Raw genomic sequence first — 140391 nt, 5'->3', positions numbered from 1 at the left:
CGTTGATATGAGGGCGACAAGGCTTTAGGCCGTGAAGAGTTAGAGTGGGATTGTGCAGGATTTCACACCTTTTGTGTGTGTGTATTTGTGTGTGTGTGTGTGTGTGTGTGTGTGTGTGTGTGTGTGTGCGTGTGCATACACACGATTTGCCACATACTAACGTAAAATGCAAACAAGGAAGAAGAAACATGTTTTGGTGGTGCCTTCCTCAGATTCACCATCTCAACTGGACTAGAGTGTTTTCATGCGTGTGTGTGTGTGTAGAAGGCGGTGAGTGAAGACTTTTAATGTTAAGCAGCATGAAGTCTGCTTTAAAGTGTAAACTTCTGTCGTAGCATAATTCCCCCATGTATCTGCCGAACGGGATTCTCACTCCGGAACAGGATAAAAAATGTTTTTAAAAAACCAGCCAAAAGAAGTCATGACACTGAGTGACGAGGCTGATGAGAATTGCACTTCATTTCAATGAAACTCCACCACAATCTGAAATATAAATGGAGAATCGTGGCTGTGTTTTTTCATATATTGCACTTGTTTCCCTATTTTGTTTTATTTTGAAGTTAATGCAAGATACAAGCGTGTGAAGTAGTCTATATTTAAATGAGTCAGCAAAATGTATTTTTGGGTATTTTAATGTCCAAATGTTAAACTGTAGTCTTTGGCAGTGTTCAATATTTTAGCCTGTTGTTTTCATATGTTGTGACATTTTCAATACTTTGCTTTGTCCGGAGGAAAGTGTTCAGCACTGTTTATGTGGAATTCAATAGTAATTCTAAAACATATCCCAGATGCTCATACATTTGAATGAGACCGTCTCCAGAGACTGACCCGAGGGCTGAACTGTTTGTCCTCTCGCAGTCTTGACTCTGCTAAATAATTGGTCAGATTTAACGGAATTGAATTGTTGTTTTCGCGATGTTTCAAGCAGATTAAACAAAGACGGAAAGAGACGCAGATATGGGACATACAGTACAACGTATCATACTGTAAGTGGTATTTTACATGGTGTATAACTGATGAGAAAGTTATTATTATAATATATTATTATTATTATACGTTATACATTATTCCATTTTCTGACACACTAGCATCAGACGAACGGTACGATAAGATCACCTGTAGATTTACCCATAGAAATAGACTAAATTGACCACATCAGATAACCGTGTTAGAGCGGGTCTGTGTGTTAAGCAGAAAATGGTCACAGATTGAAATCTGAGAGCGTCTTAAGGGTCTTGCGTGATGTTTTTATCACGCACAGATTTCATTCTTTACCCATTTTAAGTTTCTTGTGTCAAGTCCTGTCAAAGTTGGTGGAAGAACAACAGATGAAAACATGTCTGATGAGTGAATGAAAGGCAGACGACGAGGTAAAGAACAGAGTAAAGGCAAAAACATAGATATTAGGTAAAAAAATAGTTGACTTATCCTGCCTGTGAGGCCATATGGAGTAAAAAGACCTCGTTGTCCTCTTCCTCCTCCTCCTCCTATTTTCCCTCCATGTCTCTTCTCTCCTCTCTCTCTCATTTATTTCAATTTGTCATGCTTTACTTTTCCCTTAAGAGAGCACGCTTGCTGGTGAGCGACCCCATATAGGCCGCGAAATTGTGTCTGCGCCGAGGCTGTAATGAAACATTTAGATGCAGGGGAGAGTGATGGTTGCGCATTAATACAAGTGGTGTTGTTGCCAATGCGAGAGTTGGGTCGCAGCAGCCGGCTCGGCTCAACACTCCACACAGCATCGAGGTAAGAGGTGTCTCCTCAAGTGTGTTTTTTTTTTCCACCCAAGTAGAGGTCAAAGGTTTTCTAGTGGTGCATGGTGATTGAGAGTGTTTGTTGATATGTTATAGGGTGATAATGGAACTGTGAAATGAGAGGCCCTGGACTAACATCAATACAAGTCCAAACATGAAAAGGGCAGGATTGTAAAGATGCTGATAAAAGGTAATATAAATGTAGGATTTTTGATTGGTATCATTTGGAAACGGATAACTGCAGTGTTTACACTACAACTTTTTTGGTGGGGTGCCATGAGAGTGCACCTATTTTGATCAAGCGAAATTAGATGTCAATTTTTTTTTTTTATTATTAAGACCTATATGGGAATATATGGGACCTTTAGTTTGAAATCTCTCTAAAACAGTAAAAAATGTTTGATTTGCAGTATACTAGAAGACATAGATGTCCAGAACACAACCTAGTCAGTCCTGGTCATAACTTATGGAAATTGTTGTTTTTATTATATTTTTTGATTTTTGTTTTGTTTTGTTTTTATTACATGTCAAATTCCAATTTATTTTATTAAAAAATGTGAATATGGGACTTTAACAAAAAAACCTAATCACATTAAATTGCCAAATAATCATTGTAGATTGTTATTTCTTGTCTGTTTTATCTTAATTTGCAGCGTCTGGTGCTCACATGTGCAAGGTGTTGGTGATAATCATTATGGCCACATTGATATTAATGATCATGTTAAATTTTAGCAGGGGGTGCTCAATAATCAGCACTGCTGCTGAATGAATGTACGGGGAACAGTGGACAAAGTGAACCGCTTCAGTAATATGTACTCGACGGAGAGAAGGGGAACAAATCAAAGCCCTCACTACTCATTCATCCTGTATCATAATAATTACATTTCCATACAAACAAAAAGCATTTTTCTTAAGATTTGTGTTTTTTTTGACATCGCACTAGCAGTCACATTCTTCACAAGTATTTGAGGCAGAGTTCTCACATGGAGGTGGAGGAGTAGGAGGTGTAATGTAACAACGTGAGGCGTCCACCAATCAGCAGACCACAGTTTGAGACCAGTTTTAGCAACAAATGTCGGAAGATCTGTTGCTGGTGTAGACTATTCTGATTTGTTTATGGAGAGTGAGATGTCCGCCACACGTGTTGAGATTGTTTCATCGCCCGAATCAGGTGCTTTTTGTACCTGACTGTTACAGATTCCATCACATCCAACCAACCAAATACTAACAGATGGATAAGACTGAGGATGAAACAAAATATACCGTATATATACTGTACTATACTATAACAAGTGTCATTACGGCACAACATATGTGCTTATATTCTATATTGAACTGATGAAAATGGAAATAAATGTGTGACAAAGCAAATGTTATTCACTGGAGATTAATTAAGTTTTGCCTGAAGCAGCTGTGTAACATCTATTCTTGAACCAAAGCCCTCTCCAGTCAACACTCTACTACACGTTACATTTTACACATACACTGTTATATTTGTCGGTGTCATTTTTGCTCTTATCCTGCTGTGTAGATGAGCACTGCTAATACGTGAAATTACAAATGGTTCACAGGCATATCTCATCATATTTAACGCATATTATACAGTGATGTGTATTAAACATTTGTTGACATAGTGTGGTCGATATTCATGCATCTTTAAGAAGCATATCCAAGCTTTCAGCAAATTAAATAATAATAATAATGCACATGTTCTTTGATGACCCATCTTGTTTTTTGGGCCTCGAGCAACAACCACAAAACCATTAAAACACACAGATCCGTTTGCCCACAGCACTTTGATAAAAAGCCAGTCTTTCCACTTTGCCATTCAACATTCAAGAATAAAAAGCGTTTTGTATATATACACATATATACATATATATATGTATATGTATATATACATATACATGTGTATATATGTATATATATATATACATATATATGTATATATATACATTATGTTTAGTGATGCTGTGGCCTCTGGCACTCACTCTCTTCATTACATGAGACCAGAGTGTGTGTGTGTCTTTGTGTTTGAACCTGGTCAAGGGTCTTGCATTGTAAAACAGGCAGAATACACACGTGCCACGTGGTTGGTGTAGCGGTTAGCACTCTTGCCTTTGCAGCAAGAATATCCGTGTTCGTGACCCAGTCAGAACAAGGATCTTTCTGCATGGAGTTTGCATGTGTGAGTGTGTGAGTGTGGGTTTTCTCCCACAGTCCAAAAACATGCAATCTGGAAATAAGGTAATTTGGACACTCTATATTGACTGTAGCTGTGAGAGTGGATGGTTGTTTGCCTCCATATGTGGCCCATATTAGTAGTATACATCTTTAGACATAGGGACACACAATTTGTCACTCCCAGAGGTGAAGCCTGTGACAGCTGAGGACGGGGCCGAGTGCAGTAAAGGTGCCATTTTGTCCTCGTGTTACTCCTAAAAGAGTGTCACAATTAAAGGATTGCAAAATCAGTGAGGATAAAAAAGGAAGGAGACAGAGGTTGAATTAACATTTGATGAAAGACACCAGATATTAGCTTGTAAGACATTCATCCTCTCACATGACTGATAGTTCGGTAGTGGTGCCAGCCTGTATGATCATCACTTGTGTCAGAGCCATAACCTCGAGCCATAACATAACTTATGCATCGCAGGCTTATACGTTTTTCCTTAAGGTTTCCAGAGCCATTTTAAAGATGGCTCAAATCTTCCTCGGCAAGCCCATTCATTTGCACTATGCAAGCAGCGCGACACACTTTTGACACAACCATCACGGCTAATGTAATTAGTCTGAAGTTATAAAAGGAAAGGTGGTAATGAATTGTTTAATTCCGGAGCGAGAGTAATTCATTTTCCTCCTTAAAAGTTGTATGATCTCGCTGAAACACATCCTCTCGGCGAGGACAATGTTAAACTTGTACATTGTGAAGTGTGTGTAGCACATAGTGTGTCAGACAAATCCAGCATTACCACATATTGTGGTATTAACAGTCAAATAATCATACACACACACACACACACACACACTCACACACAAGCTAAAAGCATCATAACTCCCTGTCCTGTTGGCCCTGTCAGTGTGATCTGCCCCTCAGGCGTGCACAGGAGCAGACGTGGAAGGAATCTGGGTGGGAGTGCCTCGGGTCCTTTTCTGACGTGCCCATATATACTCTTCTGTCTGCTGGAGGGTGAAATGAGCCCTGGTGGAGCATACTGAGCAGTGGCTGTTGTAGCGAGACCAGATAGAAGGCTCTTCCACCTTTGGCCCTCCTGCATGTTTTCCAGCTGATAAATTGCATATCTGGTCCAGAAGTGTGGAGCGGAGACGGTCTGTCGGTTTTTTGAGCTGAGAGCTGCTCGGCTTATGAGTGTGGAGGATGGCGCTGATGCTATTGGTGGAATGCTCAAAATTTGCTTGCAGCTGATGCTCACTTGGTTGGTCATAAGTAGATATTGTACATGTGCTTCACTCAGTGGTCACTTTATTTGATATACATGACTATCTAATAAAGTGGCAGGAGTGGGTCTTCTGCCGCTGTAGCCCATCTGGCTGAGTTCAGAGATGGTCTCCTGCACACCTTGGTTGTTAAGAGTGTTTGTTTGAGTTACTGTTGCCAATTAATCATATTAAACCAGGGTATTTCAGCAGATGGGTTCCAAAATCAGGGATCCCAAACCTTGGTTGACATCAAATTCATAGACTTTTCAAGCACTTTCCAGGACCTGTAAAAATTCTTGGACAGAATGTGCTGACACACCTTAAGATAGGAGGGCAACTTGCAAGAGCCACTTCGCCAATGATGTCCACGTTTGTATCTGGACAAGTGATTGTCCTTGGGATCTTGGTCCAAGTCAGCCTTTGTCATTTTCTTTGGTGAGCCAGAGATCTCAGAATTTGCATTTCCCGGACATCACGTCATTTGCTTGCCTATTGTTCGGCATGGAATGTCATGTCAATGACGGAGAGAGAGACAGTGGACTGTGTCCAATCACATACCCTGGTACATACAGTAGAACAGTATTTCCACCAGAGGAACCTCACGTACCACTGGTGATACACATACCAGAGTTTGAGAACCAGTTGGAGGAAACCAGTGTACCCTGAAAACACACACAAACACACAGGAAGAACATGCAAACCTAATGCAGGAAACAGGTCATGAACCCAGGGTCTTTTTTGCTGCAAGGCAACAGGGCTAACCACGACTCTGACATGTGTCCAAGCTCAGTTTGAACTTCAGCAGGTTGTCCTCACCATGTTGACGTGCTTAGATGTGTTGAGTTTCTGCCCTTTGCTGATGAAATATTTGTGTTTAAATACAAGTGCTTAAAAGGTGTGCCTAATAAAGTGGCCAGTGAATGTAAATTGCCCAAGTACAGACATGTAGTTTTGTTGGTAGATGTAACCAAAAGGTAAATATCTCTTTAAGAAATGTGAAGTCGTCCTTTTGAGGCTACTTTGTACAACACAACAAACCGCTAAACCTTGCTCTGTGTAACAGCCCGATGTATCACCTCTCCCCAAGAGCGAAAACCAACAATTTTCATCAGATTGATTTTGGATGCAAATAGCATTCTTGCACATGGTGGAAAATGAAACTTGTTTCCTATTTTCTCATTTTTACCTCCCTCTGTGCACTCCTTTGTAAATTAAATGGAGTGTTTGTGACAGCTTGATGCTGGTGGAAGCAACAGCGAGCGGAGCTTTGGATTGCAAATGTTCCCTGAGGGGGCCGGTCCTGGTTAGATATACTTAATAAACTTCAAGTCCGACAAGCTGGCAAAGGCAGCACACACTGCTGCTTATTTCTCACCATTCCAATAGCGAGATATTGGACCCAGTGGAAATGAGAATGGAGAAAGTTTAGACACTTTTCTATAAAGGATCAGCAAGAAATACGTGTGTATGAGTGTTTGTTTGTTATGGAAGTCTGACAATACATAGGAGGTACGGACTAAGTGGTTGGGGCAAGAGATGAAATGGGATTGGGCCTAAGGCCTAAGGACTGCAGCCCAAATTGGATCTGTAAGCATATGCGATCGGAATCTTCCTGACCAACTGTTTACATTATATAGAGCAAATGATCAGATTCAATCTGCTTGTGTCCACATTGACACTGTCTAATCTAGTCTTCCACATGGATTTCTAGTTACAGGTCACAGCCCAGAAAAAAAAGTAGTCAAAATATTATTGGTCCCATCCTTTGCAGCAAGAAGACCTGGGTTTGAGCCCTGGTTGGAACAAGGGCCTTTTTGCATGGAGTTTGCATGTTCTCCCTGAGTGTATGTGAATTTGCTCCGGCTTCCTCCCACAGTCCAAAAACCTGGGGGGATTAGGTAAATTGGTCATCTACGGTCAACTCTATATTAACCGTAGGTATGAATGTGAGAGTGAATGGCTGTTTGTCTCTATGTGTGGCCCTGCGATGGACTGGCAAACTCTAGGGTGTGACCCGCCTATCGCCCTATGTCAACTGAGATTTGCACAGCACCCCCCGCGACGATCCTGTGGAGGATAAAGCACTAAAAGATGGATGGATGGTTTTGAGGTTTTTTACTGACATTGAAGCCACATTCTCCGAAACCCCTGCTCCTCCATCCTCCATCCTACACCCTACACAAATTCCCCCAGATAGCTACCAGGCATTAATATCCTCGTCTGCCCACGGTCTGTTGTTGTCTGTCATGCTTTTATCCCGTTCTTTAAACAATTGCCTTCCACTGTGTTCCACTATGCATCAACTCCATCGCATGTTTGAACCTGCATTTCTCTGATCTGTCCTTCCTCCCCAACATTGCATATAGACTTACTCAAGAAATTCCTTCCACCGAAATCTCTCTCTCTCAGCTCCTTCTTTTAGTTAACACAGCAGATATAGGCAACAGTAATATATATACCATTTGCCTTCCACTGTGTTGATCATTTAACAAACCTCCAATTAACTTCCGTCTCTCCAGATCTACCTCTCTCGGTATGAATATAAAAACAATTCATACACTTTTAAAGAAAATGAAGTATCATTATATTATCTTTATCTATTTTATGCCCAACAAAAACAATTTCACCTGAATTATACACTCTGGACCTTTAACCAAATATTGCAAACCTCATTTCACAGCAAATCTTGCCGAACCTAGAGCCATGCCTCTAGCTTGGTTAAAAAGAGAACATTTATGGATAAATTAGCAGTGTATGGTTGCTATGGCCGTGATAACAATCTGTCATTGTTGAAATCACTTTTCAATCACAACAAACAGAACATCAGCCTCAGTTTGTCTCCAACTCAAGCTTCTGGCTCATATAAGAGGGTGAACACTTCATGATTCTCTTGTGTGTTATGTACTTAATCTTATTTTATTGCACCTGAAGTCACCTAGTAATATATTTATGGTGGTTATTGTAGTGTTATCAATCATCAATAATCAGTAATCAAAATCAATAATCACCCTAGTGTTTAATTACATACAACCTTCTGAGGTTTCTCAATTCCTTCCAGTAGCTTTAAGAGCCAACTAAAAACTTACCAGCAGGAAAGTGCTGTGTTATAATCCTGCAACATCTCTCAGGAGTTCTTTTTAATCCTCCCTGAGTAAATTAAAGTGAGTAATTGAATTAGAAGCTTTTCTTGTCCAATCATACAGATTTAGAACAAAGTATGTGATAGAGAGCAAACATGTTCGTCTCCTCAACTCTGACATATATCCTCAAAAGTATAATCTGTCACGTACACGCAGGGTTTGATGTCCAATTAAGCAGAATGCACACAACTGAATATCCCATTTAAACCCTATTATCTAGACAAGGTAAATGCTCACCGCTAGAGTTTTCTGTCTATTCTGCCCATGATCTGCATTTCCAGTGATGCAGATTTAAAGGAGAGATAAAAAAAATGTGTTACAGAGAGAAGAATGAGGCTTGTAGTCAAAGACATACTGTATATAACACATATCTGTCAAAACAGACTGATTTCAGGATTCACTTAAAGCAAGACACAACCTCATTGTTATCCTTACTGTGTTTGTCTTTTCATACTTTCACATCTAACAGCTTCCAGTCAATTACAATAACATGTTTGGATTTCATATTGAACTATCAAGTCGAGTTTTCCATCTACTCTAATCCTCCTGTTAGTTTACTGTAGAATGTCTAGATTAGGCTGTAGTATCAAGTGGACCAAACACTGAACATAATATGGCTCTATATAAAAATGTACATAATTTCAGAGTGGTTTGACCCTCTTGGGGAAAAACGCACCACCTGGAAAATGGTCCAGCAGTGTAGAATCAAAATGAGAAAAAACAGTCCTAGCACAACACAACACTTTACCCTTATTTTAATGGTGCTGTGACATTTTTAGCACATCTTGTCAAACAAGTGCATTTAACACTAAAATACACACATTGTGAAACTTGAAAAGGCATTTTTTATCTTCACAAATATACAGTTACAGTCCACTTAGATGTAAATGGAATGTAATTTAACAGCTGAGTATGATAAATTGTGGCAGCAACTATGATCAAAATATCATCTCTCGGGCCTATGGTGTAGCAGATAAGCTGTATGATTACATATCAGAAATCTCTTTCTCTTTGTCTCTTTGCTGCCTTGGAATGAGATTTCAATCGCTTGCACCAGACGTAGAAGGTTCATATCTGAGGACGGTCAAAAAAGATGAGTAAATGTCGTTTCAACATGGGGCTGAAAGGCATCAACACCGTATAGTCAGTCAATCATGACTGTGGGCATCTCCAAGGCCTCTGGATCTTTGTTGTCATGTCAGACCACTCGCACTGTTTATCGTTTCCTGTCGATTACTACGGTCATAAGTCAAGTAACGCCAACACTTGCCTGACTCTCTTGTCCTCAGCCACAGAGACCAACTACAACCCCTATCGTCCACATGGCATCAAAATCAGCATGTTCATCTATTATGAATATTTTACTCAACATATTACTTGTACACAAGTATGCAGCACAATAATATCAATATTGCTATTTGAGGTTGCTATGCTCTTAACATTTTTGATGACTCGTCTTGTAGGGGTATACTAATTTGCATCCAGTCAAGTGCTGTATGATTATTTTGATTATTCAGATGCATCAACTCCATCAACGGGTTGAACCTGCATTTCTCCGATCTGTCCTTCCTCAGTTGCTCCCCAACATTGCATATAGACTTACTCAAGAAATTTCCTCATCTTCCTTCCTCTGAAATCTCTCTCTCAGCGCCTTCTTTTGGTTAACACAGCAGATATAGGCAACAGTAATGGTGCGGTCTTCCATGTTTAGCTATTGCATCCACTGTAACGCCCAGTCAGCGCTATTGGCTGCTACACTAACCACTTCTGACCAGAAATACATAAATATGTAGAAGCTACCACTGCTCAGAGAGCCATGCCATTAGGACTTTAAAGATCCTGTAAAGCAGATTCAGCATTTCTTGTCTTCACATATTATGTTTAAAAGTAGTGGCTGAGAACATGTGGAAATTACGTGTGAAGAGTAAAGATTATGGATTGTAGTCTATTCAAAAATGTTTCAGGCATGTATAGAAATATGGCTCCATGATGCACATGGGCCAACTCATCCTCAAACATGGTGTCGATATAAACGCTCCTTTAACTGCTCTCTCCCATGAGTCACTGCACCTGCTCATCAGGGTGGCCATACGTCCAGATTTCGGCAGGACAGTCCGGATTTTAAATGCCCTGTCCAGCATCGGGCACAGCCTCCAGCCGGACGCTCAGTTGTCCTTCTTTTTGGTATGGAAATGGCCATCCTACGCCGCCTATGCTAGGGCTGTACAATAATCGAAACTTATTTTTCAATTACGAGTATGGCTCCAAATGATTACATTAACAAAATAATTAGAACAAAGCGATTTATAACAAAGCGGAGACTTTATTCTGAAAGTAAAGCTTTTAATGTTGTAATGGTGTTTGACTTCCTGTCTCGCTCCTCATTTGGCAAAAATAGAACACAGGCATGTAGTGGAATCCCTGTGTAAATTCAAAAGGTTCATTCAAAATTTCAGGTTTAAAGCCCCTTTCACATGCAAATAATTTCCATTCCATTTGTTTCAAGTAACATTTCAAATAATCGTGATTTAAATTTAGGCTCAAATAATCACAATAGAAAAGCTGGCATTTTATTTAAATTCCTAAAAATGAGGAAAGGAAATAGAGAAGAAGAACAGAAAGAGAAGTAGAGTCCAGCTGTGAGGCTGCAGGTGCTGCTGATAAATAGGAAGAGGGAGATAGAGGGTGGAGGACTGCTGAAATGTGAAATATGTTGTTAAACTGGGTCACACGGTCGGTGTAGTGGTTAGCACTCTTGCCTTTGCAGCAAGAAGACCCACGTTCGAGCCCCATTTGGAACAAGGACATTTCTGCATGGAGTTTGCATGTTCTCCGCGTGTGTGTGGGTTTTCTCCGGGTTCTCCAGCTTCCTCCCAGAGTCCAAAAACATGCAATACATGGAGATTAGGTACATTGGTCACTCTAAATTGACTTGACAATCATTGTAAATGATTGTTTGTCTCTATGTGTGGCCCTGCAATGGACTGGCGAACTGTCCAGGGTGTACCCCGCCTATCGCCCTATGTCAGCTGAGATTTCAGTTTGGCACAGCCAAGTTAAGCATGTTAAACTACTTGTACCTGGAGCTTTTACGTTAATATTGTCTACAAACACTGATGCACCACCCATAGCAGCCATGCCATCAAAGCAGAGGCTGTGTGTGTGCCGTCATTCCTTTTTTTTATTTTAATTTTTTTTATGATTTAATGATTTTGCTCTTTCAGTGATTTCAGTTATTGTTGCAGTCAACATGATACAATTTTGCAAGTATTGCAAGAAGCCGAAGAACCCGGGGAGAACCCACGCACACACGGGGAGAACATGCAAACTCCATGCAGAAAGGCCCTTGTTCCAACCGGGGCTCGAACCCGGGTCTTCTCGCTGCAAGGCGAGAGTGCTAACCACTATACTACCGTGTGGCCCTATTGCAATATTAAACAGAGCAAAAAAAAAAAAAACATCAATGCAATATCAGTTTTTTCCAATAACGTGCAGCCATAATGGGGATTACACCATCCGCATTAATCGCGTTACCATTAAACTCTTTGAAAACAGAATTTCAAACAAGCCACAGTGACCTTTCTGCTCGGTGCTGCAGAGCCACTGCAGTGAGAAAGTGTCTGAAGTTCGGGTGACGTGAGCCAAGTAATTGTGAACCCCGCTCCTTTTTTTCCTCTGCTGGCTGTTGTGAGGGGAAACCTGCAAGCGTGTGCTGAGGTTGTGAGAAGCCCGATACCATTCCCTCTAATAAGCCCCAGTGGGACCTGTGTGAGCGCTGCTGCAAGTACATGCAAGCCTCCTGCAAAGTCAGAGCAGCAGCTACGTTTAAGCGGGGCTTAACAAGGCAAGTGTGAACGTTCACGGTTATAAAATAATGACCTAATGTCAACCTCAAGATCTCTGTCTCTGTGATGGATTCCTGTCAATTAGATCCTTAAGAGACTTGTGTATAAAATAAACGCAGATTAAAAAAAAAAAAAAGAAAAAAATGTAATTTCTACTTGAGAGCACAAAATCCTGAACATGGCTGCCAGGCAGGTAATCCATCTCTTTGCTATGATTTGTTGCTCAGGTAAGGATTGTTAGTTTCATATCATTTTATGCCCTTGTTATGTCAATAGGTGGTGGTAATTAGCTGTTTATTCACAAGGGACCAACGTATGCTGCTGTTCTGCCTCATAAAGTAGCTTACTGCTGAAAAGGAAATGACCCACTATGTTTGCTCACTGCACTTTTCAAACTTTCTTGAGGTTAGTCATACTTCAAAATCTGTCTGAAACAACACGAAACATGTTCATTTTGGGGGTTTTACTGCCTCTGAGGTTTTAGCAAAGCAGTACATACTCTTTATGTATTTCAATTTGAGAGTAAAATATAATTAAGCTGAGGGGGAAATAGTTAAATTAATATTTCCAAAAGGAAATGCGTGTGAGAGATACAGGTCAGCATCAAGGTTATGCAAAGGAGAGGTAATGCACATTCTCTGTATTTATATGCTTTTCTGGACTTGATGACCACTCATATTGCTTTAACTACAGTCTTGCCATCCACACAAACATTCATACACCAAATCTACAAGCTGTCAGCATATCACCATATCACCATATCGACTAATGAGCTGAGAATCAAACCGCAACCTTCTGGCTGGAAGACGACGTGTGATACCACAGAGCCACAGTCAGGAATGTAATGATATCAAAACAAAGGAGAACAGTTAGAAACTGTGGGAATTTCACATTGTGCAAGTTCCTGACGACATGAGATTTCGACTTAACCCTGTTTGTTGACTCTCAGTTGCTGTGTTCTTCAGACTGGTGAGAAGAATGTCATCAGGTGCTGAAGATATCACTGTGTGGAGCATTGCTATAATTAATTTTCTGGGAGCTTTGGCCCCAGAGCTCCAGAGCCACTTCTTTTTATTTTGTATCAGGCTGAAGGATCTCCTCCTCCTCAGAGCTGGTGGTTCTGCTGCAGGTGTCTCCAGCCTTATCTGCAGCCCTGTCTTATCTCCAGCTTGTCCCTGCAACCTGACTGTGGGAAGATTAGTTCTGCCCCTCTTGTCAGCTCCTGGTTTTTAGTGAAGAGAGAAAGAAGCCCATCATAAGCCAAGATTAAGCCGATACTGTGGTTGTGCTGCTAACTATGTTTTTCTGGAAGCTTTCTGGAGCTGCGGACGCTCGGATAAAGGTCAAAAGTGTTTATTCACTTTTACAGAGTAATCACACAGTGCTGTTTCTCAGATCATATTCTTCTCTTACTGGTGTAGTGATTGGTTAATAAGTGAGTGAGTGTTGTCTAGAAGCAGATTGTCGTTGGTTTCGGTACTTTTCCATTATACAGTGCTAGCGAATTTGGCTCAACTCTATTTATCTGGCTCACTCCATTTGTTTTTTTTTGCTTTTCCATTAGCGATAGTACCTGGTGCTTTTTTAGTACCTGCTCTGGTGAGGTTCCAAGTGAGCTGAGTCGATACTAAAATGTCACGTCAACAGACTGCTGGCCACTGTGTCGTCACTGGAAGAGTCATGAGCGCAACGTCGGACACAAGAATCAAACCGAACAATGCTGAACGGTAGATCAATTTCTGAAATCTCAACATTTTACAGAGGAGGCTGTTGTATTTAGCAACAGCACTGCTGAAAGCCAGCGATCCCTAGCCAAATCGCAACCCGTTCAGCCGTATGTATGTATTTAATTAACTGATTCTAATGATTCAGTACACCTGAAAAGAACTGCTTTGCTTGTCACTAGTTTGTGGCGCTTATAAAACGACATCACAGCGGTTTCATGCAGCCGTGCTATGACGACCTCGCCCACGTTGAGGAGGAACTATAATGGAAAACGACGTGTCTGATACCAAACCATTTTGAGCTCTGATGATCTCCCTCTTCCGCCATTTTTACAAATTTGAAAATATTTTGGTGGTTCTTCCTCCCTTAGTACAGAATGACAAATGTATGTTTTTAGCCTAAGGTGCATCTCAGATCCTAAATAGTGCAAACTGAGCCCGACCTCAACCCAGTTTAATTGCATTGTGATAATTACTGACATTGATCTAGATATGCTAATAAGAGAGGTTTAGCTAACTTAAGCTGAAGCTCAACCACACAGTTGTCCACGTTGACATCTGCATTCAAATTCCTCTCTGCTTTTAATATTTCACATTTTACATTATTTTCTGTTTGCATTTCATTGTCTTTCTTCATTTTTGAAAGGGGAAGTAAGTGTTGTGTCTGGTTAGGTTGAGGTTATTTTGGACTCATTGCTCCACTTTGCTTTATTTGTGCTAAAGCCTGCATTATGGGAGGGGTGACAACTGGAAGTTACACAAACGGAGATCATAAATGAGATCATGCAACACTTGTGTCATCATGTACCTTTAAGTGCAGCAGTGAAGGATATTTGTCAGTGTGACCACACTCATGTCATCACAATGGTGAGTGTGAGTGTAGTAGAACACACATTAAGACAGTATTTTTAACGACATCCACAGACTGTGGGTATCAGGTGTTTAATAGTTATATGAGACCCTGAGATGTGTTCTGTTAAAAGCTCAGTAATGACCAGTCTTATGGTAGATTTGGGTCAGTTGTTGGCTCTAAGCTGTCACAGGAAGAGAGCTAAAAGCAGGAAGCTGAAGGCTCTGATGATGGCACCTTCAGAGGGGGGGGATCACAAGCTCAGCCAATTATCAGCTGAAAGGCTGGCATTGAACTCTGACCCTGCCTGCTGTACTTTTATTCTACAGAGAGATCTCATTTTGTTCATTAAGCCATATGGTATTCTCCGCTGTCCGTAGCTTACAATTACACAAGCTTCAGAAGCCGGGCAAATGGTCCAACTACAGTTTCACGTCAGCATTCTGACATTTAGAGGAAATAGTAGAGAAAGAGGCACAGAAGAAAAAAAAGTGATTTTCCACTCTCTGAGAGAGATAAGATTCCATAATTAAATCCCGGCAGAATCCAGTTCCTCTTTATTTCTCCTTTATCCCTTTTTAGAGAAACGTTACTGTAAATGTGTCAAATCTGTCAATTAAGACCGTCCCGAAAAAACATAAAGCTGACTGCTTCCTCATCCATTGCCAAAAACAAAATTAAAGCTCACCCTCCCATCACAAATAACCACTGATGTTTCATAAGTACACATACTGAGGCAAATTATAGGACACTAAGCTAGTATTTGAATTTTTAATTATCTCTTTTCCACAAAATGCAGTTTGACAATCTGTCAGCTGATTTTTTAATCGTGTCCATAAAGAATCTTGTAGTCAGACAAGAAAATGTCAGTGCATGTCAGACGTTTTCTACAGTTCAGCTGTAGACACATGTCTACCACTAGTTTAGTGCTAGTTGTTTTTTGTATCCTAATCTCAAGTAAAAGTCCCATAATAAGTGCAAAATATAATATAATGCAAAAACATTCCAGGGCTAAAGCTACATAATGTCATGAAAGACAACATCCTTACCAGCTGATGTTTGTGCAGTTTTTTTTAAAGATTGAAATAGAAGTGATCTCATATTTTTTTTTTCCATTTCCTGAGCTGGTCTGTAATTATGCCTTGTGTCGCGTCTTTATGCCTTATCTTCACCCCACACACTGCGTGTTTGATATGGCATTTTATATATCAGCATGTGCAGCCAGCAGACTCTCTCTTGTTTGTACAGCACATATGTGGCTCTGTGCTCACATGTGCATGTACCGAGCACACAAGAATGTACACAGTTCTGTCGTCACTATTTAAATTTGGACCGTCACCCATCGTTTCTGAATACTTGACCATCTGCCTGCGTTCTCCTAGCCCTCAGAGGGGCTTGGACGACACGGCGGCAGCTAACAATCAGCCTGCTGTGTTTGCACAGGAGCACAGACTGAAATCTGTCGCAGCCTCTGTTTAGACTTAGAGTCTCAAATGTTGGTCTCTGTGTGGAGTGGGCCTTCTCCTTTTGTATGAAGGTTTTAGCTGTGGCAGCGTAATCATTTAATCATTTAAGCCCCAAATAACCCATTCAGACCTGGTAACAGGTTACAGCCGTCCTCATCGGATCGTGTGCAGATTGTGGTTTTTGTGATCAGACTTGAGGACACAGTCAGAGTTGTGATGCATGTGACATCATTCCTGTGCAGGCATGACCGTTTCTCGGGGTGGATGAGAGAGAGACCGTCTCCTCATCAGCTTATATGCCACTTTTACATTATACATTTCTAGCGCTACTCAGCTCCACTCTACTTGCATTTTCATGGCATTTCATTGTCCATTACTATCGTACCTCCTCAATGTGGTCGCTACACGAAACTGCCATGTTGTTGATTACACTCAACACAAACATACAAACTAGCGATTGGTAAAGCAGTTTCGGTATACTGAATCATCAGCACATCATCAGCACACGGCTGAACAGGTTGTGATTCGGCTCACAAACAACAGCTTTCAGCAGTGCTGTCACTAAATACACCTCCTCTGTTAAATATTGAGATTTAAGAAATTTCCCTGCTAAATGTTGGCGATTAACGCATGTTTTCAGGATTTTTAAGTCTTTTTAACTGATCTTTTTTTAGGTTTCTTTGCAGCATAGGAATTTGTTTCCAGTGCTGGAGAAGTGATCTCTCCACGAGAGTGACCTGTGTGCACAGTAGTTGAAACAGAAGAGCTAAGAACAGGTCCAGAGTTCAGAGAACTCAGATTATGCTAATGGTAAATGTACAATGGAATGACTGACTGTTGCATTATTACATCTGTACCTTTAAATAAACAGCTAAAATATTGTGGTCATAAGTCCATGTCCTTAGTCATCACCACAGCTTCTGCATCTCAGATTTAGGAAGCAGAGTTTGTTACCCTCATCTTGTCTACATGAAACTGTAAGGGTGGCGTTTTGAGATTTTCTCACCCTCTCTCACTCACTAAAAAATGTGGTGGAACAGGAATCTAAAGTTAACAATACAAACTTTATTGTTTTCATTTTACCTCACAAAACAGGAGAGGACAAACTTTTATTTCATTTTCTGACATTGCTGTGATCATGCAAAATCACGAAGCTGAAAAACAGGAGATAATCCAATATTTATCTCTTGCCGCCACCGAACAGTGAGTGGTTCTGTTCTGGAAAAAAAAAGAAAAGAAACAACAGACAAGTTTGGGATGATTGGCAAACAACAGCTGGGAAGGAGGATAACAAGCACGGAATACAGTGTCACAGGAACACGAGTGTCAGTCAGAACGCCTAATTAAAACAAAGCCAGCAGTGTTAATGAGAAATGAGTGAATGTCCTGCCGTTCTCAATTTACCTTTGAGAAACTTAGCAGGAAAGAAACACTCTGTGATCCGAACAAAGTTCAGTGACAAAGTTAAACTATAATTGGCTGAGGAAAGAAAAAATCACCGTCCTGTGCCTGTGCGTCAATGTGAAAACTTGCAGACCGATTATAATTTTTTGTCGGAAATAAAAACCATGTTTAATTGCTATAAACCTCAGATTTACCAGAAGAATCATGATTTATTTTTCCTCCGACTAATTTATATTCTCATGCAAAGCTTGGCCAGCAACAAAAAAACATGCTGAATAACTCTGACATGAAAGCTCCTCTGCTCTCCACTCACTTAGTGCAATTCTCCATGCAACGCAGGTTCCTGTTCATACAGACAGAAAATAGAAAAGTCTCTTTTTATAATTCAAATTAGGAAATTGAGGCAAGTGCAAGAACTAAACTTTTGTCCCCTTAATCTACCTCATCACTGACAGGGCCCACAGGAGGAAGTTAATGAGATTGCACTGCCCTGGAATATGATGACTTTCACTGACCACTTTATTAGGCACACCTGTTAAACTGCTTTTTAACCCAAATATTGTATCAGCCAATGATTTTGCAGCAACTCAGTGCATTTAGGCCTATATGGCCAAGACGACCTGCTGATGTTCAAACTAAACATCACAATGAGGATGAAGGGTGATAAAAGTGATGTGTATGTGTCGTGGTTACAGACCAGCAAGCCAAAGTAGAACATACATTACAAATAATGTATAATAAATAATCCTGACTTTAGACACAAAAGCAGCAAATTTATCAATTCATCAATTCATCAGAACATTTCTTGATTTTAGTTACTAATGCCATGGTTCCCAAACTGGGGTCCAATCTCCCCTCAGGGGGGCGCCAGAGATCACATGGGGGCACAGAGCTTTAGGTGGTGAGGTTATTAAAATGATAATTGTGCACATTGAATAAAGAAAATCCCAATCTCACACATTGGTATCAAAAAAGAAAAACAAGGCATTATCTCAAGAGTTCCCTTGGTTTAGATTTTATGGAAGAACAAGACAGTTTTTATCCACATACACTGTGAGAATAGGGAAAACAAACGACAGCTGCTGTATGTATATTTTTACATATGAACGTTTGTGTTTATTCACTTTATTCTTTTGGTGTGTGTGTGTGCATAGACAGCTTTAAGGAATAAAGGTTGGGAACCACTGTACTAATGATTTTCTAATCAGTGAGGCCTCTCCATATCTCACATTCACGCCCACAGTTCCATTTATACTTATAGGATTCACTTTGCCAGTAGTCACTAACACTTATGGCGACACAAACATTGCAAACAGGGGCAGATTATGACATTTACGTCACATGGACGACGGCTGATGGTAAGTATAGGGATGAAAGTCAGTGTTGATGATGAACTTGCAACATTTTTACTCGATAGAAAGCCGTGTAGACAGCATCAGTGCTAGGTGGACATGCTTTTGCATGCCATGACAGTCTTTGTCAGAGTCAAAAGAAGTCACCACTGAATTCATCCAGTGAACCAGACCCAGCGATTGTGTCATTGTCCTGAAAACTCATGTTTTCAAGCAGTTTGAGTTCTTTCTCGCCTCCATATTTCGTCAGCAGTTTTCTCAGCAGGTTGTTGCAGCAGGAGCATACCTGGGTTGCACTCTGCTGAGATTGTAGAATCTGGTACAAGTCAGCTGCAACAGCGGACTCACAGTTTGAACGCACTGAAGAGGAAGAAAAGAAACATACATTTCAAGCTGTGTTTATGTATTGTGTTTTTGTATTTGTATATTTGTGTAAAAAACAAACAAAGTGTTGTACATAACTTACAGGCAAGACGCAGCGAGATATTAAGAGTGACCTGTAAAACAAACAGCACTGCTAATGTTATGACCCCAATTCTGATGAGTCTTCTTTCTGTGGGTGCAACACATACAGTACATGTTGTGTCATTGGTGACAATCTACCTTCTTCAAATCAGATCACACATCACACATACATTTATGTTCATGATACTAAAGGAGAAATTAAAACCACGGTATATGGTATAGCTTTTGAATATAAACAAATGTCTGTTACGGTCAAACCAAATTTGTCACACAATGGTGATTAAGCCTATCAGCTCCACATGACTCTCTGTGTTTCTCATTCATAACAAACGTTCTTCTCAAGGCACTTTACAAGACCTTAGTAAGGTCACGACATGTTAATTATTACAGAGAATCCCAACAGAAGCTCAGGAACCAAGCTCTGACAGAACCAGACTCGGAGTGTATGAACATCTGCCTCTACCGGTTGGGGTAGAAGAGGGGAGAGGGAAGGGAGTTAGTGAAGGAGAAGTGGGTGAAAAGAAGACAGGAAAGGAGAGAAGAAGATCAATAAGTTTAACCCTTAGTGCTCATGCAGCACATACATTGCTGTGGGAATTGCGGTGTGAATTGCATCATCAACATGCAGCGTGCAGGCTGTGCGTGCAGACCAGATTTTGTATCCGGGCGAAAACTGAATTTCCGCCCCACCAGTTGTTCATATTAAGCCCCGCTCACCAAGCAGAAAAAACATTTGCGCAACAGGAGAAGTAGTCGTCAAGGATAGTCATCCGAGCCGCGACCTGGCGACCCACAAACTGCATATTTAAAATAAAAAAAACAACAACAAAGCAATCATAAAAACGAACCTCGAAAACAAATTTCCAAATTTCACAAATTCAATTGAATTAATTTTTTTTTTATCAAATTCCCTATAGGTTGTGCTGCAAAAAAAGGATGTAAGACACTCTATATTGCACATTCTTATCACCTCTGTATATTTTAACACAGTAATGATGCTCTGTGTTCTAAGGGTTAATAATAATTCATTAATTTTCATCACCTCTATCATATGCATCATCTCGTCCAGGGTGTGACATCACGCCTCCTGCCCCAACGTCATCTGGGATTGGTTTCAGTTCTACATGTGACCCTCAAAAAAGGACACAAGGAAGGACAAGGAGAATAATGAAGCAGTTGTAAGTAGCTATATCATATATAGTAATAGTTATAGTTGGTTCAGCAGTTTGACAGGATAAATGTATAAACACTAATGCTCCCTCAGTCAGGTCTGATAGTATTGCCTGACGGAGTCTGATTTCAGATGGATGCAACATTACATATCATGTAACATTGCTCTTTCATCATTCTCTCAGTTTTTTCAGCTTCTAAAATGTGAATATTTTTATTAAAACTTTTTTGTGGACAAAACATCTGAGAACAACATCATTTCAAAGTTTGGGACAGATCGACATTTTCTGGACCAAACGATGACTTAATTACTCGTGAAAATAAGGGTCAGATTAGTCGATGATGAAAATAATCTTTAGTTGCAGCCCTAAATACAACTAAAATCACAGAAAGTTTCATAATCATAGAATATTGAAGTAAACAAACCAAAAGAAAAGGTTGTATGGTCTTACCTGGATGTTCAGTGTTACATATTTCAGTCTTGGCCTGCTGAAGCTCAAACTCTTGTGCCATGTTGATCTACTTCTGTGAGAAAAATCCTTTTTAGAGTCTTTATACGTCTTGTAAGCTTCTGCCCTGTGGCTTTTTTCATCACGTCATTTAAGGAAGTTTGATATGAAGAACTGATGACAGTGGAGTTGTGTTACTGTCCACTTCCTGAAAGACTTCTGTTTCTATTAGTGTTTAATCACTCATCTTTCATTGCAATTATGTGTTCACGTACAAAAATATAAAAACTGCAAATGCATTTGAACCTTTGTTTCCAAAGCTTAACACTGGTGTACACAGCTTCCACAAAGAGAAGAAATATTGTAAGTGCTTCACAAAGGTGTCAAATCTTGTTGGATTCAATTGATAAAATCCGCATTTCACTCTAAAAATGGCCATTTAATCCAAAATGGCGGCTTTCCAGTAGGATTTACGGCAAAGTCCTCATTGACTTTTTTGAGTGTCCTGACATGATAAACACGTGTACTGACGTTTTTTCATGTACGTGAAACAAAAATTGTCCATATTCATTAGCCCCTCTCCCTTCCACTTTGGCACGCCCATTCACCAAGCCTGTTTCAGACGTGATGCAGTCATACAATTTTGTGAGTTAGGGGGTAAAACTTAAGCCCTCAACAACACGATTCATTTGAGAAAACAATAATATTAACAAGAAGAAAAATAATTCCTTCAATTTCAATAGGGTCTTTCCGCAATCTGTGAATTTAGGGCGTGTCAATAACTACTTGAAGCATTACATAACTCTAATGTTTCAAATAAACTCAACTCAGCTATAAAACTATACGTGCACTCATTGCTTTCCCCTGCATTTCCTGCGAGAACGAGCAGACACCACATTGCATTTATGTATGAACTCTGATCCATCCAGTTTAATGTTTCCCCCAGACGGCGGAGTCCAGGGAAAGTGAGCAGGTTGCCACAGTCAAAACAAAACTTTAACTGTTCACATTAAAGCTTTCGCCGCTGCAAATGATACAAAAGCCGACAGTACAGTTCCCTGCCACTCCCGTATCCTTACAACCACGGGGAGCCACGTGCGATAGAGTCGAGGAGAAATAAATGGGTGTGTTGCTGCAGAACGGCTGCCTCATGACACTGAGGACGATTGAAAAGTGCAACAGTGCATTCTAGTGGTCATGACGGAAAACCTCAGCAAACGTTAAAAGGTGTCTGAGTGTCTGATTTTGTGGGGCTTTCACATAGTTGCTAAAAACTGATAGGAAGCTTTATTTTGATGTGTCGCAGCACAGTGACTGAGATAAAGCTGTGTGTTTTAAAGGCTTGGTGCCTTTTTGATGTGTGGAAACACCAGTCCAAGTTATTAATATTGGTTTAATTAATAATGCTTTGACAGATAACGCCAGCCCATAATGACAGTGTTCTTCTTTGCACTGATAATGTTGCATTACTGCCTGCATCTGCCCTTTCCTTTCTTTACTCCTTCACAGTCTGGAAAAACACCAGCTGGGTAAAAACATCCAATACTTTTGAGATATCGCCTGAGAATCGAACTTCCTCCATATCCATGGTTCTCAAACTGTGGCACGTGTACCGCCCGTGGTATGCGAGTGTCCTCTGGTGATTCTGGTGCCAGAAATACTGTTCTACTGTATAAACCAGGGTATGTGATCAGAGTGGAGCTGAAGAATTTTGACCCAGAGTGTGTGGAAAATGCAACAAGTAGCAAAAACATTATAATAGTCAGAGTCACCTTAGCTCTTCTCCATGTTAATCTAATTTCACTACACCAGTGTGTGTGAAGTATATGTGAGGAAGAGGAGGATGATGAGAGGGCAAATTATCTTATTGTGAAAAGTCTGTAGCTGACTTTGCTTGACTTATTTGCACCACTGTATTTCAACGTTGGTGATAATGGTGTTACTTTGAGAGCTTGATATTTTCTCAGGTGGTTCTTGGTATAAAAACATTGAGAACCACTGATCAATATCACCGAATATTGAAAATGCGTTGCCATATAATATCAAATGTCAATGCCTCAAGAATGAATTTCACCAGAGAGCCAGTAAACATGCAGCCTGGTGTTTGAGCTGTTTGCTCTTCGACTGTTCAACTGCAAGAAAACAACCTGGTCAGCTAAATATTTCATAATTTGATATTAGAAAAAGAATTGGTATCGAAGTCTGCATATCAAAAATCGTGACCGTACTGTGAACTTTTAATCAATATCCAGCCCTGCTTCAATGTAAACCCACGAGATGGCTGTGAGTGAAAATCCCAGAACATCAGCAGCCACGTTCAAAGTGACTTAAAGGATCAATGTGTAACAGTGTGTTTTTAGATTCCACTTCAAATCACAAAAACACACACTCTGCCTGTTTGTTTGAGCTGCTGCAGGATCATGGCAGTGCAAGATGGTGGCCTCCATAAAGCAAGGCCCTTGCCTAAAAGACTTATTATACTAATAGGTCGAATATTCTGACAATAAACCCTCCTACGTGTTAAACACTGTACTTTTAAATCACCTCTCCCCCTCATTCTGATGCTCAGTCTGATCTTCATCAGCTCATCTTTACCATGTCTACATGCCTAACTGCATGGAGTTACTTCCATGTGATTGGCTGATTAGATATTGGCGTTAAGAAAGCCCTTGAAAGGGTGTACCTAATAAAGTGGCCAGTAAGTGTATAGTATATTAATACATATATAGTGTACATGCAGCCCCATCCGTCCATGCAGAAAAACAATCCCACACTCGGAGGCAGCAGTGCACACATACCTGCACACATTCACTCAGAAACCCTCAGCCATTCATGCACCGAGCCTCTCTCACTATTCCATATCTTGCACCTGTGCACACACAGTCACATTAAATTACATGAATTCAGATTCACTCATGCAGGAGGACTCGCACAAACACCCAGCTGCATTCATACAGGTACTTAAGTGTGGACCTCTGTGTGTGTGTGTGTGCGCGCACACATGGGTGAGCACACAGTGTCCTGCCAACAGACTATGATGTCACTCTGCCGGCAGAAGAAGATGCTTATTCTGTGAGGACTTATATTTAGCCACAGTGGCAGTGTGGTGGTGCGGTGGCGTGGTGGCCTGTCACTGTAAGTCCACCCACCACTGTGGTCCATCTCTTATTCTTCCTCTTTGGCATTGACAGCCATTATGTTGAATTACTGCATCCTCTTGCCATTCTCCTCTCTTTTTCTGTCTTTCTCAATAACTTTAAAGTGGATATGTATGAAATTGTGTGCAGATGTCCATGCTCCCCAGAGGATGAATTTTAGGTTCCTAGGGTCTCATTCACAAATGAGACCTGTGTTTTGAACTGATCTATAATAGCCTTTACTCACAGATTGATTGATACCCACATGATTGATTAATCCGTCGAGGGCCACGTGGTGGGGGTAGTGGATAGTGCCGTTGCCTTTGCAGCAAAAAGACCCAGGTTTGTGACCCAGTCAGAACAAGGGCCTTTCTGTGCGGAGTTTAAATGTTTCCCCCGTGTGTGCGTGGGGTCTCTCCTGGTTCTCCGGCTTCCTCCTACAGTCCAAAAACATCCATCCATCTTCTACCGCTTTATCCTCCTCGCAGGGGGAGCTGTGCCAATCTCAGCTGACATATGGCAAAAGGCGGGGAACATCCTGGACAGATCGCCAGTCCATCACAGGGTCACATAGAGACAAACAACCATTCACTGTCACACCTGCAGTCAGAGTGTCCAATTTGCCTGAGTCCAAAAACATGCAGAGGTCAATTAGACACTGTAAACTGACCATAGATGAGTGTGAGAGTGAATAGTTGTTTGTCTCTATGTGACCCTGTGATGGACTGGTGATCACCTTCCACACTGTCAGCTGGGATTGGCACCAGCGTCCACCGCGACCCTCATGTGCAGGATAAAGATGAGCGATTTTTGCCCCCTCTCCACCCAAATGAAACCTATAAAATGAAGACGATGTCATGTTTTTTTTATACAGATATACTATGCATTTATGAAATTTAGGAACTACAAAAAGAAAACTTGACATTTCATTGCTGTTCATACCTAACCTCTTATAAAGTGGAGAGAATGAAACACAGAATCATGTAGCCCTAGTCCTTCCATTGTTTGTGACAATGAATGAAATTAGTAAATTAAATAAAGAAATATTTAGGTTTTAAGTGGTTCATGCTTGAGAAAACCTTGCATAAATATGTATGTGGATCCAAAGATGTACAGGACTCATTTAAATGTCGGGAATGGCTTCCCACAGATTTCACACACAAGTTTGTGGAGGATTTTTAATATTGCATTTTGTCGTAGACATTAGATGTGACGCACAACGTATTAAAACCTTATTCATCGCATTGATCTCCAAATAATAGGTGTTCATTCAGACAGAATTATTATTATTTTGTTTTCAAAGCTACAAGGGGCTGAAGAGCTGCAGGCTGCAGACCCCTGTGCTCGATGATGAATGAATGATTGATCAATCTGTCGATTAATCAAGTCGATTTTTGGTCCGTAATATGTCAGAAAATGTTGATCAGTGTTTCCCAAACCTGGAAATGATGATGTTCTCGAACGTCTTGTTTTGTCCACAAACCAAACTGATTCAGTTTGAATGATTTCTTTGTTATATGGAGCAAAGAAACCAGAAAACATTCACACTTAAGAAGCTGAAAATAAAAACTTAATGACACAGCACATTCATTTAAAGGTTTCCACAGAGTGTACTGTATCTCTTGTGCTGTTTGTATAAGTTTAGGTTAAAGGATCATGAAGGTCTGGGAGTGCAGGACATGGCTGTGCTGTGTGCCACACGTAGGATGATACTGTATGCTATGTTTGGGATCAAACCCTCGGAAGGTGACCCTGATCCCATGAATTAAAATCTAGTGGACAAATTGGCACAAACTTTAGTGCAGACATTGAATGTCCCTGTTGTATCATCATGACTATTGGAGATTTAGATTGATGCATAATTGATGTGTAATTTAGTAAATACGTAACATAACTTGTGGTGCAGCGGTGCATCATCAGGTGAAAATGTTCATTAGGAGGTTACGTTCTTCTTCTTTTTCTGGAGCTGCGTTTGTTTATGAGTCGCATAACTCAAAGAGTAAAGGCGCAGATTTGAATGACACTGTCTGGCGATGTAAGGTTATGACCCAAGAAAAGAAATGATAACATTTTAATGTCGATCCAGGTTCAGGATTTATTTTTAAATTGTTAACCTTGCGAGCTGGGGGAGTGTATTGACACTGTGGCAGAGCTTTACACTCTCTTGAGTGTTTTTTACACAATTAAACTCCCATAAAACTAACTCTTAGTATTGAGCTCTAAGCACTGAGGCTTTAGCACAGACTTCAAAGACTTCAGCGACTGAAACTTCCACTGCTGCTCAGATCATGAGTTGACACTGACCAAACTGTGACACCTTTTGCTTGTTGGAAATGTGCTTGTTTTAGTTTATTCAGTGCTTTTTAAAAGTGTTATATTTGGGATTAGCCCTGTTCTTGCACCCTATGTCAGCTGAGATTGGCACAGTGATATGGATGATAAAGTGGTAGAGGATGGATGGATGGATATTTGGGATTAATGACAGCCAGTGACATCCTTTTTATTTTGGCACCAATGCTGATTCCGCCTTAAACAGATGATCCCCTCCCTTTTCTCGTGCTGCTGATCTCTGTGGTCATTGTTGGGTCATGATGAGGCGCCATGGAGACAAATGTTGAGAGTGAGCGCCAGAGGTCAAGCGTCACAGAAAACTTACTCGTTTGGCGTACTTTGAGTATCATAAATCAATGGGAAAACGGTTTTAAGAAGGACAAACAGATATTCATCTTTTAAAGGTGGATATGATCCAGATGTGGCACGTCATTTATTATTCTCTTCTCTTGATGCTGTCAGTGTTTTGTTTTTTTCCCCACTATTTCTCTAATTCTTCTCTGTTGTGTCCATTTGTGTTGGGGGGTGTGGGAGTGGTGGGAAAGGAAGACCAGCGCATGCTTGAGAGACACAAAGTGTCTTTGGACCAGCTGCACAACAAATCTGTTTATCCTGCACAATTTGGCATCAAACACAACAGACTGCTGAGTGCCTGCTTCTGCGTGTGGTGCCCCATTAAAATGGAATTTATCGCTGCCTTAAGAGCAAACCCCCAAATTACACAGTTTTTTCCCTCTTTGCTCGATCCTTCTTCTTTCCTCTCTCTCTCTCTCTCTCTCTCCCCCTCTCTCTCTATCTCCTGTTCACACTTCCACTTTTTTTCCCTCTGACTGTGGTGATGGTGATGATGGTAGCGGTTTGGGTTTTGTCCCCCCCCCCACCCACTTCCTGCAGCTGCTGTCAGACATGTCATCAGAAACGGCTCATTACAGAGCAGGTGTGACAGGTTTGCACACCCACCTGTCGCCCGTCACGGTCATCTCCTCTGTCACCTCTGACGCAAATCATCTCAAAACAGATGAGAGCCCTGCGCCGGCCATTTATGTGGTGGCTCTTACTTGATTTTTATTTAATTTTCCCCCCTCAGAGGGCGAGTCACGTGAGACTCATGAAGACATCATTGTCATATATGTGTCATGTGCCTTCCACTTGCATCCAGTTGACGGAGGCCGAGATAATGGAGTCCCTGTTTAAGCTCCAGGCTGTATCATACCATTAGCCAGAAAACCTGTTACCCATTTAGTTTATGCTCATAACGAGACATTGAACTTATGCTGTAAAGTAGGCGTGAACTCGGGGGCCCACACCTCGCTTCATAAATCTCCTCAGCTAATAATAAATTCATATTTAATGACCGTGGCCATCGTCTGGAAAGGAGGAGCATTCTTTCATTATTGCCTCTTCCCCCCGCTGCTTGGTCGAGATAATTGATTTTTCTGTGGTAACAAGGTATCGACCACGCGCGGCAGCCAGCGAAGACGGTGGTTCGATTCAAAGGAGAGAGAGAGAGGGAGGAAGGGAGGGAGGGGAGGGAGGCGGGGGTGCCATGTAAGAAAAGGCAGAGAGAATAAAAGTGTTAGAAGCCAAGAAGCCAGTTAAATAACTCACAGGTGGATGTAAGATTGGACAATGACTTTTTTTTTTTAGGGTTACACAGCGAGACCGTAGTTTGGTATTTCAGCATGGTGTGTTTAATTTGCCAAATAAAAAGCATATTGATCACAGAGTCTGTCACACAATTCACTGGTAAACAGTGAGAAAAACAAATCTGGAGGATCACTTTTCAAGCACATGCTTTGCCTGCTAAGGAGGCGACACGTTTGGTCCTGGTTGTCATGTTTATTCATTTGCAGCATTACACTTGTGTTCCCTAAACCTCGCTAACTGCTGCGTTTCCCCCCAAGCCCATTTATATGTGATTTGAAATGCAATGCACATTTTGATGATTTCTTCCCAGTCTTGTATAAAGTACCTTAAAGGGATACTTGATTATCTTACCAGAAAATGACTTTGGTAGAAGTTGAAGTCACTTTTTTATAACGTTACTTATGTAAAAGTGCTTACGTTTTAGAAGTAAAAGTATTAAAAAAAAGTGAGGAGTAAAGATTGAGCCATGGTGGCTCAGTGGTAGGGCGAGATGTCTTTTTTACTGGAAGGTTGTGGGTTCAATTCCTGGCTCTACTAGTCTTTATGTGTCCTTGAGCAAGACACTTAACCCAATGTTGCAGCGTGTGAATTGTTATGAAAGATGTGTAAATAGTGAAAACTATAAGACTAGAAAAGCTCTATATAAATACAGGCCATTACCAACTCTTCTTCTTCTGACTTTATTTGGTAGTAATGAGTTACAAAGATAGGAAATGTAGTGGAGTAACAGTAAAAGTAAAGTAAAAGTGGCTACAAATATATAATAACAAAGTAAAGTACAGATACGTATATTTTGTACTTAAGCACAGTAACGTATTAAGTATTTGTACTTTGTTACATTATAGCACTGTTTCTTCCTTGGTACATAACATCCCTGGAAAAATGAATAAAAATCCGTCTATAACATTTTACAGCATACGTAACCTGCCACCTAATATCACGTTGTTTTGCTCTTTCAGCTTCTCCCTCTTTAGGGGGCGCCACAGCAGACGATCTGCTTATGTGTGCGTACCTTGCTCAGCTATGAGCTGCCCCTGTTTTTGATATTTATGGATATTGCATCGTGATCATGTTTTTCATTGTGTGCTATATATTGTTCTATATCCAGAAACACTTTTATTTTGAAATGGTGTGAAATATTTTCAGAAATCACCATGGAATATTGCGATACTATTTTAATCTGATAATGCACACCCTTAACGACAGTCAAACTTTTTTTATTCCTCTTGACCAGCCCCCTTCCTGACCACAGTAGATGCTCAGTGGCCCCCCTGGTCATTTGAGTTTGAGGCCCCTGGTTTAACTCCTGTATGTTTTTGGACAGTGGGAGGAAATTGGAGAACCCGAAAGAAAAGAAACACACACACACACATGCAAGAACATGCAAACTCCGCACAGAAAGGCCCTTCTTGCTGTGAGGCAACAGTGCTAGCCACTACGTCATCATGTGGCCCCAACTATTTCTTTTTTTTTTTAGATTTACAGAGAATGGTCTGAAAAAGAGAGACTATCCAGTGAGTGTCAGCTCTCTGGGTGAAAATACCTTGTTTGATGCCAGAGGTTGGAGGAAAGTGGCCAGACTGGTTTGAGTCTGATTGAAAAGGAACAGTAATTTAAATAACCACCAGTTACATCAAAGGTATGCATCTATCTCTGAACCTTGAAGCAGATGGACCACAGCAGCAGGAATCCACACAGCGCCACACCTACCACTTTTTTAGGCATCCTCTGCACCTATTTTCTTAATGCATTTACTAGGGCTAGAAACAATCAACTATTTGATAATTGAGTATTTAGTTGGTGTTGTGGTTAGACCCAGGTTTTGGAGTTTGCATGTTCTCCCTGTGTGTGCATGGGGTTTCTCTAGGTTCTCTGGTTTCCTCTCACAGTCCAAAGACATTCAGATTTGGGGATTAGGCAAAGTGGACTGAATTGACCATAGGAGTGAGTGTGAGAGAGGATGGTTGTTTGTCTCTGTGTGTCCCTGTGATGGACTGGCAAGCTGTTCAGGGTGTGACCCTGCTATCACCCTATGTCAGATTGGCACAGCGACCCTCATGTGGAGGATAAAGTGGTAGAAGATGGATGGATGGACTATTTGGTGTTAGAGGTTATTTCAATAATTAAAACAAGCTTTCTGATTGTTCAGCTTCTTAAATGTGATTATTTTCTAGTGTCTTTGCTCCATTTGAAAAAGACAATCATTAAAACTGAAAGAATTTGGTCTGTGGACAAAACACAACATCATTTTGAGGTTTGGGAACCACCAATCAACATTTTTGAACATTTTATGACATATTATGGACCAACCAAATAATTGATACATTAATCGTTATTATTTGCAGCTCTAATATTTACCTCTTTTAAAAAAAACAAAACAGGATTCATTTGAGATAGAAATCTCTTGTGAGCTCTGGCCATGACAGCTTGCTGATACACAACACATGTACAATATAGAAAACGAACATACAGAGGGAGAACAAAACTCATGATTGTAATAACTGCGATTTAAAACATTTCCATGGAGGTTTAATTCTATGTATATTTAAGTGTATTGTATTGTGCATATTTTATGGGTCAAAGTCGTCGAATAAGACGTGAAAATCATTTGTCTCGTAGTTAACATGGTTTCCTACTTTAACAAACATATTGATCAGGATCAGGAACATGATCAGATGGGTGGATTTGACTGGCAGTTATTGAGTTGACATCTGTGAGGCGCTGACATTATTGGCTCTGACCTCAAACTGGCAGCACTGCAGACGCACACAACGTGCCGACGTATGGATCATATTTCCAATCCGTCAATACCGGCGATAACTAAACCTTCTGAAACTGAATAATGTATTGATTGTGCTCTGCTTCCAGAGATTGCAATTGTACTGTTGTTTCCTTTGGTATCAGCGGCTGACGTCCACTGTATAAATAGAGGAATTAAATAGTGCTGTTGTTGTTGTTGTGTGTTTATTAGCTTGCATTGTAATTTATTTAAGAGCTCTTAATTGGAATAGTTACTCATTTGGCCCTCACTGGTCCCACAGCAGAGTGGAGCAGTATCACTACACACTGGGGCATGCTGGAATATGGAGCTACAGAGACACACTGTACACAGCCAGCTGTTTGATGTCTGCAGCCTCTGAGCATATGCCGCATCGTACAGCATAAACACACAATCCCCCCCGATGAGAGGACAGATCGACACACAGGAGACCTTATTTCAGGCTAATGAACTATTAATGTTGATTTGAAATTCAAACATTTTCAGAGACTCTCCTCTGCAAGTTGGCGAGACAGAGAGGAAGCAGGAATAAACTAATTTGGATGAACTCTGCACACTATATTTTCATTTCTCTCCCCCCAAACAGCTGTGTTTGCATCTCAGAGGACTTAATGTGTTGCAGAGGCTCAGTGTTGAATGAGGCCATATAAAATGTGTGTCAGTGGGTTCAGCCAGAGCTTCGCTATCGCGACAGTACGTGTTCGTGAAATAACAATGAGAAGAATAAATGATCCCTGCATTAATTCATAATAATTTTGGACCTCATCGCCTGCTCACTCTGCCCAGTAGATTATGGAAATAGCTGTAATGACTGTTTGAACAATGAGCCAAATTACATTATCATTCAATGCTCTGTCAGCTTTGGAATTACAGGCGTCATGCGTTTGCTCCTCCACTCGGGATCTTTAACAGTGGTCAACATCTACAATAGACCTTTAAAATGAAGATGAATTAATATTTCCAGCTACGTAAAGACTTGGCCTGTGTATTGGCAGGATTCTGACAATAAGATACATATCACAAAAATCACACATCCACGTGTCCTTGCACCACATTTCAAGCTCATGCATGAACAACACCCACAAAGACAAAGCTATGTTCTGAGGTTAAATTTCTTTTATCTCAACTGTGGACTTTTGTGATCTCATATAAACCGAGACAGAATATAATATTCTGGCCACAAAATCTTTAAAGTCAGTTTCACGACATGTCATTAAAGAAACAGGATCATATATAGTTGTATAAATGTATAAAATACAAATAATACAAAGAGCAGTGTTAAAAGGACTACAAATTCTTTTTTTTGGCACTGCCGCACAAAATCAGCGAGATTTGGCTTTAGTTAAATACCGTGAGAAGGTATGAACATCTCCCCCTCAGATAAAATCTGTACCAGTTTGGTCATCACGATAAAATCTGGAGTTTGTAAAAGTGACACAAGACATATTCTTCACTTCTTAGGAATAAATAGCAAAACTACAGTGGATACAAACTCTAAACAGTGACATGTAAATCAGTTTTAACAATAATTAAAGTCCTGTTTTGACCACATAGATGTGTGAGCCTTTGAAGGTTAGATCAAATTAAAGTATCCCTCATGATCTGCTAAAGACTAAAACAATAAAAAAGCAGAATCTTAGTCATGTGCATAATAGACAGTATATCATTGGTTGATGTTTGCATATTAAAAGTGGTGCAACAGCAGCCTCTAGTGGCAAATATTCCCAGGTAGAAAAATACTTAAGATTGTTAACAAACAAAACACACAGTGCAAAAAAAGCAACAACATTCCCATCAGCATCAGTGTTAACTTTGCAGCATTGTTAAAGTAGACAAGTCATGATTGTTATGCAACACCACACAATCAACACACTCACATATAAAAGAAAATGTCACATCAGAAAAAACAATAAGGGGAAAAAAGACACTGGCCAATAATAGAACTGACTTTTTGTGTATCACACTCATCGGTGTTGCTGCAGTTACAACCACAGGTTCAAAGATGGATACACACCAATGGCCACATAGCTAAAGAACTTCAATGCCAAGTGATAGTATGGATTCTTCAGTTGGTTCAGCATGCTTGGTTAAACCCCTCACAAACACAGATTTGAGCAGTTTTGGTCAAAACTGCATCATTAGTACTCAAGATATAGAAAAAAGCATCGTAAAAAAAATAGGAAAATAGGACTAGTTATAAATGTCTTTTTGTTAAAACACGTGATTAACAAATTACAATAATAAAAAAACTTGCATGCTAGAAAAAAAATTGCACAGTAGTTTTCCCACATGATTATGTGAATAGAAATTCGTTTTTTGCAATAAGTAACCCAAAAGTAAAATATAGGTTCATCTTTTCTTTTTTTTTCTTTAATCCTTCATTACACCAGTTGTGGAGAAGAGAAAAAGGTCCCCTGACGGTTGGAAGCAGCTGTTGCTTTGCCCTTGCTCCCAAATCTAAAGAGGGTGTTGGAAGGGAGAGGCAGATAGAAATATTTGAATCTTTATGTATCATATACAAAGGACAATAGAAAACACTAATGGCACAATTAGAGGTGACGAAGCAGAAACGTATTTTGCAAACTCTGAAGAATCCTAAACAATGAGGAAAGAGGAAATGACAGAGTGTGGAGGGAGTTTTAAAAACACTATGGAATAAAAAGTGCACCGCAGTCGCCCGACGGACATGGGATGAGTTTGTCGCACTACTGTCTCACCATTAATTATTACAAGCAGGATATTTAAGATGTACAGTATTTAAGCCCCACACAGGTGTTTTCACTTGTATTTTGATTAAATTAGATTCTCAGGATAGTGTGGGCGTGTACAGTCAGTACTTGACTGACATCCCTGATTTAAAAAAAAAAACGGTTAACTGGTTGACATTATTGTGGCTAAAGCTAAACTGCGAGAATGTGAGTGAACTTACATGGTGGTGCTGGAGAGGGTCTGCATCATGCGCTTGGACAGTGAGCTGGAGGAAGGTGTTTTTGACATCATCTGGCGCTCTGGAGTGGTCACGGGTCCCAGGATGCTCACTAAAGATCAATTATGTTCATTATAATCAAGTGGCACCATATATATACAGACAGTTAGTGGTTTAAATCTCGTTTCTATCCCGTCTTCCAAGAACCAAAACAAATGTCTTAATCCCATGCTTGTAAAGTTCATGTCTACTTCAATGTAGCCTTCATTATTTTACCTTTGTGTTCTGGAGTTTCAAACTGGTGATCATTTTCCATGGCAGCGATATCTGGAGAGGCGAACTGACTCCAATAGTGTGCTGAAATACTGAGCAGGCGCTCGATCACCTTAAGAGACAGAATCAACATAGAGCTTATGATAATGAATTGATGAAAAGTCTAGCTGAAACAATTAATCAATGAATCGATTATTAATCAATTACTAAATGAACAACTATTTTTTATAATCGATTTGATTATCGGTTTGAGCTTCTTATAAAAGTATTTTCTCCATTTCTTTGCTCTGGATAACAAAAAAATCATTAAAAGTGAATCATTTTTTGTTTCTGAACATAAGACATTTGAGAACATCATTTCCAGGATTTTTTTAAGGTTTTCTAATATTTTATGGAGCAAACGATTAATCGAGAAAATAATCGACAGATTAATCGATGAAAATAATCATTAGTTGCAGCTCTAGAAAAGTCCACTACTAAATTACCAGCTAACATTTTCTGGATCAAACAACTGACAGGTAAATGGATCAAGTTAATAATGGTTAGTTGCAGCCACAATCTTTGATGAAAAAAATATTATATATATAACAAAGACATTGTTCTGGAACCGATTCACTTTACCCTTGGTTGTCTGCTTGTGTCATGCAGGATGGTCATGGGGTCTGGGTCAGAAACAGCATGACCCACGAGGGTTGGGCCAAAGACTCTGGCCAGGTTGTTCACATCCATTTTGGTAGCCACACTATGTGACACTCTGGGGAAAGAAAGAATGGGAAATTAAATTTCACGCAGTCCTTTCAACGGCGCAGTGTGACCTGCAGAGCAGAAATGTAAGAGCTTCCGTTTGGCATGGAAACAGGCTTAAATAAAAGCTTTCTGAAATGTTATGAAAATTACTTCTGCAGGTGAATCATCAGGCAGGCCAGAGTGTCTCGGTTGGGTTGAGGCAACTCACTAATGGCCTGGTACATCATGGCCAGACTGTTGCCGTCATCCTGGATTTCTACCAAGACATAAACACCAGTTATTGTCCGTAAATCACAGTTTCCTCTATCAAAGTCATTTATTTGTTAAGTAATGAAGACAGAAAAAGGTGCTGGGAGAGAGAAAGTTGAAGATAAGATTCTGCAAGTGTCTGCAACTCACCAGCTGCTTCCATGAAAGCTTTGTTAAGGTGGAAGGTGAGCAGCGGCTCTGGGAGGTTTCTCAGGAAGTCTTTGAGGACACCTGTGACCACGTTGATGTCTTCGACTTTGTTAAGCTGAGGTAGAACCTTTCCTCTAATCAGCTTCTCCTTCAGCTCCTTTACCATGCGCTCCTGGCCAGAGATTCTGTACAGGCCAACCTGCAGCAAAGGAAAGACAAAGCCAACTCACTGTCTGGCTACCTATGATACTGTATTACTGCTGAACAAGACAAGCAATTAGAGAAGGGATTACCTGTTCTAGTGTACCAAGGAAAAGGTTCAGAACATTGATTTGAAGGTGAATAATAAACAACAACTTTGATTTAGTCTGTCTCACCTCATTTAGGCCTCTGTGCTCAATCTCCTTAATGCAGCAGATAACCAAAGCTGGGATCTTTGGGGAGGTGGCTGGAGCAAAATCAGCCAAGGTGGCCTTTACACACAACACACACAACACACACAACACACACACACGTTTGTATGTAGGTAACATGTATGTAAAAGAAAACGTATGAAGAAGAGTAAAGTTAAGTGAGATAGATGTACCTCCGTGTTTGTGATGGGAGTGCTGGGAACTGTTGGATTACAGGGCAAGGGGCAACGCTCGCGACATTCTGGATGGGCCACGACCCTGCAATCCTGACAGCGAAGGAAAACCTTGCCAAACTTTGTTCTTCTGCCACATGGCACACAGAATTCAGACCGGATCACCTTGGGATAGAGAGGAGCAAAGTGTGTTTAGTCAATGTCGACTTACACGTCAGTATGAATCACTTAACCTTCACAGTAGTGAGGTCTTACTGTTTTGGGAACGAAATGGTGTTTCTTTCCTCCTTTAGCTTTGGGAGTTTGAAATTGGTGAGGGAAATCTGAAACTGATGTGCTGGGAGCCTCACTGGCAGTCTCTGATTGGTCAGTAGTGGTTGTATCAGCCCAGCTTGGAGCAACTGTAGACATAATCACTCATTAGTAAATCAAAGGAAAAAAGGTCCAACTGACAAACTAATATAGTCACAATTTTGTGAATTTGTCGTTATAAGATTTTTTTTTTAAATCTTTAATATTCTCACCACTTTTCTTTCTGCTGCTTGTCCAGTAAGGCACAGTTTCAATGGTAGAGACCGCCTGAACAGCAACACCGTTTACAGGCACAGTGATAGTAGTTTTGGCCACAACAGACTCATTTATCTGAATTATTTTAAAAAACAAAAAAAGAAGAAAGAAAGATATTTAATATAATACTCTTTTCAGTAGATGTGCATATTTTACTTGGTTTAATAAATAAAAGGACATGGTAGCAATTCAGTTTCTCTTGTTTCTGTTATGTTAATGCTTTTAGTGCATTTAGCAGTAGAGGTCAGCATTACCCTATCTGATATGCGTCCAGTAGAGCGAGTTTTCTTCACAGCCTGTGGGGGACCGTCACAGAGTTTTCTGGAGGAACGCTGTAAATTTAAATCCAAAAACATGTTCTCATAGAATAACAGCAAGATAAATACAGGTGAACACAAAATAATGACTAAGCCGGAAAAAAAAACACATTGGTGAAGATTACATTGTTATTAATGCAAGCAACTTCAGACATTACTCACCCGTTTCTGCCGTTTCCTCAGTCTCACAGTCTTCATTACAGATGAATCCCAGTCCTACAGGAGAGGTTCAATAAGAATATTTACCAGATCACGCATTATTGGAGTCTGTTTCCTAAAATCAGCTCTTTAGCAATATTCAGGTAAATGCTTAAGATTTTACCAGCGAGTCATCTGTTTGGTCATAGCTAATGTCTGACAGCAAAGATGCAGATTCATCGATTGTTGTTAACCTGTAAAATTAAAAAGAGAATACATTTTTGCGTTTCAATTAGGAATAGTACCACAATAACTGGCCCCAACGGTTCCATTTTCCTTTCGCTTGGGGTGCCATTGGAGTAAAATGGTACGGTGCAGTTACCCCGGCTCCAACCACAACAGTCAGCTGATTGGGCAACAGAAAAACATAATTCCCTTGCAATCGTGACAAATCAAGCAGGGAAAAAAAAATCTGCAGGATGTTCTCCATTGTTGTCTGTTGTGTTGTGCATGTCATCGCACCAGTCCGCCATCGGGCACAGCCCACACCCCACCCACCTAGTAACGGTACTGCTCTCAGTCGAAAAGCAAACCTGACCCAGGACTTGGCTGTTCCAAACTGTACCTGTAGTACCAAACCAAACTGTACCATGATGGAAACACAACCTATGATAACTGGAAGCTCATACACAGCAACAGATATGAGGCTCTGACCTTCGGCTTGAATTGAGGTTGACTTTAGCAGCCTGCGCTGCCTGGGAGTGGGCACTGAGGAAGGCCAGGGCAGAACGCTGCTCCTCGCTCAAGTTGATACTGTTAGCGTTGTTGTCCGATATCAGCAGGTCCTTAATCAGCTGTAGCTGGCGTTCCTTTTACACCCACCAACCAGCAAATGGAACAGCAGAGCAGATAAACACAAATTTACCCATGAGTTCATGTTTCAATAAGTGTAATGCGGATTTATACAATGAGAGTTTTACCAAAAATGACTTATTAATGCACCTAAATGTGAGGCTGTGTAACCCATTTTACATACCAGCTTCTCATAGACCATCTCAGCCTTTTGACGCCGGCGAATCTCAACGTCCACCTGGTTGCGGGCGTGCTTCAGTTTGACGTCCAGGGCTCCTCGCTCAGTCTCTGCTTTAGTCAGCATCTCTTTACAAGAAACCAGCTCATCGCTTGCCCGCATCCACTTCTTGCGACACTCCTCAAAGTTTATCGCCATCTGAAGGAACTCTGAAAAAAACGCAATGTTACTGCTGCTGGGCATATTAACCCCCGCTCCTTATGTGGATTTGGTCCCAATAACCCCTTAATTCAGAGGGAATTATGCAAATTATCTCAGCACAGAGCAAAACACAAGCCACTTTCAGGCCTGGTTTTAACATCTGTCCCGAGTGATCTATTTACAAGTGGACAGTAAGCCTGCTTACATCTGGCATTAAATTGTGCTCTGTCTGCTCTGCATCTCCTGTGACCAAAATGTGATCGGAATAGAAGTTCACATGTTTTCAACAAGTCTGACTTTGTGGTTTTATATGATCGAATTTGAGAACACATTCAGGATGCAATGGGTGTGTTCAGATCTGTACTAAGTGCTGTCCAGTGTCCACTCATGATTGTATCACTTGGCATGGATGTTAATACCAGGTCTGAACCGGGTCAAAGAAAAGAGTGCTCTGCTGTTAAGAGAGCAAATCAATTATAGTGCTTTCCTGTTGGTTAAAATGGAAATGAGCTGCATTATCTGGACTATTGACATGGAAATTTTTATTGAACAAAGGCCTCATCAGACTTTACAGCACTGTTCCTGCATTCATCCTCTGTGGTTAATAATTCACTGTGGCCCTTAAAACATTTTTAGATTAAAACTGAATGAAAAACACACAGAGAAGATCCATGCTCAAGTTTAGTTTACACTTAGTTTACATTGTTTGCACTGAATTTGATAAATGCTGCAAAGTGCACTAAAACTTTTCTTTCAAGAGTTAGTTTTTGAATTATTGTTTTCTGTATTTAATATATAGCTGATTTTTTTTAAATGTATTTAAATGCACTGCAGTGCAGTCACAAAGTGCAGATTGGAGAGACAGAGCATAAGTGTTGTTCAATCAATATTTGTCGAAGTTAAGCAACTTTTGCATTCGTTTTTCTTTAATTAAACTTTTGTTTGATCAGACAGAGACAGCCAAACACACGGGCCAAATAAAATCTGCATCATTTGGCTGTCAGATGCTCTGATTTCTTCAGACTGGCATAAGCTATAATACAACCCTGATAGTGCATTCCTGATGTAAAGATGTTTACAGTTAATATCTTTATATTTTCATACAGTTTTCATTGGTACCTTGTGCGAATGCAAATCATATCAATAGAGATTTCCCCAAATCGCTAAGCCCTAGTTTCACCCATTGAAAAGCCCCATTGTTTCAGTGGCAGGCTTCAAACGCGGTGGCAAATACCAAAACAACGTGTGGAAACAACTTACGTGGTTCAATGCCCTCATTCAGACAGTCCGCCTGAGCTCTGAGACTCTGGAACTGGTTGTACGGGTTCACAACAGACGACTCCATGGTGTCCTCGTCCGTAACTAGAGCTAAAGTTGTGTTAAAGAGGAGAACATGAGGATAATATCGGTGTTATGCATGTGTTATATCGCCGTTAGCTCTGACTGAGCACGACAGCTACATTAGATTATCATTTACAGGCTTTTCGGGTCACATAAGTGAAAGTAATACGTTTTTAACCGTCGCGCATGACGCTGCTACTACTTTGTTTTAACCAACATGTACAGATGTGTTGACTAAATCAGTGTTTCGCCCGTTGTAACGTGTCTACGCCCGTAATGAAGCTACAAGCAGGCTAACATTAGCATCCCCGTGCAAGTGTTGACATGACTAAGCTTCCCATTGTTACCGTTGGTAAATAAGAAACTGGTAAACACTCACCTGTGCAATAATTCCCCAGTGAAAACCACAGCTTACGCGTAATGTTACACCATTCGGTGTTAACGCAGAGGTTGGTCGGTTTACTTTCTGCCCTTTCTCAGCAGCAGTAGCACCAGTAACAGCAGCAGAGCCACACCTGCCTGATAAAGTTTTCACATTCTTCTTCAAAGTTCAAAACCAGCGCCGGTTTTCTTCCTCGCTGTGTGTGTTTTGGCAGAAGCACGGGTGCTCTATCGCCCCCTACACATTCTGATATGCAACTGCAGCGAGATTATCAATACCATGTAGATTAGAAATTGTATATATATTTTTTCTGTTTGTGTATAGTATGTATATATAAATTGTAATATATTTATTATTATATAATTGTTACTGTCTTTCAGTTTTTTCACATTGTTACTGCCTTCATGTTGAGGCAACGACTGAATTTCCCCATTGTGGGATTAATAAAGTCTTATTTTATCTTATCTTAGATCAGGCATGTCCAAAGTCTGGGCCTAACCCTTACCCGCAGCTTCAGTTTTATCATGTATTATTTATGGCCAGAAATGGACTGGGATAGAAAATCAGCCTTGGTCACATGTCATCCCCAAAAGATCAGCTGCTAAAGAGTTGCACTGTGACATGATGTACACTGGCTCTCTTGGTGCTTGTAATTTGAATTATTGTTGGAAAGGATAATCTAAATATGATCTAAATATACAAATTAGCAAAAATGAATGTGTAAATGAAGTCCAGTTTTTAGTTATTTTAATATTGACATAATATTTATTTAAATAAATAGATGTTGTGAATGTCACAACCATCTTCATGTATATTTAATTTACTGAAATGTTTCATAATTTAGGCTTTAATTTTAGTTTATTAATTACGACAGACATGCCTCATATGGGTGAAGCCCACTTGGTGTGTATCATATGTGTATTATTGAAGCTACAGTATATAACACTGAATTGGATCCAATTGTTGCAGACATACAGAGTTGTTGAAATAAAGTTTAATTTTACATATGATTTAAACAGAAATGTATGCAAAATGTTTGTCAGTTGAAACAATCTTTTGTGCATATATTTTTTTAATGAAACTAAATATTAATAATATGTTAATGACATTATTAATCTCTGTCTCACTCTATTATCTAATTCATTATTAGTTAATGAATTGCTACCTAACCATTTAATGACTCTGGAGGTTGTCCAAGCATTACATTATGGATGACTTCCATAACACATTCATACATCATAATCATGACCGTAATGATCATCTGGTATATTTATTTCTCTGCATAAAGACATGATCTTAGACAGTAATCTGTCTGAGTTCTGGGTCAGAATCAGTGGAGGTTTTTGTCTGCGCTTCATCTGCTAAACCTGATTCATGATGATTTATGTACCCTATGTTTTTGCACAGTAATAAATAAGCAATTTTGGTCGAAGTGCATCAGCCTAAATAACTGCTGCTCCTGCTGCTCAGCCACTGACTGGTGAAAAGAACCAGGACCACATCACACCTGTGTTGTTCTCCCTCCACTACTTTCCTGTTGATTTTATGATTGATCTCAACATTTTTTTCTTGATTTATACAGCTTTTAGTGGACTGGCACCATGTTACCTGTCATAGCAGCTCTTGCTCGAAACCCAGGGCAGTCAAGCCTTCTTAGTGGCTGCCTCCAAGTTATGGAAATGCTTACCCTTTCAGAATAAATCTACCCCCATTATAGAACATTTAAAATTACTTTAAAGACTTATCTCTTCTTTCTGTCCTTCCCTTTGAAATTACAATAGTTTATCCAGACAGATCTTACTTGATTTGCAGCTTTGCTATATTATACTATTTAAATATTTTTCTATTTGTGTTTTATGTTCTTGTTGTACCTTTTTACCTTGTAAAGCACTTTGGTCAACCCCCTGCTGTGGAAATAAAGTTAACTTTACTTAAGTGTGAATGAAAATACTCTCTATAGCGGTGGTTCAGTTTTATACCAATAACCACCTGAGAAAATAGCTCTTAGTAACACCATTATCACCAATGTTAAAATTCAAAGTCAGCTACAGACTCACATGAGGCAGATTTATTCCCAATAAGATCATTTGCTCTTTCATCATGCTCCTCTTCCTCACATATACTTCACACACTGGTATAGTGAAATTAGATTAAGATGGAGCAAGAGATAATTTGACTCTAATTATTATTATTTTTTTGTTATTTGTTTCATTTTCTACGCACTCTGGTCAACTTCCCTCAACTCTGCTCTGCTCACATCTATATTCAGTAGAACACTATTTCTGATTTTCCTCAAAGTACCACCAGAAGAAGCTTGTGTACTCTTGCACTCAGTACTCAGAACTGTGGCTCTGCAGTAGTGCATTTTACATGATCAGTGTAAACATCAATGAGATCTCCTGAAACAGAAGGTAGCTGTGTCCTGTCGTTTTAATTGCAATTCAATTTACATTTATGAGCTGAGACAACATTTTACTTATTTAATGATAATCTCAATGACAGACTGTAACTGATTTGTGTCCAAAATTTCAATGCATCGTCTGTCTGATGTGTGTGTGTGTGTGCGCACGTGTGTGTTCTGAATACCCCTGGTCTTTTCGAGTTGATCTGAGATAATAGGATCTGTCAGTCAATATGAGCTCTCTGTCTTCATCAATTATTCATCTCCATATATATGTACATTTCCTCCAGTCACAGATAATTTAACTGCCATAACTCAGTTTTTTTTTACACCAGTTGCAGTTTGCTCCTTTTCAAACTGTGAGCCATCACTGCGATCTCCACGTATAACAAACCAAGCTCTTTACCAAGAGAAAAGCACAAAACAAAATGTGTAAGATCCTTTTCTTTTCTTTTTTTTAAAGTACATGTTTTATGCAAATCAGATCTGACACTTTAAATGGTATGTTACCATTTTCTCAAGTTTATTTAGACAGGCAGCATGAGTCAACACACATCCTCACAATCTTACAAAGCTTTGTGCACCAGTAAATTGGGTACTGTGTATATACCGGCACCTTTTATTTAATTCACGTGCTGCTTTTGTTTACCTGAAGAATGAGTTCACAGATTTTCAGTTGTCTGTTTAAAAGGTGCATGGATGTTGCAATAACAGGGTCCACATTTCAGTAATGAAAAAAAAAAAGTATCAAGAGGCTTTCATGCACTGAAGTTTCAGAGGAAGCACCTGCAGATTGTGCTGAGTACGGGGTTAGTCAGTCAGTGGCACCACTGGAAGGTTAATGGATCCACAAACAGCCTCATGGGGAACACTTGGCAGATATACATCTACTTAGGAAGATGCAGTGAAGCAGAACACGCTCTCTATACATCCTGTGCATGTTTTGTACAGAAAGCAAAGTTAAGTTTAAGGGTCTCACAAAACAATACAGGCTCAATCTGACATTCAGTGCACTTTGGTGTATACATTGAGAAAAGAAAAAGCTTATTATTTGTTGAGTCCAAACTTAATCATCCACACCGATCAATGTGGAGGAAGACGGCACACGACATGATACAAATTATAATGCAGTCCGACACAGCAGAAGCCCTGTAATTAACATTAGTTGAATTTAATTGGTCATTTTGAGGCAGTGGTTAGTGATATTTGACCTCGCGCTTTACATTACAGCTGTACCTTAGAGATCAATATACCACAGTATCAGCAGAAACGGAGCCTAAGTGTTACATCGGTTATGTGCTGTGGCATATTACTGTGCTGGATTCTATCATGTTTCACAGATGTAAATAGTGTAGTTCGTCTCTATGTATGAATTTTATAGACTGGCACCAAACTGCAGTGTGAATAAAATGTTTTTTTTTTCTGCGTTAAAAGGATGTTTTGTTTTTTTAGAAAATGGAATGTCTCAACCACTGGCAAAAACTGCTTTCACCACCTGTGAAAGGAGGTTAGATGAATCTGTTGGTGCTAAGTGAGTCTGCATGTACATGAAAAAAAAAGCTCTGGCTAAGAGAGTATATAGTGAAAACATAATGTGCATAGGTGCACTCCAAACATTCCATCAATTGAATTACAAGTGGAATCTCCTACTTAGAGAGGGTTTCCTGTAAAGGGCTCCCTCTGTCCTCCAGGGCTAAAACATCATCATCATCGTCAACAACAACAACAGCATTTTAATATTCCATTTCTTGAAACCTGACACTTGGTAAACATGCTGCTCCACAACACAAACACATTCTCGAGGGTGGATTAAACAGCTCATGTTTTTTTTCTCTGCTTGAAAAATGGGGGGGAAATCTATAAAAATATTGTTTCATTATTGATTGAAGCTTGAGTACTACTGTATGTGTTGTTACTTAGGGGAAGCACACGGCCATTCAAACAAAAAGAAAATGAAAATAAAAAGTCGACAGAATCCATTACTGTTTTATAAACTGTACATGTAAAACTCTTATGTACTGATAAAACTATTATTTTACAGTGGAGGAATTTAAGCCCTGTAGTGGAACAGCAAAAAAGAGTCAGGCAGTGCTCATGGCTGAAGCTTCACAATGCTACAGTAACAGTGTTGCTTTGATAAGAAAAAAAAAAGAGCACATGAAATAAGGAAGGGCCACACGGTTGGTGTGTTGGAACAAGGGTCTTTCTGCTTGGAGTTTGCATGTTCTCCCCGTGTGTGGGTTCTCCGGTTTCCTCCCACAGTCCAAAAACATGTCATTTGGGGATTAGGTAAATTGGACACTCTAAATTGACCATAGGTGTGAGAGTGAGGGTGAATGGTTGTTTGTCTATATGTGTCCCCAGGGTGTGACCCCCGCCTGTCGCCCTATGTCAGCTGAGATTGACACAGCACCCCCCTGCAACGATCATGTGAAGGATAAAGCAGTAGAAAATGGATGGATGGATGGATGAAATCAGAAAAGAACATGAAATTGAGAGTTTTCATTGGCTCAGTATTAATCTCTCAGAGTTGTTATGGAATTATTTTAAATGATCTCTAAGGACTTCCTTTTTTTGTACAGTGACCTGAACATAAATTGTTAAATATTTGACTGTAAATAGTGTAAAAAAAAAACAGATTACTCTGACTTACTCTTTGTTATAACTACTGTTCTTGTTTTTGTTATCATGGATAGTGATGCAGCATGCAGAGAAAAGTCACACTCTCGTTCATCTCGGTGAGAGTGATGTGCAAGTTCCAGGATACAGAGCATAGCTGCTGAACATAAATGTTAAATCAAATAAAATAAGATACCAAAAAAAAACGAAGATGTGGATCATCTGTGATTGTCTTCACGAGCGAACGGTGCAAATAGCAATGACAACGATGAGAATGATACCCACTGCAGTGGCAATAAGTGCAATTAGCTTGCAGGCCTTGGCCCGGCGCTGGTCAGCCTCTTTACGCCTGAGGAGAGCATCGTAGCCTGGAGTGTAGATGTCGTCCATCCAGAACTCCATGTTGTTAGGGTTCAGAGACTCCTGGCCCTGAGTTAGGAAATACAGTACATGGGAAACTTTTACAAGGGTGCCCACTTTTTAAAAATGACAAAATATTGCAACACAAATGGAAATATAATTTGTGACGGGAGAAAATTTGAGCACAAATTTTCTGTCTAATAGGTAAACCAGACATTTCCAGGAGATATCTATGTATGATAACAGAATTACCTTCACTTCATGTACGTATCAGTGAAAACACATAAATGAGACTAAATGAATGCAATTATGGCAGAAAACAAATCCCAGTTTGCACCACAGCTAACTTTAGCTGCAGTCTCTGTTTTTTTTTATTGACACAATCATCAATTTCTTATAGCTGACAGGTGAATTGAGGGTTTCTTTGGCAGAGGTGGAAAATGAAGGCAAACCTCATGAGGCTCAGATACATCAAGACTGAATAAAAATTTAACCCAGTCTCTGGGAGTTTCTTAGAAAGTGTGCACACATCCAAATTAAATAAACACCAAAAAACTTTATTACTAACCAGGTGATATTTAACTTTTTTTGAGAGGGCTATTTTATCATAATGACTGATCCAACCCTTTCAAATAATGTAAACTCCTCCACACTATAATCTTGGGTAGTAAGGTGTATTTTACAAGCCCCACTTTCCTGCAGCAAGCATGAATGATAAGCCAGTTCTTCCTAAAAAAAACTTACTATGAACACAGGGATGTAGTCTGTTTAGTCATTATTAAACAGAACTGTAGTTAAATATTAAATTGCAGCCCTTTAAAAGTCAACAACCTACCTGTATGTCCAGAGGGGAGATCCGTGCCTCTCTGTCATCCACAGTCCAGATGGGCCTTCCCCTCCCCTCAGCCAGTCTAGTGTCCATGATCTTCCCAGAGCTCAGTCCACCTGTCAGACTGCTGTCTTTGTGGCGGAACAGGGATGAGTTAAAAACTTGTTCCACCAGACTGGAGGACTTTTTCTGGGAGAGTAGGTTAGTTGTGCTGCTTGACTGATCTGCCTGGAGGGAAATTAGGCCAAATGCACAACTATTTTAAAATGTTGCAGTTATATGAGGCAACGTTTGCAGTATTAATTCCAACTTCACTAAACATGCATCGTCATTTGAAAAGCTGTTTCTTTTCAGCCTAGCCATACTGTAAATGTTTAAACCCACATACCACAAAGCATCCTGAATAGATCATCAACAAAGTACAATCACATGTATCGACACATTAACCACAGACCTGGCTATAGGCCATGCAAACACAATTTTGTTTTTACAGCTTCAACACACACATGGTGCACATATTATATTATATATTATGTAAAGTTACCCTACCTGTTCCGCTTTTCCATGAGAGCCTTTTCCATCTTTATTTTTAGAGAATGACACTGTCCAGTCTCTTGCAGAGTTAGAAACATTCAGTTGTTTGGAATCAGAGACACCTTTCTCTTCAGGCTGTGTTTTGGAGGCACGGCGAGATGATGCATCTTTCTTCCCTTCTTTTCCGCCTTTAGATTCCGCTTGACCTTTGCTGTTCTCTGTTTGCTCTCCGGGAGTGTTCCATCTGCTCCACTCCAGACTACTAGAGCTGGTCCCGGGAAACAGATGCCCAGACACTGACAGAGGTTGTGGCTCTGATGACTCAGATGGAGTTACAGGGTGGCTCATAAAGGAGGAAACGCCACTGAGCGGCTCCAGCCATCGCCCGCTGCTGCTTTGTTCAGCGGCACTCACAGGCTGCTGGATCTTTTCATCCAGTCTCTGCAGAGCAGATAGCACCTGGGAAATCTCAGCCTTTACATCATTTAGTGATTCCAGTTGTCTTTCTATCTGGCTCATACGGAGCAACAGCTTACAGACACTGGCCTTTAACCCATCGTCACTGCTTTCCAAAGAATGAAAAAGCCTTTGGAGTTGACCCAGACGGCCACGTCTGGCCTCTGGGGTGTCCTGGTTGATAGTCCCTGTTCCTTCACTGGGGTGCAGGACTCCCGTAGAACCACACATGCTTATGTCATCTAAGAAACGAAAAATGGCACTGATGTCATCCTCACCAAACTCAGGGTCATCCAAAGAGGTCATGAAGGAGAGGCGATCAGCGTGGACCAGGCTACGGAGACGTCGGGGGTCTGGTGGGTCTGTCTGGGTTCCCTGAGCCTTTACATCTCCTCCACTTGGCAAACCACTATCTGCACTCTCACCTCCAGTGGACCCCAAAGCAGGTGTTGATCGTCTTGGAAGTTGTCCCCTTTGTGATTCCATCCCAACACTGCCAATGCCTATCCGGTCTTCTAGACTGTGACTCTTGTTGCTCCAGATTGGTTTCTGTGTCTTTGGAGGCTGGAGGTGTCGAGGGGACCAATCTGGAACTGACCCAGGTCCAAAATAAGTTGAGTCTTGCAGGTCATCAAGACTTTCGTGTTTTGTCCGCTTCTCTGGTATCTGGTGCACTGCGGTTGGTGAAGGGTAAGGATTTGGGATCATTCCAAAGCTGTGATTGTCAAAGCTTGTCTGTAGCCTATTGGGACTTGGAGACTCACTGTTCACAGTTACCTGTGGAATCAGAGGTGGCTGGTTATGGAAGTCCTTCCTAAAGATGCTTCTCTTCTGGTCAACAGCTGATGCCTCTTCAGCTTCAAATACCTCCGCGTGTGTAGAATCTCCACTAGACTCACTGTCCGTCTCCAATGGCAGGTAGATGTTCTTCATGACCTCGTTGGGAATTTGACTACTTGAGTACAAGAGTGTTGTGTGAGGCAAGTCGAAAGACACAGCCCTTGCCCTGATTGGAGGGGAGGACACAAGGGAGATGGGATCAGGAGGAAGACTTCCTCGCTTGCGGGCTGAGTAATTAGATTTTGGAATCAGCAAGTGCTGGTCAATAAGCCTACCTCCAGAATCTGAGTGGGCACGTGCTCTTTCTCGACCAGAAATGTTCAGCTGGTGGATTCCAGGAAGACTTGAGCTTGAGGAATGGTCGACTGGGAGGACTGTCTGAGCTCTCATTTGCTGATTGTCATCGGGAGCCCCACCCGTCATTTGGATCAGATTGAAGATTGTCACAATATCAGCAGCGACGCCTATGGGTGAGAGTCCCTGGCCTCTGGCAGAAACCCGGTCTCTGAAGAGAGTGGCTGGGAAACAGGGGTCCCGACTGGCAGCAGCAAACAGCAAACTCCTGAGCTCAACTAGATGCTCTAGGTCAAACCGGGTGCTGACCATACGACAAAGGTCCTGGAACGTCAGCCACTGGCGCATGTTAGCCAGTTCCTCCAGGATTCCCAGAAGAACCCCGGGGTATTCCTGCTGCAGGTTTGCCATGGCTGTGCACCTGAGGGATGAAAAGGCAGTTAGCAAGACAAATCAAATTTAGTGGTAGAGCACTTTTTAAAGACAAGTAAACTCAAAGTGCTTCATTGAACATAGAAGCAGCCTTTAATATAAGACATAAAACAAGTAAATTCACAAATATATGATTGCTTAAAACTGCATGCCATATCAAAGTGCATGTAAATATTAAACATTAGCTCAGCTTCCTTTGTATCATTCATATACAACACTGATGATATAACAATGCATATACATGAATCTGTTAATAAAACAGTAAGGTTCTATTGAGATATATTTTTATTTGTATACATTAATCATTTTTTTACGTTAGTTTTATGTTGTGTGTTTATATATTATAATCATTGCATATTGATTATATTGATATCAAATTATGCATATATATTAAAATGAACTGTTAACCATTGCTATGGTAGTTTATTTTTGTGAATTAAACATTTTAATATTATATCAAAATCAGCAAATCGGTTGACAGTGTGACAGTTTCAGTGATAGCAGGAAAATACTCTTTCAAGGGGAAGCTTGCAAAGCGACCTTATTTTTGGCCCTAAAATAACTGATCATCTGACCTGATGATGACGCTGTCACACTACGCACATCTTTGCCTCACTGGACATTTTTAATCCACATATTTCTATTAACAGATCCAGGTCAAATTCTTGAAAATACTAATGTACCTTTACAAAGTTATTGGGGCACATTTGAAAAGGATCTGAATGCAAGAAATTACATTTTAAAAGATTACAGTGATGTAGGCTCAAGGTTGCAAACATAATCCAGCATGCACACATTTTACACAAGGTGTATCTTTAGTGGAGGAGAGCTTCATTTTCACTTACCTGATTCTATTCAGAGATAATGACATCCATCACCACTGACAAATAATGTCCAGTATTATTATTCCAAATAGATCCAGGTTGGCTCATTCTGACAGTCCTTTCATGGGCTTCTGTGTTTGTAGCAGTGACTAGTCCACAGCCCACAGCCCAGGCAGGAGAAGAGAAAATTAGAAATCAGGTCATCTTCCCACAAGTCCCTGCAGTCCCTAAAGGGACCTTAGAATATATCCAAACGGTTTCCCCTCATCAAAGATCAGCGACAATGCTTGTAAAATCAACAATACACACAGATTTCTAACACATACATCAGAGGTGACTCTTGGCAGGACCCTCCACTGTGAGTGAGTGAGGCAGAGCTAGGAGCATATTTTCTCAGGGTGCCATAGCAGTAATTGGTTATGTGTGCAAGGTGAGCATACGAATAAAGGTCAGATTAAAAATTGATGTCGACTAAGTGACACTCCTAAAACTCTAAACTGACAGAACACCATAAGGCAGAGGGTGAATTGCCTGCTAGATTGCTGCTTAGACACATGAGTGTCTGCCAGACTTCAGCCCTCCCAGACTTTTCACCATTATTCTGCATTATCATCCATAAAGGCTTGTACTTAAAACCCCATTAGTGCAAGAGAAGGGCAAGGCTTTCATCGCTGAGTAGTTGCACTCTGCTACAATCACAATGGACATCTCTAATTCATCTGACAACTCACCATGAAGCGCATCCATCATCCTATGTACTCAGCAATCATTGGAAATCAATGCCGTGAATGAGCCATGGTATGAAAAGCAATGAGGGTCTGGATAAGGGACAATAATATAGTAGCCTGCTTTCAGGCCTGTAGCTTGAGAGTTTATTACAAAAGTTGAACAGTGTATTCAAAAGAACAGAAAATCCAAGTTAATTATAATAGCATTTTTACATGAAGACTTTATTTGGGTAAAGCTGATCTGCTGATGCTGTTAAGACTCACTAATTTCAGTGATTCACCAACTCCTTTATTATCTTTTTGAAAGAGTTGATAGAAGAGACTGGGGATAGTAGTGTCTGAGCTTTCCAGCTGAGACTGCTGCCCCCAGTTTGGAAAACAGTGAATAACGTCATAGACTGTTATGTCTTGGCATCAACCAAAGGTTGACCTATCTGAAAAAGCCCATTTTGGGAGCCCATTCTGGGATTGTGCTTTATATTGATAAATCTGTGACGTCATCTGTGATGTCAAATTCTATTTCAAAGGCAAATAAAGAAAAAAAAAACATTGATGTTTTATTAAGAAGTTATGAATTAAGAACACCTCTAAACTTTAAACTAAAAACCCTTTTTTAAAACCCCTAAAGCCTTTGAGGTGTGATTAAGAGCTTCAAACTCTCATTGAGAACTTCAAACTGTCGCTCAGAACTTAAAACTGCCTCTGAGAACTTTGGAGGGAAGCATTACACTTCTCAGTGTACAGCCTGCCGGAAATTATAAGAACCAACCAACCAACAAATCTGGTTGGACTGAGCATCTAAACTTCAGAAAGAGGAGGGGTTGAAATCATGGCAGACAATGTGGATACAGTCTGTGAGTGTATGGATGCACTGTCACTGAAGAGGCTGTCTGCTGAGGAAGAGTTCCCTGATCTCAGTCAACACAACAACCACATGGCCAAGGTGTTAACACTAGACATGTACAAAAACCTGAGAGAGCGGGCCACACCTAATGGTTTCACTATCGACAAAGTTATTCAGACGGGGGTTGATAATCCTGGTCACCCCTTCATCATGACTGTGGGTTGCGTCGCTGGTGATGAGGAGACCTACGAAGTCTTTAAGGAGCTGCTGGACCCCATCATTGAAGACAGACATGGAGGATACAAGCCCTCGGACAAACACAAGACCGATCTGAACCCTGACAACTTGAAGGGTGGTGATGACCTTGACCCCAACTATGTTCTGAGCTCCCGTGTACGAACAGGACGCAGCATCTGTGCCTTCTCCCTGCCACCACACTGCACACGAGGTGAAAGGCGTGCTGTGGAGGCTCTCTCCATTGAAGCTCTGGCATCCCTGAGTGAAGACCTCAAAGGGAAATACTATGCCCTGAAGAACATGACGGAGGCTGAGCAGCAGCAGCTCATCGATGACCACTTCTTGTTTGACAAGCCAGTGTCTCCTCTGCTGCTGGCCTCAGGAATGGCTCGTGACTGGCCCGACGCCAGGGGCATCTGGCACAATGACAACAAGACGTTCCTGGTATGGGTAAATGAGGAGGACCACCTGCGTGTGATCTCCATGCAGACAGGAGGCAACATGAAAGAGGTGTTCACTCGTTTCTGCACTGGACTCACCCAAATCGAGAGCCTGTTCAAGGAAAAGGGTCATTCTTTCATGTGGAATGAGCACCTGGGCTACATCCTCACATGCCCATCTAACCTGGGCACTGGTCTGCGTGCAGGTGTGCATGTGAAGCTGCCCAACATGAGCAAACATGCCGATTTCGAGGAGGTTCTGAAGAGGTTGAGGCTCCAGAAACGTGGAACAGGTGGAGTGGACACAGATGCTGTAGGCGGAGTGTTTGATATGTCTAACGCTGACAGACTGGGTTTCTCTGAGGTTGAGCTGGTGCAGATGGTGGTCGACGGAATCAAGCTGCTAATTGAGATGGAGAAGAAGCTGGAGGAGGGACAATCCATAGACGAGCTGATGCCTGCTCAGAAGTAAAAGCTATATGACACACGGCTACATCAACTCTCCAGTCATAGAGGTTAGAGAATAGTTGGGGGAGGTGAGGAAGAAGAAAAGACGCCAAACACATTGAGGACGAAAAGTTAAAATAAAGGATATCTAAATCCAGGGGAAGGCAGTAATATATTACAGATGCTTACTATGATTAAACAACCTTAGATTAAGAGAAGAAAGATTAATCTGATCATAAGCCAATTTTATGGTTTCAGTGGCTAAACCGTACATGTACAGCTGTTTTTACCAAGGTGAGTCATCGAATAATGTTTTTTAGTGGAAAAAACTGTTTAACTACAGATTTCTTATACATATCAAACATGCCCATATTGAATTACCATAAAAGGAATTTCGATGTTAAAGAGACACCAAAAATGTTTTGGGAGGCCATCGTGACCTTGACCTGTGGACATGCCAAATCTAATTAGATTTCTATGGGCTCATTAAATATTACATTTATTAGGAACCACATCATTTGGAAAATTATTTGTCCATAGATTTGGCCACTGAACAAAATCAATTCAGTTTATTTTCATTTAAAATAGAGTGAACCTTTGCGCCAAATGTGAAGAAATGTGGTTTGAAGAATGCTTTTGTTTGAACAGAATTTAAACAGAAATAAAGCATATTAGATGATAAAGGGCCAATGACTCACAACCTAAATTATACCTATAGATCAACTATAAAAAGTAGTCCTGCGCTGTGGTGCCTGAAGAAAACCTGCAAGTGCCTCAGACCAGCTTAACCCTGCATCAGGGGGCATTTTTTTCATTTAATTTCTCTTCAAATGTGTGAGGGTACATGTACAGTACTGTGTAGGAATTAAGTTAAAAAAGTATTTAAAGTAACCTCAGTTAAAATACTGAATCTAAGCCATAAGATGATCTGTACATTTTATAGTGAATTGAAATAATTATTAGATGAACCACTAATAAACTTTTTGGTGTTGCAGATTTCTGAATAATACACTGACCAGGATATCACTCTTCTGATTTGTATTTTATTCAGTAACAATAAAGCTCTCTTTGCATGTACAGCCCATATAGACAGTATGTTTGAAAATGTACACTTCATGTTGTCTTCTGTCTCACTCATTAGGCTGCATCACTCTCCAGCCCCAGCGGTCCAGCAACCATCTCGGCACACTGAAAATCTTTCCACCTATCCTTACTAGAAACTGTTGGCCTGGTTGGTTTCCATTATACTGCATCAACAACCACCTTCTCTTCTCTGCTTGCTCTCCTTGTATTTCTGTGTCTGAAACTGTAAGGATGTCATCAGTCCTCTTTCTTGTTTTAGTGTCAGGCTTCGTCATCTTCTTCTGTTCAACACTGTTTGTCTTATACTTCAACAGAAGAGGGTAGCCTTGCTTAAACCCTGTGGTCACATCCCGCACATTTGGTCCCGCAACTATGATCTTACCGGTAAAGTAAACTTGGAGAGTTGCTTTGGGATTTGTGACTCTGTATGTGGCAGCTGCAGGAAAGAGCTCCGGTTCGTATGTCACAGAGAGTTTATTTTCTGTCACAAGGCGTGTGAGGCAGATATGAAAAGGAAAACTGTAAACTGCAAGCACATTCACAACTCTGAAGTGTGAAAACTTCACTTTGTAGCCCAGTTTTTGGAGATAGCGTGCAACTCTGCGAGCGCCCATCTTTGCATCAGCCTCACTCTTTGCTCCAGCACAGGCGATACCTCCTGAGGGCGAAATGGTTGCTGTTATCATGGGCTTTCGAAGCTTCATCATGACTTTCCCTCTTTGTTGCTGAAAGATGACGTTGTGTCCCTTTGAAGCGATGAAGTGCATGTTGAGGGGACACTTGGTCTTGAAGGTTGCCACCACATTGGTGATAGTGATTTTAGGATTACAGCTGGAATCCATGGCTGGAAAAGTTCTGGTTCAACAACACAATCTCTTTGCTTCTTCTCCTTAGCTATTTCCAGTCACACAGCACCCTTTATACTCTGTGTTGGTTCTCGTTCATCAACACATTCTCTTTGCTTCTCCTCGTCTGCTACTTACTTCCAGGCAAACAGCACATTTTATACTCTATGCTGGCTTTAGTGCTTTGAGCCTTTGATACGTCATAGCAACGCGACGCCAGAAAGCCAATCAGCGTTGAGATCTTCTCGTGTGATGTCACGCCCGACGCCCGACCAACGGTCCGCAGCTGTTCAGGATGAAAGAACACAAACCCGGTGAATGAGGCGTAAGAAGCTCGGCGTTAATGTAGGAAAAGCTGGTTAGCCCTAGCATTAGCCCCATTTAGCTCGACGCATGAATAATATCATCGCATTGTTATGCTATTTTCCAACATTTAAGGTAAATCTTGATGTAAAGCTGGGCACAAACTATGACGCTGAACTCCCGAGTTTTCTTTTTGGAAGTATGTTCTTCTCAAAGAACAGTGAATGCAGTAAAGAAAACTTCCCCAATAAATATTAAAACGTCTGCATTCTAGTTTATGATCCATGTCACGTACTTAAACCACAGTTATCAACAATTATAGATATCTGGTCTAATGTAATTCCTTTGGTTTGTTATTTTTTAATAACCTAAAACATACATAGTGTATAGTGTTCAAATGTCTTTGATGTAAAGACACAGATGATGAAAGGAGCATGGTGGCATTCATCTATTCATTCAAGGATTGTCTTTAAAGAGGAATCTGAATTTTTGATTTGTCATGGGTAGGTGATGGTGCACATTATTTAGAAAACTATGAAATAACCATGCACTTGTGAATAAGAATAAAAACAATTTGTTATTTGTAAAGTGATTACTTTCATTACTGTTAAAAGTGACTAAAAAAGTAGACTCGTGCACTGAACACTCATCTGTAAACACGGACGCAGCAGCGTCACACATGTGACACGTCCAGTGGGAACTGGGCTTGGGTCTTTTAGGCAGAGTTCAGACCTGGTATTATTGATCTGATCTAAAGTGGGCCACTCTAGTTACTGGTGTAAATGCACTAAAATGTGTGCTGAATGTGTCATTAGATATGATCACATGTTCAAATTGTATTTATATGGCCACATTCTATATGTAATGTTAATAGTAAAAGGTTTGTGGTTCTGGATATTTTATTCAGGCATTCAATAACACCTGACTGTCACATTAATTGTTTTATGATTAAAATCTTGCTTCATGGCACAACACTATATATTATTACAGTAGAATATACAATGAGAATGAGTCAAAAACCCTTTATTCATTTACAGTAGTCTTCTCAAACTCGCGACCCTCCAAATGATATCAAATTATGAGTCATTTGTGCATGTAATAAATAGATTAATTTGCATTATAAATGTGTGTTTTTATTGCATATTAAAACACCAATTCAATCCAAAGCACTTTAAAACCACAGTGGACCAAAGTGCTGTACAGAATGATAGCTAAAAGACAGAATAAATGAAAGACGTAAAAGCTCACACAAGGCCAAAACAAATGCATCAAATACATTGTACAATACAGAATTATGTGAAATACTGTCATAAATATTGTTATTGTAATACCATAATGGCATATAGTTATATCATTTTAAGCACATATTTCCCCTACACACACAAAAAAAGCACATACTATTGACCAGAGGGTGGCGCTAATGTCGCTTCTTCGGCCAGTTCCAAAGAAAGCACCAGGAGAAGAAGAAGAGAAAGAGGAAACGTTTCCAAACAGACATGTCGAACAGAGACGAGTTGCTGGACTGTAGTGATAATTCTGAAGGCAATGGGTCACCAATATCAGCAAAAGATGGAAAAACGGAGAAACGTGGAGCTGAGGAAACCCAGGATCTGAAAAGCGTTCTGGTCACCAGCGTTTTAAACCTGGAGGAGCTGGACGTCGACCTGTACAGGTAGATACAGTAGCAGACTCACACACCATGACAGCACGTCACATCTAAAATATAGCAGCCGGTCATTATATATAATACAGATTAAATTAAATTAAATTATTCATAGTTACATTAAACATATCAGACATTCACATTGTAAAGTTTCTTTCTGGAACAAATGACGCCACTTTTCATTCATTTGTATAGGGTTTCCTACCTTAGAGTCACCAATTTGAGCACAATTAGGACCGTAATTCCGTTTGCCTTTAATATAAATCTAAATTAATTTATAGCTCTCCTGAACTGGTACTATATATATATATATATATATATATATATATATATATATATATATATATATATATATATATATCCCCATGTTTTTTAGGGGATCCTAAGATTCCAGTGCTGTACCAGGTGGACCACATTAGAGATGGCCAGAGTTTCATGGTGCGTTCTGTGAGGGCCATCCAGCATGGACAGCCTATACTGATTTGCCAAGCGTCCTTCCATAAGCTCCAGCCAAGCCCCCTGCAGCACCAGTTCACTATGCCTGTGGTATATATATATACTGTATATATACACACACATATATACATACACACAGGACTGTGCAAGTAATTTTAGCCAGGAAATTATTCATTCCTCAAATATTTGGTGTGACCACTGTGTTAATCCAATACAGCATCAATTCTTATTTATGCTGCTACACTTAGAATTTATTATTACTGCACACACACCAATTAGTGATAGTGAATGTGACTCCTAGTGAATTTTGCAAGCCCATATCCTTCCCTCCTGTCCATAGGGTGCATGCACAAAATGAAAGTGAATGTTCCATTATTTTTTCACATAGTAAACAGCCTCCTAAATGATAATAGAGCCTAATCACCACAAACTGAACATGATGGTCATCATTGAGGTGTAATTTTTTGATAGATTGTTACATTTGACTATATACGTTTTAACTGGCAGTGGTTTGTATTTCTCACTTGTTTCTCCAATTTTCCTCAGAGGGACACATCACTGGGTTCCCCGATCTCAGCGTTTGTATGGTGGTCAAATAGTCGGTCAGGCCCTCGTGGCGGCGGCCAAGTCTGTTGGCGACAACCTCTATGCTCATTCTCTCCACTGCTACTTTGTACGAGCAGGTAAGATAACCTGACACAAAATCAGCTTTCCTAAGGAGAAAAAAATGTAAAGTCTACTTTACCTATTTTAGTTAAGTGGTTGTTCAGGGTTTTATTTAGGTTACTGACACAGTTAGGGCTGCTTGTGCTGTGCATGACAGTGACATGCCTCCTGCACCAGCAACCAGCTTGTGACACAGATGCTTGCCCTCAATAAAAAGCTTATAGTCAGTATAATTAAGGCCAACTGAATAAAACTGACACCAGCTTTAGTCTACAGTTCACTGTTTGATCTTCGACAACCTTTATCTATATGTTTTCATGTCAACCCCACTTTAAAAAACCTGAATTATCCTGTTACGTTTCAGTTCCAAACAGTTAATTAATTATTAACAATAAACTTTTCATTCTGAACAAAATAGTAAAGAGAGAGTTCAGCACACGGAGAGTTCAAGTCAGTGCATGTTTTTTAGGGGATCCTAAGATTCCAGTGCTGTACCAGGTGGACCACATTAGAGATGGCCAGAGTTTCATGGTGCGTTCTGTGAGGGCCATCCAGCATGGACAGCCTATACTGATTTGCCAAGCGTCCTTCCATAAGCTCCAGCCAAGCCCCCTGCAGCACCAGTTCACTATGCCTGTGGTCCCTCCGCCTGAAGGCCTCCTCACTGTGGAGCAGCTCATTCAACTTTATCTCACGTAAATATTTATTTTGTTTGTACTACATTGAAGTGATACCTCAGGTTTCTTGTCTGATGTTTCAGTGTGTGACCCCTGTGCTGACAGCCAGCTGTAGACATGGATGCTCCAACCCAAAATCATGGGGATGCCAGCAGGGATTTTAGCTTCTTAACAAAAGGCTCACCTAATAACATCCAATCCTTCTTCAGTCTACTATATATTAAGAAGATGTTTGCTGCTTTATGTTGCTGTAACAGAGTGGAAACAAGTTTGTTATTGGCTTACTCTCCTGCAGCAAACTCCTTTAGACAAAAAAAGCTAAAAAGTGATTTAAGCTTGCCTGGACACTTGCTGGTTTACTGTTGTCTTGTTTGTTAAGTTTGTGCCACTTATTTGATACTGAGCAAGGGTGTCAAACACAGAAGTCACAAAATAGCACATTTGAACTTACTAATGGTGGCAGCAGTGGTCTGTGTGCTGTGATGTAAAATCTCTGATTTCTTTAATGCACTTAAGAGCATCTTACAAACGTTCACAAAAAGCTACACAAATTTAACTAGTTAGAAAAACCTGTCTCAAGGTGAGATGGAGTGGTATATTTAAACATATAGTTTAAATGTCACAGATATAGCAGTCATATATTTTATGAGGTGAACCTTTTGAAAAGAAGCTAAATTTCACTTTTCCTTGTTTCCCTGTTGGCAGCCATGTTTTCGAGAGAGACTAGCAAAGGGCTATTGGCAAAAAGAAACATTTGCAACAAAGCACAAATGGATTTTAGATTGTGACATGAAACATTTCCACCAGTGTTTTCAAGTTGAGCACGTGGTATAATTTCTTTTATAATTTATTTATACCTCAATCATGACCCTATTAGAACAGAGGTGAATATAATGTTATTTGCGGGTCTCAAAGCACTGAAAATTATATTCGAAGAACTGTGTGTGTGACATGAATAATCCACAAGCCTGAATTTTGGATATATATACTTAATAATCACCAACACCAGACATGTTCTTCTTCCTCTTTGGCCATGGTTCTCAAACTAGGTAACTGTTTGAGATAACTATGGTTCTCAAACTGTGGCGAGCTTCCTGTTCTACTGTATATACCAGGTTATGTGATCGGAGTGTGTAGAAAATGAAACAAATAACAAAGAAATAATAGCAAATTAAATAATGATAATTAAAGTCACCTCGCTCCATCTTAATCCAATCTCACTTTACCAGTGTCTGAGGAAGAGGAGGATCTGAAGATCTTATTGGAAATACATCTGCCATCTGTGAAAAGTCCTTAGCTGACTTTGCTCAACCTATTTACACCACTGTGTTTTAAAAGCTCAATATTTTCTTCGATGGAGCTTGGTATAAAAAGTTTGAGAACCTCTCTACTGTGGGGTTGAACAGCAGCTTTCATCCACAATGTTGCATTACTGCCATCTTCTGGAATTAGAAAACTACTACATTCTGTTCGATACTGTTCAGCTCCAACAATACATCAGGTAATGGGTTAAAGTGTTATGTGAGAGCAATGTGTCATGTTCATTTTTAACAATCTGTAAAGTCATTTAAAACTTTTTTTAAAAAAAAAAACATTCTCCATGACTTTGTGTTCAATCGAAAACATACTGGTCACTTACATTTTAACCAGTCTCCTGTTTTATTTTTGTGACTGTATCGGTTTAATTTACAGTAACCAACCAAACGTGCCAGAGAAATTAAGACAACACCTTCACAAACGCTTGGCTAATGAAGTTCCCATCGAGATAAAGCCAATCCAGCCACAACCTTCGTTCAAGCCACCTGCCGCTGAGCCGAGGAAGCTGTTCTGGGTGCGAGCACAAGGACATATTGGTAACACATTCTTAATCACTTATAATACCCTTTGTGTCTATATGCGTATACTAAATATCTTAAGTGTCATTGTATAATTTAAGTTTTTTTTTCGAAACATATTTGCCTTTTCTTGATTTCAAAACTGTTGTGTGTAATTCTTAAGGAATTCAATTCATCAGCTCCACACGACTCTCACTGTGTTTCTCAGTGTAGCAGTGCTTTGATCTCATTCTGCACACAGGAAGTGATTTGGTTTATGTCAAGACAGAAGGAGGTAACAGCAACACTGTGCCCATAAAGTGAGATGTCTACAAACATGTTGGAGTATGACTGAAAATACAAAGAAGCATCCACACAGTGTTTCAGAAGTGAATTCTACTGCCCATTAAACCCAGTCATTTAGCAGTTTCGACAAGTAAAAAGTATCTGTGATGCTGTTGTACACACACAAACATACACACAAACAGCATAGACATAATAATACATCATTTCTGTTCACTAGATCACTAGATCACTACCAAATCACCAAAAGTTTGGTGATGGAGATTTAAATGAAACAACACATTTTAAGTGTATCTAACCAGATTTTAAGTGTATCTAATCACTGCTGCAGTGTTTATTCAGTATGTAAAAATAGAGCAAAGTTTTAGGTGCAAAGTTTTTCCCTAAACTCTGCAAATCAATGAAAACATTTTGACAATGTTGATACATAATAAGACACTACAAGCTACATTTGATGATGCATTTTCTTTGTGTGTATTTGTAGGGGAAGGCAACATGAAGCTGCATTGCTGCGTTGCTGCTTACGTGTCAGATTACACGTTCCTGGAAACAGCACTGCTGCCCTGTACAAACTACAGGGCCAAGTTCTTGGCCTCTCTGGACCACTCCATGTGGTTCCACACCACATTCCGCAGCGACGAGTGGATGTTGTATGAGTGTGACAGCCCATGGGCCGGTCAGTATCTTCCACCTTCAATGTGCTGTGGAGTTTAGGGTTTAGGGTTGAGATCAAACTGGTAAAGTTGCAACCATGAACTGTTTCACATTAATTCAATTTCAGTAGTGGAAGGTGGAAGTAATGCAAATCTGTTTTTTTGAGAAGTTTGGACCTTTTTTGTGCAATTTTGGCTACATTTTAGTTTTTTGTAAAGTATGTACTTTGTACATGTTTCTCCAGCAGCCCAAATAGATTTGCATTTTGTGCTGTAAAATGGAAGCTTATTAGGCAAACAAAGTACAAAACATCCAGCTTTTGTCTAATGTTTTCTGTTTGTGTTTTGTCTTATAGCAAATAGTAGGGGACTGGTTCAAGGACGAATGTGGAGAAGAGATGGGGTCCTGGCTGTCTCATGTGCCCAGGAGGGTGTCTTCAGGGTGCAACCCATCACAGAGACCAGTAGACTATAAGCACATTCCTAAGATCTTATTTATTTTTTAATCTATTTATAATTTAAGTTCAGAAATATAATTACTCTCATGCCATAGTGTCAATATAATTAAAGAATTCTAATCAGTGCATCTTGTTCTTGGTCAGAGAAGTCCCACTTTATTAGGTACACAGTTCAAGTGCTTGTTCACAAAAATATCTTATCAGCCAATCCTTTAGACATGTTCGAGACAAGCTGCTGAAGTTCAATGGCATGGTTGTTTTTTTCATGCACAGTCATCTCTAGAGTTTACAGAGAATGCTCTGAAAAAGAGAAAATATCCAGTGAGCAGCAGTTTACTGGGAGAAAGGTCAAAGGAGAATGACCAGACTGGTTTGAAATACCAGAAAAGCAACAGTAACTCAAATGACCACGCAACCAGGGTATGAAGAAGACCAAAGAAGACCATTTCTGACAAACCTTGAAGCAGAGGACCTATGTGCTGCCAGAGACGCACCTCTCTGCTCATATTTGAAACTCAAAATAGTCGCCTGCAAAGGTGATTTAAGTTTAATTCATTGTAACAGGTTAGGACAAATACTGAAGGAGTCACATATTGTAATACATTTAAAGAAGAAAATATTTCAGCTCAATGAGGGACGATTACAATCTTTTAATGAATTGACAGGGGCAAAGTGGGGAAAATATGACGAAATATAAGAAAGACTGGTGACAGAGCAGTGAGAGACAGGACTGTTTGTGTGCGTATTTGTGCTACAGAGGCACAAAGCTCATGGCAAGGCAAGAAAGGAAGAGGATGCGTTTTCATTTTCATGCTTTCATCTCTTTGAACAGCGGCCATTTTGGCATGTTTTAGTAGGGTTTGTGATCACATAAAAAATGTCTCTGTTCAGTTCTTGTATGTCAGGACAGTGTGACAGTGATCCAACATGCATCGTGACATTGAAGAAGCTAAATGGAACTTGTAAATTTCTTTGTTTATTTAAACCTGTGATTTTTCACTGTGACCTGTCAAAATGGCTGCTGTCTTGTGCAAAGGGCCCAGTAAAATGGCCAGTCAAAGATCCACTTTGAGTAATTTGTCATTGTGTAAAATATGTTTTGGATTCACTGAGAAAAAATACTTTTCCAGTTTATTGCTTGCCTTACATTTGAATGACTGAATGTTAATATCACATACCTCCACATTGTTAAGTATTTATTAAGTATTCTTGAAGCCACAGCCATATTGTAAGCAGTTTTTCCAGTTTTAAAAAGAAATATGCAATTTCTTAGACCATATATCAAGTTTTTAAGGTTTAATGGTAAGGTGGTGTAGAATTTCACATAGCATCAGAACTCAAAACCCCACACAGTGGTCCAAAATGGGACCTGGCTCCTGATATAAATATAACAGGCTCATTCTGCGGTTATGCAGAATGAAGGCCACCAGATTTACAGCATACAGTAAATCTGGTGTCACTTTGTGTGCCAATCAGGTGACTGTACACTTAGATATTAAGTAATTTTACACACTGGCCCTTAAATTATTAAATGAATGAATCAAATATGTTAAATATGTTTTATGTTATAAATTATATTTTTTGTCAACTCTGTCATTGACACTGAAGTAATACAATGATTATTCAAGAGGAATGAACTAATGTTTTCTTTGTCTTTAATTTTTTCCTCATTTATTTATTTACTTATGTTTTATTTTATAATTCAGTTTATTTCGTTATGGCCTTATAACCCCCAAGCAGATTAGAGCATAGACAGGCGATAAGTGTTGCTTAATTAAGGTAAATAACATTCAAAAGTAAGTAATATATGTTGTTTCTCACGCGGGATTTGGCAATATGGTTTTATTTTGAAAGGCACGACACCGGAACCCAGTAACCCTATGTTGTTCCTCGGGCTGTGGCCTGAACACAAGTTGAATTTTAATTTGTAGTAATTATCAGTCACAGGTTCTTGGAGATGCCACGGGTTTATATCGGAAAGCTCAGCTATCATGTCCGAGAGAAGGACATGCAAAGATTTTTCAGCGGTTATGGAAAATTATTGGAGATCGACCTGAAAAATGGGTAAGATTCACGTTGTCATCCGTCACAAAGTGGTTAGCGTGTGACTTACTGTTAGTCCTGAGACATGGGACAGGTGTTGGTGTCAGCTTCTTGTTTTCATTTTATTTAATGACGTTAAGTAATGTAAAACTGTCAGATTTTATTAATTAGCTAACATTCAAATCTGTAGGTAAAGACAAAAGCTAAAGTCGACCTCAGCTAAATTCGCTGTGTTTTTCTTTTTGTATTTTGTGTTATTGTAAGACCAATTGGTAAAACCAATGTTTAAAAAAGAAATGACAGTGAAGCAAAATGTCATTTACTATTAAAAGAATACATTTCTCAGCTGCCATAGGGCAGGCTTTACACTGAGACATATAATACAGTTGTTCCCTTTAGTGTATATTTACACCGAGGACCTCCAATGTCCCCCACCCAGCAACTTTCAATAAACCATAGTGAACTTTAGAGCTGAAACTGATGATTATTTGCATAACGATTCATCTGTCGATTATTTGCTCAATTAATCGAGTATTTGTTTGGTCCATAAATTGTCAGAAAATGTTTAAATGTACACACTGTCTTAAAAAGCAGAGCAACCAGAAAATATTCACATCTAAGAAGCTGAAGAATCACAACGCTTGTTTTATTATATAAAATAAACCTCTCTAAAACCGAATAATCGATGATCAAAATAGTTGACGTTTAATTTAGTCATCGTTGTAGCCCTAGTGAACTAGGTGAACAACTCTTAATATCTGCTGGAAATCTGAAAGATTAGATTCCCAGAATATTTTCTGTTAATCTCGTAGACATTCTAATAGACATGATTATCATCAGTGTATCATCAGTGTCTTTATGGTAGTAAAGTAATGGTCAGTCCAGTGCTTTGAATCCTGCTCACTGATCCCCCACAGGTATGGCTTTGTGGAGTTTGAGGACATACGAGATGCTGACGATGCTGTGTATGAACTGAATGGGAAGGAGCTGTGTGGGGAGCGAGTCGTCATTGAACATGCCCGTGGACCGAGGAGAGATGGATTTGGCTCTGGGGGACGCAGTAAGTTTAGCACATCTAAGTCTTTACATATCAGTTTTGAGGCTCTAATCAGTCTCTGTAGACTAAGTTCACTTTCACCCACTTGCTTTACAAAATAAATGAAAACGTGTCGTGTGATAAGTCCTGCCTAACTAAGGCGGTGGGTAAAAGAAACCTGCCTTCCGTATTCACTGTTTTGAGTCATTATTTGACAAAAGAATAATGTCCACAGCATCTAATGGAGTGGACACAGTCTCTGATGGCAACAAGAAACAAAAGCTTTTCAGGGATAGTTGAGGATTTTTGAAGTGTGGTTGTATGAGCTACTATCACCAAGTCAGTACTGACTGTGCCGCACATGCTCCATGTGTCAAGAAATAGGTTGGACACTGGCTGACACTGAGACAACAGAACTGCCAGCAGGGACACAAGGATAAACTGATTTTCGCAACGTAACAAAAGACTGGCCTTTTACAATTCATGCTTAAGTCTTGATATAATATGGACTATATGGGGGGGGGATGAGTGCAGGAAATGAGCAGTGCACTAAACAACACAACTTCTGTTTCCAGTCAGAAAAGGCAGTCTTAATGGTATGATAAAGCAGCAAACATATTCTTAAGATATTGTTGACTTGGGCTGGCATGGCACACCTAGCTAAGTCAGCTTTGATTGTATGTGTCAGTACCTCATACAACCACACCTAAAAAAAAAAGAAAAAAAACGTAACTATCCCTTTACTACAATGAAAGATATACATGTTAACCCCGCAAATACGAAAAGGTAAGACTTTTGCAATGTATTCAGTTCAAAGTCAACATTAACAATAAGTGCTTGATGTTTTAATTTGAAAGAGTCCACTGCGGGCTGAGTCCGAGTCCGATGAGGGTAAAGATGACTGCCTGACCCGTTTGACCTGGACTTTCCCCTTACAATGTGTGTGTGACCTTTGCCATTTGACCATTGGTTGACATAACCGGAAGCCATGATGACAGCATCCTTTTCCAATAGACCAGGGTGATGGTGAGGACTCCTGTTGGTCTTACTGTTGCAAGACATAATGCAGAGGACCAGGCCAGCAGCACACATGTCAGCCTCTGATTTGGCTCCCATGTACTCTGTAGTAAGACAAAGAGTTGTTTGGTAGGTGTGTTCTTTGTGTTATTACTTTACAAATTTATAGTGTGCAAAAAGAGGAAGTCCTAATGTTACAATTCAAATTGAGAGATGTTTTCTTACCGTAGAGCTCCGGATGTCACGTGACTCACTTTGTTTACTTCTGCAAAAATAAGTGTTGTCAGTGCCAGTTTTAAGACGCCAGTGTTCACTGTGCATTTTAAGTCCACATAGATCAAGCAATATGTCACAGAACTTGACAGATTGAATATAACTGACCCTTAAATTGCTGCCGTGCCCTTTTCACAAGTGTGGAAACAGCTAAGGTGGACTTTATTCCAGACCTGCAGTAACCCAATATCTTTAGCTATCTGATAAACTTTCCCTCATCCCACTCCAGAGAACTATCCTCCATTTTCAGGATGAAGAAACGGGTTGTGTGACATATTGCCAAGTATGCTGCCAGTTATTTATCCTCTGTAGTCTATGGCTTGATCAGTGTCGCGTCCTGACAAAATGGCGTTGTTTTTTTGGTTGTCAGTGCATGATGGGATTGGGTGACGTCAGCTACCAGAGCTCTAAACACCCAAGTTTAAATGACACTTTACTGCTACTTTGAACGAGAACAGAAAAGCTCATTTTAATGCAGCTTCTTCTCGAGGGTTCTCTGCAATGACTGGCACCAACTAGAACCAAAAAAACTCCCATATTAAATGGTAAATCCTTTCAAATGTAGAACAGAAGCTCCAAGTTTAGTTTCATAACTAGTATAGATCACAATTTAAATCTATGCAGCTAATATGGTTGCAGGATTTATTACTGTGCTTCAGAAAAAAAACACTGATACATATAGTTAAGTGTCATCTGATCTGTAATTGTGTGGTTTTTAATCCAGGGCGTAGGGTGCTGCTTTTGTTCTAGTTGTTTAAAGCACATTTATTTTGCAAGCTTAATTAAAAAAATAAGATCTCTTACATAGTTTGTGTTTCCCAAAATGTCCATATAGGGACCCTTTAACCTTTTTAAAGACAGCAAACTATCATGACCCAGATCACAATATCAATCGTGACAATAGCAAAATTGACTGATTCACAGCTATATCTGTAATAGCTAATAATATTTAGAATTTGAAAACAAATCATTTACAAGAGATGTTTGGAGAATTAATTGCAATTTAATTGTATGCATGTAATTTAACACATAAATCTAAACTTAAAGGATGGGAAAATTGTGCTTGAGTCTTTGGGAAAAGCAACAGGACTTTAGGTTCAGAGGATATGTATGACTAAAAACCATCCATTAACTGCCTGGTCTCTCAGTAAGGAGGCTCTCTGTGGTGGTTACATAGATTATTTATGCCAGTTCGGTAATCCTCACCTCTTCAGAGCTCAGCTAATTGAAATCAAATTAGAATCTTTCTGTCTTCTTTTAAGGTGGTGGCAACAGCAGCTGGAATCGCTCGGGCAGGGACAAGTATGGGCCTCCTGTTCGCACTGAATACCGCCTCATTGTGGAGAACCTGTCCAGCAGGTGCAGCTGGCAGGACCTCAAGGTGAAAGATGGTCTGGATTGAAACGACACTGAGAGAGGCAATAGCACAAAGTGTGTTTTTGAACCATAATATACATTTGCTTGTTGACCTAAATGTACATCCATAGGAGTTTTGTTTGTTTTTGTGTGTTTTTATAATGCTGGCTGCAGTGGCATATATCTGTCTCTACTGATGTCATATAGGAGTCAATAGTACACAGAACTGAATTCTGTGCAATAGAAGATGATATTATATGATAGGTTATGTTTGTGTTGTGATCCAGTTCTTGTGCCACAGTACAATGTGGATTCTGTAACTGAACTGATCACCCAGTACTGAACAGCACAAATGTATATGTCCCATTATTCGTCTAGTTATATATGCATACAGTATACATCTGCTGAGGATTAATACACTAGAATTAAAGCTGAAAGTCTGTGCTTTAATCTCAGTCTTCTTTTAAATTCAATAATCAAAATGCTCCATCCAAAGCTGACATTTTAACTGGAAATAAAACACAGTGAAATTGAAAGATTCAGTATATACAATGCAATATAAATTACTTGAAAAGCAAACCACAAAGTATCCAGAGGTTGTTTAAAGAGAGGAACCAAGATATTTGAAAAAAAACAAAGATGCAACTTCTTTCTATTGAAAAATTAATTGAAGCAAGTGAGGCAAGTGTGACACAATAATTTACATATTTGTTCCTCCACAGGATTTCATGCGGCAAGCAGGTGAAGTAACTTATGCTGATGCTCATAAAGGCCGCGCCAATGAGGGTGTCATTGAATTTAGATCCCGTTCAGACATGAAGCGAGCTTTAGAGAAGCTTGATGGCACTGATATCAATGGGAGGAAGATCCGTCTGGTGGTAGACAAACCTCGGCGCAGGCGTTCTCATTCTGGCAGTAGATCCAGGTAAATGAAAAATAAAGTAATTGAAGGTTTTGCATCTTTCCCCATGTTTTTTTCGTCATGTTTTTATTGTTGTTCAACCCACAGGTCTCGCAGCAGACGGCGTTCTCGCAGCCGAAGAAGCAGGAGTTCTCACAGCCGTTCCAGGTCACGCTCATGGTAAGTCCAGTGCTGAAGTCCTGCACTGACCTGAAAATGAAATAAATCGTTACAGAGATGTACACTGGAATTTTTATGGGCGAAAATGTGTCATTGCATTATGCAGTTTTTTCTGTTTTACACAAAAACGTTTTTTGAAATATGGGTTTTTCAAAATCATGACCATCTCATACATCATACACAGCAAGTATGAGGTAATGACATAGTTAGAGCTGAACCACTTTAAAACATAGATGCTTGCGCTCACTGAGAATATGGTAAAACCACTTGATTTTCACCACTTAACTCGTGAAATCCAAGCCCACTTAAGTCTATGATCTCTTAAGAATATGTTTGCTGTTTTATCTCACTGTCAACAACCTTCTACAACCGGAAATCTGGAAATTTGTACTTTAAACATGCACTCCATGCATCAAACCCATAGATGAAATCATCAATTTTAATTCACGGGCACATAGGAGTTGTTGATCTATTGCTGCCTAAATTCAAAAGTTGTTGGAAATTATTTGTTCAGATTTGCCCAAGTGACACAAACAGCATCAGAGGCAGCAGTAGAGCAGCATCTTCCATGTCTCTGCAAGCTAAAAAACGCAGATTATTTTCTCTGCAAACTTTGGAGCAGTTTCTAGTTGGAAAAGTCTAATAATGTCGAACACGACTTGAGAAGATGTAAATTTTATTTGGTGTGAGGTTTTTCCTGACTTCTCATTTGGCAGCCATGTTTTTGGAGAGAGCATGCACCTGCATCTTAAGCTGACAGTGCAGTCTGCAGCACTGATTGTGTGTCAATGCCAAGTGGCAACCAGTTGTGACATTACCCATGGTGAAGCCTCAAGAATCACAATTTGGCCTGTGTTAAGTCCAGCCTTACTTTATTGTCTATTTTTTTGAAAAATTATGAACATAATAAAACTGACATCATGTGTTTTGTAAGTGGTGGAGTCGTAGAGAACACGCTCTTAAATTACAGTTGAGATTCAAAGTCAGGACACTTTGAATTGAATTTTCTGATAAGCCAACATCACCTGCAGGGTAAATGAAGCTAAAGTCATAGTTGTTTTCTTTTTTTTCTTTTTCAGTTCTCAGTCTCGCAGCAAGCGCAGGTCTCACTCCAGGTCGGGGCGGAAGTCTCATTCGAGATCAAAGAGGAAGTCCAGCCACTCTAAATCTCCAGAGAAGTCACGCTTCCGCACCCACAAATCACATAGTCCCACCAAGAGCAAAAAGTCCCGCTCTCACTCAAACAATTGCAAGTCTCGCTCCAAGAGCAGATCCAAAGCTGAGCACAAATCCTGGAGTCGTTCTAAAGATAAATCCTCCAGTAAGAAGTCTCGAAGCCGCTCACGTTCCCGATCGAAGAGCAGAAACAAAAAACACTCCTCAAGGTCTCCTGATGCCACAGAGCGTCAGTGCTCCGAGTCTCCTTCCAGGTCCCGCTCTAGATCTCGTTCCAGGTCTCACTCTTGATCCTGGGTTGGCTTCTCAAGACTGGCCACATCTGTAACAATGTACGGGTACACATCTCAGTCCTGTGTTTGATGTGCAACATGATTTGTACCTTTTGGAACCTTTTTGGAAAATTTTCCTGAGTTTTAATTGTTCTGTAAAGCGATTATTAGAGGTTGTTAACTCTTTGGTTATTTTACTTTACTATGTTTTGATGACTTCTGATTAACATTATGTCCTAAGTTCTCATAGAGAGATGTTGAAGGTTGTGGTAATTGTTTTTATATGTTAACCTGCTCTTCCTCCTGTGGAAGTCAGGTTTTGATTTAATTGCAGCATCTTGTTCTGATTTCAGATTGGACTTAAAAAACACACTTTGAATAAGGTCTGTCTTTGTTTTCCCATAAACATGAATTGTATGGATGTGTAAATGAAGCACAAAGACGCTTTTCTTTTATGTCTCACTCCAGACAATTCATTTGTTTTCCCTATATCCCCTTCTGGTGCCCTCAGTCACCTAGCAAGTTTAAGGGCCTGTTAAGTGATCCGTTGGATAGTTATGTGGATAAAAGTTGGATGGACAGACAGAAATTCCTTTTGAATGATGGATCATGCTCCTTTCATCATGTCACATTTACATTAAAGGTGTTTCTTTGATGTCCGATGATGGAAGTTCACAGACCATTTGGCTTCAATATGCACTTTTTGGCAGAAATTGAAATCATTTTACTTACTAAAAAAAAAAAGAAATCCCCCAGCCACACAACATAGTTGTATTCTATAGTTCTATTCCATCTAAATGTTGGGTGGATGTGAATATGTCAAAGATTAACCAAATAATTGACTTTGATGCATTTATTTATTTTATTTTATTTTATTTTATTACCTGCCCACAATGGACAAACTAAACATCTTTGAGTTCTGATGCTATTATAATAATATTATATATATTATATTTTATTATATAATGCCTGAAGGTCCCCTTGCAACCCTCATGTGGACGATAAAGCGGTAGAAGATGGATGGAATACCTGAAGATAGGTTCTTGAGCACACTTGGAAGGAAAGAGTGAGGAGAGGAATAATCAGCTGTAACGTGAAACACTTCAGCAATATATCCTGCTCAATTTCACACACTGCACCTTTAAAGCGCACCCTTGTAAAGGACTAAACATATTACCATCAACATGGACTTTTGAGCATCATAATTTTGTTCTTACGCATGCGCTGCGGGGTTGCTATGTGTTAGCGCCCTTGGTTACCACTCTGTGTCCCATAATGCATCGCTTTTAGCAGATCTTTTGAGATAACTTCAGCTACGCTAGCTATTAAAATAATGTAACGTCCACATTGCAAGACTTAATATATGCATATGTGGAAGAGAACAAAACGAGTGGCATCGCTTTATTTTTAGTTAAATGGACAGAAAAGAGAAAACTTGGTAACGGACGCTGTTGTAAGGTAACGACGGGAAGCTATGAGCTAACGGCTAATGTGACTGGTCTGTTAGCTACGCCGCTACTTGTTTGTACTTTAATGGGATTTCTATGTTCAGTTAATCGAGATAACTCGTCCCAGAGCCAGATATTATGCCAATAATGTATTATACCATGAAGTAAATAACTCGCGTATTGTCAATAACTGTGCTCAAACCTGTTTCTAGCTGTTTGTTTGGATAAACTGAGTTGATGACATAAACAATGGAGAGGGAAACGCACAACTTCGTGGTCTTCAATGCTTCAAAAAGAGAACTTTTTACCTCCATCAATGGATACAAAACAATGCAGAAGAGACTTCGGGCTCAGTGGAAAATCCAGAAGTAAGTGCTGCCGTTGGAACACTTCACGTGTGTTTATAGAAAGCGTTTTATTTAATCACCAAGTTGTACTATCTGGAATTAGCATTACTGATATCTGTGACGTCATTATGACTAGTTGTAATTTCATTGTGACTAGTATGAATGAACTAGTAGTTGTAGATTTCTGAAGTGTTCAAAACCGCTTGCCATACATGTGTTTGCTTTGACATGAACCCGAGTTGGTCTGTTTTGAGAGAGTCAATACATATAATATAAAATAATGAATGTACTCCACAGTATGAAAGAAGAGTTGTCTGTGGAGAAGTTGAGGGGAGTTAAGTTGTGGATAACTGCAGGACCAAGAGAGAAGTTCACAGCATCAGAGGTAATAATGTATTTGTGTGTGTAACAGGATATAATTTTCCCAGCTTCAAAAAAACAAATAAATCATTATTATTTGGTCATAATAATTTCATGAGAAAACACCCAGCGAGCACAAACCTCCACCAACACTGTTCAATGTCCCCACTCTTGCAAGTTTAAATGGTGAATGGTCTGTGTTTTTATGTAGCTTTTCCAGTCTTGATGAGCACTCAACCACAGTTTTTGCCAATCACCCATTCACTCAGTGCATCTATGTGCTGTGCATTTTCTATCACACGTTTCATACCCATTCACACACTGCCAGCCGGAACAATATGGTTAATTGTCTTGCCCAAGGACCCATCAGCACTGAACTATCCACGCCCCATAACGATTGCTTTAAAAGAAAATCCCTCCCTCATAGATAGCCATTGTTTAGTTTTTGGGTTATATTGCTCACAAAGAGACAGACACATGTAGCTTCCTCACAGAATGTAATCAATAAGAATATTCTACTTTAGTTTTGTTGAATTTGTCTCTGTTTAACAAGTGTTTGTGACTTAACAAATGGGTGGAAGTAAACGTGACAAGTTTGCCAGCTGAGGTTTCTCACAAGCATGTTATTGACACTGTTGTGTTTTCTCATGTCGTCCCAGCTGGAGGTACTGAAGCAATACCTGGACGGAGGAGGAAACATCCTGGTCATGCTCGGTGAAGGGGGAGAAAACAAATTTGACACAAACATCAACTTTCTCCTGGAGGAGTTTGGAATAATGGTTAACAATGGTGCATATTAAAATGACTGAAGTTACATAATTTCCCTGATCATTATCAGTCAGAGTTGTTGTTTTTTTAACAGTGTCTGTTTTCTCTCCATCACTGCTGCAGATGCTGTTGTGAGGAACGTTTATTACAAATACTTCCATCCCAAAGAGGCACTGGTGTCCAATGGTGTACTGAACAGGTTTGTTGCATTATCTCACTCTTAATGTCCAATTCACCCCAGTGTTTCTAATTATACAGAATCTGTGTAATTGGAGTCATATTTAGGGCCACAACAACAATTAATAAATGAACAATTTCTAGTGTAATCTGTATGAGTGTTCTTTTTAAATTTAAAACAAAGTCTGCTTTTTTTCAGCTTCTCACATATGAATATATGTTTTGCTCCTTTGCTTCTTTTTGATAAAGAAACCAGAAAAACTGAATATCTTTTTTATTTTTGGTCAAAGCAACAGACATTTAATGAAAACAAACTATTTGATTAATTGAGGAAATAATTAACAGATTAGTCAATAATGAAAATACCTGTTACCCCACTTGTAATGTCTATAAAGCTGTTGCACATCACTTTTCTACCTCCCTCTTATCCAGAGAAATCAGCCGAGCTGCTGGCAAAGTGGTGACAGGAATCATTGAAGATGAAAACATTGGAAACAATGCACAGTAAATCATTTCACTTACATTTAAGTATACAATCTTGTTCTGGATTCGGGAGTTTTAAACACAAGTGTTTCTTGTTTTGTTTTTTGTGAAGGGCTCTCACATTTGTGTACCCGTATGGTGCCACACTGGGTGTGATGAAACCAGCTGTGGCCGTTCTATCAACAGGCTCCGTCTGCTTCCCTCTCAACAGGCCTGTCTTGGCCTTCTATCATGGAAAGGTCAGAAGTTCAAAGAGGCTTTCATTCTCATTCACAGCACTTGTGATATTAATGAAAGGTGATATTGAAACATGTCTTGTGTCTATTAAAGGAGGCTGGCAAGCTGGTTGTGCTGGGTTCCTGCCACATGTTCTGTGACCAGTACATAGACAAAGAGGAGAACAGTAAAATCATGGTGAGTCCAATTGTCATTAAATTATTTAAAGGCCCAGTGAGTAAGAATTAGTGACATCTAATGGTGAGACTGCAGATTATAACAAACAGATGGCTCCAACCACCCCTCTCTTTCAACACACGTCAGTGAACTACAGTCGCCTCCGCATACCAGTCACAATGTCAGAGGGAAAATGTGGTTTGACTGTTTGGGCTGCTGTAGAAACATGGCACCACGTGATAACAGCAATTATATACGTGTATAAACACTCTTAGCTGTAGTAATTTCTGACAATAAAGTCTCTTAAATGTTACACATTATTTTGACTTTAATATGTAAGAAGGACAATGTTGTCTCATGCTGGTTTTAGGCACAGGACACATGTTGCAGTCAGTACCCACAGTGTCAATGTCTCATACAACTGCACTTATAAAACCGGAACTAGTGTATTCTGCCATCCTGTGCATTGTAAGTGAAAGTCTGTCTTTCAGGATGTCGTGCTCCAGTGGCTCATGAGCGATACTATACAGCTGAACCAGATTGATGCAGAAGACCCAGAGGTGAGGACATACGCTTGATAGGACAATGGCATCATTTAAAGCCCTGTAATTAGCTGATATCCTTCTTTTCTCCTCTAGATTACAGATTACACCATGTTGCCAGACACCGGGTGTTTGTCAGAACAGCTCAGAGTGTGTTTACAAGAGGGAGATGAAAACCCTAGGGACTTCACCTCTCTTTTTGATATGTCTTTGTTTAATTTCTCCACTGATACTTTACCCCAAGTCATCAGGTGAGGATTTAAGTATATCAATTCAGAAGTACCTCACAACATTGTTTCTCTATTTCAGCAGGTTTTCAAAAACATTAATTCCAGATGGATGTGTGGTTGTACGAGGTACTGAATGTCCCACCTGTGAACCAGCTTGAGAATCGACACCTGTTTACGTCTAGAATATCTTCTGAATGTGTTTGCCACTTTATTTTACTAGTAGACCAAAGCCTATAGAGGAAAATTGTGATTTTATATCACAACATGCAGGAGTTGACACACTGCCCAGAATCTCCTGTGTCCCCACAAACTAAAAACACAGATTTTCTTTATGGACTATTGTGCAGGGCAGTGAGCAATTTGCAAACTTCTGTTAGCAAAATAAAGCAGCAGATACTATAGAGGTTGACTAAACTGGCAAACATTTGAGCCTTTTTAGGTGGCAAATATGTTAGAAGCCATGTTTTCAGTAAGGGCCAGCGTTCATGTTTCAGACTGGTTCTTAATGAATGTGACATTTGTGTCAGCAATTCATACAATCACACTTTTCTGCAGTGCTTACAAGCAGCTAAATGTCAAAGACGAGCCACTCCAGCTGATCACACCACAGCTGGAGACACCTCTGCCTCAGCTTCAACCTGCTGTAAGGATCAGTCCTTCATTACAGTTTTCAGTTGTATGCAAATTTAAACCTCAAATATGTTTTGCCTCATCTTTTAGGTTTTTCCACCTGCCTTAAGTGATTTACCTCCACCCATGTTGGACTTGTTTGATTTAGATGAAACATTCTCTTCTGAGGAAGTGCGTCTAGCACAGCTCACCAATAAATGTAAGTTTGGTACTTTGAAAGTTACAGTTTATGGATGTAGAGCTGCAACAGTTACTGAGCTGGTCACTTGTTCTAAGCTTGATTAAGCTTCTGATTTTAGCTTTTTAAATGAGAGTACAGTATATGCTGGTTTCTTTGTTTCCATATACCAAAGACATTAGGAAAAACTGAACATTTTACACCATTTTCTGGATGAAATCGTTGAAAGTGTGGTAGATTAACCAGTAAATGAAAAACTGTTAATTGCAGTGCTTGCGACTGGTTCGGTTCACAGGTACAGAGGACGATCTTGAATTCTATGTGCGGAAATGTGGCGAAATTCTAGGTGTGACTCCAAAGTTGGATAAAGATCAGCGAGATGCCAAGCACATCTTGGAACACATTTTCTTCCAGGTCGTGGAGTTTAAGAAGCTCAATCAGGTAAGCGTATTAATATTAGAAAAAAAAAAAAAAACCTTTATGTTAAAGTACTTATAAGCATTGAAGGACTCGTCTAAACAGCATTTTTCCCCTCTGCAGGAGCACAACATGGACAATGAAGCACAATTCACTCCGTTGTGAATTGAATAAAAGGAAAAGCTTTTTTTTATTCTCAACTCGCGTCTTTTCAATAAATCTTTTCAACATAGATAAGTATATTCTAGTAAGAGTACTTTTGTATTTAGTCATGGAATATTTTATTGTATAAAGTCACTTTTATTTAAGTATTTAAATCTTTTAAAAGCATTTTGTTGACAGCATACTTCTTTCTGTGCAAGTCTCCACCCATGCATGGATGCTGTTAAGAACAAAAACAAGTTATATCAAAATGTTGCCATGGCATAAAATTAATATTTAAAACTGTTAAGTGAGCAGCTTACCTTTATATGATCAAGGGTTTCATCCACTGATTCATCATGGGTGCAAAAGAAAGTTTTGAATTTTTTCCACATTTAAAGTGTGACAGGGAAACATTTAGGGAGACAGTCCAGCTACTGAAAGTTGCATAGACTGAGGATTTGGACTCCATGTCGGCTCCAGAGCACTGGACTCAGTGAAGGGTTTGGGGCTGTTGCTCTCAGATTTGATCAAAGACACATCCCACGACATCTGAGAGGCTGTGAGATCACAGTATGACTGGTCAAAGAAAGTGGACTTTTTTTGCTTTTGAAGGAGCATGCAGGGAGTGGATGACTTTCCCTGCAAAGGCACGGCCAGGTGACAACCATCTCTTTCTTGGGTGTTCAAGTTATTCATTGAAGTCGTCTGAGGAGAGGAAACTGGGTCTGATGACACGCAGAGGAAAGCCAGGCTCGACGTCTTGGCATCAGATCGATCAGCCACCATTTCGTTTGATACCCTCGATGTGGAGAGTTGCTCCAGAGACAAAGCAGACATCAAACTCTGTTCCTCAAAGAACCTCCTGTCAAGCTCCGATGGAGATGAACACTCAAAGGTCTTCATGTCTAGGAAGTGAAATGTCACATTATGTTATTGGAATTAACAGAATCAATTCCTCCATAGGAAAAAAAAGCTTTTCTTACCAGCAATGACGGAAACTTTCTCCATTGTTTCCTACAGGCCTGTTAATGTCATCTGACTCACATGTGGCTTTTTAAACAGCTGATGCTGCAGGTTAATTGACCCAGCTGCAGCCTGACCTAGTGATCAGTATGAAGGAGGTGGAGGAACAAATTTGTTTAGGCTTCATACAGATCCGCCTGTGACAAATTGTCTTCCATACGTTTCAATATTCACTTATTTTATATATGTACATTATCAAACAGCATAAATGTATTTTAAGATTAAAATAAACAATTCAATTGTTACACAAATGTCTAAAACAGTTCTTCTTTTATGTTGCCATAACAGGTCCATTTGCAATGTCACACAAAATACAAGGGAAAACAAAGACATACAGTAAATACAGGGAGGGGTTTGTGTCTCTGTATTGAATTGTTATTCTTCCATCCAAAAGTTTGGCACATAACTAAGTTTGAGAAAACTTCCACACATCTTATATCAAAATGTGCAGTTTGATCGGGCACGCTATTACTTTTCTAAGTGTTTCGAGCAACCATGGTGACAAAAATTGCAAAAAAGTGCGAATAATTTCCACATACATATGAATAGGAGACAGTCAAAGAAATTATCACAACCCAGCCCGGTTTGGAGCCTCACAGTGTCATCATGTAGAGATGTGGTTCAAACTAAACGGATCACAAGACTTGGGACTTTTCTCACCTAGCTGAAATTGTTGATACATATTAAGGTATTTCAACAAGCACAGTTTAAATTTTATACTTTTTTGGACATTTTCAGATTTTATAATGCTGGCGTTAGAAAGTGTTCTTTGGAAGGGGGGAATCGGGAGGGGGTTTGTGAGTCTCTCTCTCTCTCTCTCTGCTTTAAAACTTGGTATTTGATTTCACCAAAATAACACTTTGTCTAAATACTTCAAGTTATCCACGTTTTCAGATTTTATAATGCAGTCACCAACATGTCATAGTTTAGTATGTCATCCAAAATTTGACAAAAAATATCATAATTTAGTATGTTGTCCAAAATTTTACCAAAATGTCATCCAAAATTTGACAGAATTTGACAATAATTAGATGACTAATTTTAATTAAACAGTGCATTTGTATGTGAAAGTTACTGAAGGTGTGAATTGACCATTGGCTCTACCCTGAATCTTTTATTTTGAAAGCGCCCGTCGGAAGTTTCATCGAGCGTACGCGCACAATGCTTGCGCAGCTACGTCACTGTCCGGTGGCTACGCTAGAGAAGGGCGCGAGATAGAAATCCAGGAGCGCGGAGAAGAGCTCTCTGCTCCAGCTGGAAGTGTAGCACTGAATACAATCACAGTAACACGGATCCTCCGTCATTGCAGTTTAATAACCGCGGTGTGGAGGAAACAAATAGAAGGGAAACACGGAATTTACACCGCACATGACGTGTAACGGCAGCAGGACCGTCAAACCGTCAACAACAGAAACAGAGGGAAATGTCTTGGTGGCCGCGCGGGTAAGGCGTTCATCTTTGTTGTCTGGATTTGTCATCTAGATATAACTGTAATTTATCCAATCGGGGGCGAGTTTAACGTCATATTACATCACTAGGATATCAAGACGTGTCATTATCTGTACAAAATGTTCTATTTGGCCTAAACATGTTACTTGTGAGTACTTCACGGACTCAGGTGTGGCCGCCCTTTTCCCACACATTCACTATAAATATAGGATCATTTTAGCGCCAGGCACATTTTATATTAGATAATATGAATTAACTTAGCACTGGTCACATTATAACTGATAATATTCTAAGCTTGTGTTGTAGATGTTATGTCCGAGCTACACTTAAAACCAGATCATCAAGTTGTCCTTGTAGCTCTTTGACTAGGGCCAGTGGCTAGTTTCTGCTCCCACAGTCTGTCTGTCAGTCATTCATTCTGTGTCTGTTTCTCAGGGAAGAAGGAGAGGAGAACATGGTCCAGGACACTGATTCTGATGTGGCAGAGCAGAGAGATGGTGGCAGAGTTAAGGTGAAATGGACACAAGAGGAGGTGAGTGTCCTGACTTGTCCTGTCCAACACATTTGCATGTTGATATAAGGAGTCACCACAGTAGGGCTGATCATTTATTAATCTGTTTGAGTGTTTTGGGTTTTTTTATAATTAGAACAAGCTTTCTGTTTTTGCAGCTTCTTAACTGTGAATATTTCCTGGATTCAATGCTCCATATAACAAAGAAATAGTTAGCACTGAAATCATTTTGGCATTCAACAGACATTCCAGGTTTAGTAAACACTGATCAACATTTTTCTGACATATTACAGACCAAACAAGTACTCTACAACAGATAAATCCATTATGACTGATTAAACTATGCAGAGATCAATAAATTGGGTTGCCATTTGTATGTTTAAATTTGCACATATTTGTTTTCAAAAGCATGACAAATTCTGCTGCTTTTTCTTATCCAAAAGTTAATTTGTCAAAGATTACTTTTCTTTAATTAACTGTTTTATGTTTTCCAGATGTTTATACATTACTTTCATTTAAAATATACAAAAATTTAGATTGGAGAGACTTTTAATAAATGTTTATGAAGCAATTTGTTGTTATTCATAAACTGTTGTATTTTGTCAGATGATGAGGTGAAAAAAAACCCCGGATTGGATGCCATGATTTCTAAAGAATAACATTGGCTAAAGAAACCCTCGAGATGTAAACATGCTGATTTTATCTGTGTTAACAGGATGAAAAGCTTAAGGTTCTGGTTCAGAACATGGGACCTAATGATTGGAAATGTATCGCCAGCTACATACCAGTAAGTTTCATCAACATGTTGTTGTTTATAGTATCCACTTGGTCCTCCTCCTTGGTGATGGGATGTCCACAGAAATCATACTGTTTCAAAGTGTTCTGTTTGTTCCGCTTAGAATCACACTGAACATCAGTGTCAGCACCGCTGGTTCAAGGTCCTGGATCCAGAATTGGTTAAAGGTCCTTGGACTAAAGAGGAGGACGAGAAGGTAGGTGACATGTTCGGAAGCAATGCAGGGGTTTGACGTGTGATTCACTCCAAAAGTCTAAAATATCTAGTTGGTTGTTTCATTTCAACTTATGTGGCTGACATAAGTAACAATCTTAAGTTTATTTATAAAAAAAAACTTTTAAATACAGTGTAAATAAGGTGCTTTGACAAAGCAAATGCTGGATATTCAGGGACAAAAACGAGACAAAGACGTCGTAAAAGCAACAAAATCCTGAACATTAAATGTCACTAAAATTAAAACGCAAAAGAGAAACAAGACTAAAACATCATGCAAAAGCAAATATAAATGAATTAAAAACGTGATTCACTGAATATACTCAAAGTTGAGGGGTCCTGATGGTAAAAGTATAGTTGTATTTGAGTGTACGTCTCGACTTTGGAACCAATGGGTGAGCTATGGCTGCAAGCTGGCTCATATAAAGGCACAATTTATCTGATGTGTAGCTCCAAAGAATATGACAGTTCTAAAATGCGCAGTAAGCTAATGGGAAAATCCAGGATTGGGATAATGTGATGCTGTCGTCTGAAATAGCCAAACTGCTGATTTGTGAGCTAGATGGAGGAGCGAGAGTGACTTGGCATTAACCAGAAAGCAGCGGTATTAATCCATATTTGAGAAAATGAATGCATGAACTTCTTTTTCAGATTATGAGTTGTAATTCAGGTGTTCGTTCTTTGCTCCTCAGGTTATAGAGCTTGTAAATCTTTATGGCAACAAACAGTGGGCAATGGTAGCCAAACATCTGAAAGGCAGACTGGGGAAGCAGTGCAGAGAGCGCTGGCACAACCACCTCAATCCCAATGTGAAGAAATCATCATGGACAGCTGAGGAGGATCTCATCATCTACAAGGCTCACTGTCTGCTGGGAAACCGCTGGGCAGAGATTGCCAAGCTTCTACCTGGACGGTAAACATCCCCTATCAGTGCTTTGACTGGTCAGCTTATGAGATAGAAATTATAGTTCAGGTTTTGTCAGCTTTGTCAATTCTTTGTGATATTATCAATTCACAGAACGGACAATGCAGTGAAGAATCACTGGAATTCAACCATCAAACGCAAACTGGAAATGGGCTTCTATGCCGGAGAGGTTTTTAAACCAGAAGAGCTTGAAGAGCTGTTGGCCCGTGTTGATAAAGACGCACAGGTGGGTTATCTTCTCATCCTCAATATAATTCATACAGACAATCTTAATCCTTTGAATATTGTGTCTTATTAAAGGTGCAAACATGGAATGGTGGGTTGGTGTTTTCCACAGATTGAAATCAACATCTGAGTAGCAGTGTAGAGAGATCTCTGTATAAAAAAATAGCTTATACAAACTTAGAATTCAGTTTTCTTTCATTCGCAGGTGCCCGGCTGCTCGCAGAACGATGCAGACCATGACTCAGAGCAGAATACACTTCCTTCAGTGAGTGACCGAATGTATCAATTTAATAAATGACAAAACTGTAAATACAGGGTGGCTTTGACTTAGTCAATTTCTGACATAAATACGTTCTACTGAAGGAATATCTGCTCTGTTATATAGTAATGTGATCATCATTTAAGTTTTACTCTTGCCTGCAGTTGCCAGACACGCCAGTTTCGGCCACTGCCAGAGCTACTCCCAGCGAAGCGGGCCTGTCAAAATCTGCCCTCTCTCTGAAGGATAACTCGGGCATCAAGACTGAAGCAGACCCCTCAGGAGAAATGAACAGTACTAACTGGGTGGTAGACACCTCCGGGTTCCTTTCCCCTGTAGGCTCAGGCCTAAAGGAAGTGCTAGATATGGTAGATGGGGTAAGTATCAGACACATTTGCAAAAGCACGACATGGAATTTAAATAACCTCCTTAAGCTTGTTGTGCAGTGACTTCTTTGATCTACTGATGACTAGGCTTGGATACCAAACTCTTAACACTACTGGCTGATTTTTTTCACCTTCATAATGTGAATATTAAGTGCTAGAGATTAGGAGACAGATTAATCCATCAAACACATCAACTTTACTGATTACTAACTATTCTGTATTTCACATTTATATTATTTATTTCAAAATGCAAATGACAAACAGTTATAAAGCAAAAACAAGTCTTGCATACTAATGTTGATTAAAAAATAGTATTTATTTGATCTTTTAAACTGTTTGAAGCGGTGACTGTCCAGTAAAAATGTGCCTTCTGCTATTAGGACCTGGATGGCTGGTGCAACCTTGCAGCCTTTGACCTCCCAGAGGAGAGTCTGAGTCCAGAGCGCCACATGTTTCGTCTGGAGGGCAGTGCTCTGCAAGAGTTGAGTAAAGGCAGCAAAGGGGAGCTCATCCCTATCTCTCCTGGAGGGGTGACTCCACCCTCCATACTGAATCGCCGAAGCCGGAGACGCACTGCCCTGTCTCCTGATTCCAATAACTCCATGACCCCCAAGAGCACGCCTGTGAAAATCCTGCCCTTTTCTCCATCTCAGGTAAACTCTTTGACTTAAATCCTGTACTAATTACTGTGACGCTGCTCATGTCATGTGAAAAGGTCAACTAACACATGTGTCCTTTCAGTTCCTTAACATGTGGACCAAGCTGGACACTCATGACCTTGAGAACCCGTCCCTCACATCCACTCCTGTGTGCAGCCAGAAAGCCATTGTTACTACACCACTGCAGCGAGACAAGACCCCACTCACTCAGAAGGAAAACTCTGTGTATGTGCTTTCTAACCCGCATCTGATTTAGTGCACACTCTGTATACAGCTACAGTTTGAGCCTCCGTGTTCACGTTTTATTTTCTTGCAGATTTGTTACACCGAACCACAAGTCGGAGCTGAGTACAATTCCACGAACTCCAACGCCGTTCAAAAATGCCATGGAGAAGTATGGCCCTCTACAGCCTCTGGTCAGTGTCTGTCTGTGACTTTTCAGTGCATTACTTTGTACAGACCATCTGTAAATTAACGCTATTTTCTGCTATGCTCCCTCAGCCTCAGACTCCAAACCTTGAGGACGATATAAACGAGGTCATCCTAAAAGACGCTGGCATTGACTTGGTTGTTGTACGCTCGACGTCACCCAAAGCAAGACGCAAAACAGTGGTAAATACACGTCAGCCTTAATGTGCTTTACACCAATTTTGTTCTCTAAAACCCTAATAAAGGTATACCACAGTATTCCCTACATATTACTGTTGTTTAACTGGTGGGAACGCTCAACTGACTCCACCCTTCCTGTATCTGTTTGTCCTGCTTTGGTGAGAACAGCCTGTTGACAAACTGACTACTTCACACATTGGAGCGAAACGCTGCTGTGACAGTCCCCCTTTGTTGGTCAGCATGCAGCTGCAGAGCAGCAACTCTGTGTGAAAACTCTTGTCCATTCAGTTCCACCAACCAAAGACATGTATGTCTACACCATTCAGGAATGCTTTAAAGGAAAGTTCAGTTTTGTGTCATATCGCATTTATATCCACATGGAACCTGTGTTTTTTGGAGCCCTAAAAAACACATTTTTTTTAGAAAACAGGTCTCACAGTGAAAACCAAATGCCACCTATGCATTTCATGTATACAACCAATGCCAGAAAAAGCCTTCTAACAGCAAGACAAAGCAGCAGGTTTATTCTTAAGAGGTAAAATAAGTTTTAAAAAAAAAGTCCCCACACCATCAACACCAGCAGAAGCAACCTGGACATGTCACAAGGCAGATTGGGTACATGGACTCATACTGGTCATGTTAGTGTTTGTGACTATTTCTGCAACAGTCTAGAATTTACAAGCATGCTTTAGTTTTCAAAACAAAACCTTTGGTACTTCATAAATGCACATAAACAAAAACAGTTTTTAATGCGTCACCTGCGTCCATTTCTGCCTGAATTGTAATTCATCAACATTATTGCTGATGCTGTTTGCTCAAATATTGGTGCTTGTTTTAATTTGCAGCATCGCCTTCCAATGAAGAAAGTGCGGAAATCGTTGGCTCTTGACATCATCGACTGTCATGTGTCGAAACGCAAAACCATCAAGCTTGAAGCCCAACACAGCATCAAGGCAAGTGTTGAAGTGTTATCTGTCTGTTCATATACTTCAAAGTGTTATGATTATTGACTTTTTCTCGTCTTTTCTGGCCACAGGATGAACCTGTCATCGGGCCTCTGAACTCCTCATCATTTTGCACTAAGAGGCATGACAGTATTTTGGATCAGGGCTTCCTTTTGGGACCTAGTGATGGCGCTATATTTCCCAGCACAGTGTACCCAGTTCCTGTAAGTTTAATCTTTCAGCTTTAAGGTCCAATATGCAACATTCTACATTCTGTGACAAGCTATCATAAAACACATTTCAGTAAATATAGAGTAATGATGTCTTCACATTCCTCTGTGTTATAATCAAGCTCTGATTTGGTGCTAATACCACAGTTGCATTTGAGCACAGCAGGAAATTCTAGATTCAACTAGACTCAAGTAGAATTTACTGTAAATATTCTGCATTCAAATTAGGTTGTTTGCTTCACTCATGTTAGGAGCACATTTGAACACTCCTGTTATATTAATTGCCATTAACGTGTTAGTTTTCTAATGTCAAATAATATTAATGATGTCAGAAAAGACGCAGTGAGTAACGAGCTGCTCTGTAGTGGCAGAAAGTCGTAAGTTATGTTACCATGTTATGTTATAATGTTACCAGTCTGAATAGACATGATGGCTTGTATAAGCTGGCATGATCACTTTTGACATGCATGCTCATTTGCTCAACTTTGAACACTGGTGGTGCTCAAGTATTGCATATTGGATATTTTTTTAAGGAAATGAATGTCCTTGTTTTTGTGAAATATTATGTAGTTTTTCTAATTTGACCTAATTCCACCATCATGTGTTTCTTCTGCTTCCAGATGTCAAAGGAGTGGGAGACGGTTGTATGTGGACAAACTACAGACCAGCTCATAATGACAGAGAAAGCTAGACGCTACCTTCGCTCACTAAAATCACACGCACCCAACCGGGCTCTGATTCTGTCCTGAGATGTCTCCCACCTTTCCACCATTATGTTCCATATACAGAACGTAGTGTTATTTTTGATGTTTGTACCAAGCATTTTTTTAATGTGTGAGAAAAGAACATGTCATACTATGTAAGGTTAATACAAGCCGATCAGTCCCTTACAGGATGTAGCTCTGTCAGTAATTGGAGAAAGAATAGTGCTTTTAGATTTAGTCTCACTCCAGTCCAAGTTTGAGATCTCATTTTCACTTAAATGTGTATAAAAAGAACAATGAATGTAAAATAGGGGGGAGGGGGGGATCATGGCACCTTTGTTATCTAAAAGACATGGTTTTTACATTGCATAATGCTTCTGTAATTTAACAGTTTTATAATTGTGAAGAGTCCAAACACTCAGGTTGAAGGTCCATAACTGCTTTTGTTGTACAACAAAAGTGTAGTTTTGATTGTGGAGTGAATTCAGGCATGTTAATCACTAATACATTCCATCAAGCTCAATCTGTGTTTTCAAGTATTACATGATGACAGACCTATCGTTAGCTCTGTTTAGCACATGTATTGGATTTACGATGTTAGCTTTGTATAGATTTATGATCATTTCAGAGTGACTCAAGGACATCTTAATAACACATCTGGTTGACTTTCTACTTCCTGGGAGATCAACAAAGTGACAAATACAACTGAGAAAGTTGTTTTTATGCAATATTTGATTAATTGAGATGCAATGGGGGGGCATGGAAGGTGTACCAGCCACTGATGGCAATGGTATTGTTATTTGGCACTGTTTGTAAATATTGAGTGTTGTATGTTTTTACTTCTTCATACAACATGTTAAATGTAATGAGACGGAAATCTTATTTTCCAGTACAATTATCATCTGGTGATGATTCTATTTCTCCCCGATATGTAATGCAAAGCTGTCATTTAACTTGTGACCTAACAACACGTTCAGATGAACTGGATTCATGTTTAAAACAGTTCACCTCATTGTAACACAGTTGTGTTGTAGAATTTACCACTTGAAACAAGAAAATGAAAGTGCTTTCATGTAATTATGTTTATATTTTTGTCAATTTGAATCAACATATGGCTTGATTTTACCTGTGACTGCTAATAAAAGTACTAAAGAGCGCAGTCTTTTTTTGTTCATAAATACACGTTCGCACCTGTGTGTTATCATTTGCACACGTTTTTCATCATAAACTGGTACCAATTATAGAAATTATGCTTTTATTTTGAAAAGTTACACTCAACCGGATATGTTACGTCTGGTGACAGGTCGCTCTCAGAAACACCGGAAGCAGTCGTGGGTTTTGGTGACGCTGCATTAGACTCAATAGACTGCAAGACATGGACCGGTCTCGTAAGTGGATTCATTCATTCTTTTAAAAAAAATAGCATTAGTAATGCGTGTTTTTCGATGTTATTATGTTTTATGTGCAATTATCCAACCGCTGTTGTTAAAGTAGTGCAGAAAGAAACACGCATTGTGCTGCTTTCCACTGTAACGTTAGCTTACTCACCTCTTGGCTAAACCTGCCTTGACCACGGAAGCGTTATCGTCGTGAATGAATATCAATCACCGGTGTGCTGTTAACTTTCCTCGGTCGTAACTTGTGACATGTCCCCGTTCTGTGCCTGTAGGACTGTACGGATGGTTCCTCTTGAGCCTGACTCTAGCTGGAGCTCAGGCGGTCACACCGGCGCACCACCTCTCCCTGGCTGATGTGGCCCGGCTACAGAACCTCCTGAGCCAACCGTTCACAGACCTGGAGTCCGCGTACCACTCAGTCATTGGCCTCACCAAGCTCGGAGCGGCTGTTCCCGACCACGATGTAAGCGAGTTTCTACAATGTGAATGTGACTAGGCGTTGGAATTAAATAATTAATTCAGTTTAATAGCATTGCGAATGTATAACATTTTATCGTAACCCCCAAATGTTCTTTTTTTTGAAATTTATTTGTATTATAGCAAGTGTGTCAGTTCATCAAATCCCAGCTCGACCCCACAAGTGTCGACTCCATCTTCTTTGCTGCCGAAACCAGTCAAGCCATATCTGGATGTGAGGTATGAAATATTGTCCTGACTGTCTTATCTACTGCCATACTTTATCTTATAACAGAGTGCATATAGCACTATTCATACACAGGGCAACTCTGAGACATTAAAATGAAATTAATCATCATAAAGCAAGACATCAAAATTAAAAAAAAATTAAAAAAATCATAAGAGATTAAGGTGTGATTTGCCAATAAATGAGTATTTAAAGACAAGAACAAGAATGAATTGAAAACTAAGATGATTACTTGAGAATTTATGAAAAAGCTGCAGTGAGCGATGATGTTTTCAGTCTTGATTTAAATGAGATGAGATTCTGAGCAGACCTCAGGAAGTTTGTTCCATAGATGAGGTGCAGAATAACTTTAGTACTGCTTCACTTTGTTTAGTTCTGTTTCTGGAACCAAACAATCAAAATTTCATAGGGCCCGCCACTTCATATAATGAGTTATTTTCCTCTGTTTTTGTTGTTCGCTAAATGATTTTGGTCCAGAACGCATTAATGATATTAAAAGAATTTAAACCCAGTAGGCCTCTTAGACGCATTAACTCAAATTCATAGTAAATAATGAAGTCTCATTTAGCCCTTATGCTGCACACACCTGGAACAAGATACCAACAAGAAATGAAATCTGCAACAAATGTTGTTCCAGTTTAAAAAAAAAAAAAAAATTCTCATATACTTATATTGAGCTTTAAAGCACTTCTATCTGTCATATCAGTGATATTATATACTATTTTTTAGTCTAGTTTTTTGTTTTCTTTCTCGTTCTGTTTTTCCTCTTTGTTTTAGTTTTATTATATTTGGGCTAAACTAAGTGTGTGTTTTAATGTTTCCAATTTTTGTTGGCACTGTGTATGATATGTAAATAAGTTTATCAAAAGTAAGTTTGGTTTCCAAACTTGGTATTTTTTAATGGTGCTGACCAAAACATGTTGGACTGATCTTTCCCTGTAAAACATTGATGTGGCATGGGGATTAATGTTGTGGTGTTGTGCAAACACCAAAGTACTAAACAGTTTATCTGAAATTGTTGTCCCCTCCATAGATCCCTGTGTCCAACGAAACCCGTGACATTCTCCTTGCAGCAGTGAGTGAAGACTCCTCCATGACTCAGATTCACCGAGCTGTGAGCGCACTCAGCTCTCTGGGACTTCCTGTGGTATCTAAGGAGGTCATTGGTGCCCTGACTGCTCGCATCAACAAGGAGGACAATGTTATGGCGTAAGTATTGGTCAATGAGGCCAATGCAGTGCTTGTGGGTAAATAACTTGATCATTTGAATTCACAACAAACCTGTGCTCTCTTTATACAGTATCACCTCGGCTCTGCTAACAGCTGCTCGCCTCCCTCAGCAGGCAGAATTTGGAGGAATACTCGAGGAAATTGAGGTGAGCTCTTTAACCTCCAACAGTTCGTGCTACATCACAGTATACTGAATCGGAGAACCACACGGTAGACTTAAATTAGGTTTTTTTCTCTTAGCATAAGTGGGCATGAATATGTTGAACATGTCTTTGCTTTTCCCTTTCAGGATCTGACAGCTCGTTTGGATGACCTTGGTGGTGTCTACCTCCAGTTTGAAGAGGGACTTGAGGCAACTGCCACTTTTGTCACTGCTGCCTATTCTCTGTCAGATCATGTGGACATGGAGCCCCCTCTGAAGGAGGTTTGTCTCTGTTAGGCCTCTTTTACACTCAAATTAGCAGGTATACTCGTGTCAATCTGCTTAAAAAGGCAATTAACACCAATCTGGTGTTTCTGCTGATCATGATCAGAGCTGAAGTCATCCAGTCATTTTTTTTTTTCAAGGAGTGATTGCTGATCAAACACATTTCTAATAGTCAAAAGCCCATTTAAACCCGGGATTAAATTTTCTTTTCTGTGGAAATTATATATTGGGTGTTTTTTAGGTTTAGACATTTAACTCTCCGTGGTTGTTGTTTTCCAAAACTGATGGAAGATGTGTTCTATTCCTAGGACCAGGTCATCCAGCTGGTGAATTCCATCTTCAGCAAGAAATCCTGGGACTCTTTGGCCGAGGCCTCCAGTGTAGCAAGTGCTGCTGCTGCTCTTTCCAGCAACCGTTTCCATGTGCCAGTCATTGTCAGTGCTCAGGGCCCAGCCACAGTGTCCCACAGCCAGCCGACTCTGCAGGTAGACATGGTGGATCCTAACATAGCTCCACTCCCCTGTGGGTTTTTTCTGCTTGTCCCGTGGTGACTTTCTCTATTCAATTCACAGCTCCTGGTCACTGATGTCATGTCTCAGCCTCTGGCTTCAGCCAACGTGCTGGTGGAATCTGCGTACGCTGTGGCCTCCAAGAGCATCATCCTCAGCCAAGCACCCTTCACACTTAATGAGTATGTATTGTTAGGGATAATGGTGCCAGATTAACATGACACGCTTCAGGCTTTTCCACTACATGAAAATGATTCCAACACATGGAAAATAGAAGTGGGTGATATAAGGTTAAAATTATTTTTATAATTTGTGAGTGTTTTATTAATGGTTAAAGGAGCAGCATTTACATGCCTTTCCCTACTTTCTACTGAGCTGATGACTACCTAATTAGAAGCGCAATTATTACCTCAAATGTGGCAGCAGCCGTCAGGGCTGTTGTTTTTTTATTTTAAATTATTTAGAACAGGGATTGTAAAGTGCACCTTCAAGCTCTAATGACTAGGTACAATTCATGTCAGTGCCTTGGACATGCAAGCCTACATGTGGGAGATTCTTGTTTGCCACAATATCTCATTGTTAGACAGGCTTGTACATCAGGGAACTGTAGTTTGCTTATTTTTATAGAAAACCAGCGATTTTAGCAGGGACACAGGAGTTTGTGACTTATGTGTTGAAATCCTTTGTTCAAATTTACTAAATGGACCTGCATTTACCAAATGAGGCAGCAGTATCCAGCAACTCCTGTGTCATGTAATAATAATAATAATAATAACTTTATTCATATAGCTCCTTTTTTAAAAACAGTCTACAAAGTGCTCTCACATACTAGATTAACAAAAGCCAAACAAGATGACCGACGAGAAACAAACAAAAGTAACGACATAAAAAATACAATAAGCAAGATGGTTTGGCTTTCAGCTGTGCTTGTGTTGTAGTGAAGATGACACGCTGTGGACCTCAGTCGGCACTGTTTGCATTTGATTCAACATAAAATGTATCATTGTTATTTTTCCCTTTCTTTTCAGTGGCGTCTTTGAATTGAACTTCATGTCCACTCAGCCCGCCAGTGGATATTACCAGTTTACCATTGCAGTTGCTGGGGATAGCCGACTGGTTGCTAATCACATTGAGGTGATTTAATATATTTAACTTTTTATTCTACTTGCATGATATTAAAACTGAGTTTAAACAAGCGTTGATTGAATATTTAAGTTAACTTAAATATTAATGTTTTAAGTTTCTTTGCTCTGTATAACAAAGAATTAAATGTAAATTATTTGAAACGGAAGTGTTCTCAAAGGGGTACTGAGTATTAAATGTGACTTAATTTTTTGAATGTATTCAGTAGAACAGATGGATTTAAATAGTAACGGTCCTAAGGCCAAAGTTAATCCATTAAGGCTTTTGAAAACCATGAAGTATTAAAACCCAGGCAAAACATGCAAAGGTGAGAAAAAGCAGTGTTATATACAGATCATCAGTTTGGTCCTTTTGTAAGTAAAAGCATTTATACTCCCCCTATAGCAGGAGTGATTTATTTTGTGACTGTGTCCACTTGCAGCTTAAAGTAAAGGTGTCCACTGAGGTGGCAATCAGCAACATGGACCTCTCTGTGGTGGATAAGGACCAGAGCATTGGCACAAAGACCACCAGGTTAGAAAAGAGAGAACTTTGATCAGTCAGCCAGTTTTCCCAGAATTCCCAGTGGAATTTCAGTTTTTTTGTTTGTTTGTTTTTTTAAATCAGAGTGGACTTTCCTTCCAAAGCCAAGATCCCCTTCACTGCAGACAGCCACCAGAACTTCGCCATGTCCTTCCAGTTGGTTGACGTCAACACTGGAGTGGAACTAACTCCTCACCAGGTATGTAATAATCACATTAGCAGTCTGAGCAGTGATGCAGACGACACCTGCTTTCATGATCACATTTGTGACCAATGCACCATTATATTTGTACACCTGGTAAATCCCACTGTGACTTAGGGCTGGGAAACATATACAGTACTGTAGATATTGACTGTGACTTGAAATAAGATGTAATCTTAGATTTTATATCGTCACATTGTGATGTGTTTTAAAGGGTCTTGCAGTGCTACTATTGAGGACTTAGGTCAGGTATTCTATTTATAATATGAAATTAAATATTTTATATAATGAAACATTCTTAATCAAACATCAAGTGGAAAGAAATGCACCAGATATAATCTGTAATTTAAGGTAACAAGTGTATTATAATGGTGTAATCCATACCATAAATGGCAATGATGCTGAAATTACTGTATCATTTTTAGGGCAGATTTTCCATTTATTTTAGAGTAGAGCTCTTCTCTGGTCTTGATACTGTTTTAGGTGAAGAGTCACTTACTCTCTTTTTGTCATAGACTTTTGTGCGGCTGCACAACCAGAAAACTGGCCAAGAGGTCGTGTTTGTGGCTGAGCCCGACAGCAAGAATCTGTACAAGTTTGAGTTGGACACAATGGAGCGTAAATCTGAGTTTGACTCCATCTCTGGTACCTACTCCCTGTACCTCATTGTTGGTGATGCTACCTTGGAGAATCCCATCTTATGGCACATGGTGAGTCACTGAACACTTATTAATCATCACTCAGAAAAACATAAGAAGTCGCCCAATGTATGTATTTTCAGTCATCGGTTTACATTGTGTCATCCTTACTGTTACTGTCTGCTTGTGTCCATGTCTGTGCTACTTTTTCTTCATTTTTAATTAATGGACGGATTAGATAAAGTTGTTGATATTGAGGAGAAAGAGATTTGGACTTTTTTATTTACTGACAGGACAATGAGAAGTTGTCAGTGTGTTTGAATCAGAGGAGCAAAAGTGAGAAAATACTTTGGTCCAGCAGTTCAGAATAAAAGTCTGCATGAAGATAGTGACGAACAATCACACTCCATGACAAACTATGATGGTGTCTATGACACAAAAGTGTCAAGCAACACTTTCTGTCTAGACTTTAGTGGTGATAAGGTGGAAACCACTAGCAAGACACTGATATTGAGGTGTAAATTTAAAGTTGTGATCTTTTTTTGAAGGCTGATGTCATTCTGAAGTTTTTGGATGAAGAGGCTCCTGCTACCATTCAGCCCAAGACTCTTTATGTACCTAAACCAGAAATCCAGGTAATGTTTTTTTTTTTTTTATTTCCTGTTGTTGCATCATGATGTGCTTGGTGTATCTGACAGCAGTTAAAACAAACTCCTTATCTCTGCAGCACTTGTTCAGAGAACCGGAGAAGAAACCTCCCACTGTTGTCTCCAACACCTTCACTGCACTCATCCTGTCTCCCTTCCTGCTTCTGCTCATCCTGGTAATAATTTCAACTGTGTGGAAAATGTTTTCTGTTTTTTATTTTTGTGTTGGCTAGACTTGAGCAACTACGACATGGAAATAATTGATTAATCATTTATCTAATTTAATGTCAAACAAAAAAACTCCACAAAAGTACATACACCATTAATTAAAACCATTTAATTAGCACATTAATCTTTGTTATTGCTGTTGTATTCACAGTGGCTCTTCAGTAGGAAGCCTTCATACACGGTGAATGAAGCTGCAGAACAGCATGAATAAAATGCATATTTTAATTAGAAATTACAAAAGCTATGAGGTATTTATTCCCTGGCATTTACGGTACTTAGTGATGGTCATTGTTATTGTGCATCACTGCATTGTATGTTAGGCTGTAAACACTTTTTCAGCCCCTTTTGTTCACAGCTCTTGAAGAGAATGAGAATCACATTGTTGTTTTTTTGTTCACCCTCTCCTCTTCAGTGGTTTAAGCTCGGAGCAAACATCTCCAACTTCAGCTTCTCTCCCAGCACCATTCTCTTCCATGTAGGACACGCAGGTCAGTCCCCCGTCTTTTAAAAATGTTTCTCACAGATGTGATTATTTCACAACCCTATTCATCTGCTGCTGATCCCACAGTGTTTGACATTGTGCGTCATTATCATAATTAATTTCAGTCATGTATTATTCATGACGTTCAATAGATTAAGTCTTTTCCATTCCATTTCTACCTAAGTGGTGTAAAAACTTTAATATGAGTTTTAGGAAAAACATAAAGAAAATGTGAGTGAATGGAAAGTTCTGTGTCTATTTCCTGTTCTTATCAATCAGTCCATAAAAACACAAAGTTGATGTAAATATCTTTTGTATAGTAGTTCATGTTCTGCCTTTCTCTGACTTACAGTATGTAACGTTAATTTGTAGCCGTTTTGCTTGTACACTAATGTTGAAGCTTGACCTGTTGGTTTAATTTCAGCCTTGCTCGGCCTGATGTACGTTTACTGGACCCACCTGAACATGTTCCAGACCCTGAAGTACCTGGCGATTATTGGCAGCATAACTTTCCTAGCCGGGAACCGCATGCTGGCACAGAAAGCTGTAAAGAGGTATGTTTCCCAATTGGTACCCGACACAAATTATATCCTAGAGGGCCCTTTAATCCCAGAGAGAAAAGCCTGGCCTCTTTCAGACGATGAGAACGCAGCAGATTTGAGGCCTCTTGGTAGTTCTTCACTCCCAACCTGAAGAAAAGTGGCTCTTCTATATCTGTAGCTCCTCATGTGGTCCCCAGAGACTGATCTCAGTGCCAGCCTTTCCATCCAGTAAGAGGTCTTGTGCCTACTTAGATCAGTAGAGATGTGAAGCAACAAGATCGGTAAGAGTGATGACCAGGGTGGGAAATGTCTTCACACCATCAACCTGTCCTACGAGAGCCAGGAGTGAGCAATTTGTAACCTGTGACACAATCTCAAGACGTCGCTCTGCAATTATTCACTTTCACTGCTTACTCTTAACATGTTTAAAGGGAGAGTTCAGGTTTTTTTGAAGGCTGGTTGTATGAAATACGCACACACAGTAGCTCGTAGGAAAGTAATTTCCCTATAGGAAAAACCTGTGTGCCACTAAACTAAAGGCTCACCTTTACAATGTCTTTAAAAATTATGTTTTACATCATAACACGCAGGAGTTGTTGATCTACTGCTGCCTCCATCATAAAGTATAAATATGTTATTTTGTGGCTTTGCTGTTTGAAATCATAAACTCAGATTTACATTAGAGCTGCAACTAACGATTATTTTCAAAATCAATTAATCTGTCAATTATTTTCTCCATGAATCTTGATTTGTCCACAAACCAAAACGATTAACTTTTAATGATTTCTTTGTTATCCAGAGCAAAGAAATGAAGAAAATATATACATTTCAGAAGCTTAAACAATCAGAAATCTTGTTGTAATCATGAAAAAAGCTTCAAACCGATTAATCAATTATCAAAATAGTTGTCGAATTTAATTTAGTAATCGATTAATTGTTTCAGCTCTAATTTACCTAAGTGACTCTGAAAAGACTCTGTCTCTACAAACTCAAAATGCTACTTTTCTCTATGGACTTGCAGTATACAAAGCAGCATAAACTTGGTTTTCTAAAGCAGTGAATATATTGTAAGATACTATAGACTTAAACAGGTGCCAATTTTGTTAGGTGAGCCTTTTTTTAAGTGATTAGTGACCACAGGAGGTCCCCGCTGATGGGGTCAGAGTACAACCACATATTTCAAAAGAAACTGAACTGTCACTTAAAACAAGATCAAGATTGTAATTTCTGATCACGCAAATGTCATTTTTTTTCCCCCCCCAGCTAGGATTTCTTCTTTCTTCTCTTTTGCTCGTCCCTGTCTCTTTTTTAATCAATCTGTCCACACCTCCGCTTTCTCTTACTCCTCTTTCAGGATTGCCGCAGAGCAAAGTAGTAGGTTGGCAAAGTATAGGAGCCTACGATAAAGCCCCCCCATTTGTAACAAACAAGTTGATGGTGTTCCAGGCTGAAGTAAGGGCGCCCTCGTAGCCTGCTTCCACAGTGCATTCTCATAATGGCTGGCAGCGTGCATGGCTGCGTGCTGCTCACTCATTCTAACGAGTGTTCACTGTATTTGCCTCCCTTCCCCCTGGTTTGCCTCCTCACTCACCCCCACACTGTGGTCTCACACTCATGGTTCTGGATGTGCCATCACGTCTCGAGTAACATGTTGTGTGTTTATGAACCAAACTGTGCATTTGTCTCAAATGTGAACATTTGTCTCAAGAGTTTCTGTCTGTCGAGGAAGGCAACACATCATAATGCATGGTCAACCCTTTACATGACTCGTCAATAATCAGGCTTTAAAGCTGTAGTGTGTGACTTTTACATGTAAACAAACATGATTAGACACATCAGCTCCACACAACTGTCTGTTGTTTCTCAGTGTAGCAGTGTGACAATATGTGTCACCTGCGCTGCACACAGGAAGTGATTTGTTTTATGTCAAGACAGATGGAGGCAACGTCAGCATTGTACGATTTGATAGCTGCATACAAGTTAAAATAACACTGAAAACACAAATAACCACCCACAAAAGAAGTGAATTCCACTGTTCAAACATAACCAGGCCATTCAGGAGTTTGATGGGATAAGCGTTTCTCGTCCCCACCCGCCCCTGCGCTGCTGCTGTATAGATACAAACGCTCCCTCAGTCAGACCTGACAGTATTGCTCGACAGAGCACATTTTCAGATGAAGGACACGGCAAACACATAATGTTGCATCGTTTCTGTTCACAAACACCAAACAGTTGCAGAATGATAACATCTACAACAAGAAAAATCACCAGAAGTTATGCACTGCAGCTTTAAAGAACGTCAGACATGTGCTCTTGTGTTGCTGTTCACTAATGTCCTCTTTGTTTTCTCTTCTCTTCCACAGAAATGAGAAAAAATAAAAGCAAGGCACAAATGAATTAAAAGAAGACATTGTCGAAGTTCGTTTTTTGTTTCCAAGGATTCGGTCATCAAAATCAGACTTTGTCCATGATATGGCAGTTCAAGAGTCCAGTCACCACTTTAAACATGCAGTTTGTCTCTGTGTTGCCAGATGGAAGAAATTGAGACATCACAGCATCTCTGGGGGCGACACTCACTGACAGATTCTCCCAGAGAGCTGTGAAGCTACTGATCATTGCACTTCATCTTCCTGTGAGATTTGTTCCGATTGTCCAACATACCCATATTTTGAAGTGAGCCGGGATTTTGATTTGTGGTATTTTTTTTTATTTTCTCATCGAGTTGGGGTTCGTCTTTGTCTTTTTTTGTACATTCCTCTTTGTTTTGACTCTGTGCCCATTTTATATTCTATTTTTCAGCTGATAAAACACTGGCAGCAGCAGCACTCACACTTGGATCATTACTGACTTTGCCAGCGTGTTCACCAGTTAGGTGGCTCAAAGGAGCGCGAGTGTCTTATTTGATACATTTGAGTTTTGGCCCCCGACCCCAGACAAATTGTTAATAATTAAATATGGGCAATTTGAGGATGTGATGTTTTTTGTAATGACCAGGAATAAATAAAGAAATTGAGGGTGAATCCATGTTTCCCGCTTTTTTTGCACTGAAAACTGCAGGGAAAAAATGTTTTAACCACTTTAAAGCTCCCCTAATACAATCTGTGTTCACTTAAATCTTATACATATGTTTGCCACAAATTTTGTCCACACCAAAGTTGAGTTTTTATCTCTTGACTGCTGCCTTGTTTGTTCGGTGTCCTCTAAGTGAATCTGAATAAAAGACTGTAAACACCAAAGTAAAAAAACAACACATTTGAATGTATAGATTGACTCAGCAGTGGATAAATAATTCTTTGCCATGAGGAAAAGATTTAGATGACGTTTTCAGTGGAGAGTCTGTTTCTCTGTCAGCGAAGCCAGTTCCTCATACAACCACACTTTAAACCCTGAAGTCTCCCTTTAATGCTGTAATAATTATTTTACAGACTTATATAACATAAAAATGAGATTGTGGGTTTATAAGGATTGATGGCGACTCGGGTAAAGAGGGCATCTGATAAGACTGACCGCTCATTTTTTCTGGTCATGTATTTTATGTAACCTTTTTTTCGTCCTCAATCATACATGTAAATATAAAGCAGTAATAAAAAGAAACGGATGCACAAATACCTGAAAATAGCTTTAGGTGCATTTTACCTCCTGTCACAGCCAAGTTCAGCATGAGCCTGATCTACCACATCCTCATAAATGGCCTGGTTTTCACATGATATTGCACAAGTCTATGAGCTGAGCTCCAGGTTTCACAGCTTTTAATGTCCACAACAAATGAATAAAAAAAGACATAATTGTTTTTTATTTTTCAAATAATTGGATCAGAAGAAGTGTAGGAAATGGAGCAGAGATGATGACTGGTGGTGGTGAGCACTGGCAGCAGCTTTCTGTTCTCAGCTCAGCAGTCTGTGAAGAAGAAAACCTGCAGGTTCATGAAGGACTATAATGGTTGAAAAGTCAGATTGGGGTTTCTAGCTGTTGGACCTTCTAAGGGAATATTAATGAGTTATTATTTATTATTTACCTTGGCCCCATGACCTCGCCGTGCACTCCTCTGTATCTGTGGTTGCTCTGGATGGATGTGAGATCTTCTTTGTAGGTGCCTTCATAGATGTCCGACTGACGCTTCATGTAGCTCTCGCTTTCATCTCTGTGAACAAAACGGCAGTAATTCATATTGTAAAAAGTGTTTCGGTTGTCATTCTGAAAACACTCTGTAAGTGTCTCAAGGGACAGGTTTCCTTCAAGTGTTAGTATCATATAGTTAATAAATACAACAGGGGTAAATATGGATTTTAAAAAAATCAAGATATTTTAACCACCTTTTAATGTTGTATTTACGTGTACAAAACTATATGAAATTAACACTTAGAGATAACCAGTTACAAATATTCTTTTCTGTACATGCTGGGGCATGTGTATGTACATATATTTTTACAGCTACAATATAAAAAAGCCATAATTTAATATAATTTAAGAATGCAACTAAGGATTATTTTCATTATTGTCTGTCGATTATTTTCTCGATTAATTGAGTACGGAGCAAAGAAACCAGAAAATATTCACATTTAAGGAGCTGAAAAATCTAAATAGTTGATGATTAGTTTACTAATCAATTAATCAGATAATTGCAGCCCTCATATCATGGCTGTTTGCTGTAAAATAAAGTGATGTCATTGCTTTCATCATACCATACTGTACCTACCCCAGCCGTTTGCCCATGATTGTCTGCAGGAACTTCCTGGCTGAGATTTGACCCAGAACTTTCCTGTACCTGTTTGTAAAGATGGCATCAGCGTGACGTCCCGTGCTAAAACCAGGAAAAGTGGACAATTCATCAATTTTCTCAATGGTATGGAATAAATAATAATAACTTCTGCTGAATGCATAATGTTTTTTCCATTTTTGGTGCAGAAATTCTATTTCACTATTGGCTTGTATTACATTGAAAACAGAAACATTATTATGTCATTGGCCACCATGAAATAAATTCTCTTCTGTTGTATTAAGGCAGAGTCACTGACACAGACGGATGTCTCAGAAACTGAATTTATCTTCACTGCACTGGTAGATACCACCAGAGGTAAATGAGAAGTGTCCTTTAAAGCACTGGGTCTGTATGAATGAGCTAACCGTAACTCTGCTCTCTCCCTGGGAGGACTGGTGTCATCCTGCAGCTTCTCTGCTGGGTCACTGATAGAAGACGTCATCAGGATGCACGTGTCCCTCTGGCCGAACCTGAGGAACGTCCCCATCAAACAAAAACAAAACAAACAAATGCAGGACAAAGTATTCACGCTGATGCGTCACGGTAAGAAACAGAGTCATTAACTTTTTAGACAAAGGGAAAATGTCCTCAGTTTAACAACCATGCTGTTTTCTGCTGCTTCGACACAGGACGCTGTGATTAAGCTTCTGTGTAAATGCAACACTAATGTGAATGATCCACACACCTTGACCCCATTTTGCATAACAAGTGCAGAGGTCAGAGCTGTGACAGGCAAAGTGGACGGTGGACACTTGAAAACATCATATGTGACCTTTATTTTCAGCGTGGTTTCTGGGTCGTGCTACACAATAGAGTAGAAACTAAGGGTTATTTTAATTCTCAACTCCTCTGTTGATTATTTAAGATAAAACCACTGAGTTGTTTACTGTCATTCAAGGGCAACAAAGCTTAAAACCCCTTCAATCCGGTTGATTTTATATGAAAATATTTAATGATTGATTTAGTAGTTCATTACTTATTGATAAATTGACTACCTATTACTAGGGATGAGCTTGTACAATATTCCTTATTGGTCTGATAGTTGTTAAAAAAAACAAAAACATAAAAATACACAGTGATTGTGTGAGCTTATTTTTTTTTAAAAGACACAAAAATAAACAAAATAGAGTAATTTTGAGTGTAATTTTGTAAAAAAAAAAGAGTCTAACAATTGTTGATACTCGTCTGTAATATTTGTTTTTGACATGTGGTGTCAAAGCTTTCCTACCTTTTCACATAACTTAACTCTACTAAATAAAGCATTAAATGACACATTTTGAAGCGTTCTATTCCAAAAAACTAGTTTGCTCTTTAACTTGGAGGGAGAACTATAACCACACTCAGAAATATTGAAGTGACCATTTATAAACAGCTTAAATAACATATTAAGAAATAATTTAATGGTTAAAAAAAGGATGTGAGTAAATCCAGTAAATGTGCGAGGACTTACCTGATGGAAGGGTAGAGTGGGGAGCCTGATAAAGACATGACCAGGCAACAAAACAGCAGCAGTGCAGCTTTGTCCATCATCACAGCTGGTCCTGGAGAAAGGAAGAAAAGACAGGAGAAGAGAGGACAGCTCGAATAAATGTCAGGAGAAGAAATAACATTATGGAAAACAGAATATGCTGAGAGCACAGTTTCTCCTCACACAGCCTTATTACTCTGTCAAAAACACTCAATTTGCAGGAGGAAGAGACTCATATGTGGGAAATATCAGCAACTGAATTGCAAACAAAAAAAAAAGGTTTTAAAGATATTACAGATATTAGATGTGTGCACATTTACACACTTGATTTACCTTGATGTTTTTAAAGTAGATTCTCAGTGTCCCTGCAGTTCTTCTTTATTCGGCGCCGTCCACTTTCCTTATTGCTCACTGCCAGGAAACACTGGACAGCAGGGTCACTGGAACAGAACTGTGTGTTATTCCTGAATACATGGTGAGTTTATACTGAACCTGTAGCTCACAGTCACTCCCACATTACACAGTATACTCTCTCTCTCTCTCCTTGAACTCAGCAGCCTGTGTTCTCTCTCTCTCTCTCTCTCTCGCTCTCTCTCTCTCTCACTCTCTCTCTCACTCTCATATCATATTTGCTTTTATTGGAATGATCGTTATTTTCACAAAGAAATTCCTCATGGGTTTTGTCATAAATATCAATCTAGAATATTATGCAAGAAAAAAATAACACATTCCAATTTTACTAAAATAAAAACAAACAAATACAAAATAGCGTGTCTTGTCTGGTCAGTGGGTCATGTCAAATACAGTACAGTAGTCACAACTTTCTGAGGAAAATATATTGAAAAATTATAATATTTATGATGATATTTCACAGAATTTCAAAATAAAAGTGTTTGTTTTGATGTCAAGTGGTAAAAAGTACATGTGTGTAATGTAAAAATGAATCTATTAATTAAAAAAAAACATATAAATATAACTTTTGGGGGGCCCACAATTTTGAGACCTCTGATTTAAACTTTGTGCTCACAGACACGATATTAACGTCATAAGATTCATAACACAAACTGCACAAATAAAGCACATTTAAAAGAAGTTAATGCACATAATCAGATATATGTTGTGGGTTAGTTATCTGGTTAATACTACTGTTCTCTTAGTGTGTATTTTATTTTAAATTGATTTATCAACAAATATTTTTTGCTAAGATATAAATTGTACTCTATTTTTTATTTACATTTTTTTGGTCGTAGAATGGGACCATAATATGACAAATAAATGGGAACTGTTGACATTATCTCACTAATGAATGTTCAGCTTTTAAAGTTTACCTTCTATGGGAAGAGACGTCCATGCCCGGAACGGAGCATGAAGTTTGTCGTACCGGGGGGGACATTTTCAGCCAACGGACAGCCACGGTACCACAAGAGTATTCCCTATCACTCACTTCTAACTTCGCAGTGAATAATATTATAGTATATTATCTTCAGACAATAATCTTTCTACATTTAAGAGAGTAGTTATATATTATTTGCTACAAAACAGCGATGCAGCCGCCGTTCCTTCGCTTTCATTGTCACAAAGCAACAATTCATGTTTGACTACTCGTCGATTTTCTGGGTTTGTACAACGTCCTCGTGGCAAGAGGAGATGTTTCTCTTGACGTTGAGACATCTTTGGCTCCACATGACATGGACATGAATGACATTTGTAGCTAGCACACAAACAGGGAATTACTCAGTTAGACAAACATGGGACATATGTTGGACATAGTGCTACAGCGAGATGCTAGTGTGGCCATTTAGCGCTAAATCTAAAACAGTATTTAGTAGTTTGAGCTAAAACTAACCTAGAATGGTGTTTTTCAGGACTTTAAAACCCTTGCTCATGGTCTCCAGACCCTGGATTCATGTTAGGTGCATCCAGCTCAGATATTGCTCTAATGCAGCGACCACCGGTGTCAATAAGAAAGGGAGGACAACCGTGGACAAATTTAAGACGCATCTGTCCTCTGGTCCAAGTTTTAAGGATTTCATTAAAGGTGTTGATGCTGCTCAACATGGACATCGGTCAGACACAGATGACGACCTTTATGAGGACCTGGAGATGGGCAATTCAAGGAAAGGTCAGTCTGTGTGAGTGAAAGCAATTTGTTTTTGAGACAAATTTTAAAATGGCGTATTATTCTGTTTTATTACAGTGTATTTTGAAACGTATGGATGCCAAATGAATGAGAATGACACAGAAATAGCCTGGTCCATACTGCAGAAGAAGGGATATCAACGCACAGTATATTTAAATGAGGTACAACTGAGTTCTCTGTTTATTGTTCTGCTTTAATATCACTGTTGTCAGCACTGTTAACCTGATTTGTCTTTGGCTTGCAGGCAGATGTTGTCCTCCTGGTGACATGCTCTATAAGGTAAGACAATCCTATAAGACAATCGATTAGGGCTGCATGCTAAATGATTACTAAATTAATCATCAACTATTTTTTTTCTTTCAATAATTAAAACAGGCTTTCTGATTTTCAGCTTCTTAAATGTGAATATGTTCTGGTTTCTTTGCTCCATATCACAAAGAAATCATTAAAAATTAATCATTTTGGTTTGTGGACAAAACAAGGCGAGAACATCATCATTTCCACGTTTGGTAAATACTGAGCAACATTTTCTGACATATTCTTGACCAAACAAGTGCTTGATTCATCGAGAAAATAATACATTTAGTTGCAGCCCTATATTTGTTATTAAAACACTCAAAACTATTCATTCAGGAGTTTAGATATAGTCTACTAGACTTACTTTAGTGAGGTTGAAGATGTTTCACCTCAACCAAGAGACATCTTCAGTCAAAGAACCCACTTGCCTGTATTGAAATTCCTGAAAATACAATGACCTTGATGACTAAGAACCTTCACAGTAAATATGATACAGTAACGGCAATCAAACATAAAGTTGGCATAACAAGGTTTTCGCACATTCAACTATGAGATGTGTCAACTGACCGATACATTTGAACTCCTCCTAACAGAGAAAAAGCTGAACAAACTATTTGGAATCGATTACAAGAACTGACAGTTATGAAAAGGCGACGGCTGAGGACCCGCGCACCAATGAAAATTGGGATTTTAGGTAAGTGACTTGAGTGATGGCTTATTTTACAGCTACAGTCACAAAGAAATAGAAACATTATCGGTTGTGTGTGTTCAGGTTGCATGGCAGAGAGGCTTAAGACTGAGCTGTTGGAGCGGGAGAAGCTGGTGGATGTTCTTGCAGGTCCAGATGCTTACAGGGACCTTCCCCGCCTCCTCACTGTAGCTCATGGAGGTCAACAGGCCAGCAATGTTCTGCTGTCATTAGAGGAGACCTACGCTGACATCATGCCTGTTCAGCATTCCCCTCATGGACACAGTGCTTTTGTGTGAGTTTGTGGAGCAACTTAGTCTCTGTCCTCACCACCAGACCTGCACGACATGCTCAAAAGATCATATTGTTGTGATTATTGTGACAGATGATGTTGTTGGCAAACAGAGAGTGAATTTCACCTTAATGCATCTTAATGTTTTATCCCAAATTTACCTTAATCAGTGCAGTGAAATGTTGAAACTGATTCCTAAACCTCATCCTTGATTCACTGGATCTGTTTCTATTATATTTATTTACTGTTACCTTTTATTGACACGCCAACATTTCCACCTCCCTCAAGCTTAAACATGTTTATGAAGTATTTTGTCATATTTTCTGTGTCCTCAATCTGTTTTTGATCCTCTTTTCCATCTGCCTGAAAACTGTCTCATGGAAACTTACTGTATCAACTGTGTCTTAATAGTTTTGGTTTGTGTCTTTTGCTGCCGGCAGGTCCATCATGCGAGGCTGTGACAACATGTGCAGTTACTGCATTGTTCCTTTCACCCGAGGCCGAGAGAGGAGTCGACCTGTCAGTTCAATTCTAGAGGAAGTCCGCATGCTGTCTGACCAGGCAAGTTATAAACACAACATTAAAGAAACCATCCACTGCCTCCATGGGCAAGAGCAAGACATTGCTAAAAGAAAACAATCCATTATGACAGAAGACTGTGGACACAAATACAGTATGTATTTAAGAAGGAAATTACATTTGATCTCTAATAATAGGTCTAATATCTTCTCTTTACAGTAAAATGAAGAGTTATGTTTGACAATTGCCAGCTTAAAGGGGGGGTAGTTCAGGTTTTTTGAAGTGAAGTTTGTCAGAAAGCCAGAACAACAAATTTTTGACAATTAACAAAAGCCTCATCTTGTGAAACACATGCCAGTTTAAGTCTAAGTTATCTTCAGAATATGTTCACTGCTTTATCTCGCTGCAAAACAGCCTTGGTAAGCTGCTCACTGCCGCACACCTTCGTCAATTCAGCAAATCTGTGATTTTACACCACAGCACTCAGGAGTTGTTGATCCACTGCCTCCATCAGTGAGTTTAAATGTGTTGTTTTGTGAAATTCTTTGCTCTGATTTACGTAAGAAGAAGAGATCATGTATCTGAATGGGACCTTCCTGGCTTGATAACGAATTAAAATATTACAAGCTTTCCAAAAGAGGCAGCAGTGGACAAGCAGCTGTTGTGTCCTGTGGGCTAAAATGTAAGATATCTGCTTTGGTGAAGTGATACAAATTTTAGTTTTCTGTCAAAAAAAGGCTCTGAAATGGTGAAATTAAGCAGTGAACACATTCTTTAGATAGTTAAAACATACGCTGATGTAGATTGTATTAGGTGATTCATTTGTTTAGTGGCTAAAATTGGTCCGTGTGTGTCCAACTGCAGCCATATTGTCTTTCAGCCAATGCTATTTTAAGTGTGATTTAATATTTTAAATGGAGTGAATAAATAATTCCCTGACTTGTTTTTGTATGGTGAATATTTTCCTCAGGGTGTGAAGGAGGTGACATTGCTGGGTCAGAATGTGAACAGCTACAGAGACACGTCAGAGGAACAGTTCTGTGGCTCAGACCTGACCAGACTCAGTCCCGGCTTTAAGACGGTCTACCGCTCGAAGCGGGGAGGACTGCGCTTCTCCGACCTGCTGGATCGAGTGTCACGCATCGATCCTGACATGAGGATCAGATTCACCTCCCCTCATCCCAAAGATTTCCCTGACGAGGTTTGTTTTTTGTTTTTTTTTAAAATACCACTTTTCACAAAATGACCATATGAACTTGGCTGACTGAAGCTCATTGATCCGGGATCTGTTTTGCTGTTTGCAGGTTTTGCATCTTATTGCAGAGCGAGGGAACGTTTGTAAGCAGATTCACCTTCCAGCCCAGAGCGGAAGCAGCCAGGTCCTGAAAGCGATGCGTCGTGGGTAAACAACAACTTTGTCCTTTTTCTAAACTCAATTGCATTTTTCAGTTTCTTAAAATGTTAATAAGAATAACCCTTACACCTTATAGCTACACACGAGAGGCTTACCTTGATCTTGTCAAGAGCATTAAGAGAATCATCCCAGGTAAGTTTCCTTTTGCTTTGTTCCACCTCTTTAGGGAGAAATATTCACTTTATAATTTTATTTATAAAAATATGTCAGAGTAGAGATATTGTCAAACCTAAGATGTGCAATAACATAGGCCTTACCGATATTAAAACATACAGTAAATGACACTGTATAAAGAGCGTTTATCCATAAATTCTCATAACATGCTCCCATCTCCTGAAAATAGAAAAAATCTTCAAGGTACAATAGCTTTTTGTGATGTTTTTTATGGAGAAGTGATGACTTTAAACGTGTGTGTGTGTGTCGCAGATGTGAGTCTCAGCAGTGACTTCATCTCCGGCTTCTGTGGAGAGTCGGAGGACGATCACCAGCAGACCCTGTCTCTGATCAGAGAGGTTGGCTACAACGTTGGATTCCTGTTTGCCTACAGTATGAGAAAGGTGAGCTCCTATAACTTGTGTCTTCACACCAAATATAATACCGACTTTAAATTTGAACCCGTGTCCACGTTTCCTTCATCTCACTCAGAAAACCCACGCCCACCATCGGCTACAAGACGACGTGCCAGCAGAGGTGAAGCGACGGAGGGTGGAGGAGTGTATCATCGTGTTCAGGGAGGAGGCTGCGAGGGTCAATGCTGCTCTCATCGGCAGCACACAGCTTGTCCTGGTGGAAGGAGTGAGTACTGCAAATGGACTTCTACACTGATTGTTTACAGTAGCAGGGCTACATTCACTTTTTAAAGGTCCAATATGCAGCATTTTCATAGATGTCTGGAAACGAATATCTTAAAAAAGTATAGCAGAGCAGAGAGTGCTCTGTGTGTTGTTATCAGGACCTTGGTAGCCCAGCAGTTGCATTGACTGTTGATGCTTAAAGTTCAGGATGTTCTCTATAAGGTGTGTATATAAGTTTATGTCAAAAAGTAGTTCAAAGTGTCCACTGAGGGCAAATCTCAGGATTTACTTTCAAAGAAGACTTTGACTAAAAAGGCTCCAGACAAGGAGAGAGATCAAACCAGGGTTAAAATTGATCTTGCATTACCACGATAAAGAACTATAAAGGCAAAACAGCATTAGAATGCCTAGAAGCGAGCCCTTCTTCTCCAGACATGTCTGTTTTGATTGGCGACAGGCTACAATAGGCATTTCTTACCATCTTTACTTGTGACACCCAAGTCTTGAATATATAATAGGTTTATATCTTAGCCACACAGAAGCAGTTTATAAGATCTTTTTCTTTTTGCAGGAGATGGCTTCATACATATTTAAGGCGTTAGAGTTTAGGGTGTTAGGGCTCCCAAAATGCTGATTCCGTGTGGATAAAGAAAAACGAAGTTATACAAAACTTTTTGCAGATTCTGCTTAACTGTTGGTTGTATACGGATTCTCAGAAATAGCTAGAAAATGGTTAGATGGATAGATATTGTACTTCTACTCACCAGCTACTTCTTTAGGTAATATGTGTACCTTAAAGTAATGGCCAGTGTGGTCTTCTGATGTTTGTGTTTAACAAGTGGTAGAACTGGTGTACCTAATAAAGTGACTGGTGAGTGTGTTTTAAGTACTGTAAACGTCCAATGCAGGAATTGAGTCACAGCTACTTCTTTAGGTAATATATGTACCTAATAAATTGGCCAGTGTGGCCTTCTGCTGCTGTAGCCCATCTGCATCAATTGAGTAACTGTTGCCTTTCTCTCATTTTGAACCGGTCTCCTCTGACCTCTGGCATCACCAAGGCATTTCTCCAAAAGAACTGCTGCTCACTGGATATTTTCTCTTTTTCTGGACCATTCTCTTCCATTCTCTTTAAACTCTATAGATGGTTGTTTGTGAAAAATTAGTAGATCAGCAGTTTCTGAAATACTGTGCCATGTTCAAAGTCACTTAAATCACCCTCTTTCCTCATTCTGATGCTCGGTTTGAACTTCAGCAGCCCGTCTTGTCCATGTCTACATGTCTAAATGCATGGAGTTGTTGCCGTGTGAGTGGCTGATTAGATATTTGCGTTAACGAGTGGTAGAGACTGGTGTACCAAAAAGAAAAATAAAGAAAAAAAAGTGTGTTTTAATTACTGTAAATATCCAATGCAGGAATTGAGTAGCTAATTTCTACCACAGCTCATGAATTTACGTAGAATTAGGAGTTGTGATAGCTACTGTAACCTGTTACCAGGCAACACTGCTCATCTCTGGTTCCACTCTGATGCAGGACAGTAAGAGATCTGCTGAGGAGCTGTGTGGACGAGCTGACGGCAACCTCAAAGTGATTTTCCCCAAAGAAGGTGTAGCTGCTCAAGCGGCAGAGTCCAACACTGCACCCATCACTGCTGGAGACTATGTGCTGGTGAAGGTAGGGGTTGGCTGATATGCACATTTTTTCAATGTTTTTTATAACACAGTATGATAGATGTGGTTGATATTGTAGGTAAAGTACAGATCTATTGGTAGCAGTGGACTTTACAAAGTGAGAAGAAATTACACTTTAAATTATATTGTGGGTAAAGTGTATTTAGAAACTGAAAATAATGTGAAATATCATTATTATTTGCAGTCAAAGTTAGAACAGTTTTGGTTACTTAAAAAAAGCTGGTTTATTTGAGTATGTATGAGTATAAGAGTAGTATGTCTAAGTACATAATTATCTTTTTGGAGAGACAGACCATTGATTTATAAAAATTGGCATCGGCATCTGCATCCATCATTTAAAAAAAACAACATATCAGTTAACCTCTAGTTTGCAAACATGTGGCTAAAATCAGTTTTCTTCTCTGTGCACCTGGATTTACACTCTGTGCTGAGTGACTGTTTGTCAGTACCTCATGTATATAAGTGTGGAAGTATTTACAAACTAGTCCAAAAAAAAAGATTTCCAGCTGTTCAGATATTGGCACACATTTAATAAAATAAAACCATCAAATAAAAAAAACAAGAAGGTTTGGATGAAAAGATTATTACAGGATCTCATCAAGTCAACAATCATCACAGTCTCCACAATTAAGGCATTATATATATTTGGTCTTTTTCAGAGTTGTGAATGTTAGCCTGTCATTAAATGTAGTTTTTTTGTCTCTTAAATGTAGATATTGTCGGCCAACTCCCAAAGCATGCGAGGTCAAGCTCTCAGTCGCAGCTCTCTGAGGGGCACAGTGAAAAACTATGAGACTCTGCCGGAGCACGAGGTCGATGAACGTGGCACCACCATGATCGAGAGCTGCCACTGATTGACAAAGGTAACGCCACAGGAAACTCACTAGCCCCGCCTCTTTCTCTTCTCTGGCTACAAAGACACACTGTGGGTGTTTTTACAGACACTTTGATCCAGTCCCACTGAACTGCACTGATGGGCTACAACAGCTATAATGTGTTATTTATTTATTTTCACAATCACCACCAACTATGTGCATGTACATACTGAACTCCTATAGTATTTTGAAGTTTTTTGAATTTCAACCATTTAAATTAAAAGAATCCTGCTTGTTTGCAGCAGAGTGCTTGTTTGGTGCTTTTATTTTCTTTTTCCGGGAGATTCTTCAAAGAAATATCATTGATCAGCAATTCTTTTGTGCTACAGAGTCAGAAACTTTGAAAAAGAATTTGTCAGCAGCAGAAAGTGCTGTGTTCTGCTCTGCTCGGAGCCTGTTATTACAGAAAAGATGACTGTGTTTACAAAAAGAAAAACCCCACCCTCACACAGTGCTGCTTGGTATGACAGAACAACTGCTTTGCTGAAAAGTCTGCAGCTCTCATCTACATTTATTATGTAAAAAATAATGTAAAAATCATTAAAATATGTGAGATCTTAATGCAATTGTTTTGCATTTCTCAAGTTTTTAAAGTAATACTCATCCAGTGTGTCAGAGATTTCTCAGTCCGGTTGTTGCAGTGTCTTCATAATGACATGCTCCAGTGCAGAAAGGAATTGTGGGAGATTTGAGGAATGCAGTTTAACCAGTAAACTGTACGTCTGTTCCGATCAGCATGTAGTCCTAGAGGAAAACAAAGCACAGCAGCAGCAGATATTTACTTAAACGGCTTTGAGATCACAAGTTCCATCTATCAAGTAGTTATTCAGGATGATTAACTACTTGAGTACTGGTACCCTCATTAAAATGGCTGTCATAAAACAGATGTAGCTCACAGCTAACAACATGCAGTTTTATACAAAAAACATCACGTCTCTGACCTTTAGGACCTTGACCTGGGTGTTCACAAGCTTCATCTTTCCAATCGTAGGGAGAGGGTATCCCTGTGCAAGTTTTACTACGGAGAAAAGTTAAAACATTTATAAAAAATATACTCATAAATAATTTGGAAAAACATGATCATACAGTTTTTGGATTTATAACACAGTCCGACATGAATAAAACAAATACAGCTCCACATGCTTTACTTTACACTTACGCGGTCTAAAATAGATAAAATGGGAAAAGAAAAAAAACCCCAATAATTTCAGAAAATACCCAAATTCATATTTGTATATGATTTGTCGGTGTTCACAATTAAAATAGACTGATTGCTCAGACCACTTTTTCTATCAAACTGTTAACACGTAAACCCATTCATCACCCTCATCAACAAGGCCAGGTTTTCACCTTTGCGTTTGTTTTTGTTTTTTTTATTAAGACATGATGTACGAAAGAGTCCATAGGAATTGTGTGTTTATTGTCATAGATTGTCATTACTTCCTCCGTTTTTACTTAAATGTTCTATTTTAACAGGCCCTTAATCTCGTAAACGTAGCTCCCCTGTACCAAAGCCCATAGAGAAGATCAGTGATTTTGTTTTACAGCACAGTTGTTGAACCATTTCTGCCTCCAAATTGATATTTGTTATTTTGTGATTTTGTTTGGATTCACCTACCACAAACCAACTCTATTGTATTTGAACTTTTTATAGTCTTATTGTTAATATCTTTTTATATGGTACTTTCTTGGAAATGCATGTTTATTATTTATTATCTTTATCTTTACTGTCTTTGCTGCTGTGACAATGTAAATTTCCCCACTGCGCGACTAAAAACTACTATCTTATCTTATGTGTCCCTCTGAGCTACAAATTCTTATGTTCTCTATGGACTTTGGTGTGGGAGAGTGAACAGTTTACAAACTTTGGTTTCTAATGACTATCTAATAGCCAACTGCCCGCTGCTCCTTTGCCCGGTTTGTGTGTGTTCACTACTGGTGTGTAATAAGGATGCAGAGGTCAAAGTGTCTATCATTAATTGATATGTGTGCAAATATAAGCAATTATATTTCAAATGCAGTATGTGCCTACAATTTTGGCAGCCATGTTTTAGTGTGAGTAAGCATCGGTGGTTCTGGTTAGCGATGCAGGAGGCGCACCGGGGAACTGACTGTTTTATAGATTTAAGAAAGTTGCATAGTGTGATACACAGTCTGAAATTTAAGTCTAAAATATGACCTTTGAACTCTATTCTTGGAACTGGTCTGCATGCCACAGCCCGAGTACATGATATAAAACCTTGTTTGCTTGGGGAACAGCTTAAAAATGCAAAAACTTACCATTCAGTTTGGGTATCACTACCGCTTTGACGACCATTTGCAGGACACTGTCCAGGGTTCTGACCTGAAGATTAGCGTTAGGGTTAGTTTGTAAAGTTGTTAGTGAAGGTGCACACTGTGACTCTATAATGCATCCCTCACCTGAAACTCTCCCACATAACTTGTCCTCAGGGTCAGATCCATTCTGTGCAAATGAGGCAAAATTAGACCCTGATGTTCATGCCACTCTGCCACGACCTTTTCGCCCCATTTTTCTCTTTGTGGAATAAGTCCCAATCTTTTTTTTTTTTTTCAGTAACTCACTTGTTGAGGGTGACAGCTCCAGCCAGCCTTGTTCCACTGACGGACACTTTGGCACTGACGCTGGTCGCCTGTAAAGATAACATAATGAGTACAATTGTTCCAACAGTGACTTTTAATCATGTTGTCTGTGTAACCCACCACGTTGAGGGCAAAGAGAGGGGAAAGTGTGCCGTTGGGCTGGATGGCGTATGCTGTCACTACTCCGCTGGCTTGAATGGTCATGTTGTTGGAGCCAAAGGTGATGATCGGAGGTTTGTCTGTCGCCAGCAGCAGTTTCATCATCAGACCTGGGTAAAGCTTGGCGATCTGAAAAAACCCCATCAAGAAATACTCTAATTGACAAATGAGCAATGAAGGTAGTGTTTGCAAGCAAAGCAGTGAAGAGTGTTGTTGTAACCTGCGGGATGAATGTTCCAAACGTCCTGGTGTTGAGGCGAATGGGAGAGCTCTGTGGAATCTGTTGCGATAGAATGAGAAACGTTTTAGACTTAGGAGATTTATTGAGTAATGAGTCAGGAGGGTGTTTCTCACCATGTCGTCAGTGATGTACAGGCTGAGAGCTCCGGCTTTGTTGTAAGTGAAGGCTGCAGTGTCGGCAGTGTACGCAGAAACGCCAATGTACAACATGTTGTTGACCTGGGGCGGCAGGTAAAAGGCTGTGGGCGAGAACGGAGCTTCCTGATGCTTCCCTACGTTGTAAAATTCACCCTAAAGAACAGAAGAAAGAAGAGGAGCCAAGGTAGAAAAACAATAACAATGTGTTTTTTAAGCTTATTGAGTATTCAAATTCTACAGCGTCGATTGGTATCAATATAAGTCTCTTTACCTTCAAGCCCAAGTCGATAGAAGAGTTTGAAACTGTGGGTGACGACACCATGGAATATTCAATCTCTGCATACTGGTCCACCTTGGCTATAACTGTAGTTAGAGAGAAAGTCACTCATTCAATATGGGTGAAACATTGTCCCATTCAGACCTGGTAACCGATCACTTCAAGATTCTGATCTGTCCTCGGATTCAATCACAAAAAACACATTCGCAGGTGGCTTTAGGACACACATTCCTGGACTTAATGCGGTCTGGACAGGTTAGAGACCACCTCTTGAACTGATGTCGTCTGACCAGCAGTTTTTTCCCCACACTAATCAGCGCCCATACATTGTGTCATCTCTATTGTCATAAGATTTCTTTTGTCTGTTGGTTAAAATCTCACTTTGTGTTATAGCAGTGCGAGTAGAGCTTTGATTCACACGAACATGGCGTCAGTGTGTTTTTGAATGCAGGTCAGGGGAAGCCAGATCTGAACTCATCTGGTCACAGGAGACACATCCAGGATGGATTTTAATGCCAGGTGTAAACAGTCGTACTAAGCGCTACCCACATACCAGCAGATCTCATCAGAGGAATGAAGTTGGTTCTTTACAAGTTTGGCAGGACAACAGGTGAGGAAGTAATTGCTCCTCTGAAAGCTGATCTGTTTTAAACTCAGCACCAGAAAGTGAATAAAGGAAGCACATATGTTGTTTTGGATAGATACTTTACCATTGAGAGTTTTCAAATGAGGGTTTATATCAGATACAGCATCAGCCACTAGAGGGCACATCTGCAACAGTAAAGAGAGCAGTGTACAGTTTACGCATGAATGTGCCACAAACAATGTCATCTCTATTAATGCATCACTCACAGAGGTATACTTTTTTTGGGTACGTTTTGTTATTCTTACAGTTACATGTAGATTTTTGTTTTTTATCACAGTGCTTTTAAATGTATTTTCACATTAAAGGATCATTTAGTTTTTTTTAGATGTGGTTTGCACATCCTGGGACCTGGATGCTTGCTGTCTGATAACATGGCTCATTGCGCTACAAAGCTGCCTTGCCTTGCCTTTTGTAAAGTCCCTTCTGTCTCTGCTGGCAGCCTTGTTATGATTAAGAGTCAAAGAGCAACTGTTTGGGTTCACAGCTGGTTCACAGAAATGATGTTGCGCTTGGCAACACACTCTGCAAAGTCAGTGTTGACAATGTGGCTATGTCTCTACAACCACACGCAACCAAAAACTGAACTGTCCCTTCAAGCATTTGGTATTACTGTATTGAGTGATAGCTTTATTTATAAATGATGTCATCCAATGCAATCAGTACATTTACATGCATGGTTTAAATTGAGCTAAGGCCGTGGTCTGACTAAGAGAGGCAATCGGACAGCACTGTATCTCTCTCTAAGCTTGTGCACATTGAATAAGTTTCATGATCCCTTTATGGCCGAAAAACAAACGGTGAATGGTGAGGTGGATGGTGCTGTGGTTCTGTTTGTTTTGTACCTGCTGTACATGTTAATTGTGATGCAAATTAGATGGAGCGTGGCTCTTGTGGTTGCTGTGTTGTCCAAAGAAAGACTTCTGGGTCAAATACCGGGGAGGAAATTTTGATGCGTGCGCAGAACGCCTAGACCGACTCCAGTCTGACTAAGCGTATACATGCAGGAGTAATCGGACTATGACTCGCATTATCCAGGTATGTTAGTCCGATTAAGACTGGTTAGTCATACTAATGTGTTTACATGACGTTAGAAATAACCAAATTATTGTCTTAATCCAACTAAAATCTTGCATCTGAGCAGTGTTGTTGTTTAACCTCACCTGTTTCTGCAGTGTGTTTCTCAATGACTTATCAATGAATTTGCTGAAGAGATTGTACAGCCAACTAAAACAAACAAACAACAACCACATGAGTTATGGTGGTAAACAGTGAATAAAGTCACATCAGTACTACTGTAACTTGACAGTCCACATTCGTACAAACAGTAGTGCTTGACTTACCTGGCTCCATGGTGGAATTTGATGTGTGCGCTGGCAACTGTAGCTGCACAGCTGACACTGCTGACTGTGGGTCGGCCTGTCTCGTCACTCTTGATGGCAATACTTGTGCTGATAGTGATTCCATTCACATTCAAGTCAAATGAGCCACTGTCTTTCCTGTTTAAGGAGAGAGAGAGAGAGGGAGACTGACTGCAGCACAGAAAATGGAATTTAAAGCTGTAGTGTGTAACTTATTCATTTAAGTATGTACTGTCTTAAGTCAAGACAGCAACATTGTGCTAGTAAACCGAGATGGCGGCAGACAGGTTCGAGTATGAAAACAAAGAAGTGTTTGTTGAACTGTACTGCTCAAAAAGGTCAGTTGTTCCGCTTTACAAGCAAACAAATTATGTTGCATGATTTTTGCATCAAAAGACCAAACCGAGGCAGAATAATAAAACCAGCAACAACAGAAATGACCTAAAGGTACACACTGCACCTTTTAAATGTACTATTTAGGATAAATCTCAAAAATCACACTCACACTATTCGCAAATACTTGACCCTCCAGTCTCCCTGCAGAGTGAGGAAAGCGTCATCAATAGACAGTCTGATGCCGGTGTCCGGTACAAGATCTACTGCAGACTTGGGTAAACCCACATTCACAATTTGCATACTGTAATAAAGAAGAGGCTTGTTTGTAAATGTGCTTTGGTTTCTATCACAGTTTCCAGGTGATATAGATGTAGAGCAGCCTCACTTTGACAAGCTGTACTGGACTTTGCCAATGCCTTTGACACTCTGCTTCCCTGAAATATCTGGGATTTTGATGGTCTTGAGTTTCTGCTGGATTGAAGCCATGCCCAGTTGTCTGCCTAGCAAAAGACAAGAACATGTGATCATGAGACTCTGGAGACAGAGAGCAAGACGGAGACACAGAGTGAGCGATGCTTTATAGCTAAAAGACAAATCTGTTGCTTTGACAACTTACCATATTCAAGGCCCTTTTCTGTTAGCCTGACCTTTACTCCAGGATTGGTGCTTGAGCTCACGGAGATAAAAGCCAACACAAGGAGCCAAAAACTCAGGGACATCTTGACTGTTGTGAGATGGAAAGGACAAGTTGTTCAGCCTCATAGATTTAACAAAGTTTCTCTTTCAGTGTGGTTGACGATTGTGCGAGGACAATAATAAATCAGCACTTCCTCGTTTAGGGGATTTCTTTTTTACTGCTTCCTCATTTGCCGCCACAGTGACCCATTCATAGACGGCTTATAATGCAACATGTTTACTCTTTTTCTTTCTGTTTTAACTGAGGTCAACATTTACTCTCCAGAATAAATATGACCTACATTATACATGTGGGCTAAAGTATGATATGATATAATATAGTATAATAAGCTGTCTATGTAGTGTTTTAGTCATTTCATTCTGGGGAATTTTAAGACCCTTAACTTGATTAGCAGCAAAAAAGTCATTGGGTCAGTGGTGAGAAAAGAGCTACTATTTAAAGGGATAATTCATGTTTTCAAGTATGGATAAATGACAGACAGCACTGATACATAATTTCTCTTAACACATAATCAGCTCCATGTGACTCTCTCTGTGTTTCTGGCAACATTGCCGCTCTATACACACACAAAGTGATAGAAAAAAAATCCCTGCTACGTTGAGTAAATACTTCTTGCCTTTTACTTAAAATTCATTAAATGGCAAATGAAGAAATTATACATTTGTCTCCTGGAATTGGCTGATTTACCTGAATGATATTAGGTGTTACAGAAATGGCCCCTTATCTCCAGTGAAGGACAATCTTAACACTTCAGCATACAAAGACATTTTGGACAATGCTATGCTTCCAACTTTGTGGCAACAAAAGAGGAAAGCCCTTTTCTATTTCGACATGATTGTGTCCCAGTGCACAAAGCAAGGACTATAAAGACATGATTTGACGAGTTGAGTGACCTGATCCCATCGAGCACCTTTGGGATGAACTGGAACAGAGATTGTCTGACCTCATAAATGCTCTAGAGAATAGATGAGCACAAATTCTCATAGAAACACAGGAAATCTTCCAAGAGGAGTGGAAGCTGTTCGAGCTGCAAAAGGGCCACCGCTTCTTTTTGTCGGAGGTTCCTGCTTCAGTCTGAGGCTTGTGAAAGATTTGACCACTGCGGAAGAAAACACATGACTGCCAATAGGTCAGCAGACAAGCTGCAGTTTTATTAAATTAGGCAAAGATTAAAGGACAAGTCCACCATTTATTTCGCTGTTGAATGTGTATTTTTGTCAAAAAACTACAAGGAATATTTCTATTTCAACTGCAAGATTCGGCCGTCTCTCTCTGATTTATTACTCGAAAAATACAGAAAACCAGAAGAGTCGCACTTAGTTCCCTGTAGGAGGCCTGATGTTCCTCAACTCTAAAACAAAGGGGATGATAACACACAGAATCTATGCACCGTTCAAGATTGTCTGCTTGATAAGCTTGCAACTGTCCAACCTCGGATAGTGACAGAGCAAGGCCCAGATTAATGCAGAGAGCACAGGTCATTGATCCTTATCCAGTGTCTCAAAGATTGATGTGCACATTTGTCTATGTGTATTCAGCCCTGGCAAGATGCTCCTCAGAATCTGAGACGACGCCCTGCACCTCATGCCTGGCGTTGTCTCTGTTCTCCTTTAGAACTGAGCTGTCCTCAGTAAATTCTTAAAACTTAACTCATCAATGGCTGCAGAGATTTCTTGACCAATCCTAAAGCCTTGGTGTCAGAAATCTCCCCAACAACTCAGCTGTCACATGATGTTCATCAAAAGCACCATGATGAAACAAATTTAACCAGTCCTAAATCATGCTTTAGTGTTTTAGGCTGGGAAAAGAACTGATAAAAGAACATATAAAAACTGCTGTTTTTATATGGTTCAGAAATGTAAAGAGTGCACACAATAGATCGTATCATCAGGAAAAATGACATGTACCAAACTCTTTAAAGAGCCACAGAGGAACAGTTCAGCAGCCCTGACACTGATGATAAACAGAATATTAGATATGTCTTATATAACCTGTGTCTGTGCGTCACAGTTTACACAACATGTAATGCTGAATTGTCTGCTTCTCAAATCAGGGCATAGAAAAACACTTGTCAGACCTGTTATAATACATATTTTGCAATATTTCACGATACATTATCCAGGAAAAAAATCCTGTCCTCAAATTATTAGCATGTGTGGTGTGGCTCTTACCTAAAGCAGCAGGAGGTTTGTCCTGGTGTGTCACTGTGACTGCCAATAAGACGGACTGAGGGAGGAACAGGAGACACATGACCTGTAATCCACTTACTCAATCAGGAAACTGAACCGATAGCAACAATAAGCAAACTTGGTATTTGAATGTCACGCTGCTCTGCTCTGCGACAATCTCTTCACACAAAAAAAAAAAATCACAAAAGACCAAAAGTGTAAGATTAATATTTATCTGGGAGTTGTTTGCAGAGACAACACACCGTGGAGGTACAGTTCTGAATGTTTGACATAGTGTTTGCCTTTGTAGCTTTGACTTTGTTTTAGCTCCAGTAAAGTCATGAAAATTCACTCGTTTGTTGAACCAAACCCAACAAAAAAACCCTGTTTTAGAACAAGTCTGTGTTGGTTTACGAGACCTGCACTGTAGCACCACAATGACGTGTTTACAGAAAAGACCACGTTTAACACACAAGTATGAAATAGTGTTTATCAAGCTATTCTATATCTTTATTGACCTGCTGCACAATAAAACGTATCATCTTTTATTGGCTTTTTATTATTTTAGTTTTTTCTCTTTTAGTGTTTGCCTTAATGATACGAGAAGTACAAATGACAGAAAACAATGTCACGTTCTCCCTGCACTAAGTTCTCTGCTTCACTTTTAGTTATTTAGTTATCTAGTTATTTTAGATATTTTGAATTATGAGGAACTGACTCAGTCATAATAAAAGGTAAATTTAATATAATCTAAGCTTGCTTAAATGCTTTTCACTTTTAGACAGCCTTTTCTGCATGTGCGTAAACCGCTCACTCTCCCACACCAAAGTCCATACATCGCACTTATGACTAGCACTTCATAGTTTGGTTTACTTGAAGCTCTTACTTACTTCTAGCTCTTATTTGTACCCTAATGTTTAAATGCACTTATTGTAAGTCGCTTTGGATAAAAGCGTCTGCTAAATGACATGTAATGTAATGTAAAGGAAAAATCAGGAGCTACTGGTCTACAGCTGCCAGCTTTGGTAAATCTGAACAAAGCTTTTCAAACACTGAAGTCACAAACTCCTGCGTGTAAAATCCATCATTTTCTGTATGGACTTTGGTGCGGGGGAGTAAGTGGTTTGTGAAGTGATTTTATTAGGTGGGATTAAACAAATACAGACATTTTTTCCCAATGTTGACCTCGTATATCTTTAAAGGGGGAAGCAGAGCTTAGCTACAGTGTCTCTTCAAAAGCAGATTGAGTATAAAACTCCAAAGTAATATGTATTTGTGGAGTTACTGTAGCGTTTCTATTTGAAGTAATTTAGTTGACGACTGACGCGGCAACATTATTGTTTTATATTGGTTTATATTTTGTAATTGAAATGAGTCTTCCATCATCTGAAACAGTTCATAACAGAACAGAATTTTATGAAGTAAAATGCACTGACATACTCAAATAGAAATACAATACAAAGAGTGTGTTTTTATTACTAAGCACCATAATTAAAACGTATTTATTCAACATTTTCTACCTAATCAGCATTCCATTTAAAACATCAATTTCAAACTCTGACCATATAATTTTCGTGACTCTAGGGACATCTAGTGGGCGAAAGTGCACAAAACATTTGATCCAAGTGTGCTTCACTGTCACCGTACTTTACCATGTTTGACGTCGTCAGGATTTACGAAATGTACGTTTACATTTGTTCACACAGTGAGGAAACTGCTTTCGTCATGTTAATAAATTAATAATGAACCATAAAGAGATTACTGGTCATTTAACGCTATCCTTATCCTTCACTGCCACAAGCCACTGCTGCCTCTGCCACTATTTTTTGACGTTGGGGCTTTAAATCCTTTGTTTGAATTTACCTCAATGACACAAACTATGTTAAAGAGGCAACAGTGGACCAGAAGCCTCTGTGTCCCCACATACTAAAATGCTGATTTTCTCTATGGACTTTGGTGTAAGTACTTTAAACTATATTTGAACTAGAGCAATGTTACACTCCACAAAACTCCGAGACGTTTATAGACTTGCAACACTTGCAACTGTAAGATTCACTTTTGAAAGCATAATTACTTGTGTTTAATGCCCAAAACTTGTCACGATAAGGGCTGTTAAAGCAAGGAAATGATTTCACATCATTGGATGGGGTTTTAGATTTTACAGTACAGACATTGTAAAGAGAGACTGGAAAAGCTCTGCAGCAGTTCTTCACTGAGGAAGTGTTGAGACAGTAAGTCTGAGGACGAGTTCAGACAGAGTTCAGTGTCATCATCGCGCTCTCCTGTGCTGCTGCCTCCAGGCTGTCCACCCTCAGTCCGATTAAACAGTCCTTTTTTTCTTTTTTGCTGTCAGCGGTGAGTTTTATCTAAACTGCCCTGCATGCATGCTGACACTTCAAAAAAAAGAAAAGAAAAAGGAAATGGTGAAATCACTGTGAGGCTTTAATCGTTGGATCTGACTTTGTACGGTGACTGGAATCAGATGATGCCATTTCAATATGACCTTTTCACTTTTCTGTGTCAGTTTGATTGGACGGGGGTTTTCTGAACAGTTTTCCAACAAGAAACACATTTAGAATGTGAATCTGGATCTGTCCTCTATGCTGCAATTAACCACAATTATCTCCTGTTTTAAAATTGATTACACATGCAAATGCCACATTTAAAGGTCAGACTGATGTTCCCTCATGGATTTACTTAAAGGTCCAGTGTTTAACATTTAGGTGTTGTTTATTGGCAGAAATTGAATATACAACCCACGTGGATGTTTGTGTTTGTGCATGATCGCTTTGAAATACCAAGTGTTGGGATTGTGTAGCCTTAGAGTTAGCCTTTTATGCACGGGGACCTCCATTTTGTGCCACTATGTTTCTTTTCTATACAGCAACCATTATGAAGCTCGCAACACAAAAATCACAACATTCTCTCTGGTGTGTGACGGCCACCATAGTTCTCTGACTCACTTGGGGAAGAGAGAGCTGAGCAGAGGAATACTACCTTTGTCTTACCATTAAATATCCATCCATCCATTTTCTTCCACTTGTATCCTCCACATGAGGGTCGCAGGTGCTGCTGTGCCAATCTCAGCTGACATAGGGCGATAGGCGGGGTACACCCTGGACTGTTCGCTTCTAGATATCACTAAATCTTAATGTTGGGGAGAACAGTGAGGAAGGTCCTGGACTCATTTAAATATATAGTACTATATGGACAAAAGTATTTGGACGCCTGACCATTACACAACAACAGGGACTGTAATGACATTCAAATACATATACATGATTTTAACATGGAGTTGTTAACGGCTTCCACTCTTCATGGAAGACTTTCTTCAAGATTTTGAAGTGTTTCTGTGTGAATTTGTGTCCATTCATTCTGTGGAGCATTTATGAGGTCAGGCACTGATGTTGGACGAGAAGGCCTGCCTCACAATCTCTTATCCAGTTCATCGAAAAAGGCGCTTGATGGGGTTGAGGTCAGGTCACTCAAGTTGTTCCACACCAAACTTTATAAACCATGTCTTTACAGTTGTTGCTTTGTCCACTGGGGCTTAATCATGTTGGAATGGAAAAGGCTCTTCCGCAAACTGTTGCCACAAAGTTGGAAGCATAGCATTGTCTGACATGTCTTGGTATGCTGAAGCTTTAAGACTGTCCTTCATTGGAGATAAGGTATGATCAAATACTTTTGTCCATATAGTGTAATTGGCTAAGGAGAACAAAGGCAACATCAAGACGGCCTGATGCTACCTTCAATTCTCAAGATCAGTCTTCAAGATGAACATGTAATCATCTACCTAAGACACAAACTCTCTCCTGAATAATCTGCTCTCGGCTTTATGCTTATCTATATTTCGGTTTACGTCGCGCTCCCTCTGGCTTCTTGCTGGCAAGGAATGACCACAGTAGCTTTGTCTTGGAGCCAACTGTGAAACAACTGTACAATAACATGTTCTCCTAACAACTGGACTCGCAATGATAGCAATGGCTCTACTTTCACAATAACTGATGTTTGATAACGCTAGAGTTGGACAGTAATCCATACTTACTGTATGTGGTACTCTCCCGCCCCCTTAAGGTTGAAGGGAGTATTGCACCAATTTGTTTCAAAAATGGAGTCCCTTTCCAGGATCTGCTGAGAGAGAAAATATTGATATTTTATTGTATTTGTCTTCAGGGCCTCGACACAGAGAGTACATTCTTTCAATAAATACCTTTTCTTCACTTCCAAATTAACTTCACTGTTTGCCCTTAAACTATTTCTCGTTTCTCGGTATTGATAATACATCTTGTTGAAAAAAAAGTTATTAAGTAGCCTCCAGCTACAGTGAAACTATACACACAGCGGCCTTTAATAAATTGGGGAAATCTGCTTCTGAAGCCCTGCATCTGCTTTAAGTGTCGATATGTTTTTGTGTTTGTTGATGAACGTCTTATGACCTCGGTTGTAATGAGTGGTTATTTGAGTTACTGTTGCCTTTCTATCATCTTGAACCAGTCTGGTCATTGTTGGGCATTTTCACCCACAGAACTGCTGCTCACTGGATATATTTCTTTATTTCTTTCTCTGTAAACTCCAGAGATAATTGTGTGTGATAATCACACCAACAACCTTGACACGTTCAAAGTCACTTATATCACCTTCCTTGCCGCTCAGTTTGAACTGCAGCGGCTGGACTTGACCGTGTCGACATGACTAAATGCGCTGAGTTGATCAAAGAGAAGTTAAAAGGGTGAATCTAAAGTGAGGGAAATCTCTTTGTGTTGTACCATGTCTTGATGTTTGGGAAAATCCCATTTGTGGTTATTGACAGATACAGATGAAAAAACCAAAAACAGATTTTGGAAAATGAAAAAGAAAGTGTAAAATACTCCCAGATGCCTCAGAAATATTACTTGAGTTGCCTCACACTCATCACCACTTCAGACTCTTTTCCTCAGGGAGGTGCTAAAGGTCACCATCTGCCAACACTGAAAACTCCAATAACTTCTTTTCCCCCAGTGGACTTAAAACTCCTCACTCTAGCCTCTAACTCATATACCTGACAGGAATCACTACCTTACAATATTGTGCACTGTATTTATGATGTTTTATTATTATTATTTTTCAAATGTTTATAATTGTCTGCCTCTCTATATGTATGTTTGCATTCCAGGGTATAATTACTGCGCTGATAACGAATACAAATAAACCATTAATGCGACACAACAATTTGCAGTGTCAGGACGATCTGTAATTTAGATTTTTATTGAACTGATTATACATCTAACATGTTCTTATTTATTTGCTCATTTAAAACCCAGTTTCCATTTTAGCCTGTCAGCAGTTCCTGCCAGAAGTTTTAAAAATTTAAACTTATAAATTTCACTCATAGTCATTTCGAGTGATTGTCTTTGGTCCACAGCTCAAACAAGCTGAATTATCAACGTGACATATCTGAGCCGCTGAGCGAACAAACACAGACAAGCCGCCACTAATTAGCTCCTATAATAATTAATAATAAACATTGACTCTTTACTAACCTGTTTTGTTGCTTATCCATTTCATATATAATCAGTAAACCGACAGGAGAATAAAACTGCAGGACTGAGTCGATGTGTTTTAATAAATGATCAGGTGGGTTTATAAAGATCATGGTCCAAAACACTGAATATGTTATGAGGAAAAATGATTGACGTCCGCTCATCTGGAATATCTCATAAGAGAAATACGTCCACACAGCCTTTGATAACTAGTTCTACAAATTCACTTATTAAAAACGTGTAAAGCTAAGACATGAGATAATGTAAATACTCTGGTAATGAGATAAAACAGAAACGGCCTGAGCCCACGTTTGTGTGAGTAGTCTGATGGTTTTTATTCAGGTCAAATCAACCAAAGTCATGTCTTCCTTTATTATAGTGTTAGTGAGTGTCTGACCAGTTTCCTTCCTTCCTTAATTAAGTCAGTCATATTTTATGTTTTTGAGACACTTTTTTTTTCACTCTTCAGGCACTTTCTTCTCTTATTTCAGTTATTTTTAATCTTCCATGCTCTTTTGTCATGGATTATTGTCATTCATTATTTTTTCTTTCTTTTGTTTTTAAATGTTACTGTACGGCACCAGTGAAATTGACTGATTCTGCTGTTGAGTGCGAGACATGTTACATCACATTCATTATGTATGGTTTTATTCCAAAGGCAAATCCTGTATGTAAAACAGCAGCAGCTCTGCAGACACACAGGTGTGTGAGCGCAACAGCGTTACCAAACACAGCGTACCAAAACTGGAAATGATGATGTTTCTCAAATGTCTTGTTTTTGTCCACAAAACAAAATTATTCAGTTGAATGATTTCTTTGTTGTATGGAACAAAGACACCAGAAAATATTCACATTTAAGGAGCTGAAAACTTGTTTTGATTCTTTAAAAAAAAAAACACTCAAACCTATTTACTGATTATCAAAATAGTTGAAGATTAATTCAGTAATCCATTAATTTAATAATTGTTGCAGCCCTAGACAGAAATTCTAGACAAGCTCTGTTGCCAAGGAACATTTAATTATATGTGTTATCAATTTACCAACTTGATACGATAATAAGAAAAGCAAATCTGCAGAAAATATGTAAATAAATGCCACTATGAGATTTAAGGTTTACATTTTTGATTGAAAATAAAGAAGTCTGGAGCAAATCATGTTTCCTACAAACATGGAAGACAAAATGAAGTCATGTAATAATCCTATAAAAAACACAAACACAGATGAGGTAATTGTATTTATTCTCTATTAAGCCACAGTTTAAAAAATATATGATTACTGAATGTAGTTTATGTTTTACACTGCACATATGCGAATTACATATTTAAAACGCATGTTGCACCAATATGCTCTTGCAATATGTAGGTCAGTTAATATTTCATCACTTGCTGTGGGCTTTGCTTCGCTGGCATGTCGTACAAACTACAGGCCAATTCTCTGTTTTAAATGAACAAATATTGAAACGCGAAAAAAAAAAGATCACGATATATACGCTGTATAAAGGGAAAGGGAAGTTGTTAAGCTGGATTCCAAAGAGACTCGGGCTGTAGCGAGGGTTACACTCAACAACACAAAGTGGAATCAGGGAAAAAAATGACTTGCCAGAATCATAAAAGAGCCTCAGCGTTGTACTGACACACTTCCTTCCACTTTGTCAAGTGATCATTGCATCAGCCAGGAGAGAAGTGCAATGAATATTAAGCAGTTGACTGTGGGCCAGCAGAGAGAGTTTACTGTAGATGACCACATGACAGACAGACATAAAGAAAGAAAGACACTGGCAGGAGGAAGATTAATGTTTTTCAACTTACACTTTTCATACTTTTCCACATAAACTTTTACAGTCACAGTCTTATATTTAATCAATGATGTAACTACCGCACGTCACAATATATCACCTGACTTTATCTTTGATCATTACGACACAGACCTTTAGTAAATAGCGTCTATACCACGGCTGCGCTCAGGACACACCAGCAGCTTTGCTGTTTTTATGTCTGTGGTCAATCACAGAATAAAACCCCCAATTATAATGAAGTTGGGACATTGTTTAAAACGTGAATAAAATCATAAAATACAATCCTTTTTGACTAAATACATGATATGCAAGATATTTATCATGTTCAGAAATGCAGAGTCAGAGTCTTGGAAAAAGGGGGAACCAAAGAAACCATTAATACAAGCAGAGGATTTAACACGGGGGAACATTCACAGGAGAAAATATGCTGGAGCGTTGACCCTAACCCACAGTGTAAATACATGGAGAGGGACACAGGTGAAATCAATTAGGGCAGGGACGTAATTACAAGGGCAGGAAACTTGACAGGAAGTGGGGAATAGATTCAATAGACATTTCAAAATAAAACAGGAAAGAAACTAGACCGAACCAAAAACTACACCAACCCCGACGTTACACTTCTACCGGCTCCTGACAATATTTAATGTTCAGACTGACACACGTTATTGTTTTTTTGGTTTCGTTTTTTGCAAAGAATTATTCACTCATTTTGAATTTGGACAGGGTCTTCATCAACAAAAAGACTGGGAAAGTTGAAGAACGCTCAAAGAACACCAGTTTGGAACATTCTACAGGAGAACTGGTGACGTGGAAACGTGGTGAGTGTCACGATTGCGTATAAAAGGAGAATCCCAGAAAGACTCAGTCGTTCACAAGCTAGGATGGGGGTGAGGTTCACCACTCTGTGAACACCTGTGTGAGCAAATAGTCCAACAGTTTAAAAAGAACAAAATTAGCAAAATCCCTAAATTTGTAAGTTAGTAAATTATAAACCTGTGTGTGTGTGTGTGTGTGTGTGTGTGTGTGCGTGTGTGTGTGTGCGCGTTCCATTGTAGTGTTTGTTTTCAGTTTCCATGGGCCATCTGACCTGGAAGTACACTGATCTCTCTCTCTCTTTTTCATGACCTCCATCTGTTTTTCCTTCCATGTCCCTTCCTTTATTCATGAGCACATCCAGAAATCTGAATATGTCCTCTACCATTTCCCTGGCAGTAATGACATCCTTTTATATTTTATTTCTATTCAATCATTTTGTGGAGCCCCAAATTATACGTCAAGGACCCCCCTTTGAAAACCACCTTTTTCATATCACAATGACTTTACACACATTTGAAAATGAAGTATAAATAAATAGCATCGTAGGACATTTCCAGTTCAGTCAGCCGTGGAAATAATTTCACAGCCTGCAGTGTTTTGACCACAGAGGGAAGACTAACAGTGTATGGAGCAGAGGGCATGGATGGGTGCCCAGGTCCCACAGCTGCATGGTGCTGGGGCACACACAGACCTTCTCTCATGGGCACATTGCTCTTTTTATGCCCGACACAGTGAAGCATTGATCCGTGGCTCCTCATCTGCGCTGCACCAGCACAGCTCGGGTCAGCGCAGACTCCAGCAGCGGCTCAGCGGACGCCATATCAGACAACATCTCCATGCAGACATTCATTTGCTTAAAAGCCCTGCTGATGTATGAGCTACTGAGGGGGAGAGACATTCTGATATGCTATCAGGGCACCGTCAAAGATTTGAGGATGCAGAGATGCTTTAAGAAGACATTTTAGCTAATAGCGTTTAAGCAAACGTGCCCATTGCAGTGGCACTGCTGACTCCACATATACAGTGCTTAACTAATTATATTATTAGACCAACACCCAAAGCAACAACTGCTCTAAATTAACAGCATTGGTAATTATCAATTTAACAATCAATTGTTTATGCTTCTGTTATGGTTAATACACCAGTATGTAGAAGCTCTTAAGCCAGAATTATGTTTTTAATGCTAAAATATCATTATTATTGTTATCCATGAATATAACAACAGAAAAAATAGTATTATTTGTTGATTAAGGTGCCAAATTATAGTTATTTAGTGGTTGAATGTTATGCTTCATTACTTTCTGACTTTTCAGAGAAGAAGCCCAGTGAGCCGGCTCAAACAAATACATTTTTGAACGATTTATATTTACGTTTCCTCATTTTTATGACAGATGGTCTAAATGTGTTAGATTGTTTCTTAAGCGCTGTACCTCTTCGATCTATTTTAGATAAATGTGATATAGCTACTGTAGTACATATATTGTTGTGGGTGTCTCTTGAGAGTGCAGATGGAGTCAGCCAGCTGTCATTGATATTGTTGTGATGACCTGATGTGGGTCCAGGATGCCACAGCTGGTTTCCTGTGCGTATGCAGGGCAGCAGTGCTGCTGCTGCTGCCACCGCCGTCTGCAATCATCGGAGTTGTCGATGCAGCACGTGTTTGGTGGAGCTTGACAGGCGGGTTGCCCTTTGACCTCTGGTGTGTAGAAAGCTACAGATGGCACAGAAAGAAAAATGTACCCACCAAGTAAATAGAAAGTCGTCTGTGTTGTCCAGTCAATTAGGATGCCATAAATTGTCAAGAGGGTCTTTTTCTTTTTCGTTGAAATACGAAAGGTCTGCTGTGATGTTCGTCTTTGGAAGTGCATCAATCATTCTGTCAGAGAACGAACGCTCCCCTTCAAACCTGTACAAGCATAAAAGCAATTTGTCGACATTTAGTCCCATTAATAGCCCATTTGGTTGTCCTCCATTTTCATCGCACAGAGAGACCGTACTTTGAATTTAACCTTTTGTGTTTGCCTTTTAGCTACAGCTACCGTCCCCGGCTGCAGAAAAGGTCATGCGGTGGTGGAACAAATGAAGAGAAGGAAATAGTCGTGTCCTGGTCAACAGATAGCAAAGAGGGGAAAACAGAGCAGACAGAGAAGAGACAGGAAGCTGCAGCTCTCCTCTGAGTCTTTTCAAAAACAGTGTAAATCACTTGGATGGGCCCACTTTATCATTTCACGCCACGCTTTGTCACACAGAGAGGAAAATTGTTTGGGAAGTGACTGTTTTACAAAAACAGATGGGGAAAGCGCTAAACGGTAGCAGTGACAATCACACTGAAATACTGAAAACGGATTTTTTTGCGTTCCTTTGAGGTTATTGTGCACAACCTTTTGGTAATTGGCATGGTGGATCAGTGGTCAGCGGAGACTGCACCAGATTTGACTCATGGCTTTTGTGGACACCTGATAAAAAGCAAATCAAATTTGCCTTCAGGGCAAATAAAAAATAATGATGGATTCAGGGAAACAGGCAATTTTGAATGCTTATCAATTTTGTTCCACTTTACCAGGTTCTGCCTTCATAAAAACAGACTTAAGAATAATAACATGCAACAAACCTCCCAGCATCCCTGCAGCTTCACTGGGCTCTAGAGACGCTCCCAAACTGTTTAATATTAAATTAAAATTAAATTGAAATACATAATACACATCCACACATACACATCAACATATTGTGTGAAGTTAATTAAAGAACCTGGAATTATTTTCCAGTCTGTTCATTGCTTATTATTTGAATAAAAATAACGGTGAATAGTTGCTGTTAATTTTTCCACAGTAACATTTTTATTCATATTTATGGAGGTAGGGATGTCGCTGTCATCTTTCAGACAGTTAGTCTGCTGTCACATTGAGCCACTGTTACTTACATTAGAGTCTTTGAATGCATAGAAATTTGTGTTTTTATTCAAGGTAACATAGTGTTTTTTGGTCAACATGAGGTAGGAAATATTTGGTACTACTAATTATTCAGTTTGTTTTTTATCATGTTTTTCATTTTCACTCCCACCATCTGATGCCTCATTCCCAAGTCATCAAACTAGGTCATTTGTTATTGTTTTGACGGAGAGACCCCTACAGGCAAGAATTATCACAATGTGCCTTCAAGGCTGTGCAATGCTGTCTTCATAGCCAAAACATCATGTCATTATAAATATTTGAGATTCAACAAGTAATTTAGTAAATGTATAGAAATAACAAAAACCCTTTCAAATGTTTTTTTGTTATTATGCTAATAGAATAGTTAAGGGGTTTTCAAGTCTAGCTGTGTGACATGACTGTGCTGGTGTGAACTCTATGAAAACTTGACACTTGTCAGTGTACCAATGAGAAAGGCTCACCTTACAAAATCATCTAAACACATGGCATTTTAAAAATAGAAGTCACATTTGAACACATTTGAAGTTAGTGACCCTCCCCAATTAGTTTCCTCGGGCAGGCGACACAAGACGAGACTGAAAAATAAGATGCTTCTCCCAAACTGTTAGACTATACTGGATTACATGTTTAATTCAAGTTCAGTATCTTCACACTTTGTGCTTTACTTTGAATGTGAAAGTGCAAATTAATACTTGGCCACTTTTGTGATATTACTGCCCTCAAATTTTACAAAAACAAGAGTGACAATTACAATTTAAAGTCCGTTTGACCATTGGTATCAATAATAGTCCCCCCCCCCCTCCCAAATCAAATTCAGTTTTGGGCCCCATTTCAGGGCTGGCCCTGAAAGCAGTGGACATAATATTCTCAAGATATTATATGTATATTGTGTGTCGGTGCCTCATACACCCACATTTAAAAAAGCACTAGCTATCCCTTTAGGGCATCATGAGAATATAAATTGGATTTAACAGTTGCTCCGGCTCAGTCTTCATCCGTATGCACCATGCATGGATTACTACAGTTTGGATTTCTCCGCTGAATGGCTGCATCTGACCAGCAACACTAAGTTGATGAATGGATGTGATTCAGGAATCTTCAGCTACAGCATATGTTTCCACATCCTCCGTGTGTGGCTCTGTACTAACTAAGCAAGAAGCATTCACTGAAGAAGAAAGAAAAAAAGAAATGCATTATTATTTGAAAATGGGAAAAAACAATAGCAACTCAAAACAACATTATCACATTAACTTGAAAATTAACTTTTCAATGTGGTGCTTTTTTCCCTTTGGTTGACTCGGAAGTTAATTAAATTACATTTAATGTCTTGTGTGATTGATGTTATGGCGTACATTTTGGTTTTGGCTACAACTGTGAGTCATTGTTGTATCTGTAAAATCTTGTATGTACTCGTATTGTTTTCCTAGGCCCAGTGAGTAAATGCTCAGAGTGTAGTTTGAAGACCTCACAGTGTCCTTCCGATTGAATAACTGCATCTGTCTCTGTGTGTTTGTCACATGGTGCACCACCTCCGTGTGATTCCCTGCATTCCACCCTGTGCCTGCTGGGAAAGAAAACTGTGTAGGTGAAGAGGGAGCAGAGGTGCATGAAATAATTATGATCTTCCGTCCTATTTAGAAACATCACTGTAATATACAGCTATGACGAACAACCTGGAGAAGAAAAGATCTCTCATAGATTCTCCATCGGCTCTGATTTTGGCAAACTTTCTGCTCTTAGAACTGAGCTGAGACGGACGGGGTTTAAATAATGCGTTATCAGGATTTGTGTGGTTTCAGCTGTTTCTGTTGTCCGCATTGCATCCCCTGTCCTGCCAAGTGTGTGTGTTTGCCTGGAGCCAAAGAGATCCTACTTCCACAGAAGTTGTAAACAGACAACTGGTTTGTGCTACAGCATCAGTGGAATGGATGCTTGAGGTGTTTGTGTCTGTTAGCTTTCTGTCGTTCCCTATTTCTGTGGGTTTCAGGTGTGTTTTGGTGTTTTGCCATGACTGGAACGCTGCCTCACGGCAAGAGGGTCACGGGTTCGACTGTTTGGAGTTTGCATGTTCTCTGTATGCGTGGGTTTTCTCCGGGCACTCCGGTTTCCTCCCACAGTCCAAATGCATTTAGAGGTTAATTGGACTCTCTTAAGTTGACCGTAGGAGTGAGCGCATCCCTATGTAAGGTGGCGACCCTTATGTGGAGGATAAAGCGGTAGAAAAGGCGTGAGTGAGGCTGCTTTAAATGTATAGTTCTCTGTTTTTTTTTAAGTGTAAGAGGCTCTGACACACGGTCAGCGCTGAGTGTACAAAGCATGACCCCGGTGCGAGCACACAAGAAAAGAAAAAATTATTTTACCCACCCGATATAATCTGTGCCACCTTAGGTCTACAATATTTGAAGAATACGTTTAGGCAGGCTTCAAAAAAAGGACTGTAAACTGACATTTGTGTCGTTTTATAAACCGCTCACTCTCTGCACCAAAGTTGTTAGAGCATATCAGCAGTTTTAGCTTGCAGGTACATGGGAGCTGCTGGTCTGCTGCTGAAGGATTTCAAACACTGAAATCAGAATTTGACACATTTGAACTTGGTGATGGAGGAAGTAGTGGATCAATATCTTCTGTTTGCTGAAAAGGATGTTTAACAGTGACTTCAAGCAGACTCGGGCAGTAAGTAAGGGTGCTCGATCAGTACCTCATCATGAAAAACTATACTATCCCTTTAAAAGTGCAAGATAAAGCCTCTGTCATCTCTGACCTCTGGGTGTGGTGAGTGCTGCACCTTTAACAGAACTTCCCAACAGTGAGAATTTAAATCAGGCGAGTGGACGAAAAGATAGAGCTGAGTATAACACAGATTTGGATCCTTAGTTGTTATTTTATATTTTGAAAGATGTATACAGAATTCAGAATTGAAATTGAAAGCCATTCTGTGGTAGAAAAAAAAGGTGAACTGTGGCAGGAAGGTACACGGAAAGGCGTAGGAAGATAGCAACAAATAGCCCGCACCCATGGGACTTCCCAGCAATTGATTCTCTTTCCCTGACAAACAAAATGCTTATGTCTTCAGAATAACTCAGCTCAGCTCTGCACACTTTATTTCTCCCCTGAGAGGCAATTTGAGGCAGTTTCCAAACATACGTACATGAACTTTTCATTCACGCACACAAACAATGTGAAAACACAGTGTGTAGTGGTGTAGGGAAAGTTGAATAACATTTAACTTGGACACAACAACATGGATGTTCTGCCCGTGATTATGCAGGATTATGATGCTTTTTGCATTTATTTAACACCCACATGTTAGTTTTGTTTCACTTTTCCGCCAAGGCCTGACCATCATTTTCCATTTGAAGAGTCTCCCACCACTGTTTTCTACAGAGGGACTTCATTATTAAGCAGACTGCCTCTAAAGTAGTTATTATTGATTGCCACATTTTAAAATGCTAAGTACATTGATTGGTAAATACTTAAAGCATTTTCATTTGGGTTGTGCCTTATGGTGCACGGTGATTGCTGCTCGCTAAAACAAATATCCTAAAGAGAAGAGGAATATATTAACGTGGACATGCACAGGTTTGGATTCCTGTTTGCTTGTTCCAGGGGGCAGAGGTACTGTCAATAAAACAGGTATCAGACTCCAAGTCAAGCAAAAGGCAGCCACTGAACAGAAACCTTGGTGATAACTGTGTGTGCAACAAGGCCCTGAATCCCTCACGGCTAAAAATGACGAGATGGTAGTGGGTCTGCACCTTAGATTGCTTATAAAGACACTACTAGAGCTGCTATCAGCTGTCCCCATCCCAGTCCTGTCAGCTTGATGTCTGCATCCAAGTCCCGGCGCCATGTGCCCTCTCTTTCCTTTTCCTTATGGGTTCCACGCCATGGAACCCATGGTTTGTGATGTTGGACGCCGATTTTCTCAGGGTGTGATTTTCTCAGCCAGCCCCATCTTCTTCTGCTCAGGAACTCTTGCTCCATAGGACGCTGATCTGTCTTCTGCCCACAGCAGAGGTGGGACTAACCGTCCTCCATAGAGGCAAAACCAAGAACTTGAAGGTTAACACCACGGGGGCGGAACCAGTGAGGTTGGCCGGTGAAGCCCTAGAGAATGTGAAGGTGGAGTCCTTCACATACCTCGGCAGTGTGATGGATAAGCAAGGAGGGGACAGATGCCGCCACACCACCAAAGTTTACAATGTCTTAGGAATGTATTAACTGCGTTATCTCACTTTATCTACAGCCTTTTACAACTGGAAACAGGAGTTTGTAAACTGCTCACTCTCCTGCGCCAAAGTCCATAGAGAAAATGTGTATTTTTCAGCTTGAGGGGAGATAAGAGCTGCTGGTTTACAAACAAACACATTCTTATGTTGTCTGTGATTAACACAACTCTGTCCTTTGAGCTCTGTGGATTTATTTACCACAAATAAAAGGACATTGCTCTTTAGGCTGTCACATGTCTGGATCATGAGATTGTGATGACCTTGTGTGTTCTGTATAGAGGCTTTATTTATTACTGAATCCCACCTATACCTGTTTGGGGACACAAAGGTGTTTAATACAATCAACACCAGAAACCTCTAATCAGTGACTGAGCACATCAAACTCACACTTGCCTTTCAAAATAAAAGGCTCGGCTGTACCTAGTAAATATGGCAACAGACACACAATGGAGAAGTGATATTATTGGTTTTCCAGTTGCCGTCATTTGTGTTTGCATCAGCAGTGCGAGACTCACCCTTCCAATAAATCCTATCATGTCAGTGCAGTGTGGGCTCAGGTGGGGGGCGGGAGGGTTTACTGGCTGTGCGTTTGTTAAACAGTGACCCAAGTGATGAAATCACAGGGTTTGTGCGCCATCCTGACGACACAGGAGGAAATAAGCAGCAGTCTCTCTCTCTCTCTCTCTGATGTAGCAGCGCCAGTGCTCTTTAAATATTTCATTAAAAAAAAGAAAAGAGAGAAACGAGAATGAGGGGAAACTGCTTTTTAAAGTGTTATCTTTTAAAATCCCCGACACATGAATGTGCATGAATAGAAAACACTGACGCTTTGTTGTCGTGTTTATTCAGGTTGGAGAACTTGTTGACATGTTTTTTGTTGGATTAAGTCAAGCTTGTTTATGTATTCTGTACGTCATTTACGCATTCCTTCCAAACACGGACAGTATGAGCGTCTCCCTCCTGCCTCCTTGCATGTGACAGCGTCCCTCCCTCTTTCTCTCCTCCTCCTCCTTTTCTCATTAGGTTTTTTTTTCTGCCGGTTAAACACCGACACACTCCCTTTTCCCTTAAACCGGGGGAATAAACACGGAGCGGCGACAGGAGCTGGACTAACCTTCCCTCCCCGGTGCGCACCGGTTCTCCCGTGGATGCCTGTCTGAAAGGAGGGTATGTTGATATATCCATGTTTTTCCTCCCTTGTCACTTTCCTCCTGTCGGACTAAGCACAGCGTTGTCGTGTTTGAATACTGTGCTGGCTTTCATGTGACCGAGGCTTTTAACGCATGTTCTGCCTGCGACGTTTTTTGTTACATTATTCTCTTTGTGCGTTTGCGCTGCTGCTGCGAAACACACACACACACACACACATACACACGCGCGCATTTCAGCTGCAGCTGTTCATGACACCATCATTTTATAACGCGGACTTTGAGCATTTGTTCTCCCCGACCTCTGCTGGAGGATGAATAATATTATTATTTTGGGAGTGAAGCTGAGGCAAGTTGTGTGGTTTGTGTGGGTTCTCCAGTCACTGTTGACAACAGAGCTGCAGAGCAAAGCTGCAGCCTGGCGCTAAAACTGGAGCCATGTGATGTTGTCACACTAGCAGCAGTGGACCTTGACTTTCATTTAGGATCCCTCACTTGCTTCTCCTTAAAAAGTTCTTGCTTGACTTGAGAGATCATGCTGCTGCTGCTGCTGTTTTGTTCCAGTGTCAGGCTGCCATGGCAAACTGGATCTACTATTGGCTTAGTCACTGTACTCTCCACACAAACACACCCATCACTGTAATTATGCAACGACCACACTGACAGGACAGAACACACACACACACACACACACACACACACACTTGCCATGTCACACCCTCACATCACATCAGCACCTCTCCCACACAAAGTGTCTGAGGTTTGCGTTTAAAAGAAAACTTGAGTGGATTTATTTCTCTTTTCCTGTTTGTATTGGACTCACAGTCAGTCAGTGGTGACTCAGCCTGACAGTGAAGTGTAGAAAATACAGACTTTGGCTGAGTGCAGTGCTGTGGAGATGTTTGGCTGCAGAAGGGAAGTAGTACTTTGCCTGTTTTTTCACCTGCATGCTCAGACAGGTCTGTGTGTGGAAATAACTTCACCTTTGCCCCCAAAAGACTCCGTTGGTATTGCATACAGTGTGGAGGAATGTTTCAACAGTTGACTTCAGGATGCTGTTCTGTGTGTTTGTGCTGTGTGTACCAAATATATTTCCAATTTAAAGTGACAGTTGCAGAACACAGGGAAAAACTGATTTTTTACCCACTGTATTCTGTGCCTGCTTTTGTCTGTAATATCTTCAGAACATGCTTGCCACTTTATCTCCCTGTTGGATATCAAAGTTCGTAAAATCCTCACTCTCCTGCACCATAGTCACCATTTTTTAGCTCATGGGGACACACAAGAGCTGCTGGTCTGCTGTGTGCCATAATGTACAATGGCTGTTTTTCTCTATGGACTTTGGTTTGGGGAGTAATTGGTTTGTTCAGACAGAAAATGCTGTATCATGGTCATATGAAGCTGTTGTAGACGAGCTTTTATTTGTTAAGCCTTTTTGCTGAATGATAAAAATGTTTTTTTTTCCCCCTTGGGGGGGCATCTGTATCTTTAGCTAGTTACAGATGCCGGATGTTAACACAGCACACCCAGCACTGGCTTTAGCTGTGTTCGGTTCCGTACTGTACTTGTGTTTCCATTGGGAATATTACCAAAATAACCGGCCCAAACGTTCCATTTTTTGATATTCTTCCATTGAGTTACCAGAGTAATAGTATCAAACAGTATGGGTGGAGCAAAGACACTGTTCTCAGTCACAAGTCTGACCGAGGGCTTTATGGTTCCAAACTGTACCGAACTGTACCATGATTGGAAAACAGCTGATGTGTCAGCACCTCCTACAATCACACAAGAAAAATCTGAACTATGCCTTTAAATGTCTTTCAGTCTGAAATTTCAAAATCCTTTCCTTGAATTGAATATTTTGGTATCACATTTCTTATTATATTTGTTAATTCAAGTGCTCGTATTGGCTCAGCTCCTCTGCAGTGCTCTGGCCTTCACTCTTGGCTTGTGAGAGAGTGTGGCTCTCTTCCCCAGAACACATACACCGTCAAACTCGGCTGGCAGGCAGACCTGCTGCCATGCACCATCCGTGCCATCACATATGACACAATCCTGTGTCTGCTGTGTCGGGCAGTCAGGCAGTCGGCCTCCCGCCCCTCTGAGTATCACCTGATGCTTCTTCTCCTCTGTTAGCCAGGCAGCCATTACCTCATCTCACCAGGAGCATCACTTTCTCCTCTGTGTGTTCATCAGTGTTTCAACATGAATGGGCTATAATATGCACAGTCACTTCCTGGTTTTCAGTTAGCCAGCCTGACTATTTCCAGTAAGACGCTGTTCCACAGTCGGTGTCTGCAGAAGTTACCGACAGGCTTAAGTGATGAGTTGTATAATTTAGTGGAGGCTGTGCACAGAGGGATGCAGCAGTGCTCTGCTGTTGTCTTCTTGCCTTTTTATTTTTCTCTCACGGCTAACGACTAATACAACTACTAAAAGACAAAGTGTAAAGTTTTAATTGCTAACTTTAACTTACAAAGTCCAAGTTTCACCTGAAGCACCTTTAACAAGTGACTGGATGTTTAAGGAGCTGGCTTGTATTGTATTTAGCGGATGTTGTAATCGATGCTCCGTGCATATAATCGATTAGTGATCCGACAGAGTTTAGAGACACTTACCTTATTTATCCTTATTTGGCCAGGATCCTGTTAGGATCCAAGATCTCTTCTTCCAGGGAGTCCTGGTCAAGATAGCAGCACAAATAGTTAGTAGGGATGCACCAATCTGCCTTTTTCACCTCCGATACCGATATGATACAGAAAAACAGCGTGGAATTTTGGTAACAAACGGTATGTCCCATTGTGTGGAAAAGACAGGGATCTTTCTTTTGTGGAAGGCAACATCAGATTTGACTCCAACATTTCTCTTCAACATTTCAACATTCCTATTTTTAAAAAACATATAAACAGATAGAAATATACTGAATTAACTCAATAACTGTGGACCAGTAGAGCAATCTTCAATAAACCAATAGCTTCACAAAACAGTCAGTTTTTGTTAATGGTTTAGTTTTGTACCAAAATGATTTTAACATCCAACATAAAAGCAGCTGAATAAACAGCTGAATAAAAGTCCCTCATTCACAACGAGATGCATTGTATGTGCAACACAGCCTAGACTACACACTCTCATGTTCTCCATCGCCTTTTGCATGTTGTTGGCGTTGTCCCTCAGAATCACATGGACTTTGCTCAAAGGAATTTGACACATTTCCATTAGAGTAACTGCAATCGCATCACTGTGACCCACGAAAGTTTGTTGCATTTAACATTGCGTTTAACACATATGTGTGGCACGTAACTCTCATCCAGCCAGTGAGCTAATTAGCAGTCGGAATCGTTTGTCCCCTACAACTGACAGCGGTTGTCCATAACGCTGAGCCCCCCTCGGAACATTTACTGCGCAGATATTGCAAGTAGCTGTCGAGTTTGTTGGCTGAGGTAGTGTGAAAAAGTTCCATATAATCGATCCTTCATTTTGAAAACAATGTCAGCACGGTGTGTTGCTTGCGTGCGACGTCACTTACATCGCACAGTATATAATTAGAACAAATTGATCGGCCCATTGTCACTGATAGCCGATCTAGGTTTTTCTTCAATATCGGGACCGATACCCGATATAAATATCAGATCGGTGAATTCCTTAATAGTTTCAGAGAGTCTGACAAAGAGAGAGACAAAACAATTTCAGATATAAAACTCACAGCAGAATATAAAAGCTAAGGGCAAGTAGTTGATAAGGGATGAACAACATAATTGGCACAATATCAGCAGCTGAAAAAGCTGGTACCTCCTTGACTTCTATGCTAGCGCCCCCTACAGCTGCACGATAAAGATATTTTATATCCACATCTGCTGCGACATAGAAAGATATTATTGTTATTATTATTATTATTTTCACTACAGAAGAGATGAAATGACGTCTGCACTTGGGCAAAAGGCGTATATATAGCGGTATCAGTTATCGGCCCAAGTACCTGATATCGGCATATCAGATGTCGGCAAAAAGGTCGATTTAATGTATATGTACTTCATCATCATCATCATCATCATCATCATCTTTCTGCTACAGTGTGTACATGTTTATGTTTGTGTGTGAGTTCCGGTGCTGCAGGGTGCTAAAGGGATTTCACAATGCAGCACGCTGCCGACCACCATTTGCAATTCAAATGAACATGTATGAGGCGTCTATTGAAGCTGAGCTGGCTTCCTCTCCTCTGTCTCATTGGAGGCAATTATTCTCTGCACTTGTAAGTGAACTCATCCACTTCTTATTGACTGCTCTGTCGTAAGAGCGAGAGGGAGCGGCCATTGGTTTTCAGGTGGCTGAAGTTTAATTCCATATGTACAGTCTGGTAGATTGCCCGGAGGGCTGCAACCGTAACGATTTTTTTGATTATGTGTTGTTTTATTTTTCCTCAGTCATTCCATCTCTCCTTCCTGTGGGCTCCGCTTCTGTTCCAAACTCCAGTCCTCGTTTTAGTCGAACTACTCAAGTCTGCACACATGTGAATGTGACGCTCTCTGCCTCAGCGTCACATATAGCAAGTAAAGCAAAGTAATGACCCATGAAATATTTGAATTTGAATAACATTAATACATATTTAATAGTTTATCACAAATAGTGAACTGCCTAATGCAAAGTAGACAATGTAACGGATTGATTAAATATCTGAATTATTGCTCTACCCATAGACTAACCAGCTAACATTAGGTGGAGAAGAGTTACGGACCAAACCTGACCCTTAAAGGAGTTTGTCTTGTGGGTATTTTGGTGAGGAATTCTGGGAAATGAAGTATGCTAAAGTTGTATTTGGACTTCTATAATAATGAGGACCTTCACTGATCCCCCTAGGCTTTATCCTGTCTGTCTGTATTTATTACGTTATATTCAAAGTTTAATGACAGGGCCTTGTCCAGTGCAGCATTTAGACTGCAAACACAAGCAATACACATGTAGATGTGGTGCAGGAGACACAAGCTGGTGCATGAGTGTATTTCCATGTTGTGGACAACAACATTCATGAGTCAGTGAGTCCAGATTTAACAGGATGGATGACATGGTGACTGCAGTCTTTAGTCTTCTATGTTACAAAACAAACTCTCCCATCCCCCAGTTTGTCAGACTTAAATGTTTCAGATTATCAAACAAATTTAATTAGACAAAAATAAACCAAGTTAACACAAAATGCAGTTTTTATGCATCCACCGCTGACCAAAAAGAACACAAAGGCTCATCTCAATTTTGCCAAAAAAACATCTTGATGATCCCCAAGTCTTTTGGGACAATATTCTGTAGACTTTTTGGAAGGTGTGCTTCCCGTTACATCTGGCAAGTAATGCATTTCAGAAACAGTGTCTACAGTGCTGTCAGTACCTCATATAGCCACATTTGAAAATATTCTCTATTATCTCTTTAAACCACCACTTAAAGCCTTGGAAGAAATCTGTCCTTGGAAGAAGTCTAAAACGTTAAGTGGTGAATGTAAGAAGTATAAGATCAAGAGGATTTTCCAGGGACGTTTGTGTCAAAGAACAACATAATGAACTCGTTACCTTGGTTGCACAAATGCAAATGTCTTTGAGATGAGGAATTTTTCACAGCGTTCCCATCCGCAACGCAAAGATTGTTAACGCACCCTCTAGACCATACCTGATACCTGATAACAGATAAGCACCACTGTGTTATTGATCGCTGGCTGATGTTGCTGTAATGGCAGCACTGTGGTGGCTCAGTGCTCTGCAGCTTTGTGTTTGTTTACCCAGTAAACAGACACCTAATCTCCTTCTCTTCTGTATGCTTTTTTATTTTTTTATTAAAGCTTTGTTTGAAATAAGCAAAACAGGATAATGCAACATTACAACAGCTCAGTGCAACCACAGTTCTCGTTGTTGTAAGAATTGAATTAAGCTTCATCAGGATGCTGCAGCCACTGCAGTCCTGTCAAAATCGTATTACGCTGCTGACTTGAACATCATATTGCTTTGTTGCCTGAGCTTTAATAGTGTGTCCGGCAGTTGCTTCCACAGTTATTTGGTCCATATCCCCCTTTCAGTTTGTTACCGTGTGTCTGATTGGGGCTTTATTTCTTGCTTTGGTGTTTTACTCACACAGCTCTGTCTGGGATGTTTGGTGTCATCCTCAGATTGCATCATTCTGTCTGCACTCGGGTGTGAGAGGAAAGGAGAAGCCATTCAATCCCATGAGACAGTTTTCTTTCACCACTCTATTTCCCATCTTCCATCACATATTGTAGCTCTTCACAATTGATGGGAAGCAGCACTTTGTCCTTCCAAAGGGGAAACAAAGAGCTTTGCCATGAGCAGTGGCAGCTCGGTCTGCCTCAGCCTCATAAGAGTGAGTCAGCACCTTCTCTCATTTTACCCCCTCCTTTGCATACTCACACTTGTCTTCCTCGCCCCCCCCCTTTCAGTCTTCAGTCTTCTCTAAACAAATCCCTCGCTTCCAAAAGATGAGACTCATTATGTTGTTGTCTAGTGCAATGGTACCCATAATGTTTTTGGTGCTCTCCCCACAGTGAACCAGAATCGATTTTTCCTCCAAAGTTGGCTCATGATGGGAAAGCGAACATTTCATTCCGGCCGGTTTATTCCGTCTTCATATGGAAATGCTTTTCTTCAGCTATTTTACCCTCGTTCCAAAACCCAATCCAACCGCTATTGTTTTCTCTTGGCCACTTTGCTCATAGCAGCCACTAATTAGGGCCTCTGCATTCAACAGTTGCAGAGGAAGGCTAATCCCATTGTTAATCTGTGTTTATTTTCCCGTGGATTACAAAATTACAAACTGGCTGAGTCTCTCACATTCAGCACAGCTACGTGACGTGAGAAAGAAATCTAATTATTGTGTTTGGTCGACTTAAAGCAAACCTTTAAAATACAATGTAAACAACGTTAGTCGGATTGAAGTTGGACTCTCGGACTAACACACCCAGATAATGATGCTGGGAGTTGAACTACAACTGCATGAATAAGTTCAGCTGGACCCATGTGCTCTGTGCATGTTTCACAGTTCCTGCCCCAAATAATAGAAACTGCAGGAAGACAGAAGAACACAGCCATTGAAAAACATGGAGAAATTCACACTGCTGCCTCTTTATCTAATCATTTTTAAATAATTGATTTATATAAGACATATACTGTTGCTCTACTGTTGCTTCATTTAGCTGCCACTTAATGCTGTTTTAGACTGTGATGTCAAAGGTCAACCTGGAACCACCTCATACTGACAAGCTGAAAGTGGCATATTTGCCACTTAAATGCACAGTATGTCATGTTTAATAAAAATAACAAATGTCCTAGATTGATGACGTCAGGATGCAGTGTGGGATCAT

The 140391-nt window shown here is 39.8% G+C and overlaps 13 protein-coding genes across 17 annotated transcripts; 7 read left to right on the top strand and 6 right to left on the bottom strand.

Annotated features, from left to right (window-relative positions):
• Window positions 1-32048: 32048 nt before the first annotated feature.
• Window positions 32049-40022, bottom strand: LOC122767601 (rac GTPase-activating protein 1-like). The gene is made up of 17 exons (XM_044022977.1): window positions 39859-40022; window positions 39399-39506; window positions 37944-38146; window positions 37622-37776; window positions 37092-37161; window positions 36932-36985; window positions 36707-36784; window positions 36410-36527; window positions 36141-36286; window positions 35886-36050; window positions 35677-35772; window positions 35300-35498; window positions 35051-35156; window positions 34775-34907; window positions 34157-34265; window positions 33884-33992; window positions 32049-33411 (listed from the first exon to the last, which is right to left on the bottom strand). The coding sequence occupies exons 2-17, from the start codon at window positions 39481-39483 to the stop codon at window positions 33336-33338; spliced, it is 1902 nt and encodes a 633-aa protein (XP_043878912.1). The 5' UTR covers window positions 39484-39506; window positions 39859-40022; the 3' UTR covers window positions 32049-33335.
• A 4669-nt stretch (window positions 40023-44691) lies between these two features.
• Window positions 44692-48605, bottom strand: LOC122768634 (major intrinsically disordered Notch2-binding receptor 1-like). The gene is made up of 3 exons (XM_044024761.1): window positions 46620-48605; window positions 46077-46298; window positions 44692-45310 (listed from the first exon to the last, which is right to left on the bottom strand). The coding sequence occupies exons 1-3, from the start codon at window positions 48603-48605 to the stop codon at window positions 45116-45118; spliced, it is 2403 nt and encodes an 800-aa protein (XP_043880696.1). The 3' UTR covers window positions 44692-45115.
• Window positions 48606-51007: 2402 nt separating this feature from the next.
• Window positions 51008-52171, top strand: LOC122768533 (creatine kinase, testis isozyme-like). The gene has a single exon (XM_044024595.1). It carries the CDS (start codon window positions 51008-51010, stop codon window positions 52169-52171), a length of 1164 nt encoding a protein of 387 aa, XP_043880530.1.
• Window positions 52172-53135: 964 nt separating this feature from the next.
• LOC122768561 (TATA box-binding protein-like 1) lies at window positions 53136-54232 on the bottom strand. Its single transcript, XM_044024642.1, has one exon. It carries the CDS (start codon window positions 54069-54071, stop codon window positions 53277-53279), a length of 795 nt encoding a protein of 264 aa, XP_043880577.1. The 5' UTR covers window positions 54072-54232; the 3' UTR covers window positions 53136-53276.
• A 1485-nt stretch (window positions 54233-55717) lies between these two features.
• Window positions 55718-62704, top strand: acot8 (acyl-CoA thioesterase 8). The gene is made up of 6 exons (XM_044024185.1): window positions 55718-56049; window positions 57043-57179; window positions 57632-57857; window positions 59532-59692; window positions 60441-60632; window positions 60966-62704. Exons 1-6 carry the CDS (start codon window positions 55874-55876, stop codon window positions 61082-61084), a joined length of 1011 nt encoding a protein of 336 aa, XP_043880120.1. The 5' UTR covers window positions 55718-55873; the 3' UTR covers window positions 61085-62704.
• A 49-nt stretch (window positions 62705-62753) lies between these two features.
• srsf6b (serine and arginine rich splicing factor 6b) lies at window positions 62754-69983 on the top strand. The gene is made up of 6 exons (XM_044024184.1): window positions 62754-63131; window positions 64028-64170; window positions 66699-66817; window positions 67515-67717; window positions 67802-67873; window positions 68953-69983. The coding sequence occupies exons 1-6, from the start codon at window positions 63025-63027 to the stop codon at window positions 69338-69340; spliced, it is 1032 nt and encodes a 343-aa protein (XP_043880119.1). The 5' UTR covers window positions 62754-63024; the 3' UTR covers window positions 69341-69983.
• Window positions 69984-70319: 336 nt separating this feature from the next.
• On the top strand, window positions 70320-75494 carry ift52 (intraflagellar transport 52 homolog (Chlamydomonas)). 2 transcript variants are annotated; one of them, XM_044024919.1, is made up of 14 exons: window positions 70320-70779; window positions 70982-71137; window positions 71414-71501; window positions 72136-72265; window positions 72368-72443; window positions 72854-72925; window positions 73017-73143; window positions 73235-73318; window positions 73789-73857; window positions 73936-74090; window positions 74625-74712; window positions 74790-74898; window positions 75173-75318; window positions 75418-75494. In XM_044024919.1, the coding sequence occupies exons 2-14, from the start codon at window positions 71019-71021 to the stop codon at window positions 75457-75459; spliced, it is 1305 nt and encodes a 434-aa protein (XP_043880854.1). In that variant the 5' UTR covers window positions 70320-70779; window positions 70982-71018; the 3' UTR covers window positions 75460-75494. The 2 variants fall into 2 exon arrangements, with proteins under 2 accessions (XP_043880854.1, XP_043880855.1); XM_044024920.1 differs by having other exon boundaries at window positions 70320-71137.
• si:ch73-303b9.1 lies at window positions 75457-76536 on the bottom strand. Its single transcript, XM_044024921.1, has 3 exons — window positions 76422-76536; window positions 75759-76343; window positions 75457-75676 (listed from the first exon to the last, which is right to left on the bottom strand). The coding sequence occupies exons 1-2, from the start codon at window positions 76444-76446 to the stop codon at window positions 75853-75855; spliced, it is 516 nt and encodes a 171-aa protein (XP_043880856.1). The 5' UTR covers window positions 76447-76536; the 3' UTR covers window positions 75457-75676; window positions 75759-75852.
• Window positions 76537-77816: 1280 nt separating this feature from the next.
• mybl2b (v-myb avian myeloblastosis viral oncogene homolog-like 2b) lies at window positions 77817-85526 on the top strand. Its single transcript, XM_044022980.1, has 15 exons — window positions 77817-77904; window positions 78346-78442; window positions 79137-79208; window positions 79321-79413; window positions 80123-80343; window positions 80449-80581; window positions 80786-80845; window positions 81004-81216; window positions 81606-81878; window positions 81967-82109; window positions 82201-82300; window positions 82386-82496; window positions 83339-83446; window positions 83530-83661; window positions 84288-85526. Exons 1-15 carry the CDS (start codon window positions 77885-77887, stop codon window positions 84414-84416), a joined length of 1905 nt encoding a protein of 634 aa, XP_043878915.1. The 5' UTR covers window positions 77817-77884; the 3' UTR covers window positions 84417-85526.
• Window positions 85527-85684: 158 nt separating this feature from the next.
• Window positions 85685-96057, top strand: rpn2 (ribophorin II). Of its 2 annotated transcripts, none has more exons than XM_044023418.1 (17): window positions 85685-85759; window positions 86041-86231; window positions 86369-86464; window positions 87505-87680; window positions 87772-87847; window positions 87991-88125; window positions 88437-88613; window positions 88701-88819; window positions 89666-89771; window positions 90202-90293; window positions 90387-90501; window positions 91020-91214; window positions 91691-91777; window positions 91870-91965; window positions 92430-92505; window positions 92923-93052; window positions 95404-96057. In XM_044023418.1, exons 1-17 carry the CDS (start codon window positions 85747-85749, stop codon window positions 95417-95419), a joined length of 1896 nt encoding a protein of 631 aa, XP_043879353.1. In that variant the 5' UTR covers window positions 85685-85746; the 3' UTR covers window positions 95420-96057. The 2 variants fall into 2 exon arrangements, with proteins under 2 accessions (XP_043879353.1, XP_043879352.1); XM_044023417.1 differs by lacking the exon at window positions 95404-96057 and adding an exon at window positions 94395-94492.
• Window positions 96058-96805: 748 nt separating this feature from the next.
• Window positions 96806-100608, bottom strand: ghrh (growth hormone releasing hormone). 2 transcript variants are annotated; one of them, XM_044023423.1, is made up of 7 exons: window positions 100596-100608; window positions 99601-99707; window positions 99250-99340; window positions 98165-98269; window positions 97737-97841; window positions 97056-97181; window positions 96806-96937 (listed from the first exon to the last, which is right to left on the bottom strand). In XM_044023423.1, the coding sequence occupies exons 3-7, from the start codon at window positions 99327-99329 to the stop codon at window positions 96925-96927; spliced, it is 429 nt and encodes a 142-aa protein (XP_043879358.1). In that variant the 5' UTR covers window positions 99330-99340; window positions 99601-99707; window positions 100596-100608; the 3' UTR covers window positions 96806-96924. The 2 variants fall into 2 exon arrangements, with proteins under 2 accessions (XP_043879358.1, XP_043879359.1); XM_044023424.1 differs by lacking the exon at window positions 100596-100608 and having other exon boundaries at window positions 99601-99723.
• Window positions 100609-100700: 92 nt separating this feature from the next.
• On the top strand, window positions 100701-108223 carry cdk5rap1 (CDK5 regulatory subunit associated protein 1). The gene is made up of 13 exons (XM_044023419.1): window positions 100701-101389; window positions 101465-101568; window positions 101652-101686; window positions 102298-102398; window positions 102477-102687; window positions 103125-103245; window positions 104174-104404; window positions 104508-104605; window positions 104694-104749; window positions 105044-105174; window positions 105263-105412; window positions 106945-107085; window positions 107816-108223. Exons 1-13 carry the CDS (start codon window positions 101119-101121, stop codon window positions 107954-107956), a joined length of 1791 nt encoding a protein of 596 aa, XP_043879354.1. The 5' UTR covers window positions 100701-101118; the 3' UTR covers window positions 107957-108223.
• On the bottom strand, window positions 107618-116687 carry LOC122767879 (bactericidal permeability-increasing protein-like). 2 transcript variants are annotated; one of them, XM_044023421.1, is made up of 16 exons: window positions 116601-116687; window positions 114349-114456; window positions 114118-114232; window positions 113902-114033; window positions 113379-113534; window positions 113199-113262; window positions 112103-112163; window positions 111387-111478; window positions 111092-111268; window positions 110958-111017; window positions 110699-110866; window positions 110561-110628; window positions 110399-110441; window positions 110258-110321; window positions 108919-108995; window positions 107618-108721 (listed from the first exon to the last, which is right to left on the bottom strand). In XM_044023421.1, exons 1-16 carry the CDS (start codon window positions 116677-116679, stop codon window positions 108680-108682), a joined length of 1506 nt encoding a protein of 501 aa, XP_043879356.1. In that variant the 5' UTR covers window positions 116680-116687; the 3' UTR covers window positions 107618-108679. The 2 variants fall into 2 exon arrangements, with proteins under 2 accessions (XP_043879356.1, XP_043879357.1); XM_044023422.1 differs by lacking the exon at window positions 116601-116687 and adding an exon at window positions 115117-115135.
• Window positions 116688-140391: the final 23704 nt, after the last annotated feature.

Source organism: Solea senegalensis, linkage group LG4 (assembly GCF_019176455.1).
Source record: "Solea senegalensis isolate Sse05_10M linkage group LG4, IFAPA_SoseM_1, whole genome shotgun sequence".
NCBI classification, from domain to species: domain Eukaryota; kingdom Metazoa; phylum Chordata; class Actinopteri; order Pleuronectiformes; family Soleidae; genus Solea; species Solea senegalensis.
Note: the sequence above shows the minus strand (reverse complement) of the source record. Positions and strands in the feature narration are given on the sequence as shown.

Coding starts and splice junctions, on each gene's coding strand:
- LOC122768634 (XM_044024761.1), bottom strand. CDS start 48,605: ATGGCAAACCTGCAGCAGGAATACCCCGGGGTTCTTCTGGGAATCCTG. Junction 46,299..46,619: donor CTCATGGAAAAGCGGAACAG/GTAGGGTAACTT, acceptor ATTTCCCTCCAG/GCAGATCAGTCAAGCAGCAC. Junction 45,311..46,076: donor TCTCCCCTCTGGACATACAG/GTAGGTTGTTGA, acceptor TTCCTAACTCAG/GGCCAGGAGTCTCTGAACCC.
- LOC122768533 (XM_044024595.1), top strand. CDS start 51,008: ATGGCAGACAATGTGGATACAGTCTGTGAGTGTATGGATGCACTGTCA.
- cdk5rap1 (XM_044023419.1), top strand. CDS start 101,119: ATGGTGTTTTTCAGGACTTTAAAACCCTTGCTCATGGTCTCCAGACCC. Junction 102,399..102,476: donor AATGAAAATTGGGATTTTAG/GTAAGTGACTTG, acceptor GTGTGTGTTCAG/GTTGCATGGCAGAGAGGCTT. Junction 103,246..104,173: donor TCCGCATGCTGTCTGACCAG/GCAAGTTATAAA, acceptor TATTTTCCTCAG/GGTGTGAAGGAGGTGACATT.
- acot8 (XM_044024185.1), top strand. CDS start 55,874: ATGTCGAACAGAGACGAGTTGCTGGACTGTAGTGATAATTCTGAAGGC. Junction 56,050..57,042: donor CTGGACGTCGACCTGTACAG/GTAGATACAGTA, acceptor AATTTTCCTCAG/AGGGACACATCACTGGGTTC. Junction 59,693..60,440: donor GCGAGCACAAGGACATATTG/GTAACACATTCT, acceptor GTGTATTTGTAG/GGGAAGGCAACATGAAGCTG.
- rpn2 (XM_044023417.1), top strand. Junction 91,778..91,869: donor TACCTAAACCAGAAATCCAG/GTAATGTTTTTT, acceptor TTATCTCTGCAG/CACTTGTTCAGAGAACCGGA. Junction 91,966..92,429: donor TCCTGCTTCTGCTCATCCTG/GTAATAATTTCA, acceptor TCTCCTCTTCAG/TGGTTTAAGCTCGGAGCAAA.
- LOC122767879 (XM_044023421.1), bottom strand. CDS start 116,679: ATGTGTCTCCTGTTCCTCCCTCAGTCCGTCTTATTGGCAGTCACAGTG. Junction 114,233..114,348: donor AGAAAAGGGCCTTGAATATG/GTAAGTTGTCAA, acceptor GTCTTTTGCTAG/GCAGACAACTGGGCATGGCT. Junction 111,479..112,102: donor TCATTTGAAAACTCTCAATG/GTAAAGTATCTA, acceptor CTCTAACTACAG/TTATAGCCAAGGTGGACCAG.
- ghrh (XM_044023423.1), bottom strand. CDS start 99,329: ATGATGGACAAAGCTGCACTGCTGCTGTTTTGTTGCCTGGTCATGTCT. Junction 97,842..98,164: donor AGGGAGAGAGCAGAGTTACG/GTTAGCTCATTC, acceptor TCCTGGTTTTAG/CACGGGACGTCACGCTGATG. Junction 97,182..97,736: donor ATCATGGGCAAACGGCTGGG/GTAGGTACAGTA, acceptor TTTTGTTCACAG/AGATGAAAGCGAGAGCTACA.
- LOC122767601 (XM_044022977.1), bottom strand. CDS start 39,483: ATGGAGTCGTCTGTTGTGAACCCGTACAACCAGTTCCAGAGTCTCAGA. Junction 35,499..35,676: donor AGCACAGAGGCCTAAATGAG/GTGAGACAGACT, acceptor CCTTTGCTGCAG/GTTGGCCTGTACAGAATCTC. Junction 33,412..33,883: donor ACCCTCTCCAGCACCACCAT/GTAAGTTCACTC, acceptor CACCCTCTTTAG/ATTTGGGAGCAAGGGCAAAG.
- si:ch73-303b9.1 (XM_044024921.1), bottom strand. CDS start 76,446: ATGGAGAAAGTTTCCGTCATTGCTG. Junction 76,344..76,421: donor GAAAGTTTCCGTCATTGCTG/GTAAGAAAAGCT, acceptor TTCACTTCCTAG/ACATGAAGACCTTTGAGTGT.
- mybl2b (XM_044022980.1), top strand. CDS start 77,885: ATGTCTTGGTGGCCGCGCGG. Junction 80,344..80,448: donor GCCAAGCTTCTACCTGGACG/GTAAACATCCCC, acceptor ATCAATTCACAG/AACGGACAATGCAGTGAAGA. Junction 80,846..81,003: donor AGCAGAATACACTTCCTTCA/GTGAGTGACCGA, acceptor TCTTGCCTGCAG/TTGCCAGACACGCCAGTTTC.
- ift52 (XM_044024919.1), top strand. CDS start 71,019: ATGGAGAGGGAAACGCACAACTTCGTGGTCTTCAATGCTTCAAAAAGA. Junction 72,444..72,853: donor TCCAATGGTGTACTGAACAG/GTTTGTTGCATT, acceptor CCTCTTATCCAG/AGAAATCAGCCGAGCTGCTG. Junction 73,858..73,935: donor TTGATGCAGAAGACCCAGAG/GTGAGGACATAC, acceptor TTTCTCCTCTAG/ATTACAGATTACACCATGTT.
- srsf6b (XM_044024184.1), top strand. CDS start 63,025: ATGCCACGGGTTTATATCGGAAAGCTCAGCTATCATGTCCGAGAGAAG. Junction 63,132..64,027: donor GAGATCGACCTGAAAAATGG/GTAAGATTCACG, acceptor GATCCCCCACAG/GTATGGCTTTGTGGAGTTTG. Junction 67,874..68,952: donor CGTTCCAGGTCACGCTCATG/GTAAGTCCAGTG, acceptor TTTCTTTTTCAG/TTCTCAGTCTCGCAGCAAGC.
- LOC122768561 (XM_044024642.1), bottom strand. CDS start 54,071: ATGGATTCCAGCTGTAATCCTAAAATCACTATCACCAATGTGGTGGCA.